This window comes from Macrotis lagotis, chromosome X, assembly GCF_037893015.1.
Source record: "Macrotis lagotis isolate mMagLag1 chromosome X, bilby.v1.9.chrom.fasta, whole genome shotgun sequence".
NCBI lineage: Eukaryota > Metazoa > Chordata > Mammalia > Peramelemorphia > Peramelidae > Macrotis > Macrotis lagotis.
In genome coordinates, this window is record NC_133666.1 from 237,229,064 (window position 1) to 237,350,959 (window position 121,896).

The window sequence follows — 121,896 nt, forward strand, 5'->3', positions numbered from 1 at the left end:
CATCTCCCTGCAGTTGATTATGACCACCCCCTTCCACAGACATTACAGAAGACTTTACTGGAATCCAATAAAGTTCCTAGGTCAAGTAATCAATAAACATTTATTAGGCATCTTACAATATGCCAGCCACTATGAATGCAATGCTGCAGTCAGACGCCTAGAATATTTGACAAGTGGGCTGGATCATTTTTAGTATTCCCCTTCTATGAAAACAATGATTTTCAGTAATAATCAAGAAACGGAACAAATAATAATGCCATAAAGAAATGCATACAGAGAAAATTTTCTTTATTAAACTTTGTTTACAATCATGCCAGTAAAAAAATCAATATTACAGAATAAAAAGGGGAAAAACTCAATGGATTAGTACTTTTTAATGGAGGGGAGGGGGATAGGAAGGGAGTGTGGAAGGAACTTTTGTAACTTAAAAATATACATGTGCATATAGATGAAAATAAATAAATTTTTAAAAATAAATGTATTATTCAAAGACAGTAAAGTATTTCACATATGAACTAAAACTTGCATTTACCACACAAAAATTTATCCTTCCCAGTTTTCACTAATTCACCATTTTAAATCTTAAAAATGAATAAAACTTCCATAAACAAACTCACATAAACAGACAGAATTGAAATACATTAAGTTTTGATTCTGTCTTTTCAATCACTGTGCTATCATTGTTTATTTCTAACCTACTGTTTAAAAGCTGGTATAGAGGTGCAAAATGAACTCAAAGCAAGTTCAATGATTACATTACAAACTTACTTTGTTACAAAGTTGATCTCAGAACCAACTTGTGGAAACTACGCAGTTGAAATCATGTATCAGGGACTGACTGTGTTGATGATGCAAATATTTAGAAGTTAGATCATCAAAAGATTTTTTTTGAGAAATATTTTTATCACTGACCCTAGCTGGAATTGCCAATACATGATGTTAATTTTTAGATGTTTTTTTTTTTTAATTCTCTAAAGGTAATGTCTTTCCCTTTATTGCCTGCACCATCCTTGCCCTTAGTGTTCCAGAACTATAATCTCTCATGCAGTTACTGTATTATTTTGCATCATTTTTATAGATGTCATAAGACTAAACTGAATTATAACTCATGCAAACAACCAACAAGCATTTATTTCTCTCCTACCAAATGTCAGTCACTGTGTTAAGTATTAGGGGTACAACAAAAATAAAAATAATATTTTCCCTCAGGGAACATACCACTCAGCCAGGGGAGATAAGTATATGTGTTCGTGTGCATATCTGCAAAATTGTCATGTTAACTAGAGAGAATATGACAATTTTACAGAATATTATAATTAGACATGGAAGTATTGATGACATTGTTGTTTTGTCCATTAATCGAGTCTGACTTTTCATAATACTATTTAGGATCTTCTTGGCAAAGATAATGGAGTAGTTTATCATTTCTTTCTCCAGTTCATTTTACAGAGGAGGAAACTGAGGCTAACAAGGTGAAGTGACTTGCACAGGGTCACATAGCTTGAAAGTGCCTGAAGGAGTAAAGAAATCCTTCAATCAAAGATGATAGAATTATAGGGCAATCAGTCATTGGTTGATTAATGGATTAGCCAGCTCACCTCTGGTGACCTTAAAAAGCAAGACTTCCATGGGAGTGAGGCAGGAGGCTTCTGAGGAGTGTAAACTCCAGCAATTGAAAAGAGAGCCAGCTATGAAACATGAAACGAGCACTTGAGAGAATTAGTCTCAGGACTAGGGAGTGAGGGAGAGATCTTTCTCCTCTCCTTCCATCAGCTATGGAATCTTGAAGCAGAGCTATTTATCTGGTAGGGACCACAGGGTCCATGGAAGCATGCTCAGCAGAGGCCACAGGATGGCCGTGCAAGGGAAAGAAAGAGGAATAAGGGTGAATATTTATATCATTGGAAGAAAAAGCACTTCAGGTTCTGCAATATCAGAGGCATGATTTGCCTTGGCCACAGGTTCTCTATGTGGGAATAATCACCTAGTATAATTACCTTTTCATTCTTCCTCTGGAGAGTTTTTGAGGAAGAATATATTCAATATTTATGAGAGGCGTATTTTATAGCTACTGTTCATGTTACGCCATTTCAGTAAATGCCTTTGCTTTGAGCTAATTGTGCTAATTAACTGAATATTAAGATAAACATCCTAAGTGAACTCATGAAATATAGCTACCACCCTAGTGGAACTGCCAAGTGCTTTCAATCAGGGTGGCTGCTCTCTGGAAGACCCAAGTTTGTATAAGGGTATTAGGAGGGAGGAGGCAGCAGCCTACAATTTGTGCTAGGGATAGATAAAATAAATAACAGGTGATTTTCTTTTTTGAAAAATTGCACTAGCAGCTGGGAAAAATCAGACAAGGGCTCAAGGAGAAGATGGCTCTTGAATGGTAGAAGCTCATGATTCTGAGAGACAATGGAGAGAAAAGTGTACATTCCAGGAGTGGTGAGAGATACACTGTCCTACCCAAGGAATGGGGGAAAGGTCATTTTGTACTGCAGGGCTGATAGAGGGTAGTAATCTGGAATAAGGTTAGAAAAGCATGGTAGGGTCAGATTGTAAAGGACTTCAAACATCAAACAGGAGAGTTTATATTTGATCTTGGAGATAATAAGGAATCATTAGAAATTAAAATGTAGGGGAGGGGAGTAACATGATCAGATTAAGTGAGGAGTTAGTCATGATTCAAAGATTGTTACACCTAAACATAAACACTTCCTGAGGTTCCGGCAGACTATGCACAGAGGAAGCACATTAATAATGTTCTTTGTAGAATTATAGATCAAGAGGTAGAAGGGACCTCAGGAGTCATTTCATCCAACCTCTCATTTTTATTGATAAGAAAACTGAAGCCCAGAGAGAGTAAATGGTCACACAGAAATTAAGATGGGTAAAAGTTGATCTCAGCTCCTCTAGTTCTAAATGCAATATTCTTGTCACTGTCCTACACTGACTTAATAAATTGAACTGAATACAAAATGTCCTTTTTACAGTTCCTTTGATCAGATTCTCTAAAGATTGATTAGGTCCAAACTTAGAAAATAAATTTTTCTTCAAAACCATATTTTCCTAGGTCTACCGAATTATTTTTTTATGACTTTATTTCATTGGTCTCCTTTGTTCTTATAATTTATATAAGGACCATGTTTCCTAAAATAGACTTTACTTTTCAACGGACAAGGAAGGATATATTCATTGGAGCCAACTTCCTTATCTCAAGTGGATCTGTGATTTCACTGGTTTGTAAATATCATTCAGTGGTTCAGATTGCAACCACATCTATGCTTACTCATTCTTTGCAGCTAAAGATTTCCTTTCATAAATGAGCGACTAAATGTTTCCTTTCATAAATTTGCAACAAGAGATCTATCCCAGTGTGCTGGTAACTTTCCTTAATTTCTCTCCATATCATAAAGCTAGTAATAAAATATGTTATTCACCTGTAATCCCACATGGCCAGTCCAATTCTCTTCCTATAGCATGAGTCCTTGACAGCATCCTTTACTTCTCTTTTTGGATCTCTTCTTTTATTATATGGTAGTGCCTAATGACACCCACTATGCACTTCTCCATTTTCATCTGTATGATACTCATTTTCACTTTGGTAACTGTGGCAACTGATATTTTCTGTTGTAAAGAAGAAATAGTAGAATATTGATATTTAAAAGATGTCTTTACTTTAATGGAAACTTCAAGGTCAATGAGGAGCTTTTCAATTAATCAAAGACAATAAAGCCTGCCTCATTTCTGCTCTTCAATTCCTTGACCAAAAGTTGAATATCTTCCCTCTACATCTGTGTAATTCTGCATCTATGTAATTATCATCATAAATAAAGTCTGGTCAAAGATCTCTATTTCACATTGGTTTTTCAAAAACATATCCAGAGTTAAATTTCTTTTTCTAATTAGTCCAACTACATTATTACCTTAACCAAAGTGGTCAAATAAGCTATATGGTTAATAAAAAAAACTTATCTGGAAATGTAAGAATCATGCCAATGGATCTGCCTGGTCTTTGTCCCATTAAAATTGTCCCAATTCTGGAAAATAGGATAATAGTCATGCTGATGGTTCTAGACTGATCTGTGGTTCTCCAGAGACCCCCAGTGGTCACTGAAAGCATTTCCACTGAGTGGAAGATAACGTGGCTTACTCAGTGGCATCTGGGGTGTAGCAAAAGAAGGCAAATTCAATTCAATAAATATGTATTAAGTACTTAATATATGTCATGGACTTCCATTCAGGGAGCAGAGCATTCAAGGGATCATCTCCAAGAAAAAAGTGTAAGAATGATATGGAGAACAAGCTTGTCACCCCTTTTTTCCCTTTGCATATTGCTTCTTCTATTTGATCTGAGCAATTTTTCCATTTTTGCAAATGTTCACCCTTGATATGATTTCAGTCTTTATGAAACCTGGGAGTAATCTAGTTTATATTCTCTTCAATCATATTTATATTCACTTCCATAGAAATTTTTCTAGTGTGCAGAGGGCACAAAGACTAAGACCAGTTCTCTTGTATTTGTCTAACATAGAACATAGAACTTGTTTTTTTCTTTCTCATAAGTGATGTTTATAGACCCCAGGCCTTCTAGTGCTTGTTCAAGCTATCTCCAGATTGATGCCAATAAATCCTGAGGATGCAATTGATATTTACTTCCATTTAGGCAAGTATAGATCTAAGAAAGGCTTTAGTGCAGGGGCCATACAAGACTTGGAGCTGAGATACTTATCATTCTGAGTATAATTGTCCTGTTATGGTATAGGGGAAAGAAAATAAAATGATTAGATATTTATTATGTCTGAAAGAGTCAAAAAGAGCTACATGAATAATTCTAGGCCTCAAACACTGAATAACGTATTTAATGCCTTTTTGTTTCTGACAGAATAAAACCACATGGTGTGAGTGAATAAATGTGAATGTCTAATCTCCCTAAAACATTATGAATCTTATTCTTTCATTTTTCTCTTTTCCTTACTCAAGTTATTCATTCATCTACCAGATATAACTTCATAAATAGTTCAAAATGAATACATACATATGCATATATAAATATATGCATTTATATAAAAATATGTATTTAAAAGACTTTTTCAAAATCCAGTTACTTGAAGTGTGATGCCTGCTGGCCATGAAACAATTATAACATATTATACACAAATCAGATGTATTACACTAACTAGAATGAGTTGTGGCAATAGCCCTAGATTAGTGGGAGACCTTGGTCTTTTAAGTTTAAAGTAGGCTTTCAGTCTACTCAATTATTATCCTTACCTGAACTGCAGATTTTTCTCCTGCTCCCCTGTTCACAGATTGTGAAAAGAGCCCCTATCTGCTTTGTAATTTTTAATAGCTGGCAAAGACGATAATCAGAGCTTATCCTGTTGGGAACTTGGGTATTTTGATTGGCATTAATGGCAAATGAAACTAGTACCAAAAAAAAAAGAAAAAGAAAACCATGATCAGCATATTTTTATTAATGTAACATGATTTAAATATAAGAGGTTTTTGGGGAGTAGAGGATTTTCTATTTGACAGGCGAAAACTACAGTCTGAAAAAGGTACCTCTCTGAAAGAATTTTGCCTAAAAGAATATATTCTACCATCATTTCTTCTTTTGAGCAAAAATCTTTAAGACATATAAGACAAGGTGGAGGGGAGGAAAGAAAAAAAGGGTGAAAGAGAAATTTACATGATAACTTTATTGTGTATTTGAAGGGAATAGCAAATTGTACATGATAGTTTCATGTGCAATCATATTTTTATTATATTATGGTTCAGAAATGCTTGTTTTTGTTGCATGAATTCAAATAAAATATTTTTTAAAAAAAGAAAAGAAAATAGAATTAAAAATGCCAACTACTATCTTTTTTTTGCCCATTTCATTCACTCACTCATTCAATAAATACTGATTAGAAGTTTTAATTCTGTCCTCACATAACATAACTTTTTTTGTAGAGACAAAATGCATAATATGCACAAGAACAAAATAATGTATATCAATAGTGAACACATGAGAGGTTTGATCGATGGTGGAAAACAGGAAGATACTGAAGAAGTGGTAGACTTTGAACAAAGAAATCAATGGACAAAAATTGACAGCAAAGTAGTTATTCTATGTCTTATTCATCTTTGTATCCTGGCATTTTAGATCCTCAAACATTTGTTAGTAGATCTGAACAAGCTGTTCTGTAACTAGTAGAAGTGACTATACATCATTAATAGTCAACAATAACTGATAATCATATATTAAGCACCAGCTCTTGCTGTTCTCAAAAGAGGAATTGGATTTAAATGAGGCAGAGCTTCCCAAAGTTATTAACCTCACTCTCTCTCTCCAAGGACATCTGAGATCAGTGTAAGACACTGGTCAGGATAACTGGCATTGGCCCTAGATTAGTGGAAGACCTTGATCTTTTAAGCTAGGGTCTTTCCCAAGTCTCAATTTGTCTGAAACAACACCCACTCAGTGATTAAAAATTCTGTTAGGCACTCAGGGATACAAATACCAAAAAAACCAAACAATTCTGGTCCTTAAGAAGGTTACAGTCTAATTAGGGATGAAAACACACAAAAGAAAGCAGCAAAGAGTGGGAAGAAGCATGGAAGTTCATGAGAAAGCCCAAATGAGTGCATCTGGGTGGGAAAATATCTCATAAATCTTGAGTTTCTCAGCTTTGTTCATGGACAGTTCAAAGAGGGTGGGTTTAAATATGTTGTTCAAAAAGTCTGAATCCAGAGAAGGTTGATCAGATTGGGGAGGGAGCTTCAAGGTCATTCCATGTATATTAGGATCATGTTACATAAGGCTAATGAATGAGCAGATTATGTCACATGAGGACTGATGGAAGGAATTAGAAATTGGTGAACTTGTTCTTCTCTGTCTTAGACAAAGAACTAGGAACAGGTAGAAGTTGTAAAGCTGCAAATTTCACAGGGAATCCAAGCTGCAAGGGACATTAGAGTCATCTAATCATCTCATTTTTAAAAATTATGAAACTGAGGCCCAAAAGGGTAAAGTGACTTCCCCAACAGAGGTAGCAAGTGACTGATCTGAGATTTGAACTGAGATCAACTATTCTAAACTGAGTGCCCTTTCAACCTGAAGAAATAATTCCTAAAAATGAGAACTTGCCTCAAAAGTGGCTTGGATTATCTCAGAAAGTAGCTGCTTCTGAATCCCTGTAAGTCTTTAAATAGAGGATGATTGATGATTTTATAGCTGTTTCATCACCATCCTCCATTCCTTTGTACAAGTGATACCCATAACTAACATAATTTCACTTCATAGAATCCTTCGGTTCTTCATTAACAGGGTTTGAGTGCTGCATGAGACATGTTCCAGGGCCTCCAGTTATTATAACTCTCTCCCTCTTTAAAAAACTTTTTATTTACTCATTTATGTGCTTCCCTATGAAAATAAAAGCTCCATTAGGGCAGAGACCATTATGGTTTTGTTCATAATAGATGTTTAATAAATGCTTAAATTAAATTAGGTTGAAGGTTATAGAGGCTATTTCTGCTCTTTATTGACTATGTGATCCCTGAGATTCCTGAGGGAAGGAAATGTTTCATTCTCTGATTTTTAAATGCAGCACTTAGTACAGTGACTGGCACAGAGAAACCACTATTTAACTGAATCTAATTGAATTGGATATGAACAGGTACACATTGCCATAGTGAATAGAGCTCTGGGCTAAGAGTCAGGAAGACTCATCTTCCTGAATTCAAATTTGGGCTCAGACACTAGCTGTGTGACCCGACCCTTGAGCAAGGCACTTAAACCTGCTTGGCTCAGTTTCCTCATCTTTAAAATGAAAAGAAAATAGCAAATTATTCTTTGTGACCTCCCCCATTTGGGAGTTTTCCTTGCAAAGATCAGAAAATGCTTAAATGGGGGAGGGGGTTACAAAGAGTCAGAGACAACTGACATTTAAATGACTGAACAAAAAATTGAATTGTATTGATTCTATGAATGTCTCTAAAGAATAAAAAATTCTGGGGTGGAGCCAAGATGACTACAAGAAGGGATCCAGTATGAGGAGCTCTCTGATAAAACTCATCAGCTAAGGACTCTAACTAAACTTTCGAGAGACAGAACCCACAAAGGGACCCAGTGAGGCAGTTCTCCTACTCAAGGTAACCTGGAAAAGAGCAGAAAGGCTCTGCTCCCCGGGGTCGGAGGGGCGGCCTGCCAGAGGGGTGGCCCGCCAGAGCGAAAGAACTTCAGCCTCCCGGAGGCAGCCCCAGGGCGCTGGGAGCCATGGCTCACAGCAGTGGGGAAGTCTCCTGAGCTGCACCTCGTGGAGCACCGGGCAGAAAGTGGGGGAACAGCAGGGGACCTCTGCCAGAGCAAGCACATGGAGCCCAGCCCTTGGGGCACACAGCAAGCAGCTTGGTCTTTCGCCTAGACCAGGAAACAGAAGCAGGTGGAGCCCTTAAGCAGGAGCCCCCAGGGCATGAGCCCATTGAGCTGAGGGAGGGGAGTAAAGAGAGACTGCAGAGCTCTGTCCTCTGCCCCTGGAACAGGACTCTGGGGTTCTGACCACATTCAGATCCTGAACACAGTCTAGGCCCCCTCATAGAACAGCAGGGGCCCCCCCACCTCAGCCCCGTGGCAGAGGGGGGCGCTTATGGTCATTCACAGACCAGGAGGGAGGACAGAGCCTCACACACTGAGACCCTTGTGGGATTGTCACAAAAGCTCAGGAAGCACCCCAAACCAGGCCCAGGCTGGGAAAATGAGCAAGCAGAGAAACAAAAGGAAGACTATTGAGAAATATTTTGCAAATGAGCCCAAGAAGAGTCAAAATACTCAGTCTGAAGATGAGGAAGCACAAGCTCCTGCATCTAAAGACTCCAAGAAAAGCAGAAATTGGGCTCAGGCTATGACAGAGCTTAAAAAAGACTTTGAAAATCAAATGAGGGAGTTGGAAGAAAAACTGGGAAAAGAAAGGAGAGAGATGCAGGAAAAACATGAAAATGAAGTCAGCAGCTTAGTCAAGGAAATCCAAAAAAATGCTGAAGAAAATAGCATGCTAAAAACCAACTTAGGTCAAATGGATAAAACAGTTCAAAAAGTTATTGAGGAGAAGAATGCTTTAAAAAGCAAAATTGGCCATATGGAAAAAGAGATAAGAAAACTCTCTGAGGAGAACAAATCCTTCAGACAAAGAATAGAATTCAGGGAGATTGATGAATTTACTAGAAATCAGGAATCAATACTTCAAAACCAAAAAATGAAAAATTAGAAGAAAATGTGGAATATCTCATTGAAAAAACAACTGCTATAGAAAACAGACTTAGGAAAGATAATTTAAAAATTATTGGAATACCTGAAAGTCATGACCAGGAAAAGAGCCTTGACATCATTTTCAAAGAATTACTACAGGAAAATTGCCCTGATATTCTAGAAGCAGAGGGCAAAATAGAAATGGAGAGAATCCACCAATCTCCCCCAAGAAAGAGCTCCCAAAAAACCAACCCCTAGGAATATTATAGCCAAGTTCCAGAACTCCCAAGTCAAAGAAAAAATATTACAAGCAGCCAGAAGGACACAGTTCAAATATCATGGAGCTACAGTCAGGATCACACAGGACTTAGCAGCAACTACATTGGAAGCTCGTAGGGCTTGGAATACAATATACCGGAAGGCAAAAGAGCTTAGAATGCAGCCAAGAATGAACTACCCAGCAAGGCTGAATGTCATCTTCCAGGGAAAAAGATGGGCTTTCAATGAACCAGGGGGATTTCAAAGGTTCCTTTTGGAATGGCCAGAGCTGAACAGAAGGTTTGATCTTCAGATACAGGACTCAGGCGAAGCATGGAGATTGGAGGAGAGGGGAGAAATATGAGGGACTTAATGAGGATGAACTGCATGTATTCCTGCATAGAAAAATGACACTGATAATACTCATATGAACCTTCTCAGTTAATAGAGCAGGTAGAGAGAGCTTTTATAGTTGAAGCACAGGAGAAAGCTGAATTTGAAGATAAAATATGGTGTAAAAATGGAGTCAATAGAAAAAAAGGGAAATGGAATGGGAGAAAGAAAAAAGAAAGAGGGGGAATAGAATAGTCCAAAATATTTCACTTAAGATTTTTTTTATTACAATGAGCTATTGCAATGATATGGAAGGGGGGAGGCAAGGGGGGAATGAGGGAACCTTTGCTCTCATCAGAGATGGCTAGGAGAGGAAACAGCAAATATACTCAATGGGGTATAGACATCTGGAGTAAGAAGGAAGGGGGAGCAGGGGGAAGGGGTGGGGATGTGAGTGATGGAGAAAAGGATGTACCATGGGGGGAGAGTGGTCAGATATAACACATTTTCTTTTTTACTTCTTGCAAGGGGCTGGGATTGGATGGCCTGTCCGGGACCATGGGGCCAGGTGGATTCTGGGCCTAAGGGGTGGTATGGGGGCTCAGGGCTTCTTGGCCCCAGGACCAGGGATCTGTCTGCTGAGCCAGTCAATGACCCTACAGCAGAGTCAGAGTGAAAGGAGAGAGAAAATAGAGTACATGGTAGTGGAGAAATAAGAAAGGAGGGAGTTGCGATCAGCAATGGCAACAGTGGAAAAATATGGAAGTAACTTTTGTGATGAGATCCACCCATGACAGAGTTGTTGGTGTTGGAACAACAAATCAAGCACATTTTTTGTTATTATTATTTGGGGGAGGGTGCAGGGCAAGTGGGGCTGGATGGCCTGCCTGGGGCCACATAGCAGGGTGATCTTTGGGTGTCTGGGGCCAGATTTGGACCCAGGTGCTCCTGGCTCAAGGGCCAATGCTCTGTCTGCCACCTAGCCACCCCTACTATTATTACTATTTTATTTTATTTTGGGTCTTTTTTTTCTTCTTTTTGGTTTTTGCAGGGCAGTGGGGATCAGGTGGCTTGCATGTCACGTGGCTGGGTGATTGTTGGGTTTACGAGGCTGGATATGGGCTTGGGTGCTCGTGGATCCAGGGCTGGTGCTTCGTCCATTGTGCCACCTGGCCATAACTACAATTATTACTATTATTTTTTTAATTTTAATTTTTTTCTCTCCCCTTTACTTTTTTCGCCCAAGCAAGTCTATCTATATTCATAGGGGAAGAGGAGTATTTTGTTTACTTGTAAACAAGAATATTTTATTAATGTAAAAAAAAATTTGTACAAAATGAGAATAAAAAATAAATTAAAAAAAAGAATAAAAAATTCTTTTGCCTACCACAGGACTAGATGAAAAGACCTTTCCCTCTCACCACCATATCTCTTACCACCACTACCAACAGGAGTGTTTTACCCTCAAACTAAAAACTGAAAACATCTGTTTCCTATCTTGGAGCAGACTGTGGAAGCTGGATTGCAGACCTCATTATCTTAATTTAGTCAATGTCCCCTTTCCATGCTTAGGTAGACATGATCTGAAAATAATGAGTTTTGAATTAAGGATGCCCCAGCAACTGGTAATAGAGGAAGAGACCCTGTTGGGACCTTCCTATATAAAGGCACCCATGCTGCCTTGGAAAACTGTTTAGGGTAAGGGTAGGAAGAAAACTAAAAAACGATTTTACTTTAAGCTCCAAAACTTATCAGCAGTTTTCAATGTGATGGAACAGGGTAAGGCGCATATGATAATAAAGTAATGGTCCACTCCAGACTAATTACTATATAGATCACTAATCCATATAGTTGATAGCATATATACTATATCCAGTAGCCTTTCCAAAGGATATGGGTTCCCCAAAATAAGAAATACCACTTCCATTCTAATTAACCAGGATGTCCACATCATTAGACCAAAGTAAAAATTCCTAAAGGCTTCCATAGGGAAATAAATCTAAAGTACCAGAAACAAATTGGAAACCTAGCAGAGAGAGGGTAAATTCCACATGATAAGAGAGAAGCAGGAGGACATTTTGGCAGAGAATAAATGAGAATGCACAACAATAGGTATGATGTCCTTATACCCAGATCGGTTTATTAATGAACAATCTTCTTTTTTAAAGATTTTCACACTCCCTTTAGAATGATCTCCCTATAAAAACATTACTTGTACAAAAATATTTATAGCAGCCCTGTTTGTGGTGGCAAAGAATTGGAAATCAAGTAAATGTCCTTCAATTGGGGAATGGCTTAGCAAACTGTGGTATATGTATGTCATGGAACACTATTGTTCTATTAGAAGCCAGGAGGGATGGGAATTCAAGGAAGCCTGGAGGGATTTACATGAACTGATGCTGAGTGAGATGAGCAGAACCAGAAAAACACTGTACACCCTAACAGTGACACGGGAGTGATGATCAACCTTGAAGGACTCGCTCATTCCATCAATGCAACAATCGGGAGCAATTTGGGGCTGTCTGCAAAGGAGAGTGCCATCTGTATCCAGATAAGGAGATGTGGAGTTTGAACAAAGTTCAAGGACTATTCCCTTTAATTTAGGAAAAAAACAGATATCTTATTGTCTGATCTTGTTACCTCTTGTCTCTTCTCTAATGATATGATTTCTCTCTCATCACACCCAATTTGGATCAAGGTACAACATGGAAACAAAGTAAAGACTGACAGATTGCTTTCCGTGGTGGGTGGGGGGAGGTAAGACTGGGGGGGGGGGATTGTAAAACTCAAATAATATCTTTAATAAAAATTAATTTAAAAAAAAAGAATGATCTCCCTAGACAGAGGAAGACCTATTTCCCCCATTTTTCTAAGAAAAAGTTGTACCAATTACCTAAGTACTGTATCTTCAACTTTAGCTACTTTTTGCCCTTCAGACCCAAAATTCCCAAAAGGAAGACAACCAACTTGTGTCTGGAACATTACTTCTCCATGATTCCCAAAGAGAGGTTCCTCTGTCAGCAAGTTTCTAATTCACTCCACCCTTCTTCCTCTCTATTTTATTTCTCTTCGCTAATTTTTGCCAGAAACTATTAAAAAAAACACTCTTTCTAGTATATTTTAAAACAGAATTTTAAAAAACAATGTTACACAGTAAGGTGTGACAGAGAATATATGACATAGTGTGGTACATTACAGCATAGTATATGTGTATATTTATACATATATATATATATATGTGTGTGGTATATGTGTATATTTATACATATATGTGTGTAGATGTATGTAAGTTGAAATATAGTAAGGTGTATATATGTATATTTATATCACAGACTAGTAAAACAGATACAAAGGAGTAGAGTTTACATATATATATATCAATATAGGAATATATATATAAATATATATAGGTTTTATATAGTATATATAATATAGTATAATAAATACATAGTACAATATTACTATTGTTACTTTTGGTAGAAACTAGGAAAAAATTCCTGACTCCTGCAATTTTTAATCAGAACTTTTTAAAAATAATATTGTACTATATAGAATAGTATTTGGATGTAATAGTAGTAGAATAAATAAAGATAGATATAGAAGTGAGAGCTAGATAGTGCGGTAGATGGAGTACTGGATCTAGAGTTAGGAATACCTGAGTTCACGTTCAGCCTCAGAGTAGCTGTTTGACCTTTCACAAATCATTTAACCTCTATTTGTTTTAATCCACTGAAGAAAGAAATGGCAAATCACTCCGGTATCTTTATCAAGAAAATCCCATTCGGTATCACAAAGAGATAGACATGATTGAACTTTCTCTGTCTCTCCCTCTCCCTCCCTCCCTCTCTCCTCTCCCCCTTTCTCCTCTCCCTCTCCCTCTCTCCTCTCCCTCTCCCTCTCTCCTCACCCTCTCCCTCTCTCCCTTTCTCCTCTCCTTCTCCCTCTCCCTCTCCCTCTCTCCCTTTCTCCTCTCCTTCTCCCTCTCCCTCTCCCTCTCTCCCTTTCTCCTCTCCTTCTCCCTCTCCCTCTCCCTCTCTCCCTTTCTCCTCTCCTTCTCCCTCTCCCTCTCCCTCTCCCTCTCTCCCTTTCTCCTCTCCTTCTCCCTCTCCCTCTCCCTCTCTCCCTCTCCCTCTCCTTCTTCTCTCCCTCTCCCTCTCCTTCTTCTCTCCCTCTCCCTCTCCTTCTTCTCTCCCTCTCCCTCTCCTTCTTCTCTCCCTCTCCCTCTCCTTCTTCTCTCCCTCTCCCTCTCCTTCTTCTCTCCCTCTCCCTCTCCTTCTTCTCTCCCTCTCCCTCTCCTTCTTCTCTCCCTCTCCCTCTCCTTCTTCTCTCCCTCTCCCTCTCCTTCTTCTCTCCCTCTCCCTCTCCTTCTTCTCTCCCTCTCCCTCTCCTTCTTCTCTCCCTCTCCCTCTCCCTCTTCTCTCCCTCTCCCTCTCCCTCTTCTCTCCCTCTCCCTCTCCCTCTTCTCTCCCTCTCCCTCTCCCTCTTCTCTATCTCTCCTCTCCCTGTCCCTCTTCTCTCCCTCTCCCTCTCCCTCTCCCTCTTCTCTCCCTCTCCCTCTCCCTCTCCCTCTTCTCTATCTCTCCTCTCCCTGTCCCTCTTCTCTTCTCTCCCTCTCCTTCTTCTCTCCCTCTCCCTCTCCTTCTTCTCTCCCTCTCCCTCTCCTTCTTCTCTCCCTCTCCCTCTCCTTCTTCTCTCCCTCTCCCTCTCCCTCTTCTCTCCCTCTCCCTCTCCCTCTTCTCTCCCTCTCCCTCTCCTTCTTCTCTCCCTCTCCCTCTCCTTCTTCTCTCCCTCTCCCTCTCCCTCTTCTCTATCTCTCCTCTCCCTGTCCCTCTTCTCTTCTCTCCCTCTCCCTCTTCTCTCCCTCTCCCTCTCCCTCTCCCTCTTCTCTCCCTCTCCCTCTCCCTCTTCTCTATCTCTCCTCTCCCTGTTCCTCTTCTCTTCTCTCACTCTCCCCTCCCCTCCCTCTTCTCTCCCCTCCCTCTCCCCTCCCCTCTCCCTCTCTCTCCTCTCCCTCTCCCTCTTCTCTGTCTCTCCTCTCCCTCTCCCTCTTCCCTGTCTCTCCTCCCCCTCTCCCTCTTCTCTTCTCTCCTCCCCCTCTCCCTCTTCTCTTCTCTCCCTCTCCCTCTTCTCTGTCTCTCCTCTCCCTCTCCCTCTTCTCTGTCTCTCCTCTCCCTCTCCCTCTCCCTCTTCCCTGTCTCTCCTCCCCCTCTCCCTCTTCTCTGTCTCTCCCTCTTCTCTTCTCTCCCTCTCCCTCTTCCCTGTCTCTCCTCCCCCTCTCCCTCTTCTCTGTCTCCCCTCTCCCTCTTCCCTGTCTCTCCTCTCCCTCTCCCCTCCCTCTCCCTCTCCTCTCCTCTCCCTCTCCTCTCTCCCCATTTGTCTGTCTCTCTGTGTCTTTTTCTCTAAATATATACATATACACAAATAGACATACATATACAAATGTATATCTATACATATATAGCATAACATAGGCAATATAGAATTAAATCAAAAGAGCTTTGGAAGGTATCATGAGACTAGAAAACTTGACTCTGAAGATAGAGGATCCAGGTACAGATCTGATATTTATGACTGGTATGATTCTAAACCTCCAGTTCTTCATCTAAAATTCAGGATTTAGATAAGGGGGCTTCTGAGGTCCCTTTCAGCTCTGGTACTTTGACACCATAGGTGACTTATTGTCATCAAATTCAGCCCTCTGACCCATAGAGGTGAAATAAATGATGTGTATAAGGTCATACAGGTATCAAGTAGCAAAGCTGAAACTGAAAACAATGCCCCCTTACTCCTAATTTTTCCACTGCACCAAACTGCCTCAAAGCTCTCCCTTTGGAAGAACCTATTTTTTTAACCAACAAAGCATCCCTCTTTTCCACTAAGAGCTGAGACAGGTGTCTCAAATACCAATAATACCAAATACTTATACCTACGTATCTATAATACCAAAAAAAAGAAGATAATAGTTAAATCAGTGGAGGAAAATTATCAAAAGTCTGAAGTGGCAGATACCTATTTAATCAGATCAAATGAGTTGAGTAGTTGAGAAGAAAAGGTCAATGTTCATCCTTATAGAGTTAAGTTTGACATACAACTTTTTTAGGAAATATTTCTTTTGTTTTTTACATAACCTCCATTTCCCAATATGTACCTTTTTCTTCCCTTCCCAGAGATCTACCTTTTATAACAAAGTATTGAATAAGTCTAATATTATTTACAATTTCATATCCATAGACTTTACCTCTGATAAAAGAGGAGTTGGGGGGGTGTCTTTTCATATCTCTTTTTTAAGCCAAATTTGTTCCTTATTAACAAAGTAACTCATTTCACTGTTTAAATATGATATCTCCAAAAGATTTTTTAATGGAGTTAGCAAAGAACAATATAATTTATTTAAATTTAATTTGCAGTTTTCTAAAGCCATAAGAGGCTGCATTTATCCATGTAATTCAGTTTTTTTAAGGTAGGGGAGGGGGGATTTGTAGTTGTTACTGAAATGTAAAGCTACTATGAATGAAGCATTTCTCCTCATATCCTCTATTGCGTGAAATCTCCAGGACAATATGAAGAATTCAACATTGATATGTAATAATCTCATGAACACATTTTTTCTTTATTCATTCCTCTGTAGACATTACTCCCTTGTCCCAGGATGTCTTTTCACAAAAGGCCAGGATAGATATCTATGGGAAAGTCAGGACAATTGGCTCCTTGGTTCCTGCATACAGATATTATTTTGGCAAGTTTGCATGCCATTAAATCCTAATCAGTATGTTGGGGTGGATTCCCTCTGCCCTTACATCTTCTCAGCAAATACTAACATGACAGGGAGTTAAAAATTGACAAAGATTCTCAGGAAGGGGGTGCTAGCTTCTGGCTCACTGATGTAGTTCTCTTACCGAATTTTAGAAAAAAACTTCACAATGATGGAATTCAGATGCAAAGATACTTTTCGCCTCACGTGAGAAAAATAATGTGAATTGGGTTCTTTTAATGAGGAAATGAATTGAAACTGAAAGAAGCAACTATTAAACCTAGGTGAAAAGTTATTTTAAGGGAATGAATTATTGAAGCATAATGATTGGCAAAGGCGTAGAATCTAAATAAATTATTTGGAGTGATTAGTGAGAGTTCACTTTATCTAGCTGGTCCATTCACCCAATAATGCCATCTGACTCCTTACCAACAACTGCCCCCCCCCCCAACTTTCTATGTCTCATTCTGAGAACAGGAGACAAACAAAATAAATTACTTCTGGAAGCAATTGCTTCTGGAGCTATATTGCTCCTCATCATCTCTGTGATTTCATCTCCCCCCCATTTAATGGTATTTTATTTTTCCAATGACATATAAAGATAGCTATCAATATTCATTTTTGAAACATTGTGAGTTTCAAATTTTTCTCCCTAAGTCAGCATGGTCTGGTATAGGTTATATATGTACAATTGTGTTAAAAATGTTTCCAAATTAGCCATGTTGTGAAAGAAGAATCAGAACGAAAGGAGAAAACCATGAGAAAGAAAAAACAAGAAGCATTTTTTTAAAATAAAGAGAAAATAATATGCTTCAATTTGCACTCACAGGCCATAGTTCTTTATCTGAATATGGATGACATTTTTTCAATTCTGCAATTTCACCTTTCCCTGGTTACCATTCTCCTCTATGTTTTGCCTCCGCTATCTGACTCAAACTGTCTCTTTTCTATCTATTTCTATCAGAAGTATTTAATATAATGTCATACAGGAAGTTAATAAATGTTGATTTGACCGACTTTGACACAATAAGTGCTCATGACATGCTTTTTCATCCCTGATATTAGGGTAAGAAGTACAGACCACTCAATGTCTGACCAGGGTTAAGATAAGTTAAGGTAATAGGAAGGAAGAATTAATGAAACTCAAGTGACCTTTGCCTACCATTCTTATTCTTTTCCTTCCCTTCAATTACTTCTTCCTTAGAATTCTCTTCCACTTTCAGGCTGCCATGAGAGAAGAGAGTTAGGATATCTTTGAGGTGACCACATCTATTGCTCTGACACCAGTTTCTGGTATTGGTCTTCCTCCCTTACTGAGCTTCTAGTCCCTCCCATTATTTGATGGACAATTTGAGACACTGCCTAGCTATGTGAACCTGTCCAAGTCCCTTGACCCTGTTTACCTCAGTTTTCTCATCTGTAAAACGAGCTGGAGAAGGAAATGGCAAACTAGTCCACTATCTTTGCCAAGAAAACCACAAATGGAATCACAATTGACCCAACAACAAAAGGAAGAGATCCTGAGGACTATAGCCTCTGGAAGATAATACTGGTGATATGTGTCTTTCTCTCCTTTTCTCAATGTAGAATTATGTAAATAAAGTAAGTGAAATATTCATATCCTTTCACCCAGAGATTCTGTCACTAAGTATATAACCCAAGGAGGCCATCAATAAAAAGAAAGTCCATATACTTCAAAATATTTTTAGCAGCACTTTTTATGATAGCAAAGAATAAGAAGCAACCCAGATTGCTCATTAATTGAGGAACAAAATGTGGTACATGAATAAAATGAAACATTTCAAAAAACAATAAACATTATTGGGGCAGCTAGGTGGTGCAGTGGATAAAGCACCGGCCTTGGAGTCAGGAGTACTTGGGTTCAAATCCGGTCTCAGACACTTAATAATTAATTACCTAGCTGTATGGCCCTGGGAAAGCCACTTGACCCCATTTGCCTTGCCAAAAAAAAACCTAAAAAAAAATAAAAAAATAAAAAAACAATAAACATGATATTGAGAAGCCTGAAAAGATCTACATGAGCTTGTGCAGAATAAAGTAAGCAGAGGCAAGAGAATAACATAGGCAATGATAAAAACAGTGAAAACATTGGGGCGGCTAGGTGGCACAGTGGATAGAGCACCAGCCCTGGAGTCAGGAGTACCTGAGTTGAAATCTGGTCTCAGACACTTAATGATTACCTAGCTGTGTGACCTTGGGCAAGCCACTTAACCCCATTTGCCTTGCAAAAACCTAAAAAAAAAAAATTTAAAAACTGGCAAAAAAGTAAAGAACATGCATGCATAATTGGAAGTTTCACAAGTATATAGATACATTTTTAGACTTTTTCAATATATTGATCTGTTATGCTGAATTTTTCCTCTTCATTTCCTTTTTTGTCTTTAAAAAATATTTGTTATATGTTCTGAAATGGGGAAAGATACTGCAAGAAACTATGGCAATATCAGGAAACCAAAAGAACTCAATAAAAACTTATTTTAAAAAATAAGTTGCACATAATGTAAATAATAGTAGATATGTCCTTCCACTAGTAACAGCAGGATCATGGCTCCAAACACACCTTTCAACCACCAGTATCTGTCATATACAAATGGGAGAATAAGAAATATCCAAATGAACTGGATTTTCATTGTAATTGGATTTCATTGTAATGAAAAGATTCTGGCCAGTTGAATATTTTTTTAAGAAAATAAAGGAACAGACCACATGACACCCACTTTGGCAGCCCTCAGCTCTAAATCATCCAATAACTAACATTAGGAGAGCCAGAAGCACATCTGCAAATAACAACTGACCACAAATTCCAAAATCACACAATACCATATATGGGGAAAAGGATGAAGTTGGGATCATGTCATGCTTGTAACTAGTTCTACAAATACCTGAGGAGGTGTTTGAGGACCTACCAACAAACCAACAAAGTGCTTTTAGGATACTTGGCATGGTTTTGTGAATGTGATGAGCTTGTAACTTCCTATTATAAAGGACAATGCACCCATAGTTAAAATGTAGATCTTCATCTAAGGATGATACAGAAGGTATAGCAACCCAGAAATCAGAGAATGAGTTACAGAGTGGTGGTGTCTGAAGTTATTAAAATATTATGTTATCTTGGATCAGGAACTCTACAATAAGATTCATATATAAATATATATATACATATATATATAAACACTTGGGTGGGATGTTTCATTTAATTTTATTTTGTTGTACAAATTGCACAAAGATGAAATTTAAATCAAAGGATGAAAACTGAATTTATTAATGAAATGGTCTATAGCTTTCTCCAGTTATCCTCTAAGAGACAAAAACTTATTATTATTAATATTCTTTCATTTGCTTGGGAGTTTGGCCAACATAAGGCTTCAGAACCAGCCACTTGGAACTTAAATGCTTTTGATCACAGCTGTATCATCTGCAGCTGCATGTGGACTTTTTCAAAGCCCACTGATTTCAATAATCTCAACCATTCAGAGGCTGTCTCCAGGGGTGACTCATATGGAAGAGCTCTTCTGTGTTTGAGAGAATCACTAGTATCCTTAACACTCAACTAGTGCCTGGGGCCATCAGAAAATGAACTGAGAGAAAAGAGTCAGTGTGTCTTTGTCCGGTGAGTCCATATAAGCTGGGTGCTGTCTCTGTGGGGCTAAAGACAGGGTAAAAGACCCCTGTCACCCCAAATCTCAGCTCATCTGGCCTTACAGACATCACTGAAAACAAGACGCCAAAAGGGGTAATAACTTCCTATTTCGGTCTGAAGTCTAAGAAGGACAAAACCCTCACTGATACAGCTTCCTCCCAAAGTTCACAGAGAAGGCAACCTAGCCCAAATTGGGCATAAAATGCCATTCTGTATTTCCATTTTCAGCACAGAAGGGTGCAAAGTGAGGCCTCACACTGTCACCCTTGTTGTGCAGGCGTCACCAAACAATGTGCCACTGTCCTGGTTGAAAAGTTAATTTAGATGACTTTAAATTTAATTTCAGAGACCAAAAGCATCAGAGATTGTGAGTAGAAAGGGACATCAGGAATCATTTAGTACAGGAGATTTTAACATGGAGTCTGTGGATAAGTTTCAGGGGTTCTGTGGATTTTAAATCAGAAAAAAAATTATACTTATTTCCACCAGCTTCTAATTGAAATTTAGCATTTATTTCAATTATGATTTTTTTTAAAAAAAATTTTATTCTGATGTAGCAAAGACTGTCTCCCATATGTAGCATGAGTGTATCATTGTGTGGCCCAAAAAGAAGTAGAATAGACATCTCTAACCTCTTCTCCCCCAACCCTTCTCCAAGGGAGACTAATTTTTGCCAGGAGAGAAGGGGAAAAAAGGGGTTTAGAAGCTGATCCTACTCTGCTTTCTTCAGAGAGAGGGAGTAGCAGGCTAGAATTCTATCTCTCTGCTCCTTTAAATATTGTCACTCTGGAGAATGTGGTTTTCAGGTTCAAGCTAACTTTTGATCATTTCCATTAATGGGGGAAGCAGGGAGACCCCAAGTTACTAGCCAAGATTTGATTCCTTTCCCAGCAAATATCAGTTCCACAATGAATATTTATATGTCATAGCAAAGAAACTCAATTTATCCAATTCAAAAGCACAAAAATATCAGAGAAATAATACCTAGGAGAATAAACATCAGATAACAAATACAGGGCAAAGGAGCTCTTCCATTGGGAACAAGATACCTAGAGAGAATGTGAGATCTCACCCAAGGAGATAATTCCCCAAAGTCTCTAGTGTAGCAAGCTGAGGATAGGAGCATGAGAAAGATTGTTAGCTCTTCTCCTATAGACTTCTTCCCAGACTCTCTTCTTTCAACAATGTGGAGTTGGCATTGTCCATCTTCTCTGGAAATATAAGTAAAAAGAAAAACAGTCCCTATCCTCAAAAAGCTTACATTATAATGGAAAAGATAATGCATGAAAGTTGAAAAAGGGAGAGACAATAGACCCAGGGCATGATGGAGCTAATGGAGAATGAAAAGGCAAGGCTTCTAGAGCTTTGAACTTTGGAAAGTTGCGATGGCCTAAATCAACTCACCTGAGATCAAGCAAGAGCTAGAGAGTGGAAACTGGCAACTGTTGTTCCCCTTCCCCTAGGCAAATACTCTAGCCATCCTATTCACTGCCATGCTCTAAAAGCCTTTGGGTTAGGCCAATCTCAAGCCGGAGCATAAAGTATGATTTAGGATACCCATCCTCTGGGGGGAAACTACCTGCTTGGTCAGTTTTGTCAAGGATCTAATTAAAACTGACAGGAGCTCATCTTCTAGGTTTGGAATAGAAGTTTTAGTAATTATTGTCTCTTCCTCAATTGGCTTCAGTCAGAGCAATAGGTTCCTAGCTTAGTAAAAACATACAGAGGCATAAAAATGACATCTCCAAATTGATAATGTAATCCTTAATAAAAACCAAAGAAGTGCAAGACTCCTTCAAATAGGATGGGATTAGATTGGCTCTCCTATTATGCATAATTTCCATCTATTAAAAAAGAGAGAATTAGGGAAAGGGGAAGGAAGAGAGGAAGAAAGAGGGAGAGGGAGGGTAAGGGGAGAAAGGAGGGGGTGAAGAGGGGGAGGGGAAGACAGACTGACAGAGAGGGAGGGTAAAGGAGCTAAGGGCTCCATTCAACCATAGTACTAGCTGAAGTTCAACTCTTTATAAAAGACAAGACCCTTTTTGCTTCAAAACTGACTTGTTCCTTGAAAGGGGGAGAGAAGTGAAGGGTTATTTATGCTAGTCCTCGGATATCATATAAAACTCAATAGAGTAAATTATGATTGTTGCTTACAGTCTTCATGAAGTCCAAAAAAGTCAGTTCTAAAGAAGGAAGATAATTATACATGACCTGTAGATGGGAACTAGTGGGAAAGGACTTAAAAACACACTGACTTTTTGAGTTTTCTAACAACCCCTTCTTCTAGTGTAAACTTAAATAATTCTCTTCTTTCTCTTCTTGTTTTCTCCTACCTCTCTGTTTCTGTATGTATCCAGTCTCTATTTCTCTATCTCTATGTCATTATTTCTTATCTCCTTCTCTCTCGATATTTCTTTGCCTCTGTCTCTCTCTGTATCTGTATTTCCACTTTCTCTTTTCTCCCTACTTCCCTCTTTCTTTAATAGATGGAATTGTGCACAGCATGAGAGGTGATATAATTCAATTCTATTTGATGGGATGACTTGCAAGTTTAGGGTTATTATTAAGAATTATATTATCAATTCAGAAATGTCATTTTTCATGTAATTGTATGTTTTCACTAAGCTAGAAATATCCCCAGACTCCCATTTACTCTTCCTTTTGAAAATTTTAATTGAACTCTGTGATTTTACCTGTGTAGGGGATTTCTAGTGTGGAAACCTCCTTCACTGATATTAAATTGGAAATCTAGTCTCAGAAAGTTGCCTGGGGACAACAGTTAAGTAATTTGTTGATGGTCACGAAGCCAGAATATATCAGAAACAGGAATTCAGTCCATGTTTTCTTGATGCCAGATCCCACCCTCTATCCACTATGCCAAGCTGCCACTCTTGTGCTTCTTAATTTTTTGCTAAATATCTCCATCCCTCTTTTTCTTGAGCAACATTTTCTATTTATTCATTGGAGTTCAGCCCACCAAGTATCCTACTGTCCAAAGTCAAAGAAACACAAAAGAAGGAAAATGTATGAAAACCCTAGCTTTTAACAAATTGGGGAGGGGGGGGGGCTGTAGCATTTTCAAAGAGATGGGGCTTACTGTCCTCAACAGTTTAGGTATAGACATGAGAAGCACTTATAACATGGTAGACTTGCTCCATCCATTTGGAATTGGCAGATTGTATAGCATGAATTGATTACAAAGAGAACTGATGCCGAGACACTGCCTGGGAAGAAATAGATTCAAATATTTAGAGTTTTATTAAAAACTGGAAAAAAGTAGAATAAAACTCACCTCTACATAGGAAGGAAATGCTGAAGCATATATGAAACATAAAGTAGACATATTCTTAGAAGTAGAGTGTATAGAATTCTGGGCATGGATCGAAGAAGACCTGAGTTTAAATTTGGACTTAGATATTACTAGCTGTGTGATTAGATTTTACCTCCTTTAACACAAAAAGATATAAAGTCAGAAGTGAAGCCAAGAGGGCAGCTAGGTGGCAATGGATAAAACACAGGTCCTGGAGTCAGGAGGACCTAAGTTCAAATCTGGACAAAATGTGTGATCCTGGGCAAGTCTGATTGCCTCCAAAAATAAGAACAGTTGAATCCAGGAACTCTGATGCCAGTACTAATGGTATTTTTATCATATCACTCTTTCATTATTATTGGTATAAACTCTTACCCTAGAACTCCTGATGAACTACATGAACTACAAAGCTAAATGGGGAAGTAGAGGCTAGGTGATTTCTAAGGTGCCTTCAGTCAGTGGTGTTTGCCAAAGAACAGATTATTAAATTTTCAGTGTGAGCATTTACACCTCAGAAATTGGCAAATGCTACAAATCAAGTCTAGCTTTATTGCGATTTCATTGTCTAGACTTAGCAAAGGGGGGTGAAGATTAAGTTATAAGGTGGATTAAATTTAAAAGAGTATTTTACATAAAATTTTTTTTGAAAAACCAGTTGTTAAACATTTACCAGCATAACCCTGTTTTCCGTTCTAAATCCTATGATCCTGTCATTTTTAATTCCTTCCTCCTTTTCACCTTTATCCCACACACATAATAATTTTTTAAATCTAAAATAGACCAGGATTCCACTTTGGATCCCTGGAACCTAAATTGCTTTTTGGGAAGGATTTATAGAACATAAATTTAATGAATCAAACTTTAATTTGAGTGGAAATACATCTAGTTTCCAGGCTGAAGAATGTAATTTGGAAATGAAGTGAGACTTTCTGACAACAGGGACCATGAGACATAAGGTAGCAGTACCTGGGAAAATTATAGAATTTCCTCCTCTAAAACAACTTTGGAAAAGGTGTGCAAGGCTCTCTGGCAGGAAAGGGAGAAGAAGAAATTCCCTCTCCCTTTCTCCCATAGCTTTCAGGTCTAGCACAAACCCTCAGTTTCAATTGGGATGACAACTGAAGTTTGGAGGTCATTATGGAAACTTAAAAGTACACATTCCTTTTCTTTTTTAAGGCAAAAATCTGGAAAAAAAATGCTCTCCAGAAACTCAACATTGAAGTCCACTCCCTATCTCAGCCCTCTTCCATCCAATAGTCCACAGTCTATAACTGGACAATTAGGTTAGCATTAAGATAAAGTGATTCTGTAGGCAGGAAGAACTGAGTTCAAATCTTGTCTCAGATACTTACCAGCTACATGACCTTAGGTAAATCATTTAACCTTTTTCTATCTCAGTTTCCTCATCTGGAAATGGGGACAATAACAGCACCTATTTCCTAGGATGGTTGTGAGAATTCCATTTCATATATTTGTAAATCACTTTATAACTTCACCCAATGAAATGGGCAGAGGAGAACAGTTTATGTCAAAGGTCACAAAGGCAACTGAAACGGGTGCAGGGGAACACTTAGAGCTGGTTAGACACTGAAGACACCAAGGTCATCCACTGTATCTTGGGCCATCATCAATGGTCTCGACTTTGGTCTTGGCACTGGACTTCAGTGACTCTGGAACAGAGTGAGGTTGATGACTTTGTGCAACTCACGTAAGTCCAATTCACTTGAGAACTAATATATATTAGTTAATGAAAATATATGTATTTGTATGGTAATTTTTAAGATCAAAAATAAATGAGGATTCCACTTCAGATCCTGGAACCCAAACTGTTAATACATATATACATACAATGTGTGTATACACACACACACACACACACTCTCTCTCTCTCTCTCATATAGCCAAGGCCTAAAATTTCATGATTAGATATCATATGGAAATATTTGTTGAAGGGGATATCTATTAAGTCACTAGTACCTTGGCATAAATGAGATTATCATCCCTTTCCTTTGTGATCAGAAGAATAAAAACTGAAAAGGTAGAAGAGAAAGATACTGGAAAGAGAACAAAGAAAAAAAGAAGTGGAAATGAGCCTTCTAGAGGCCAATTTCCCCCATATCACATTTTTATCCTCAACTTCTTGGTATGAAGAATTGTTCAATGAAGTTCAAAGTATAGCAGTGCTAGGTCACAAGTACCATATCTCTTGGAAATAATACAGACTTTGGGCTCACAAGACTTCACATTTTGACCCAGAATCATTTTTCTTCAATACGACTCCTTTCCTTATGTTCACTTTCACCAGATGAACTTGAAGTGATGGGGAGTTGGCTCTTCACAATAACTCCAGTGAACCAGAAGTGGATGAAAGTAAAGTACATCCTGATCTTCCTGCCAAGTGAAGGGGGGATTGGGAGTGGGGAGGATGGGGGGAAAGGCTCTAGATTTGTGCCAGATGTGTAAATCATGCCCTGTCATATTCCACCCTTCCTGTGCAGCTCCTTGGAGACCCTCAGTGGCAAGAGTGGGTAAGAGACCCCTGCCAAGCTGTGACCTCACCTCCAATGCCAGGCTTGGGACCCTGGAAATCAATATGAATCTGAGAATCTGAAATAGGCTCTCCCTTGGCAAATCATCTGGAACTCCATAAAAAAAGGATAAAAGTGGCGTTGGACATCAAATAACCCTAAAGTATGTTCTAATGATTTAAGTGTAAATGAATCAGGCCCATATGGATTAAATTTCCCTTCCAGGAACCATTTTGAAAAACTAAAGGGAAAAGTCCCTGGCAAGTTATATGTCTAGTTTACCAAATCAACACAAAATTGTGGATATGTAGCCACATTCATGCATCCCAACTTTATGTGCTGTTCCAAAAACCATTTAGCAAAGAACAGAACTCTCCAGCCCTGACTGAAACAATAGGATCCATGAAAACAATGAAGGCACCAACTGTTGGACAGAGTGGGAGGATTGTCACGGAAGCAATCACTCATCTTTGTCCACCCTGTCTTCTCACTACCTCCCCCATCCAACCCTCTTTATTATCAGCAGTCAAGTGCCAGGCAACAATAAGCAAAGCTGAAAAAAACTGCATTGAGTGAACCTAGATATCTTTTCAAAGATGATAATTGAACCAGACCGATAGCATCCAATCTTTCATCATCTGTAGTAACAATAGTAGTTTAAGTCTACAAATCAATCAGCAAGGATTTTTTGTGTCTATTATTTGCCAAGGATAAAAATGCACAGAGGATGGGCTAAGTGTTTTGACATATTCTGGGTAAGCATTTTCATGGGCCCTTGGCCTGAGTGAAAGGGAAAGGGGGCATCCATGGGAATGCTTCCAAGAGAGTACTGTGCTACACCAAACTCATGGTCTCTGCACATACCTATGGTTCCAAGCACTATACTAATCACTGGGGACACAAATTCACAGGGACACACTCAGGGAGACTACATTCTAATGGAAGAGTAAAAAACATTCAAAAATAAGCAATTGTAGGCTATATTTAAAATAAATACATAGCAGTGATTGATGCATCAACAACTGGAGAGAGAGAATCAAGAAAGGAAAGCAATCCTTGAAGGAAAGCAAGACTTTCAAGAGAAAGTCTTATATGAAATGATGAGCTGGTTGGTTTTAGAAAAACTTGAAAAGTCTTGCATAAAATAATGAAAAGTGAAATGGACAGAACCAAGAGAATATTGTATATAGTAACAAAAAATATTGCTCAAAGAACAACTGTGAAAGACCAAATTGTCCTGAGTGCTATAAATACTCAAATCAACTACAAAGGATCTATGAAGGAAGATACTGTCCATCTCCAGAGAAAGAACTTATAAATACAAGTATGAATAGGATGGTGTTGCATATATTTATAAATTTGTGTCAATGATGGCTAATAATAAACTGAAGTTTGGAAAGTTTTAAAAATGATTGCAATAATCAGGGACAGTTTTGGGCTGTCTGCAATGGAGAATGCCATCTGTATCCAGAGAAAGAATTGTGGAGTTTGAACAAAGACCAAGGCCTATTACCTTCAATTAAGAAAAAAATGTTATCTTATTATGCAATTTTGGTATCTCTTATACTTTATTTTTCTTCCTTAAGGATACAATTTCTCTCTCATCACATTCAATCTGGATCAAAGTATACCATGGAGAAACAATGTATAGAATGGCAAATTGCCTTCTGGGCGGGGGGAGAGGAGGAAAGCAAGATTAGGGAAAAATTGTAAAATTCAAAATAAATAAAATCTTTGGGGGGAAAAATGATTGCAAAAGGGGCAAACATTTTGGCCAAAGGTAGCTTCCTGGTCATCCTATTGAGGAGGAGTCTTCTGTTCTTAGCTAGATTGTCCCTTAAGCATCAGATGTAGTCTGTTGTCCAGTTGACAGAGCTTGCGATACCTAAACTTGAAAATGCAGGGTCATGCCATGACACATCATTGGAACAGAGTTTTAGCAGAATATGATTGTTATTTTCCTCATTTTACAAATGAGAAAACTAAGGCTCAGAAAAATGAAATGAATCACTTACAATCCCAAGTTCTGTGAATGCTTCCTTAAAGACAGTAGTTGCCAGCCTAGTTTTCTAGGCAGCAAAGATCAAGAAAGACAAAAAAAAAAAAAAAGATCTGATGCTAGTCCATCAATCTTTTTGAAATCTGAGCCAGTTGTGACTAGAACTCACAGTAATAGTCCTAAAATGCACATGTGCATGTGGTGATGCTGTACAATCCCCCTGGCCAGAGATAACTGGAAATGCAAATGCTTCCAGTCAGTGTTTCAGTTGGATTTGCTCACTCTTCTCTTCTGGATTAGAATGGTGACAGCTGCTTGGAAATCCAAAGGCCCCTCACTTCCTCCATTCTGCAACTGGTGGGAAGGAGCAAGCAGAAGCAGGCACTTGGCAGTCACTTGCCTTCCAATGTGGGGATTCTCTGCAAATATTGCGAGAGCAGAAGCTCTACAAGACTTCCTGGCTCGAGCTGCAGCACTGACAACATCAAAGGAACAAACTGTCTGAGATGTCACACCAGACACGCAAGTTAAACTGGGCCCCCATGGCCGGTCCTTAAAGAAATTAGTCTGGGCATTCAAGAAGTCATTTGGAAGGCACACAAAGGCCTTCAGATAAATAAGCCTTTAACCCACAACACTATTTCTGAACCACTTTATGCTACAGGGGTATCCTATCAATTGCATTAATGCACATGGATGGACAGGGCCCATGAAAGTAAAACTAGAGAAGAACTGAGGATACTATTTTTTTTAAGTTTTCCAACAAGATTAGTGTCTCCTTTGTTGTGAATGAAGGAAAGGGTCACCTGTGTCCATGTGAAAGACACAATAACTAGAGAAACAGCAAGAGAAAGAGGAACAGATGCCAAACCAAAGGCTTTGTAACGTCCTTGTTCTTTTTTTCATTGGAACCAAATCCAACTCCTCAGTGAAGGATAATTGAACATTCTGAGACTTAGTAAGGCTAACCAGACAACTGCAAATATTCATGAATTGGACCAGCAGAATTATAAGAATAAGAATGACAATTATCATTTTAAATCACTTTAAGGCTTGAAAGTATTTAGACAGACAGATAAATGGATAGATGGATAGATGGATGGAGACAGACCGAAAGATAGATAGATAAATGGGTGGACAGATGGATAGACAGAGAGAGAGAGAGAGAGAGAGAGAGAGAGAGAGAGAGAGAGAGAGAATTATAGATGCTTGTTATCTCACAGTTCCTCAAAACAGCCCTGCAAGGGTGTGCTAGAGTCAGAGAAAGAGTTGATTGCTAAATTTTCAGTGTGAGCATTTACAGCTTGGAAACCTGAAAATACTACAAATCAGAACTTGATTTCTTACTTTGTTGATTGTCTAGACTTTAGAAATAATGGAGAAAATGTTAATGATGACAATTAAACTTTAAAAGTGTGTCCATATTTTTTTCTAAAGAACTGTTTGTTAACTATTTACCAGCACACACCAGTCTGTGATGTAGGTGCAATTACTGTCTCCATTAACAGAGGAGAATACTGTGAATGAGAAAGGTTAAGCCACTTGCTTAGAGTCCCACAATTAGTAAGAAAATGAAGCAAGATTTGAATTCAAGTCTTCCTGACTACTATGTCTAACATTCTATCCACTGTGCCACCTAGTTACAGGGAAATTCCTAATTTCTTTACTTGGGGTCAAGTAAAATAAATCTGCTCCCTCTCTTGTATCAATTCCCTCTCTTTGCTTTTTTCCTCATACTACAAAGTGATCACAGACCAAAAGAAAACTCCATCTTTCATTTTACCTGACTCAGACATAATGAAAGTTCATAAGATCATAGATTTAGGGCTGAAGGGGGCTCTTTGAGACAATCAAGTCCAATACTCTCCCTACATATTATGCAAGAGAAGAAACTTAGGCACAGAGAGCATATTCTCCAAGCATATTCCTAACTTCTCATGAATCAAGTTAACATTAAAACATCATGACAGGGGCGGCTAGGTGGTGCAGTGGATAGAGCACCGACCCTGGAGTCAGGAGTACCTGAGTTCAAATCTGATCTCAGACACTTAATAATTACCTCGTTGTGTGGCCTTGGGCAAGCCACTTAGCCCTATTGCCTTGCAAAAAAAAAAAAAAAAAAAACTAAAAAAATCATGACAGTAAAAAAAAAAAAGAAAGCATCATGATATATATATGGTCATAGAATCCTAAAATAGTAGAACTGGAAAGGTCATTAAGAAGGGCACATGGGGCAGTGAAACTGGTATAGAAAGGAGTCTGAAATAGCTTTCAAAAATACTTAATTTTTTTGTTATTTTGGACTTATTAAACCCCAAATAAAATGAATACTTCCATACATATTGTAAAACAGCATGATCTTTCTAAAATTCAATGGGGAATCTCAGGTGATGAAATCTTTAACCATGGTGACCCCATCTGGTGAGCCTGAAAGCTTTAGCAGGAACAATCACAGAGCAGAACCAGCTCCCCCGCCACACCTCCAAATCTGCCTCCAGGCTATCCACAGACAATCAACCTCCTCACTCCCCTTTCACCTTTTTTTCTCTCCTGGTAGAAGTATCTCAGCCCATAGACACTTTATAGACCCTACCAGAAGGATTAGTTAATCCCTTCTTCATTCCAATTCTTGGACACCTTCCCTCTCCCACTTGTGAAGATCTGGTCCACTCCTGTTTCCCTACACTTAAAAATCAAAAGGATTGGGCCTCAAATCTTTCCTCAGACACTTAACCCATTGATTGACAATCAGAAAAATCATTCAAGCTCTCTCTGCCTCAGTTTCCTCTCTCACATAACATGTAGGAAGAGAATTAGACTTGATGGTCTCAAAGAGCCCCTTTCAGCCCTAAATCTATGATCATATGAACTTTCATCATGTCTGGGTCAGATAAAAATGAAGGATGGAGTTTTCTTTTGGGCTGTGCTCACTTTTTGGTATGAGAAAAAAGCAAAGGAAATTGGCACACGAGAGGGAGCAGATTTATTTTATTTGGCCCCAAAGAACGGATCTCAGGACAAGATGTGGAAGTTGTAGAGAAACAGATTCCAATTTGATTTAAGGAAAACTTCCCATCAACTAAGATCCATCCCATAACAGAATGAATGTTCTAGGAAGCCGAAAGTTCCCCATCACTAAAGTATTACTGAAAACTCACCAATCGTGATTTTGCTCCAAAACATTAAAATGTAGAGGGTGCTGGTAGCATAAACTCTTTCAGCATACAAGATAGTGAAAAGAGTACCTTATAACATGAAAAATTAACTAAATACATATTTGTTCCAAGAATTTTGTTTTTATTTTGTTCTTTAAAAGTAGGCATAGGGCAAGAGGGAGAGAAATAAATGCTTTTTCACTGCAACGTTTAAAAGTTAAAATAAGTAGTAACTTTTATCAAAATACTTCCTCCTTGCGAGCATGGCACACACACACACACACAAGCATACAAAATTCCTTCCCCCATTAAGGTTGTTTCCTTAAACTCCAAGCAACTGAATTTGTTAAACACATAAAAAAAATCATCTGAGGGCACTTTCTATGTTATTTGTCCTGATCCTGTTTTATGGAGCTTCCACCACATATGAAAAATGTTAGTTGACACTGTCCCTTAATAGTGACCTTCAAAGAGAAACCAGATGAACATTCATGATCTATAATATATAAAGGACATACCTGCTCAGGCACAAGTTAGACTCAATAATCTCTCAGGTCTTTCCCAATTCTGAGGTTCTATGGTTCCGATTCTTTACTTTTTTTTTTACATTTTTCACACTGAATTAATTTCACCTCATTTTTATACTGCCTACACTATTCCCAAACTATTTGATTTCATGTCTCATCATTCTTGTGGGTTTAATCAATTCCACAAAGGAAGAAACAAATGGTTACCATATGCAAAAACAAGTTTCAACAAGAGCTTGCAAATCATTAGAGTTGATCTGGGCTTTGGACTAGCAAGGCTTCTCAGCTGTGGATTCTGGACAGAATTAGAACTCTTTCTGAACTCAAGTAACCTGAAGCCAAAAAAAAAAAAATAATAAAGCTAAGCAGTTAACAGAGAAAATCAGGTTTGAAAAGAGTGTCTTTCACTATTGGTTCAAAATATGGAATCTTCAGACAGTAGTAGTAACAACCACTTGATAAAATGATTTGTTAGAGCTACTCTCTCCACATGACATCATCCTCCAATGTTTGGGAACTGGCTCTGACTTTTGCTAGCAATGACCATGGGCAGCTCACTCTCTCTCTCTGAAATTCCTCTAGTATGAAATGAAAATAATCATGTTGGAATCACCTGTCTTCTCTGGAGGTTGTTCTAAGTAAGGCTTTGAAAACTTTAAAGTGCCACATAAAAGTGCATTTCTGTTAACTTTAAGTTAACTTCGAATGTTTCAGTTGAGACACATGGGAAGATTTTTTAGCTGAGGACTGAAAAGTCTAAAAAAAATTCTCATTTTGGGTACCAACTCTTTGGTTTGACATTCCAGAAGTCTATGGAGCATGGCTATGTTAGTTTCTGTTTGTCTGTGATTTTTAATGAATGCCGATGTAGAAAAAAGGAATTCTAATTTGGAAGGAATAATTTAGGGTAGGGTAGGGTAGGGAGGAAAACACAAGACATTCTTAACTATTTATGTTTAACAGATGAAGCCCTGGGAAAGCAGTTTGGTTAATGCTAGAAACAAAGAATGCATTTGGAGAAGGAGGGGAAGGTTCCAAGGTTATGTTCTGTGGGTTACAGAGAATCATAAGGGAAGGATCATGTCAATCATGGACTGCTAAAAACAGCTGCTTGAACCTAACCAAACTCTGGGCAAATGGAGTTCCTTGTCCCGGAGTATGGGATTAAAAACTATTAGCTGCTTTACAAATTTTGGAGGTAGAGATAGAGGAGGGCCTAGACCTATAATTTCATTGTTGTAAAGTGTTCCTAGTGAGGAAATTCCTTCTATCAAAGTAAATGACCACCTTATCTATAAGTGTATATGTCTGAAGCAGGACTTGAACCTAGGTCTTTCTGGCTCCTAGGACTACTCTCCATCCCCTATGTCATATTATCTGTTATATGATAAATGGGGTTATTATTTACCTTTATGGGATTCTTGAGACTAGCTAATAAACCAGCTAAATCAACCCTCTGAGAAAAGAAATCATGCCTGCCTGGAGAAGCATTGGAAATCAAATCCAAAAGGGAACCCCACTCTTCCAATAAATACATCAGGATGAAGAGTATAAATTTTAGGGATTGCACTTTTTAAAAGCATCAAGTACAAGAGGCAAGGTAGGCAGAGTCATAAGACAGAATCTCTCCAAAACCTGAGGTACTTGCTGCTAGTCAACTGGCTATTATAGAAGCACTTTCAGGCCAATACAATATCTCTTAATTTGCTCTTATGGGGACTGAAGGAGACCTGTAAGAGCCCCAAGTCTGAGACCTCCTTAGACACTAGAAAGACCTTTGTCTCATTTGAACACAACCCATAGAAAATTCAGCTTATCTGAATTCAACTGAGTGTTGAGTTTCTTGTATCAGAGCTCAACAAATAGACACTATTCTTAGCTATGGCTTACTTGCTAAATACTTGGCAGCCGCCATTAGCTATTCTAGGAATGACACTGATTTTGGACAGGGTCGGATTGTAGCCTCATTTGGATGGATATCTCTTTTGGCCCAGAAGGCAATAAAGGAAAACTGTGAACCATGACCATTGACTTGACATCTCAAATAACCTTTTCTGCAACTAAATCTCTAGGCTTAATTCACTTCTAAGGTTTAGTAGTTTTATTGACTAGAGTATGAAGGAGACATCTCATGTCAAATCTCAACCTACATTTTAAGTGGTTGATCTCATTATGCTGTCTTTTTTCTTCAAGACCCAAATAATAACTAACATTTACTTATGTATATGCATTGTATATACATTCAAATAAAATAATGCTAGACACTATACTAAGCATTTTACAAATCATTATAAATATTATCTCATTTGATACAAAAACTTTTGGAGGCAGGTGCTATTATTATCCTTTGCAGATGAGGAAACTGAAGCAATCAAAGGTTAAATGACTTACCCAGAGCCACATAGTAAGTGTCCAAGGTCAAATTTGAATTCAAGACTTTCTGACTCCAAGCCCAGTAATCTACCTAGTATATACCACCTAGATGCCTCAGATCAGGTATCAGCTTTCTTTGACCCCTCAAGTAAAAGTCAACTCTCCTGACTCAAATTTTCTTAGAATACTTTGTCTTAATACCCAACTCAAATGAGATAATGTATCTAACTGAAAACAACTCTTTGCACATTTCAAAGCACTATTTAAATGTCAAATATCATTATTGTTATCATTATTCTCATTTTGTTCTCATGTTTTTTACAAGGTTTGGATAGAAATGGTACTGGGACAAATTGCTGGGGATGGGGTGCTATGTATTTAATATTATATAAATTATTACAGAGGTGGATAAAAATAACTGATTTTTGTAGTTTAATGAGTATTAGGAAAGCGTTCTTAACCTAAGAATCATGGTCCATCCGAGGATTCATGGATAGATTTTTGAGGATCCATCTACCTGCTATTTGGAAACCCATAACAATGCTATGCTGATTAGAAATCCAGTGAAAGCCAAACATAGATACAAGGAGTTTTCTAAAAATTGTACATCTCAAGCAACACATATGTCTTATCTGAAAACTGGCCCCATATGATCAATTAGTTATTGTTTCCATATTCCTTTGATTGTTTGGAGGGAGTGAGAGATCTCTCCTTTTTTTTTTTGCAAGGCAAGTGGGGTTAAGTGGCTTGCCCAAGGCCACACAGCTAGGTAATTATTAAGTGTCTGAGACCGGATTTGAACCCAGGTACTCCTGACTCCAAGGCTGGTGCTTTATCCACTGCACCACCTAGCCGCCCCTGTGAGACATCTCTTCTTCAGAATTCAAGGAATTTGCACCTGTTGGTTCTTTCCCTCCCAGTTTGGAAAATCCTGAATCTTTCCTCCAATTAGAAATAAGATTACCTAATGTTTTTGTGTTTCCTTTTAATTAATCAGCCTTACTTGATAAGCTGGTTTTGGTGCATAGAAGTTTGTCTCCCCCGATGCTCAGGGTACAGGCCTAAGCTGAGAAGGTCTGGTACCTTTGATGGACAACTGTCATACATTGCTTAATAATTCAATATTCTCAGTCTTTTCATCTTTCATCCACCACACATCTTAGATAAGAAAATATTACACCTTTATTTTTGCTACCCTCTCACCAAAATTTACCATTTTCTTCAATTATGTATATAGGAAAATACTCAGTAATTTCTAGCTTCATCAGACTTCTGGAAGAGTCCATGAAAGAAGAAAAAATTAACAATCTTGCTCTGTAAACAACCTGAAAACATTTTTGGTCCAACTCTAGCAACAAGATTACTGTAAAGACAAAGAACATTAAAAGACTTGAGAACTTTTAACAAGGCAAGGATCACAATTCTGGAGCACTGAGAATGAAGCAAACACCTCTGCTCCAAAAAGAATCAAGACACGAAATGTACATTTTTAAACAAGATCAATGCATTAATGTGATTTCTTGCCTATGCATGTTTCTGATGAGTTTTATGTGTTTTATGGGAAATGAGGTAAGAGGGAGAGAAAATCAGTGTTTAACAATCTTAAAAATATATAAAATTTTAAATTTTAAAAATGAAAGATTAGAAGTAGTATTCTTATTCTATCACAAAAATATTCTAAGGAAAGAGTTTTAGAAATGAGACATAAGGGAAGTATAGATGCAAGTCATTGTTGTTTAAATGCCTTATAAAGTTTCTTGAAGGCAGGGTTCAAGTCTTTTTTGCCTTTTTATGGTGTCTGCCAGTCTTGAGAATATTAGGGGCTCCACAAATACAAATATTAGGAACTCTCACATCCATTCTAATGACAAAGAGGTCAAAAAAGAAAGAGGAGGGTCGTTGGAGGGGCTATAAGAGGCTTGGAAACCAAATACCTGTTGGCAGAGTAGTATTCCCTCCATTCTGCAAAGTAATTTAGAACTCTACTTCACAAATTTCTAAACTATGTGAACCCTTTGACCCAGCAAGACCATCATTAAACTTAAACCCCAAAGAAACAAATACATTTAGTTAGTAAATTGATTGCTTGATCAAATTTAAGTTTAATCTGAATAATTAACATTTTCTCCATCATTTTCTTAATTATATCATTTATTGTTTTGAAATTAGTGGCTGTTAAGCACCCTGAAGGTTTAACAAATATCATATTTAATGATTTTCCTTAAAACTCCTTAAATTTTCTCATCTCTATATCAATTCCTTCTTTTTTAATAGCAGTTTTCATATTTATAGTGGACTAAGTTTTAAAAAGCAGTTTATTGTGATTATCACATTTGATCCTCATGACATCAATATGAGATGGATGCCATTATCATTTCCATTTTACAGATGAGGAAACTGAGGTAGTGGGAGATTAAAGTGGTTTAGCTAAGATTACACAGTTAGAAAATTTTTCATTCCAAATCCAGCATTCCCAGACTCTCTTAATGTTTTAGAATAGATACTGTTCTGCTCCCTTACTATAATTAATTCCTCTTTCATCTTTTTTTAGTTGCTCATTCCTTTCTTTTACCCAAGGTGGTTCCATCCATATGACAGCTTTATATTTTGCCTTCTATTCATAGTCACATTGATTTAGCAGTGCGCCACCACTCAAGAAAAATGAATAGTTTATCTCTATTATTAAATTTTCTCCATCACTTTCTTAAACTAAATAATCAATAAATAATAAATCAAGCTCTAACATGTAAATCTTTACCCTGAGAAAATTTAATAATCAGTTTGATTGGATATACCTCCAGTATACCTCTTTCTTGAGCTATCCTGCTTGTCAACCTTCACTTAGTCATTGGGATTCCTTTTCTGCAAGTGAACTAGGTTCTATCATTAACCCTTCCATGCCATTTATCTTCATCATCTTGTGATCCCTACGGTCACCAAAAAACCTCCTAGCTACCTGTTGCCTATTTCCTTTTGTACCTCATTAGCAAAGAAATACAATTAGGTTAGCTCTATCATCGTTTTTAGATGCTTTCAGTAGTAATATAATCCCATTTCTCAAAAGCACAACAGCCTCTCCAATTAGTTTTCTTTCCCTAAAACCACACTCAAAGCGCATTTCCAATTAGCTTGACAAGTCACATTTCATCAGATACCAAAATGAACTTTTCACAGTACAAATGTATCACCAACTCCTTTTCATTCATTGACTCAACAGTTTCCCAAAAGAAGAGATCTGGTAAGTCTGGGATAATATATTTTCTAAGGATACCCTTCACATTCAATCAGTGGAAAGCTCCTAGAATTCCAAAGTAAGGAATTTCCTTCTGGTAAGTGATTTTCTTTAGTTATCCCCAAATACAATATTATACAAATATTATGGGCTCTCACACTCATTCTACTGGCAAAAAGGACAAAAAATAATGTTGTTTATCTTTCCTTGTATCCCCAATGCTTCACAAAGTCTCCGATACATGACCCCCTCTCCTAGATATTTTTTATCTCTTTTGCTTTTCATGACACCACTCTAAAGTCCTTGAGGAGACTAACACTAGCTGCCTCTACATCCTTTCATCAGTCTCTCTATAGTCTGACTTCCAGCATCGTCTTTCAATTGAACCTTCTTGTAAAGTTACTGGTGACCTCCTGATTGCCACACCAAATGGCCTTTTCTCAATTCCCATTCTTCTTGGCCCCTCTTAACACTATCATCCTATTTTCCTTGATAGTGGGGATACTACTTCCTCTTATTTCTTCTACTTATCTGACTGTTTCTCATTTTCCTTTATTGGATCTTCTTTCAATCCAACAGGGTGTCCCACGGGGTTCTAGCCAGGGATTTCTTCTCAGCTCCATTTATACTGTTTCATTTGGTGATCTCATCAGCTCCCATGAATTCAATTATCATCTCTATGCTGATGATTCTCAAACCCACTTATTTAGCCCTAGCCTCTCTACTGACCTCAAATTTCCCCACCTCAAAATACCTATTAAATCTTTAATGTCTTATTAGAACTGGAAATTTGTATAGATAGCTTAAATTCAACACGTCCAAAATTGAAATTTTATCCTTCCCTTTAAAGAAAGCCTCCTCCCTTCCAAACCTCCTTATCATTATTGAGAAAACTCCTTCCTCCTCTCAACCAAACTCACAACCCAGGTGTCATCCTTGACTCCTCACTCTCTCTCACCCTTGCCAAATTTAATTTGTTACTAAGGTCTGTTGATTTTACTGTCATAACTTCTCTTATATATGCCTCTTCTTTTTTTATAATATTCTTTCTAATTACATTTAAGAAAATTTTAAATATTCATTTTTAATTAATTTTGAGTTTCAAATTTTTCTACTTCCTCTCCCTTCACCCTAAGTTGGTAAGTAATTTGATATAGGTCATACGCACATATATATAATATTTATATATATATATATATATATATATATATATAATGTATAACATATTTCCAAATTAGTCATGTTGTGAAAGAAGACAAAAAGGCAAAAAAAAAACCATAAAAAAATTTAAGATAGTGAAAATAATATACTTCAATCTGCATTTAGACTTGATCATTTCTTTCTGTGGATGTAGAAAACTAATTGGAGAGGCTGCTGTGCTATTGAGTCTTATGGAATCATCTTGGATCATTGTATTGCTAAGAAGAGCTGATTTAATCACAATCTTATATGCCCCCTACTCACTGACACTGCCACCACCCTTGGGCAGACCCTTATCACCTCAGTCCTGAATTATTACAATAGCCTATGGGTTGCTCTCTTTTCCATACATATTTTTCCATTCTAATCCATCCTCTACTTGGTTATCAAAATAATCTTCCTAAAGTATATCTGATTATGTCACTCTCCTCAAAAGGTATCTATCATCAAATATGAAATCCTCTGTCTGGAATTCAAAGCCCCTTTTATCCTGCCCCCTCTCCACCTTTCTAGTCTTCTCATACCTCAACACACACACACACACACACACACACACACACACACACTCTCTTCAACAAGTTTTCTTGCTGTTCCTTAATCAAAACTCTAATCTCCATTTTCACTTGGCTGACCCCCATGCCTGGAAAACTCTTCATCCTCATCTCTTCCAGTTTGCTCAACTTTCTTCAACAAAAATCATACCTTCTAGAGGAAGCTTTTCTCCATCTCTCTTAATTTTATTTCCAAAGAGCAATAAAATTGTACATACCCTTTGATCCATGATACCACTCCTGGGTCTATATCCCAAAGAGATCATTAAAAAGGGGGCAAATATTCACATGTACAAAAATATTTATAGCAGCTCCTTTTTATAATGACAAAGAATTGGAAATTGTGGGGATGTCCATCAATTGGGAAATGGCTGAACAAATTATGGTATATGAATGTGATGGAGTACTATTTTTCTGTAAGAAATCATGAGATGGTGGACTTCAGAAAAGCCTCAAAAGACTTCCATGAATTGTTGCTGAGTAAACAGAACCAGGAGGACATTGTACACATTATTAGCAGCATTATGTAATGATCACCTTTTATAAACTCTGCTCCTCTCAGCAGCTTAGTGATGTAGGATAGTCCTAAAAGACTTGTAAAGGAAAATACCATCCACATTAGAGAAAAAACTATGAAGTCTGAACTTCTTTTATGTTTTTTTCCTGCTTTCTCATGTTTTGTTTTTCCCCTTTGTTCTAATTTTTCTTTCACAACATGACTAATATGGAAATTTGTTAAATATGATTGTATGTGTGAAGTAGGAGAATTCTGGGCATAAAGAAACACTGTAATTTTTTTCCATTTTTCTATATTGAGACAAATGTTATAATCTTTTTCTTTTTCTGTATTATCATAATACCTTCCTTACAAGCAAATCTGTATAAACAAAGAAAGTTACTAGAAAACAGACACTGTATTAAAATAGTTAATCTTTTCAAACAGTTAAACCTTCCCTATATTGACTCTGTTCTAGACTGCCATGTAATTCTATCTAAACTAGTATCTCCAGGTTTTCTCACCCAGACCATCCTTTGTGTTATATCATAAATTCCTCAAGGCTAGTTTGTGTTAGCAAAGACAAATTCCCAATCAAGTTGATGCCTTCAACTAAGATGCTATAAATTCTTAACCTTAATTTGAGAATTTAAGGTTAATCTTATTATGCAACTCCTTGGTTTTTCTCTAGTACTGACCTTCCCCTGCCCCTAACTCTTCTGAGTTCTGCCCATAACTCCACCTGATTCCCCCTCTCCCAATTTTTTTTAGGTTTTTGCAAGGCAAATGGGGTTAAGTGGCTTGCCCAAGGCCACACAGCTAGGTAATTATTAAGTGTCTGAGACCGGATTTGAACTCAGGTACTCCTGACTCCAGGGTCTGTGCTTTATCTACTGCACCACCTAGCCACCCCTTCCCAAGAGTTGAAAAAGTCTGGGGCAGTTAGGTGGTGAGGTAGATAGAGCACCCACCGGGTGAGTTCAGATAGGGCCTCAGACACTTAATAATTACTTAGCTGTGTGACCTTGAGCAAGTCACTTAACCTCATTGCCTTGCAAAAAAAAAAAGAAAATGTCTGGTTTTCCAACTTAAAACTGCTAGATCCATGTTGATTTTAACTCACATCTATTCCCCTTCCCCCTTTCCCCCTTTTTAACTGTCCTTGATGTTCTCACCAACCCAGCTTGTAGCTGTTTTTCTTTGCTTAAACCACTATTTTCATTATCTTCTTTAAAAACTCACTCTCTTTAGCTTACTGCCTTCCTAAAAAAAGATCTGTGAATTAACTTGTAACTTTTTGCAGTAATATGTGAATTAAAATTCATGCCTTTTTCATCCTCCTGAGTTAGAGAGCCTTGTGACTTCTTCACTGATAAACAACCCCTCAGCAATCTTTGAAAGCTCTCCTCCTCCAGGCAATTCTCCCTGCTACATATGTACAACCTCTGTCAGATTACTTGCTGACATGGGGAAGGCAACATGGAAAGTGAGGGAAGTAGAAAAATATGTATCTCAAAAGCTTGCAAAAAGATAAATGTTATAAACTAGGGAAGGAAGGGAGGTAGAAAAAGGTGGATCTTAAAAGTTTACAAAAAGATGAATGTTGAAAACTAGGGAAGGGGGAGAGGTAGAAAAATATAGATCTCAAAAACTTGTTAAAAAGATAAATGTTGGAGCAGCTAGATGGTGCAGTGGATAGAACACTGACCCTCGAGTCAGGAGGATCTGAGTTCAAATTTGATCTCAGACACTTAATAATTACCTAGCTGTGTGACCTTGGGCAAGTCACTTAACCCTATTGCCTTGCAAAAACTAAAACTAAAAAGAAAATTTTGGAAACTAGGGAAGAAAGGGAGGTAGAAAAAGGTAGATTTCAAAAGCTTGCAAAAAGATAAATATGGGGGCAGCTAGGTGGCGTAGTGGATAAAGCACTGGCCTTGGAGTCAGGAGTACCTGGGTTCAAATCCGGTCTCAGATACTTAATAATTACCTAGCTGTCTGGCCTTGGGCAAGCCACTTAACCCCATTTGCCTTGCAAAAACCTAAAAAAAAAGATAAATATGAAAAAATAAAATAAAATGACATTAAAAAAATTCTTGTGCCTTCTCTCTGTTGAGGATCTCCAGTCTACATTGCACCTTAGGCTGTGGAATCTTCAAGAGCAAGGACTATCTGTTACTTTTCTTTGTATCCCTAGTGATTAGCACTGTACTAAGGCCCATCAGAGGCATATGATAAGTACTTAGTGAATATTTGTGGACTATCTAATAAATTTTTGTTGATTAACTGATGGAAGAAACTATCCAATCATTTCAAAGGAGAGAAAACACATTTGACTTAATTATTCATAGAATTTTTAATTTGATATTTACAGTAACCTTCTTTATTAAAGGAAAAAACTAGAAACAAACCAATGCCTATCCATTGAGAAATGGCTGAAATTCTAGGTATAGAATTATAATAGTGGTATAAATTGTAATAGTGGTATAAATTGTACCAGTAGAATTAATGAAGTATTATCGTACCATACCAACAATACATGTGAAGAAAGTATAGGTAGATTTGTATGAATTGATGCAGGGTAAAGAAAGTAAAATGAGAATATTCATAAAGAATACAATATTGTAAATGATTTTAAACTGCTAAATGCTAAGACTAATTGCAGTTCCCAATCTTGATCACAGAACATAGAGGATGACATATATACAGCCTCCTCTTACAAGAAAGGAAGACATGCAGAATGTTACACATGCTATTAAACATGATGACTTCATCAGTTTTTCTTATCTTTTTCTTTGTTATAAGAAAAGGTTCAATTGCTGGGAACTTGGATATTTTAGAAAATGATTGTGTTTGGGAAAAAAGTTATTAATAAAATTTTAAGAAATTTTTAAATTAAAAATCAAGAAAAATAAGGATTTGAATCATAATAGATCATTACATATCCTTAAAGAGTTTTATTAAGTTCATGGACAAATCAAGCATGAATGATCAATGATTTAAAGAGCATTGACTCTTAACACATATGAGCTGCTCTAGTTTATTTAGAATTTTATCTGCATTATGTCATAGAAGATAAGGCAGTCTCCATCCTCTCTCTGACCCTCTGAAGTATAAACCCACCCCAGGGAAAGAACCTCTTCCTTAGTCTAGTTAGTTTTGGGTGAGTATGGAGGTCACTGGGTGTCTGCTGAATAGATCATTCTTCCTTAAAATTGAAACATTTTGAAAGTTTAAAAACGTGTCTACTGCTAAGAATAAACAAAAGCAGATTCTTTTTTTTTTTTCCCAGCCAGCTACAGAAGACTGGGTGTGCCTGAATTTCCTTCAGTAAGAGCTGAAACATTCATTCTGTAGGCCTGAAACTAATTAGCTAATTTGGTGGACAGGACTAGTTGCTGTGACAGAAATGTGAACCAAATTTATTTTTCCAGACACGTTTTCCGCTAGTGATATGAAGGAACAAGTGATGTCGCTTTGGAAAAATTGAAGAGCAAAGCCTTCTTCAGCCATCATGTCTACATTTTCTTTTGTTCAGAATTTCCTAGTTTGGGAGTGGCTTACAGAATTTGCTTAGAGATGCAAATCTCTGATCCTGTACACAAAGTCATGTCCCCTAGTGAGACACATAATCATTCTTCCCCCTAGCAAACTATGATGCCCCCAGGGAGGCCACTCAGCCATAGGTTCCCACGGGCAGCTAAGGGCTTGAACAAATGAACCATAGGAAAACAAGATGTTTTCCATTATGACAAGAAATTGCAGAAAATCAGGAAGGAAAGAGAAATATCAAGTCCAGCATGCTCCTTGCCAGTTTCCATGAAACTCCGGACTATTTCATGAGGAGCTTGTCATAAAAGATCTGTTCTTTTTTGCCTTTATGGGTTTCTCTGGAGACTTGCAGAGGTAAACCCAAAATATTTAGTGGTACAAAGAAGAGGCAAAAATACCTAATTATTTCTCTGTTCCTATGTCCAGAAAGGGACATATGGCTTTTCTGGGAAATGTGCTGACCATTAAAAGACCAATTGGACCTTATTACTATACTCAAACTCTCAAAAACATCATGCACACACACACACACACAAACACACATATTTATAAACTTCTGAAACTAGGGAATTTGTAAAGTTAAATACCATGGAACTTTTCTGATGCATAGATGGAATCAGTTTTCTCACTATACAATATATCCTGAGCAATCAACAGATAACATTAAAGGACTCTAGGACAGACTTAGGATTTCCATGGGAGTAGTATCACATCTGATCTGCATAGATCAATAATTTGCCTTGAATGAAGATTTTATTGTTGTTATTCAAGAGATTTTGCAGGTCTAGAATAAAGTAGATAACAGGACCCATGCCATCTCTGACCACTGAAATTCACTGTGGGACCAAGAAATTCCAATCTCCCAAAGAAGAGTCAGGTATTTGACCTAATCAAGTAAATCATTTTCCTCAAGAAGATCACTAACCAAAGAAAGATGACTCCATGGGGGCTCTCCCTTCCTCCCCAAACCCAGGCTATGACCTTAGCATCACCTTTGACTCTTTTCTCTCCCTCACCTTTCCAATTCAATTATTTACCAAAATCCTTTGAGTCCAACTCTAAAATATGTTTTCACATCCATCCCTCCTTTCCAATCTCATTTCTACTAAACTAGGTCAAACTCTCATAACCTCTCACCCAGACTGTTGTAATAGTTACTTACTGATCTCCCTTTTCCCATCCATCTTTCACACCACTGACAAGATAATCTTTCTGATACCTAAATTTGACCTGTAAATCCTCTGAAGAGACTCCCTATTACCTCTAGGTAATACAAAATACAAGTAAGTACTGACACTAATTAAATACAATTACAAATTAAGTACAAATTATAATACAAATTTCTTCACCTGATACTTGAGGGGCTTCAGCCATCCACTCTAAGTATAATTTTTACATTACTGCTTCCTCATGAATTCTATCACAGTAAAACTGAACTTCTTGCTCTTCCCTCAACTTGTCCTACCTTGGTCCATCTTGCATTGTTACAGTGTCCTAGAACCATGTCCTAGTGTAGCCATTTTTATGTTGAAATCTTATCTTTTTTCTGCTCAGGTGTTATCTGCCCATAGAACCTTGTTTAGACTCAGTTGAGATTGATCACTTTCTTCAAATTCCTTATCCATTTTGTCTGAACTCCCTCCACTGCACTTATCAATCAGCAAGCATGGAATAAGTGACTATGGTTGACCAGGCACGATGCATGTTTTAAAACCAGATTTGTGATTACATATGAATAGAGAAATCCAGATAAGAAAGCTTCTTCCAAAAATGCAGACTGGCACCTGTTCTGCAATATAGTCCTATAGTCACTGAGATTCAGGGAGCCAGATGCTTCCATCCCCAAAGGGGATTACCAGTTTTCACTGTGAGCAAATGCTATAAATCAGGGCTTGATTTATTGTTTTATTGATTGTCCATACTTAAGAAAAGTGATAGAGAAAATGCTGGTAAGTTAGATTAAATTTTAAAATATGTCCTGAGTACTTTATCTCCCTAGAGAGCCAGTTTACCAGTACATTACTGACTGACAAATTGTGACCTTCCCAGATCATCATCAGAGAATGGACATGAATCTAGATTTGCTTAAAACACATGACACAGCTACTTCAATCCTGGAGAAACAAAGGCAAAACAAAAGCAAAACACTAATAAAAGAAGAAAATTCATTATAGTAAATTCAAGGTAAATATGAAGCTGTTTACAGAGGAGACAGGATGAAGTAAGGACCCAGACACAGGGAAATCAGGAAAGGATGAACTGCATTTTGAAGGGAGATAGGGGTTTTGAGAAGCAGAGATGAAAAGAGAAGATATTCTAGGTATGAGAGACAATCTATAGAAAGGTATAGGATACTGTATATAAGAAATAGCAAGTACTGAAACAGCATGAGGCCTAGAGCCAGATTGGGTAAGACTTTGAATGCCAAAAATAGGAGTTTGTATTTTATACCAGAGGTAACTGAATTGAAGTTTTTTGAGGAGGGAAATGATATGGTCAGACCTGTGTTATAATAATATCACTTTAACTGCTGAATAGAGAATGACTAAAGCAGGGTCAGGAAGATCAACCAGAAGGACAGGTAAGAGCAGTCTGGCATTCAGTTTGGGAAACCTGTTGTAAAATGACCCTTGTAATCAGATTCTCTCTAAGGTGGGTGCCCAATGTGGAAAATTCTTGCTCTTTTTTTAATGTTCATCTGTGCAACAGTGTTTTCTAAGCACCCATAGTAATGTTCATAACATCCATGTGAAAAAAATTGATAGAGCTATGCTTATAATATTTATTTATCCATTTCTTAATCTATACCTTTGATGAAATACTACTTTTTAATTCCCTTGTTTTTGTTACTTCAGTCAACAAACATATAATAGTAAAGAGAAAAAGTGCCAAACAACCAGGCAGTGACAAAGTATCATTTGTTTCTGCCTTGTATTACACCCAAAATTCCCCCAGATATTATGAGTATATTGCTATTCCCTGAGCAATAAAACCAATAGAAAGCTGAGATACAATGAACTAATGGAAATATAGAATTTAAGGGTTATCTCATTGTCCATTTCAGAAACCATAGAAGTAGAAGGAAAAAAAGAGTTAGAATAGATAGAATGAGTTTTCATTCTGCATATGTTCCAACATTGGCTGCTGTGGTCACTTGGCTGTTTTTGCTCTGTAAGCATTTGTTTGTTTACCATGAGTAATATAGCATAATTTAGTTTTGTGTACCTCTTTTACTGTTCTTATTTGAGTATTAAATGCATGAAATATTAAAATGCCTTTCTGTATATCTTTTTGTATACTTAAAACAGTCATTAGGGCAGAGAACCAATTACTAATTTACTTGAATCCCTGAGCAATCTCTGGGCAAGAGATAATGCAGGCCAGGAGGAAGGAGGCTATGGGAGTATAAAGAAGGGAAGGGATGGGGGGAAATGGGGAGGTAACATCAATGAGAGATGATCTCATATTAATTATTTGATTATATTTTCTCCTCCTTATCGATTAATCATCTTTATAATATCAGGTAAAATCAAAGATTTATGTCCAGAAGGGACTTTAGCTGTAAAGAATGTCCAGTGAAGTTATATAACTTAATCAAAAGTCAAGAAGACCTGAGTTCAAATCCCGCCTCAGATACTTAGTAGTTCTGTGACTCTGAGCAAGTCATTTAACCTCTATTTGCCTCAATTTTTCCATCTGTAAAATAATAATAAAAATACCTAACTCCTACCACCTCACACTTCTCAGATGGGCCATTATGACCAGAAAGGATAATGATCAATGTTGGAAGGGATATGGGAAATCTGGGACAATAAATTGTTAGTGGAACTGTGAACTCATCCAACCTTTCTGGAGAGCAATTTGGAATTACACCCACAGGGCAACAAAAATGTGCATACCCTTTGATCCAGCAATACCACTACTAGATCTAAACCCTGAAGATATTATGGAAAAGGGTAAAAACATCACTTGCACAAAAAATATTCATAGCAGCCCTGTTTGTGGTGGCAAAGAATTGGAAATTAAGTGAATGTCCTTCAATTGGGAAATGGCTTCACAAACTGTGGAATATGTATGTCATGGAACACTATTGTTCTATATTGAATGGGAATTCTGGGAAGCCTGGAAGGATGTACATGAACTGATGCTGAGCAAGATGAGCAGAACCAGAAAAACATTGTACACCCTAACAGCAACATGGGGGTGATGGTCAACCATAATGGACTTGCTCATTCCATCAGTGCAACAATCTGGGACAATTTTAGGATATCTGCAATGGAGGATACTATCTGTGTCCAGAGAAAGAACTGTGGAGTTTGAACATAGATCAAAGACTTTTACCTTTAAGTTTTAAAAAAATTATCTTTTTATGTAATTTTGCTATCTCTTATACTTTATTTTTTAAGTATATGATTTCTCTCTCATCACACTCAACTTAGATCAATATATACCATGAAAACAATGTAAAGATTAACAAACTGCCTTCTGTGGGGGGTGGGGGGAGGGAAGCAAGATTAGAAGGAAAATTGTAAGACTCAAAATAAATAAAATCTTTATTTAAAAAAATACCTACTGGGGTGACTGGGTGGTGCAGTAGGGGTGGCTGGCTGGCATGGTGGATAGAGCACCGGCCCTGGAGTCAGGAGTACCTGAGTTCAGATTCAGCCTCAGACACAGCTAGGTGATTACCTAGCTGTGTGGCCTTGGGCAAGCCACTTAACCCCATTGCCTAGCAAAAACCTAAAAAAAAAAAAAAATACCTACTTCCCAGAGTTGTTGGGGGATAAAATGAAATGATATTTATAAAGCATTTAGCAGGACTAGGTGGTGCAGTGGATAAAGCACCGGCCTTGGAATCAGGAGTACCTGGGTTCAAATCCTATCTCAAACACTTAATAATTACCTAGCTGTGTGGCCTTGGGCAAGCCACTTAACCCCATTTGCCTTGCAAAAACCTAATAAATAAATAAATAAATAAATAAATGTGTGTGTGTGAATGAATGAATGAATATATAAATAAATAAATAGAAGCATTTAGCACAATCCCTGAACCATAATAACTTCCTCCTCACAGGGAGTAAGTGTATTATATCTCATTTCACATTTATATCTCCATTGCCTATCACAGTGTCTTGTACATAGTGAATCTTTAGTAAATTTTTTGCTGAATTAAGTACATGTTGATATATTTTCCATGTTCCTCTTTGTTTCAAATCTTTTATACTTTATTGTTTTGAAGAGAGAGAAATGGAAGGAGATTTATGTTATCAAATTTCTGAATCCTTTTTTTAGCTATTTCAACCCCTCGGTTCATTGATGACTAGATCCTGAATCTAGAGGGTAGCAGGGGTCTTGGTGGATGATTATATCCTTTAACTACAGAGAAAAATAGTCAATCAGCAAACATTTATCAAGCAATTGTTGAACTAAAACAGGGATACTAAGAAAGGCAGGTGGTCCCTGGCCTCAAAGAGCCTTCATTCTAGTGGGAGAAACAAACATAAAAACAGAGTGATGTTTTGACTCATGGGAAACATGGATTCAAGTGAGGCAAAATTGCACAGTCATCAACCTCCCTCTGCCTCCCAGAGACTTTTAAGTCCAGTAATCAGACAAAAGTCAAGATAACTGGCCATGGCCTGGGATGCAGTGCATGATCTTGGAATCTTCAAAGTCTGATCAAGCTTTAAGCACAAACGTCAGCCTCCTTCTTCTTTGCCTTTTCAGGGTGGCGGACTTGAATTCAGATGTTAGGCAAGTTCCTTAACCATGATTGTCTCACATCCAGGGCCATCTTCAGTTGTCATGATTCATATCTGGTGACTGGACCTAGATGGCTCTAGAGGAGAAAGTGAGGCTGGTGACTTAGCATCACTCCTCACTCAAATTGAATTCATGTGCTTGTCATGGCATGACCTCTCTGATGCCATGGTCTTCTTCAAGAACAAAGTATAAACATCAACATCATCATCATCATCATGGTCTTTGGAACAAATAGTGCTCATCAGCCCATTCCATTGGGAGAAGCCTTCACCTGCTTGGGGTAGAGACCTCCTAATTCACCAAGGGGTTTGAGGCCTATTGGTTCCCCTTGACCTGGTTTTACCAGGTTGAAGCCTCTGCAAAGCTACAGAGTTGGGATAGATGAGCTTCCCTGAAAAGGACCCCGCAGCCCTCACCCAGAGGTGTTAGTCCTCCTGGACCATCCCATGCATCCCATGAAAGATATATACAGAACAACTGAAAGGTAAAATACCAGTAAGTGATGAGACCTAGAAAGATTTCCAGCAGAAAGTGGGAAGTGAGTTGAGACTTGAAAGGAAACTAGGGAAGCTAGGGGACAGTCAGGGAGACAAGAGATGGATGACTTGTGTGAGGAAGAGCACCAGACCAATGTAGCTGAAAAGGAGTAAAGAGTAAGAATAGGTAGTGTAGGGAAGGGTGGAGGAGCTAACAGGGAGGTGGTAGAATTTATTGAGTGGTGCTTGGGGAATATAACAAGATCAAACCTAATGTTTAACAAAAATCGTTTGAGCAGCTTGATGAAGGATGGATCAGAGAGAGGAGGATTCGAAGTCTATTGCAATAGTGCAGATAAGAGATAATGAGCTCCTGAACTAGTCCTGTTTGTGAAAGTGTAGGAGAATACAACTTCTCCGGGCCTCGGTTTCCTCGTGTGTAAATGAGGGTTTTGGACTAGATGACCTCAAAAGTTCCTTCTAGTTCTAAATCTATGGTCTGATGTTTAGTTAATAATAAGAGTACTATGAATGTTACCCTGGAAGAAAAGAATAACTAACAAAATTCATTGTATAGTCCTTCATCTAATTGAATTCTCACAATTACTTCATGAGTGTAAGCATTATTATCTGCCCACAAGCAAGGAAGATGGAACTCAAGTCCAGGCCTTCAGATGCAAACACTAGTAATACATCCTTTCTCCTACCCTAGAATGCTGGGCGATTTTGTGGGGGAGGGGGGGGAGATAATGAATGCTTATAAATTGAAAACAAATAGAAGTTACATTAAAAAAAAAAGTCTAAAAGTTATGTAGAGCACCAGGACCAGTGTCCTTCACCCTCTTTCACAACAAAGTAGCCTTTTCCTCTTCCTCCTCTAAGTGATCTTCAGTGACCACCAATTCAAGAAGAAATCCAATGCTGACTTTCAATTCTTCTCCTCCTCCCTTCTGTCCATTCCCCTGCTCCTTCCCCCCAGGGATGCAGTGGAGCAGAGAAAGGAATAAGGCAGCATTTGTCCAGCAAAAGGTTGAGTGAGGATGCAGTTCCACCAACTATCTAAAATGAAGTTTTAGGATTTTGTGGGTCCTTATTTTGCCTATACCTCATTTCCACAAGTATGAAAAGTTAATTTAATCATGCTTCTGATAAATTTTCTATAAGGGCATAAGCATCCTTCTGGTTCCAAGAAATGTACATTATAGTTTTATGGTACAGGTTTTTTTCCTTGTATATTTACACACCAAAAGTGAAAAAAAAAGGAGGCAGACTGAGCTATTTAGCTAGAATATAGCTACTTCTTCATTTATAGTTAACAACATTAACTCTAAGTTCAAGTTTTGTTAACTTAGAGTTAACAAAATCTCAGAATCAGGACAGAAAAGAAATAATAAGAGCTTAGAAATCCTTATCCTATAAGAAACAACTAGGTCCACTTTCTTAAAAAGCCCTCAGGTTGGGGTTTGAATTAGAAGAGAGATGCAATTTGTTTATTATTTTCACATGTACAGTAAACTAGAAAAATAGGGCCTCTTTGGAGAACCAGATGGGAGAGGCTTTTCTTTTCATCTGTCACAGTTTTGCCAGGAGCAAAGAAATTTGCAGTAACTGGAGCCAGTTGGAGGTACAGCCCATGTTTTCAAGGGAAATGGAGATACCTTGAGTGGAAGAGAAATGGGGGTCAAGGATCTTGTTTGAGTAGGAAGAAGAAAAATCAAGTAGGAAACAGAAGAAAAAGAAAAGCCTGTGTAACCCAGAAATGCCTTCTATGGGAGGAGTGACATCTAACCTAAGGAGCCATGACAGTTGGCCCCACTGAACAGTGAGAAATTTATCACACTAAGCTTCCTTTAAAGGCAATGAAATCATCTTTGAAACTTAATTGGTCGGAGGACTAAGGCTTGAACCATTTCTATTTTCTTCATTGCCTAAGGCCCACTGCAGGAATAGTCATTATTCTTCAGATTTGACAGATGTCACTGCTGCAGGAGTCAATGCAACCTTTTGCTGGGTACCTCATCCTAAAGGGATTGAGGAGGGAGCTGTATCCAGTTGAACCAATGGTACATTTTCATTGAGTCTCCTTTCTGTGTCATTGCCAATAAACTTACTCTATTAAATGTTCTGTGGTTTACAAGACTTTTGTTTTGCCACTAGACTTCAATAACTCGAGAAGAGAGTGAGGCTGATGATTTTATATGACTGGCTCACTTAAATCCAATTCAAGAAGAGTCACTCGTCCTCTTCTAAAATTAGGATAAACAAGAACAACATATGGTTCACAAGTACCTTATTTTCCCCCAATTCTAAGCCTGAACCACTGGACTAGCATCTGGTAAAGTGACTGGCTTAGACCCACCAAGTCTAAGAAGCCCGAATTACATAGAGTTGGGACTTTGTTAAGGTCCTAGATGAGCAGGAGTTTGCACCAAGGAAGCCAGAGCTAATCGATTGAGTTCCATGGAATAAGACTACTCTATCTTGTCCTAAGATAACTGTAATTTGACTGGAAGATGGGAAGTGGGAGAAAGAAATTGCAGGTCCTGGGGATCTTTTCATCCCCTCAAGACAGTCTTTAACCTTTTTTATTTTTATTTTAATAGTTTATTTTTATAATTACATGCAAAGCTACTTTTTAATCATTATTTTTGGTTAGGTTTTGAGTTTCATATTTTTTCCCTCCTCCCCTTCCATCACCACTCCTGACAGAAAGTCCTCTACTTTCTTGACCTCTCTTCAGTATTTGTCACTGTTGACCACTCTCTCCTGCTGGACACTTTCTCTTCTCTGGGTTTTAAACTCTAGCCTCTCTTGTTTTCTTATTATCTGTCTCATCACTCCTCAGTATTATTTGTTGGATCTTCATCCATGTTACATCCACTACCTGTGGGTGTCCTTGGCCCTCCTCTTGTTTTGCTATATTGTCTCATTTGAAGATTTGATCAGTTCTAATGACTTCAATTATGTCTAAGTAGATAATTATAAAATTGTATATTGTCTTTATGCAGATAATTACAAGCTAGAATCATATATATATATATATATATATATTATATATATATACTATCCTGAGCTCCATTTCTGTATCAACAAAAACCTATAAGCCTTTTTAAACTGAACTTTAGTATCTTTCCTACAAAACTTATAGACAATAAAGGATACATCTCAAGGTTTTTAAGCACCAGTTGAGAGGGATTTCTAACCTCTCCAGCAATCGGAGTATTCAGAGCTATCATCCTTTAGCCTCTTGAAAGCTACATCCACTTCCAAGGATCTCTTTGGATCAACTTCTATCCATAGCCACTGTCATGAATCCCATTCGATGTTCTCTTTTACTAGACTAAAAATGAATGACGCATTAATTCCAATCAAAAGGAATTTAATTCAATAGAATGACAAAGTAAATAATAAGAATAAATGAATCACACACTCTCCCATACTCACAATCTCTTACAGATTCCCATGTCATTGATTCGAGAAGGAACACTGATCCTCAAACTTCTCATGTCCCTAGAATTTCATTTCAGAGAAACACCTCTCTGCCTTGAATATATTGCTGGGATGCTTCAACACTGAACTACTGTCATCTCCTGCTTCTCTACTAAACTGCCATTACTGTTACTACTACATTGTTTGTGTTCCAAATAAGTTTCTATGGTTATTTTGTGAGCCAAGTCCACAGATGTCCTCAGTCAATATGCAAAAAAATTTCTCCAATCAAATTTATCTTTTTAAAAGTCACTCTCCCTCAACTCTTACAAACTTTATGCATGTTGGAATAAGTTCTTTTTAACTACCATTATCCTCCCTGAAACTTAGCACCAGAGTCATGAAAATGACCTTGAATTATAGTTCCTAGTATTGCTATGACCTTGAATTATAGTTCCTAGTATTGCTAGGAACTATATATGAACAGTATAGCAAGACTGAAGGTGTGGGGACAGAGCTGACAATCTTTGCCCTACTTTTCTACAGCTACTCCCAGGTTTCCATCCTTCTTACAATGCCATTTAAAAGTATGTTAGCAGATATATAGCCTTTCAGTACCCAATATCAAAGAAAAAGGAAAGGAGAAGAAGTTGAAGGCTAATTTTCTTTCCAGGATGTATGTGCTTTTATACAATATGGAGCAGAGCATTTTGCCCAGAGTAGATGATCCATATGAAATGAACTTAATAATATGGGGAGTTGCCTTTCTGTTGTTATTCAGTCAGGTCCCACTTTTCATGACCCCATTTGGAGTTTTCCTGGCTGAGACACTGGATCAGTTTTCCATTTCTCCAGTTCATTTTATAAATGAAGTAACTGAGGCGAGTGTTTGCAGGGGAATTTGAACTCAGGAAAGTGAGTTTTCCTGACTCCTAAGTCTATTCACTGCCCTGAGGAACTATCTACCTTCTGAAAATTAATTCTGCATCCTTTTCTATGCATTCTCATTGTGTCAGTTTTTAATCCTCACACTATCTCCTCTGCCACACTCCAGACATCCCTGATTCTGTATGAAAGCAAGGAGTAGAAATTCAAATTGAAGGTGTGTGTGTGTGTATATATATATATATATATACACACACACACAACCTTCAATTTATATATATATATATATATATATATATATATATATATATCAAACATTACTTTTCTGAGTTGTAGACATCCAAGGTTGAGGCATTATTAATGCTTGCTGTGAATTACTACCCTTTAGATAGTGGTTTGAGTTAGCAAGATGCAACTCTCCCCCAGTAGCCATAAAAACCCATCCCTCCCCTCTCATCTTGAGGAAAGCAAAACCTAAGAATGGGCCTGCCATGGCAACCACCAGCTCCTCTTCTCACCCCACACTCATTATTACCAGGGATCCATCCTCTCCTGAGGTCAGTTTGGAGTTGATTTCCTTGAAAACAAATCTGGCAGCTATTACCCAGCTGGAGGCTAAAATAGATGCAAAGTGGAAACAATTTGAGAAAGTCGGCAGGTCGCAAGGACCTCCCAGGGGGCATTTAAATATAAAGTGAATTCAGCCAAGATATTTTCTGTTTCACTTCATATTAAAGGAAATACCCTTGTTTAAAAAAAGAAGGCTATCCTGGAAGTCAGACTCCAGCTCAAAATGGAAGGATCTTTGGCATGAAGCAGGCAGGAATTAAGAAGGAAGAAGCTATAGAGGAAATGTTGGTACTAATTATGCTGTTATCATGACCTACCTTTGATGCAACTTTCTCCTCCAAGAACATATTTTCCTGGAAAATTAATGTTATAACTATTCTCACACTGGAATTATTTGGGGGGAGGGGCATGGTTGAAGAAGCAAAGATTTTGTTGAAGGAGTTAAAGAGAAGAGTCTGAAGTAATGTAAAGTGCTTTAACATTACCACTGTTCTATAAATAACTACAACAGAGTTTCAAGTCCAAAGGATGGATTTTGCTCAAGTTGATAGAAGTTAAATGACTCTTAGATGAAGATAAACATTTTTGGAAAAATGTTAAGGCCAGCATGTTTTTGGATACAAACTTAGTCTTCCTCCAAAGAAATCTTGATAACATATAATCTTCATCCAAGAATACATTCAGTTGAGGAAAACATCTTTTCTTTTAGACTTTTGTGTTATTCTCAAATATGACCTTGTAAATTACATTATACTCATTCTACCCCTTGATTTGGTCCCATGTGCAGCCAAAAGATGTTGTGGCCTACAATTGCAATGACCTACTTTGGCATGTTTTCTTATCTGTAATCTTAACGATAATGTTTTAGTAAAAACGTTCCCACTATTCCTTGGTCTAGACTATGTATACATATAATAAACTTTCATTTGTAACCTTTGAGAGTTGATGTTGCTGCTGTCATTCATTTGTTACAATTGTTTTATTCTTTTTCTCACGTTAATTGCTATTGTTGTTCATTGGTTTTTTTCATTTGTGCCCAACTCTTCATGAGTTGGGCCTTTCACGTTAAAGATATTGGAGTGATTTACCTTTTCCTTCTCCAGTTCATTTAACAGGTAAGGAAACTGAGGAAAATAGGGTTAAGACTTGCCTGAGGTCACACAGCTAGTAAATGTCTGAGAAAGAGCAAAGTTTAAAATTATATCAGATTAATAAGGCTTTATTATACCTTATTATGTCTTATTCATTATGCCATTATGCCACACTGACCCCATGCATGTTGAGCACTTTTCATGGATATGTTTGTGTATGTGTGTGAATATATGTATATATTCTCCCCCGCCCTTTTAAATGTAAACTTCTTGAGGACAAGAACGATTTCACTTTTATCTTTTCATTACCAATGCTTAGCACATAGTAAACAATAAATGATGGTCAATTGTTCAATTGTCTAAATACACACATTGCCCAGGCATACAGAAGGTGAAAGAGAAAGTTGGGATGAAATGTGGAATAGGAAATCAGGTACCATTCACAACATTCACACACACACACACACACACGCGCGTGCGCGCGCACACACACACACACACACACACACACACACACACACACACACATACTATGTGACCCTGGGAAAGTCCCTTAATCTCTATTTACTTTAGTTTCCTTGTCTGTAAAATAAAGATAATAACAGCCTCTAGCTTAGGAATTAGACAGTTATTGTAAGGAACAATTGAGATATTTGTATGTCTGGCTTACGGCAGGCACTTAATTAATGCTAGCTTTTTATTATGATTATGATTATGATTATTATGTATTCCCCTGCCCTGCTATTCAGACACAATCCCTTTAGGTCTTAGTATTCTTCATAGGTTTCTGCTGCTGATGACGACATCCTTTGTTCTCAAATACCATGATGCCATGAAGATGATGCCATGACAAACACATGAATTGGATTTGAGTGAAGGGGTGCAATGCCAAGTCATCAGTCTCCAGAGTCATCTGGGTCCAGCAGTCAGATATGAATCAGTATCAGTGGAGATGAACCTGCATGCCAGGTGATCAGGGTTAAGTAACTTGCCCAGGGTCACACAGCTACTAAGTGTCAAGTGTTTGAGGTCATATTTGAATTCAGGTCCTCCTGACTTCAAAGCTGGACTTCTATCTACTGTGCCATCCTAGATGCCCCCATAAGTTGCTATAATTGAGAGGAAAATCATTCACCACTTACCGGCTGGTGATTTTACCAGCTTGTCCTTGAGCTCTTAAGCAGACTTTATACCTGATCCCTTGGCTCCAATGCTTTCCCGAAACACTACTTTCTAAGCTTCTCTGACTTCTAAACCCGAACTTGAGACTTCCTTGAATCTTGAGCCTGCTTGATCAGAAGTCAACTACACCCAATTCCTCAGTGACTTTTGTCCACTTCGACCCATAACTGGAAACCTAATTCTCTGCTATCCATTGTTTACTTATTGTTTACCACACATTCCAGACCACGAAACATTTCAAAAGTTTATTTGCAAAAGACGAGTACATGTTCATGAAAAAAGATACAAGAATAGGTAATTAAATATACATAGTAACCCCAAAGAGGTCAAGGAGGAAAAGGTGCTATATGCACAAAAAATATTTATAGCAGCTTTTTTTGTAATGGCAAAGAATTAGAAAATAAGTGGGTGCCTACAAATTGTGAAATGGCTAAAAGAAGATGGTTCACAAATATAAAGGAATACTAATTGAAATGATGAAAAGAACCATTTCAATGAAGTCCAGGGAAGACTTGTAGGAACTGATACAGAACAAAGTGAACAAAATCAGGAGAACATTTTTTTTCCACAATAACATCATAATACAATTTTGAAAGACTCAAGAACTCTGCTCAACAAAATGATCAGCTATGATTCCAGAGAATCTATGATAAGGAATGCTTTCTGAACCCTGACAGAGAGGTGATGAATATATATATAATTAGACTCATATGATGTAGACCTTAATGAGATGGAAATCTGTCTATCTTAATTATATTTAATTATCATTTAAAAACTATGGAATGGTTAAAAAAAATTTTAAGTACATATTAAAAAATAATATCACTAGCCAGAAAGACAAAATAATACTTTAGCTTTTTGATGTAATCTTTAATAAAAGCTCCTCAAGTTCTTTCAAGTCCAGGAGCACACATATCTCACTCCTTCCATAGCACCACAGAGAAAGTGATAGCTTCTTGCTTCTCTACCTCAAACCCTCTACAGCAGACCCATTCAACTTAGTTTCATTCATCTGGGAATTCTAATGCAAGCTTATCGATGCATTCTGAAACCCCCAGCTCAGTCAGCCAAGGAGAAACCTACTAATTGCTTGGCAGATCTGGCAATGTTCAGACCCACATTTCTACATAATCACTGGTTAGTTAATTTACTTCATCTCTCACCAAATGTATGTGTCTAAATGATGCAAAAGTCAAGGAAAAAATTAAAGTGATATAATTCTAGAGTGAAGAACTCAAAATGTCTCAGTCAGGATAAATAGCAACAGATCTAGCCTCATAGCAGGAGATAAAAGGTTTGAGGAGATAAAAGGTAAAGAATGCCTTTGACCACTGTTAAGAAATATCACTCTCACCACCTGTATCCCACCAACCTAGCTTAATACATGTGGTCTTTGAGATCTAACAACTTTAGGGGTTTCCAAAATTGGAAAAAAATCCTAGAAAGGGACTTTCTCCCAAGCAAATCTTTTGTTAAGGATTGTTAGAATTATTAAGAGTAAGATACAGAATAGATCTGCATATTGGGCATAAGCAGAAGCAGGAAAATAGAAAAGGAGGCTTTATAGAAGATAACAGAGTATCCAACAAATGTCCCCATTTCATAATTTTACTAGAGGGCTAGCCCTGAATAGCATCCAATGTCAAGAGGTCAAGAAAGGTCTCAGCAGAATGAACCACTCTGCTGATGCTGGAATCATCTCTCCTAAATATGTCGATGGAGATTTCAAAGTTTTTTCTAAATAGACTGAGAAGACAAACCCAGAAAACCAATTCTACATGGTTTCCTCCTTTTTTGGTATATGCTCCCTTTTGGAGGCTCTTTAAACATGTTTAGTAGAAATAATTGGAGGAAAAAAACCCTAATTTCAAGTTCCAGTTATGCCTTTTAATAGCTATCCAGTCTAGGAAAAATCACTTCACCTCAATTTTCTCATCTAAAGAGGTTGAACTTTAGACTAGTAATGATGTATTTGTATTCTGTGGCTTCAAAGTCAGCTTTAGACCTGTACAAAATCTTTTTTTTTCCAGAAGAAGCCTCCTGCAAAAGGTTCAGAGGGCATCTCAAGAGATACACAGATGACTAAGCAGAATAACCAAGGAATCTCTTTTCTTTTCTTCTTTTCTTTTTTTTATTTCTCTTTTCTTTTCCTTTGTTTTCTCTTCTTTTCCTTTTAAATCAAGTCATCCTGTGTAAACCTTTAGCTGATTTGCAAGTAAAATTACACAATGCAGCAGAAACAAACCCTACAAGCTGTTAGAGCCGGAGGAAAAGCTACTATACATAAATGTTGCAGATGTGTGGGCTTCTCAGTTCATGGCAGTCATGCCCATGTCTTCTCAGTGGCTCCTTCTCTTCGGTGGCCCCCTCGAGGTCTTTCATGGGCACAAAGTAGGCAGGCGATGCCTTGCAGTCATAGTGCCTGTCCAGGGACTTCAGGTGGATCAACATGTGCAAGGCATAAGCCAGCACCAGCAGCAAGATCAGGGACATAGCCAGACCCATCAGAATGGCTGGGGAGAAGAACGAGGCACAGTCTCTGGCATAAGCAAATTGACCTTCCTTAACATTAAAACCTTGAATCTGTCAGGAGAAAGAAAAGAACTCAATTGAAACCCTCTGTTTCTGTCACAAGACCAACTTTACAATCTTTTGTTCATCTTCTAGTGAAGGTTCTGAGCTGGAGAACTCTAGGGTGAGGCTGGCTCACAAAAGCCATTGGCATTAGGAGAGGCAGTTGAATGATGGACTTGGAGACAGAAAGACCTGGATTCAGACTCTGCCATTGGCACTTTTACTAGCTGTGTGACCCCAGGTGGGTCACTTAAGTTCTCTCAGCCTCAGTTTCCTCATCTGTAAAAAACAGGGATAATAATAACACCCACCTCAAAAAGTTTACTGAGACAAAGTATATGCAAAGCACCATCTAAACTTAAAATTTTAGATTAAGACTATGGGTAATATTTTTCCACATATTTAGGACCATTTAGTTTCATCTAAAACCATTTTTGCCATAATGACTTCTGAAATTCTAACCATATTTAATTATCATTTAAATGTCTTATCATAAGAATTCAAACTTGTTCAGAATTCTATTGCCAGGTTCAGTAATAATAATGATGAAGATGATGGTAGCTAACATTTATACAGTGCTTACTATATAATATAAATGCATATTTATATATATATAGTAGGTAATATATAAATATATGTATATTTATGTATAATATATATAATATGTATATATATATTAGCAGGCACTATATCTCATTTGTCCTCACAGCAACCCTGGAAGATAGGTATATTATTATTCCATTTTACAGATAAGGAAACAGAGGCTAAGTGACTCATCCATGGTCACACAGTTAGTCTTCCTGACTCTAGGTCACTATTAGAGAAAACAAAGCCTGTTAATTTCCCTCTCTTCCCCTCAAATTTAAAAAAAAAGACATAAAAAAGAAAGAGGAGTGGTAGGAGGGGAAAACCTTAAAAAACTGTCCTCAGGAAAGGCAGAAGTTAAAGTAAGTTCTCCTGAGTTATCAAGTAAGATGGCAATTTGCATAAGTATATTTAGCCCCTTTCCTAAATAAAATAGACCTGAGAGACTTAGTAGACTATATCCTGCTCTAAACTCTGATGGTGAAAGGAAGTTTCTTTGCCCAATTCTGCTGAAAACCTCTTGGGGGTATTTTTGGCTGCATTCTCACCACCTTCCAGACTGTCACATCAGAGCTCACATTAAATGCCACTGAGTTACTCAGCCCATAGAGGGCCCTTCTTATCTTCCCTTCCACATACACAGAGGGGCCTCACTCCCCAGAAGGAAAGGAAATACTTGTCCAACAAGTGCTCTGCCGGGAATGGGCCTCTTCACTCCAGGATGTGACAGTCACTGGACTTCAGATCACAAGCCCATTTTGTCTCCTCTCTGACTGATTGACATTCCTAACCGATAACTATGTAGTGTCTGAGTGGAAAACTGATTTCTTTAAAGCATGACCTTCAAAAATGGAATAGGAGTGGGGAGGAAAGAGGCAAAGGAGAGATAGGAAGAGAAGGGGGAAAGAGAAAAGGTCAATCCTATATCCCCTTTCTTTCATTTATTAGACAAAGGGCAAAATAGAAACTGTTTTTAAAGTGATAGATCAGTTCCTTCCATCCCTTATCCAAAGCATTAGGTTTCAGATGGCTTAATTGATTTCAACATGCCAGTCAATGGGAGGATTGACATTTTGAGTCCAAAATATTACCTGAAAATCAATAAAAGTGACTTCCCATAGCCTTGAGATGTCATTTGTGGAGCTGGGCACCAAGAGTGCATCATATCTCTGCAGGCTGCTGACATGCAGACAGTGATAGGAATACTTTGACGGAGCATGGATTCGAGTTGCCTTAAACGTTGCTTGGATTGAATTATTATAAAGAATCTGAACTCTATGTAAACTAAACCAGCTCTGAACAGACAATCTGTTATAGTTGATCAAGATGAATCTGAAAAGAATTTCAAAACCAAAAATTAACAAAGAAGTGTAATGTTGAAATGCTGTCTAGTTGTCTTCTAGGGATGGAACAACAGCACCCTCTCTTGTCGTATAGAAGAAATGACCTGGGGAAAACACTTTCAGAACAGAGATCTGAGATCCCTTTGATCCTCCTTAGAAAAAGAAAAGAGGGAGAAGGAAGAGAGAGACAGAGACAAAGACAGAGACATGCAGAAAAAGAAGATGAGGAAGAGAAAAAAAGAGAGAAGAGAGAAGGAAAAGGGGAGAGGAAAGAGAAAGAAAAGAGAAGATAAAGGTAGGAGATGGAGAGAGAGGAACAGAAGAAGGAAAAGGGGAAATGATGGAGAGGTAAGAAAGAAAACAAGAGAGTAAGAGCATGAAAGAATTCAAGAAGATTTTAAAATGCCAATAGATTGTTTGTTAAAAAATCAAGGCCTTATATTAATGAGAAAAATCATCATTCATATATAAAAATGAACCTGTGTTATGATCATTGGAAGTAGGGGGCTTTGCCTTGTAGCATAGCTTTGAAAATCAGCTGTAATTTTAGCCCATCCTCATATATATATATATACTGAATTCCAGTTATTTTAAAGATAAAAGTGTTAAACCCAGCTTAATAAATTGCTACTTTCTAATTCGATAAATCTTTGTGGCCCAGTGTCCAGACCTATGCTAGGATTACCAGAGATCCCCCCAGGGAAAAGACAATATTTTAAAAGGGCAGAAGAAAAAAAGCTCTTTTCTAAAATCAAAGAATAATTCATGTGCAAAAGACCTTGAAGATCAACTAGTCCTATTTTCTGCTCTTTTATAATTTACTAATTCTCAGTATTAAAAACCTTTCCAAATTAGTTGTTGCTGTTTTTATATCAATAGTCATTACATGCCAGTATATACCAGCAGCAGCAGCCACACTGAGGTTCTTGGTATCACCAAATATTCATTTTAATTATTCATCTTCTCTATGTATCCTTCCATATTGGCCCTGCTGTATCCCCTGTTCCCCTTACTCCCCAAGCACATGTAGAACTTATTTGATGACAAAGGCCTATTCTTCAATGGCCTTTCAGATTATTTTCAGATATTTTCACTATCACCATCAAATACTATTTGAGTCTTACCTAGTCTGGCTCAAAAATCAATATTATATAGGATAATTCATAGAGCCACAGCATCTGTCCTCTAGCTTGTCAGTTTGAGGTTAAAGGTTATCATTAGCATGCCTAGGTCACTTTGAGTCAGTGATGATGATAAAAGGTGTGAATGGATGAATCAGGAAAGAACTAAAAAAATAATGCTAAAGGATTCCATGGGGGGGTGAAATTAGGCTTCTTTATAATGAAGTACATATAATATTTTTTTGCTCCTTTGTACCCATTAAAATACTACTAATGTAAAAAAGGTTTTTTTAGTTATTTATTTCCTATCCTAAAACATACCTGATATCAAGTCCTTTTAGATTGTCAATATCACCAAATTTCAGGGAAAGCCTAGGGAAAAGAGTAAAACACACTAGGCATCAAATTGAAACAATAAAGGAAATAGATATAGGAAAAGATGAGGCTTCTAAAACATACGGTTAAATGATTATATTTGAAAAAAGCAAGGTAACCTTGGCCCATGACAATGATTAAAGGCTGCTTGGCTTAGTACTAGAAAGAGAAAGCATAATAGAAGTGGGCTTTAGCTTCTCCAGTTGGAAAAAATCAGCTACCGTAAAACCTGCTTAGTTTGAGTTCCATTAAGTTGAGACTGAACTGGTTTACTCTAGCCACTTCCTAGGGGGGGAAACTGTTTGTTAAGCAAATTAATGTTACCAGGATTATTAAGGAAATATTTTACCTCCTTAAGGTAGTTAATGGTTTTCAAGAGTTTTACAAAGACCCCTCTATGAACTACTGATATGCTAATCATTCTATAGTGGACGTGACTGGGTATTGACAATGTGGAAATGGATGAACAAGAAAGGAAATGTAAAAGCAGATATGAGAATAGGGAAAGGAATAAGTATTTCTTAAGCACTCAGTACTATGCTCACTAAGCATACTAAGTATGAAACAAATGTCATCTTTTCCATCCTCCCAACAACCAACAATATTATCAACAATATATCATTTTATAGTTGAGGAAACTGAGAAAGGTAGAAGTGACCAGCCCAGGATCACACAGCAAGGAAGTGTCTGAGGCTAAATCTGAACTCAGGTCTTCTTGACTCCAGGTCTAACTCATATCCATTGTACCATCTAACTATATCCAACAACACAAATGAATAGAGGAGTGGACCAAGCAAATACAAGAAAGGCAACAACAGACACAGGAGAGCTAAGATGCAGATCTGTGGTCAGCGTTTGGAGAAATAAGAGCATCACATGCAATAGATCATAACTAGACTATGATAACTCAAGGCCAAGATGAGATTCCCAGGAAAGAAATTCTGAAAGGTACATTATATTGTACACTAACTCTTTACCTCTTGGCCTTATGACTTCTGAAGTGACTAACTACTCCTACTCTGCTAGAGAATCAGGTGTTAAAGGGGGAATGAGATTCTAATTTTTGGAGATTATGTCCCTTTTTGTATGAGTTCAGAAAATGCAGCATTATTTTATCCCATTGGTATTTATGTTGTTTCATGACTTGGTTTAAATGCTCTTGCTAACGGATTTGTTGGGGCTGGGACAGTTAGGTGGCACAGTGGATTGAGTGTGGGTCCAGAAGTCAGGAAAACTCACCTTCCTGAGTTCAAATATAACTTCAGTCACTTTCTAACTGTGTGACCCTGTTTTTCTTGGTTTCCTCATTTGTAAAATTAACTAAAGAAGGAAATGACAAACCACTCCAATAGCTTTGCCAAGAAAACCCTAAATGAGGTTATGCGAAGTTGGACACAAGTGACAAACAACTGAACATCAAAAAAATGGATGTGTACATGGTTATGGCTACTAAGAGAGAATGAACTGATAGTATGCTAAGGTAGTGATTTCATACTTGATTCCTCCTCCCCCATACAACCACAATGAATCTGGAAATATCACTTATCTATTTATAAAATAGGTAAGTTCTATTTAGAACGGTTTGTTGTTTCAAGGTAAATATATATATATACATATATATTCAATTGATTTTAGTTATATATATAACTAAAAGCAATTTAATTCAATATCATTTAATTAAGCACTCACTGTAAATAGAGCATCTCTTAGAAAATAAAAAATTTGGATGAAAGGTAAATCCTCACTTCATTGAACTTATGGTCTCAGTTGAAATTTACTTTCAGAATTTCACCCAAATACTTCATTTATTCAGAGTGCCTCCCCCCTTATTTTTGAAATTTTACTTCAATTTTTGAAGTTTTACTAGAGCTGTAATGCAGAAACTTTTTAGTAGTGGAACTCCAGGAATAGTTACATGGTGCATATCTCCCTCAACCCCAGTGAGGCTGGGGAACCACTGAATGATATTTCAGCTTAGGTCTCAACCATTTAAAATCTCCACTTAGAATACCTTCAAGCTCCCTGTACCCATGCGCTTCTGAGTACAATTGATTAGATATTGAGTTCCTGAGAATCAAACAGCAATTATAATTAGATAATGAGAAAACAGGATTATCAATTAGTGATACATTCACAGATCATTCAGTCAAACCCTCATCTTAACAAAAGAGAAAACTGAGTTCCCAAGAGGTTGAATGACATGTCCAGTGTCATCAAGGTGCCAGGTGTCAGAGTAAGGGTTCAAATCCAGAACTATATAGCATGACTCTGAAGCCAGCATTCTTTCCATTGTATTCTGCTTGGATGCAAGCTAGCAAGCCTGCTGCGTGTTCATAAACATATGGCCTGCTTTAAGAATTTTAAATCCAGAAGCAGTGGACCAGAATAATTTGAAAACTTTAGCTCCCCTACTTTCTAAAGCATGTCCGTCCCCTCTGCCAAGTCACCCTTAGAGCCAGATTTTGTCTTTTCTAGGATCTTGCTGCCTAAGCATGAAATTTACCCAGATGCCTAGCCTAAGCTGTGTTTGGTATGTTGCCCTCACTTTTTCCAAAAAGATTCCCTTTGTGACTTCTTCTGCCAGCAGTTAACCTCTCCCCAAACAGTTTGTTACCAAGAGCAAAATGTGGTCATTTTTTAAAAAAGCTACACTTTTTTTACCTTTCATGGTTATATTTGCTTGGAGTCACTCTCTTCCCAACAAGGGTAGCGGCATGTCACTAGCAAGGATCTGGACAATCAATTGCATTGGACTCAAGCTTTTCTTGGAATCTCAGCATCTGATCCTGTAGTCTTGACTTCTCTGGGTGTCTCATAATATATTCTGCCTTGCAGTGAAGTTTCTACTAGTACTAACACTAAGGAAAAGGGAGGATTCTTAACTGGTTCCATGGAAAATGGGAAATCCAATAATACCCAAGCAACAAGAATCAATGTCACGGTACTAAAGTTTGACCAACAGATTAAGTATCCTCTGTAGGAATAAGGTTAAAATCAGATTTCAGGTTATACATTCCAGGACTTCAGTGGATCTGGGAGCTCATCAGTGGTATATTAGAAATAATCCAGGATTTCAAACCTAGCTTGAAATCCCAGCACAGACATTTATTTTTACTCATGACCATGAGCAAGTCACTTAACCAGGTGGTGAAATAGGACACAAAGCCTGGAGTCAGATATACCTGAGGTGTGTGCAGTTTTAGGCAAACTTCTTGACTTATGTGACTCTGAGCAAGTCACTTAACTTTGTCTGCCTCAATTTCTTCAACTGTAAAATGGGGATAATAATAAATCTGCTTCTCAGGGTTGTTGTGAGGATCAAATGAGATAATATTATAGGCACTTAATATGCTTGACCCCTTCCCACTTAACCCCTCACAGCCTCATATTCATCATTTATATAATGAGGATTATAATACTTATAAGTACCTATCTCATAGGGTTGTTATCAGGAAAGAGTTCTGTCAGACTTAGAATACTATGTAAAAGTAATTCTCATTCCACTGGCACAGATCACAACTCATCCCTTCCTTCTCTTGCAGGATGATTCTTGTTCATGGTCTTGCAGAGCATTCTATAAGTTTATCTTAATATTTAATTAGAAGGTATAGATCTAATCAGAATTTTTTAAGTTGATTTTCTTTTCGAGTTGTATCTGGAAAAAGTAAAATCAATTTAATCCTTCAAAGAGAATCTATAAGTGTTCCAGGGGACTCTCCTCTACTTAATTTAACATTTTATGGAGTACAAATGTAATTGTCCACCTGTTGCCCATTTCCTCACACAATTCAAACACTTCCTGGTTGATGTCCTTTACTCCTGGAATGTAAGTCACTATTGGCAAAATGCAGCAGCCTTCTTATGTCTAGTGTGTGTCTCTATATTGCCCTTTGACTCACCTACAATTTTAATTCTTCACAGATTGAATTGTTCTATGAGTTGCAGTCAAATTATATCTCTAGGAGAGTAAAGGCACCCAAATATTGATTTTTTTAAGTCAAATTGCAGTTTGAGATCATTGAAACTGAAGCACAGTTTCTCAAATTCAATTCATATCACACTATTCTTCCTATTCAACTAAGATCATAGCTCATTTACCACATACATTCTCAAAGAAGACCATGACATCAGGGAGGTGATGCCATGACAAGCACATGAACTGGATTTGAGTGAGGGGGTGCTGTGCTAAGTCACTAGCCTCACTTTCTCCTCTAGTCCAGTGGCCAGCTGAGTCAGGATGACAGGAAATAGCCCTGGATGCAAAATCATCAAGGTTAAGTGACTTGTCCAAGGTCATACAACTAGTAAATGGCAAGTATCTGAAGCTGGATTTGAACTCCCATCCCCCTGACTCAAAGACCTGTGCTCTCTCCACTATGCCACCTAGTTGCCCTGTCTATAATGATGAACTCACTCAACAGACTGACTTCATCTGACTATTGTAATCTGGTAAACAGAGATTTTCATTCATTTGTTTTTTCCTATGTAGATTGCTAGATTGATCTCTTCTGAGTAAATAAGGAATCTCATTTAGAAGTTTCTATAGTGTTCTTGGGTTTGATGAAATTAGCAAAATATTATCCACCAAAAATTGCTCCTGGATCATCTCAATATCAATAGAGAATCCCTCTTCCATTTGGACCCTATGAAAGCCCCACAATAATGATTAACAACTTTAGTGAATACTTGTCTCCCCCCACTTAAAAATATAACCTAAGAATTATTAAATAATATTATTTTCATTGTCACTTCTTTCAATAAATTTGTATGATAGAACTTTTTAATACATGGGAGAATTTTTTAGGAGAACCTTTAAAGATAAATTTTGTTTAGGAGAACCAAATACTTTTTAATATAATAAACATAGCAGGATCTTGAATTTTGTATAATTTCAGTAAATTATATGACTATAAAAATATGGCCTGACATAGAATTTATTTTTGACAAAAACTTGTCCCCTCCTCATATTTTCCTCAAGGTTATCTTGACTCTTTTATATTTTTTAGATTTTTGCAAGGCAAATGGGGTTAAGTGGCTTGCCCAAGGCCACACAGCCAGGTAATTATGAAGTGTCTAAGACCAGATTTGAACCCAGGTACTCCTGACTCCAGGGCCAGTGCTTTATCCACTGTGCCACCTAGCTGCCCCGTCTTGACTCTTCTAAAGACAAGAACACTCTCATAAAGATTTTATAGAGAGGAAAAAATAAATATGAGTCAGAAAGTTATTGACATTACTTTAATTGCCATTTGGGGAAATAATTTCTTTCATTCTTTTTTTTTAAATAATCATTGAGCATCTTTTCAAATATGTTGAAGATTGCTCCTTCAGTGCTTTATTTCTTATATGTATTTTTTTTCTTCTCATACTTGGTCTAATCCTGCTTTTTTGCTTTCTTCTGGGATTCAGACATTAAAGTTGAAGGATAGTGACTTCTCTATCACTGATGATGACAATAGTTAGTTATTAAAAAATGCTCACAAATGAGTTACATGTTTTAAAACCTTCAATGATGCTTATTGTTTTTACAGTAGTCATTTCTCCTTAACCCTTACTTCACACCTTGTAGTAAAGGGGAAAAGAGAAAAATAAGCAAAACTAGAAATACAGTGACAATACTTAATTCATTACAACACATTTTATATCCTAAGTTCCTCTATTTTTATAATGAGAGGAGAGAATGAAACAAATTTCATTATTGGTTCTACAGACCCAAGAGTGGACATTCCAACTAATCTGAGTTCAGCTGTCTTCTGGCATTATAAGTGTTTCATTCTTTTTATTTTTATTTTGTTTTTTTAACCAGTGTTTCATCTATAGAACTCTATGAATATCAGATAAGCTTTCTACAATTCTCTAAGGTTTGCAAAGTACTTCACAACTCATTTGATCCTTATAACAATCCTGAGAGGCAAATACTTATTATTATTGACATTTTATAATTGAGGGAAATGAGACAGACAAAGGTTAAATGAGTTTCCTGGGGTCAGGCAGCTAGCAAATGTCTCTGGCTAGATGTGAAGTTGGTCTTCCTAACCTCAGGTCCACCATTCTACCCATTGCACCACGTGATTGTTTTTATTTAGTTGAGTTTCACACCAAGTTTTCTACACATTCATTTTTGCCTCCACTACTCTTCCCTCTTTTGTGAGGTATTATCACTAATGATCTTCCATCTTCTCCTTCATAACATTTTGGTAATGTCAGAGGATAAGTTTCAGATGTGGGTGCCACAGTTAAGGACATTGATAAGCTGGAAAGTATATATAGATGGTGACAGAACTGGAATCCTACATGAGATTGTCTACCTGGGCTTATGTAGCCTGGGCTTGTGTAGTTCTCACATGAACTTGATTGATCTGTATTCAATAATCTAGAAAGGTTGCCATATGTAAAAAGGATTAGATTTGATCTGTTTGGTCCCAGAAGGCAGAACCAAGACCAATGTGAGGAAGTTACAAAGGGGTCAATTATGGCTTGATGTTAGGGAAAACTTCCCAATAATTAAAGTTTTCTGAACCTGGAGGTTTAAGTTCCCCAATCCTTGGATGTCTTCAGGCTGAAGCTGGATAAATCTTGTTGGGAGTATGATAGTGGGGGTTCCTTTTATGTATCAGCTGGACTAGATATCGTCTTTGTTCCTTACCTGTAGTAGAACCTTCTGAGCTTGTATTGGTATGATCAGCCACAGTTGGATGCGTGTAGCTTAACTAATATAGTGATGTCATTTAGTCCTTCTCAAGAATGAGGGACAACAAACAACCAATCAATCAATTCTATGAGTTTATAGACTACAATAGCACTGTTCTTGGCTTCTCTGTCTCTCTATGCAGCAAGGACCCAAACATTTATGAGCTATGTGATCGGGAGATTCTTTGCATCTCTTCATGGTAGCAATTGTTTTATATTGATTAAATTCTATAGAAAATTTATGATAATCCAACAACTGTATACATTATTAACATAAGCAGCAACAATAATAATACAACATTATTATATGTATCCTCCTCTATAATACTCCTCCAATGCTTCATTGTGTATCGATAATTATGAATTTTTTATAGGTAATGCTAGGAGATCACCAACTCTGACCATTCTGAATCTAGAAATCCTTCATATATGGGCTACATGTCTGTCATCTTGAATTCAGGTTAATTGAAATCAGAAAGGGTTATTACCAGGTTGACAACTAGGAGACAAATTTTCCAATCATAGTAACTTTCAAAGAACATTTACCAACCAATTGTGAAATTATTATTATATTGCTTCAGTGCTAGAAGTATTCACACAAATGAAACCATGACTCCTTGAAGTATTGAAATGAATTATTTTGTAGAGCACTTAACATGTAATGAGAACTTGGCCATGCATTACCTTATTTAATTTCTACAATAGTTCTATAAGATAGGCAGGTGCTGTTTTTGTTCCCAGTTTGTAGATGACAAAACTGAGAGTTAGAAGTTTAAGTATCATCCCTAATGTCATCCAGCTGAGTGGCAAAATCAAGCCAGTTTCTCTGATTCCAGTAAAGAGCTCTTTTGATCTGAAGGCATCAGTGGTTTCTGAGGGCCCTGAAGACCCCCTCAAGAGGCACATCTGATTCCTTTCAAAATAAACCAGAGGGGCATCAGAATAACTGTTCTGCACATCTGCTCCTAACCATGGGAAGGGGAATAGTTCAGTGCACTAGCTAGGGCATAAGAAATGATAATCAAGCAGTTTGCTTTGTATAAAGGATCTAATAAGAAAGACTCTGGGGGTTACAGTCTAAAGCAAAGGCTAACAGCTATCATGGAGTTCATTACTATATATTTCACATGGAAGAAGAGTTAAAATGTCTTTCGTGGTAGAATCTAAACTTTTACTTAATATTTATTAATAGGGACACCATTAAGTATAACATAATAATTTTGACTTGGAAATATGTATCAGCATAATAGTCTTTTAGCTTTAATAAAAAAAATATGTAAAAGCGATGGATTGAAGTTCAGGGAGGGAAAGTTATTTCATATTAAAATATTTATATAAACACATCAATATACATTCCATGCAATTACCATTTATTGGAACCACCCATTTGCCAGTAGTTGAGCACTCTCAGAGTCACACTTAAGACCATTTAGAGCCAATCATGTCACAGTCATTAAAAAGGTGGTTCATAGTCATATAAATGTTAAATTACCTATGACAGGAGCTAAGCAAAATAAGGTGACCTTCTTTATGTGAAGAGCTTTGAAAATCCTAGAAATATAGAGATCTTTCTCAATTATTTTCTGGAAAATGTTTTCTGACTTTAGGTTTGGAGAATTAGTTCCCAATTTGTTTGTTTTGCTCAGTTTAAGTTTGAATTAAAAATCCTCAGCATTATGACTGATTCTAAATGACTTTGGGTAGTCTGACTGTTCAAAGCAGAAATACATATCTGTAAATTGTTAAGTCCCATGTATGGATATTAGTATGATAGTAGAACAAGCACCGAACTTAGATTCTGAATGACTGATTTCAAGACCTTTCTCCCCTTAGTAGGAATTGTGAACCGGTCAAGTCATTCAATAGGAATTACAGCACTTTAGACTCTCATCTTCCCAGGGTTTTGTGAGGAAAGAACTTTGCAAATATAGCATGTCATAGAAATGTGATCTAGGAGGACAACTAGGTGGCACAGTAGATAGAACACTGGCTCTGGAGTTAGTAGAACCTGAGTTCAAATCTAGCCTTGGACACTTACAAGGTATATGACCCTAGACAAGTCATTTGACTCCCATTCTCTCAAAAAAGAAATGTGAGGGGCAACTAGGTGGCACAGTGGATAGACCACTGACCCTGGAACCAGGAGTACCTGAGTTCAAATCCAGCCTCAGATACTTAATAATTACCTAGCTGTGTGGCCTTGGGCAAGTCACTTAACCCCACTGCTTTGCTAAAAAGAAAAAAAAGAAAAGAAATGTGAGCTAGTGTTATTATATATAAATGTGTATGTTTAACCAACCCAATCCCACCTAAAAATGTCCATGGCTTTGGGGGACAAAAGGGAACCCCATCACCTCTGCATTGGTCTAAGAAACAGTTGACTCTTTACAGATGTTCTCTGCTTCCACCAAGGTCACAAGAGTCTCGCTGCCACTTCAAGAATCTAATGCAGCACACATGGTCTGTAATGAGTACACTGGAGATGTACACTAGGATTGAAGGGTAAAAGGTGTTCCCACCATCTCAAGTTGGAACCTGGATAAAGATTTCCCATAGAACATATAAATGGCAATCATGTTTTGCTATTTTTCTTATTTGAAAGGCAGCCTAACTTAAAGCATAAAAAGGTATACTTGAAGCCAGGAAAATCTGGGTTCAAGTCCTTCCTGTGACACTTAAGGACTGTATGACCCTGAGTAACTCACTTAATCCTGTTTGCCTCAGTTTCCTCTTCTGTAAAATGAACACACACATTGGAAAAGGAAAGATAAACTGCTCCATTATCTTCTCAAGAAAAACCCCAAACTAGGGTCATGAAGAGTTAGACATAAAACAACTGAACTGATATCTCTAGTGCCCTATTTCTTCTTCTAAAAAAAATAAGGTTAGATTAGACCTCAGAGAACCCCTCCAGGTCTAAAACTATGACCTTATGGACCTTTAAAAAAAAGATTTCAGGGTCACTGGCAAGGAAGCCCATTTCTCCCTTCTAAATAATCTCTGAATAAGAACACCAAATAACACAAAAATCCTTTGCATTGTCATACTAGTTAATGATAGGTTAGGAGGGAAGGTAGCAACAATTCAATTCAATTTTGATGTTTGTATGTAAATCCTGATGCTCTTATTGGGGAAATTTCATACTTACATGGCATTTTCTTCACTGCAATTTGAATTGCCAACATCCACCCTTGCTTCTTTTCCAAATGTCTTATCTGTAAGGTCCAACAAAGGTTGATTTTTAAATTTAATTGTTATTCTCTTAGCCCAGAAGAGAATGCAAGGAGTTCCATTGACTGAGACATTAATGGGAATGATTTGACTGGGGCTGATGGTTTTCCAAGGTTCTCCATCCAGATTTCCTTTTGTGATGAGATTGAAGTTGATGCCCTAATTAGGCATAAATAAATAAATAAATAGATAGATAGATAAGGCACACAAAGAACTTAATTCTGCATGATATAAAAGTTTATCTAGAAATGGAAAAGTTCAGAGGTCACATGTAGGGATGTTAGATGACGTAGATAATAACAGAACCATATGTGGGATTCTGGTTTTTTTGTACCTAGAGGAAGTACTACAAACATAGGCACACCCAGTTAGAGAATTGAGAATGTACAATGCATAGACATACCACCCAAGACAAGAACCCCAGAATATTATGAAGTCATCCATTTTGGGGTCATTTACTCCAGAGGAATCAGGTCATTTGGAAATCTCCAATTTAAACTCATTATTCTTATTTAGGAATATTTTATTTTGAGTTTTACAATTTCCCCCCCCCCCCATTCTTGCTTCCCTTCCCCCCCTCCCACAGAACGCATTCTATTAAACTCATCATTCTTGATAACCAGGTACTAAGGTCAGGTATCCTGATGTTTGGTGTCTAAGAAGGTTGAATTTTTAGGGAAAAGGGGCAGCAAATAGAATAGTATCCCTATATACCTTTAGGGAGGAAACTGAAAGAGAATTTGAAGCCAAAAACAACCCTCCCAAAAAAATAAAATCACTGAAAATATGCCTGACAGGCACTTCTTCCTTCCTTCCTTGTCTCACAAAGGCTCTCTCTTTCTACCATTAATATACAACTCAAGCACAATATTTTACATGAAAACTTTCCTGGTCCCACCAGTTCCTAATCCCCAAATCCTCTGTATTTAACTAGTTTGTATATATTTGTATTTATTCACTTTATATTTATGCTCTCCATTAGAATGCAAACTCTTTTGGAGAAGATGTTGTTTTATTCTTCATACCTGTATCCCTAGGACTGAGCCTTTTTTGGCATTCAATAAATACTTCTTCATCATTTGTTTGACATCCAAACTAGAAAAGATCATAGGAATCAAGAAGTCTAATTCTTTGATTTTACAAAGTAAGAAACTAAAGTTCCAGAGTGGGACAACTGCCTCTACTGTACATAGCAGTGGGTCTAGAGTTCAGGAAGGCCTGAGTTTGAATTCATTCTCAGACACAGCTATGTGACTGACCCTGTACAAGTTGCTGAACACTGTTTGCCTCAGTTTCCTCAATTGTAAATAATAATAGCACCCATCTCCTAGGATTGTTGTAAGGATCAAATGAGATAATAACTGTAAATCTCTTAACAGAGAACCTGGCAGATAGTAAGCGCTATTAGCTGTTATTACTTTTGTAACTTAAAGCTCAAATTCCAAGGTCAAGATTGTTTTATAAGGTGCCTGCCCAGCATACTGAAACAAAGACAGAAAGCAGTACAATAATGTCCCAAGCAAAGTTTTTGTTTTCTTTGGTCATCTAAGTGCTTCCCTATCCCTGTTTGGAATAAAATATTTTGTTTTGTTTTTTTACCTTTTATAAAAGATCTCATCATAAACAGAACATTCCACATCTAAAAGGAGGCCTGCCTTTCTTAAACAGATTTCCCCAACATTAGAATGTAAGGGCTTGAAGAATAAAAACGTTCTTGGCTATTAAATTTCACAAATCTGATCTAAAATTATTAGGTAGTTAATCTTTCCTCAGGGGCAGCAGGATTATAAACATCTAACAGATGCTGGGAGTTGCAACAATGAAGCACAAAAAAATAAAGAAAACCTCAGAGTTAAGGAGGACAGTTACTAATATTTAATTATTTAACCATTGTAACCAAATCGAAGAAAGGAGTGTGCCTGAAAGCAAAACTAACACAACATAAAACACTTGTGATTACAGGCTTCAGTGACTGGAAAATTCTTCTGCAAAATAAATCAACCCAATCTAGCTCCTTAGTAAGACAACTTTTAAATGGAGCACTTAATTGCTCCCTGCAAGTCAATAGATTCAGCTCCATTAGATTAGTATAAGTAAGGAATATTGGCCTTGGAAAAATTCAGTGTTATTCAGAAACTAACAACAATTCAAGAAATACCTTGAACTCCAAAGCAAACAAATGCAAAATGAAACTTAGAACATAGTAATCAATGCCAGAAAGCAAACAGCCAAGCTCTGGGTCACTCAGAACCTTCCACTGGTTTCCTGGGTGGCTCCAAGTACAATGGGTTAGAGTGGTCTGGAAAGGGAATCACAAAGGGATGTATGGGCCCTTAGTCCCTATATTTGGGAGCAGTGTTAAGTAGTAAATTTGAATTCAGAAGACAGGCAATATGGTATAGTAGATAGAGTACTGGTATAGTCAGGAAACACTGGTTTCAAATCCTATCTCTGACACTTAATAGCTATATGACACTGGTCAGGTCATTTAAACTCTCTGAGTCTTTGTTTCCTCATCTATAAAATGAGAAGGTTGAATCAAAAACTTTTAGGACCCCTTCTAACTTTAGATCTATGCTCCCACAATCTGCAGGGTGAGAAAAATCAAAATGAATCTCATGTTGAGAATTCATTCAACAATCATTGAAATAGGGTAATTTAATTGCTTTTAACAGAGAAAATATTCAATTAAACATATTGTTACACTTTAAAAAAAAGGAATAATATAATTTACCGTCACGTCCTTACCTGTGGAGTTGGTTTTGACTTGAAATATGCCTTCACATCTCCATCATGTCTCTTATCTGCCAAAGAAACAGTGCTATGAAGAGAAAAGATAAATATCATTGTATTGTTGTATATACAAATAAAACATTATAGACTCCCAGTGATACACTACACTGAAATTATTCATGTTCCCAATTGTACATTTGGTGAAGAATTTAGGACACAATTTACAGAACCAAGGGTCTCCTAGTCCTTATCCTATCTAAACACCAAAGGAATAAGTTTCATTAGTATGGAACCCCCAGGTGAGGAAGATCCTTCCACCCACAAAGGTCAGCACCTTCTGTGCAATTTATATTCTTAGAGAATTCCCCAGGACAATGAGACATTAAATGACTTACTCAGAGTCAAAAAAAGCAGTCATATGGACCAGGTCCTCCTGACTCTGAGGTCAGATGAATTTCATACCCCATGATGTCTTTCATATCTGAACAGAAGTCTTAATTATTAAGAGCCACCAATATAATAGAAATTTATTCATTACTTAGTATTAATTTTGAACAATTTCAGCATCTCTATTCATGATGTCTATCAGAAACAAAAATAACTCATGAGAGCAAAAGAACAAAGTATTCATGAATAAAAAAAATTTAATTCTAAATAAATGTCTCTACCTCAGATCTCATAAAAATGTGAAAGCTGAATTTTTCTGCTTTTAAACCTTAAGGTGACAAGAAGTCAGATTTTTTTTCTAACTTTATTCTTAATGCAAAAATTCTCCTCAAATAAGACAAAGTTCCAGGGGCAGAGCCAAGATGGCAGCAGAAGAAGAGCCTCTCTTAGATGTTCTCTCCAAAAATATTTCAAAAACCTTAAAATTATGACTAAATTTTCAAGACAGAGAACCCACAGAAAGATACAGTGAGGCAATTCTCCAGTCCAAAGTAGCCTGGAAAATAGGGAAAACTGTGTTCCCTGCTTGGAGGGGCAACACCATGCTGGAGCAAAGAAACATCAGCCTCCCAGGAACAGCCCCAGGGCTCCTGGGAGTGCCGGCTCCTGGCAGCAGAAGCAGTTTCCTGACCTGTACCCCAGGGAGCACCAGGTACAACTTGGAAGATCAGCAGGGAGACCTCTGCCAGAGAGAGCATGAATCCCAGGCCCTCAGCATGGCCATGACACTCAGTGGGGCTGCGGCAACCCAGATCCCAGAAAAGGGATGCAGACCTGTGGAGCCACCCAGCAAGAGCCTCTAGGTAGCTATGCCCTGAGTATTCAGCCCACTGAAGGTAAGGGAGAGGAGAGAGACTGCTGAGGTCTGTCCTCTGTCCCTGGAACAGGACTCTGGGGCTTTGACCACATTCAGACCCTGGTCACAGTCTAGGCCCCCCATAGAGCAGGGACTCCCCTCACAGCCCCAAGGCAGAAGGTTGAGCTTGTGGTCATTCACAGACCAGGAGGGCAGTCAGAGCCTCATGCACACTGAGGTCCTTGCTGGGGGGGGAGGTGTCCCAATAATAATTAAAAGCTCCAAAAGTACCCCAAAACCAGGCACAGGCTAGGGAAATGAATAAACAGGAAAAAAGGAAGGTGATCATCAACAATTGCTTTGGTCCCATGGAGGATCAAAATACTCAATCTGAAGATGAGAACGTCCAAACTTCTGCCTCTAAAGACTCCAAAAAATATAGAAGTTGTGCTCAGGCTATGACAGAGCTCAAAAAAGATTTTGAAAATCAAGTAAGAGAGATAAAGGGAAAAGTGGGAAAAGAAATGAGAGAGATGCAAGAAAAACATAAAAACAAAGTCAGCAGCTTATTCAAGGAGATCCCTAAAAAAATGCTGAAGAAAATAACATGTTAAAAACCAGCTTGGGACAAATGCATAAAATAGTTCAAAAAGTTATTGAGGAGAAGAATGCTTTAAAAAGTAGAATTGTGCAGATGGAAAAAGAGATAAGAAAGCTCTCTGAGGAAAATAAATCCTTCAGATGTAGAATGGAACTAAAGGAAGTTGGTGACTTTGTGAGAAATCGACACAATAGTTCAACACCAAAAGAATGAAAAATTAGAAGAAAATGTGAAATATCACACTGAAAAAACAACTGATCGGGGGCAGCTAGGTGGCACATTGGATAAAGCACTGGCCCTGGAGTCAGGAGTACCTGGGTTCAAATCCGGTCTCAGACACTTCATAATTACCTAGCTGTGTGGCCTTGGGCAAGCCACTTAACCCCATTTGCCTTGCAAAATCTAAAAAAAAAAAACTGATCTGGAAAACAGATCCAGAAAAGATAATTTTAAAATTATTGGGCTACCTGAAAGTCATGATCAAGAAAATAACCTTGACCTCATTTTTAAAGAATTTCTACAGGAAAATTGCCCTGATATCCTAGAAGCAGAGGGAAAAATAAAAATTGAGAGAATCCACCAATCTCCCCCAGAAAGAGATCCAAAAAAACCAACCCCCAGGAATATTATAGCCAAGTTCCAGAACTCCCAAGTCAAAAAGAAAATATTACAAGCAGCCAGAAGGACACAACTCAAATATCATGGAGCTGCAGTCAGGATCTCACAGGACTTAGCAGCAACTACATTAAGGGCTCATAGGACTTGGAATATAATATTCTGGAAGACAACAAAGCCTGGAATGCAACTGAGAATCAATTAACCAGCAAAACTGAATATCCTCTGACAGGAGAAAAGATGGACTTTCAATGAAACAGGAGAATTTCAAATGTTCCTGAAATGACCAGAGCTGAACAGAAAGTTTGACCTTCAAGTACAGGACTCAGGTGAAGCATAGAGATTGGAGGAGAAGGGGAAAATATGAGGGACTTAATGATGAATTGCATGTATTCCTGAATGGAAAGATGATACTGATAATACTCATATGAACCTTCTCATTTAATAGGGCAGGTAGAAGGTGTTTTTATAGATGAGACACAGGAGAGAGCTGAATTTGAAGATATGATATATTGTAAAATTGGAGTCAATGGGTAAAAGGGATGTACTGGGAGAAAGAGAAAGGAGAGGTAGAATAGGCTAAGATATTTCATATAAAAGATATTTCATGTAGCTTTGCAATGGTATGGAAGGGGGGGAGGCAAAAGGGAATGAGGGATCCTTCATTCTCATTGGAAATGACTCAGAAAAGAAATGGCATATCCACTCAATAGGGTATAGATATCTGGAAGAAAAATGAGAGAAGGGATGGGGGGAGGGGAGGAGAGGATGTAGGTGATAGAAGAGAGGGTAGATCATGGGAGAGGATAGTCAGATATAACACATTTTATTTTTTATTTTTTGCAAGGTGCTGGGATTGGGTGGTCTGTCCAGGCCACGGGGCCAGATGGTCGCTGGTTCTCTGGGGTAGGATATAGGCTTGGGGCCTCTTGGCCCCAGGGCCAGTACTCTGTCCACTAAGCCACTTGGCTGCCCCACAGCACATTTTTGAAGAGGGACAGAGTGAAAGGAGAAAGAAAATATAATAGATGGTAGTGGGGGAATGGAGGGAATTACAATCAGCAACAGCAACTGTGGAAAAATATAGAAGAAACTTCTTTGATGGACTTATGATAAAGAATGTGATCCACCAAGACAGAGCTGATGGTATCAGAACACAGACTGAAATACGTTTTTTGCTCTTTCTTTTACTTTATTTCTCATGAGGTTTTATATTTTTGTAGGGGAGGGGTATTATGTTTACTCTTAAATGTGTAAATAAATTAAAGAAAAAAAATTTAAAATTAAAAAAATGAGACAAAGTTCATTTTATGCCTGTGCTAAAATTTTCTGGGTAAAAAACCCTCCATTAACAGGTTTATATCATTGTAATAAAATAGAATTACTCTGTATTATCATGTATATTCAAAACATTATTTGACTTAATGCTTACCTAACTCTAAATAATAATGAGGTGCTTTAAAAGAAACTTTTACATAATTTAGTACATTAATCTGTTAAAAGGCATGATAGAAACTTTATTGTCAAATCCATTCATAGGCATCAGATTAATGGTAAGAACAGATGGACAACTGAAGGGGTACATTGGTACCTTCTAGATATTAAAATAATAAAGGGAATTTTTCCAGCCTACAGAACATTAGCCTAGGTTTAGAGCTGGAAGCATCTCATAAGGTCATTTAAATTAAACTCCTCATCTTTAAGATAAGAAAAACTGAAACCCAATTAAATTAACTGACTTTTCCTCCTCATTAAATAATTATTCAACATAGATGAAAAAACAATTCCCAAATAAATTACAAACTATTAGCAATCATATGAAAGAGTATTGTGGGGCAGCTAAGTGGTGCAGTGCATAGAGCACCAGCCCTGGAGTCAGGAGTACCTGAGTTCAAATCTGACCTCAAACACTTAATAATTGCCTAGCTGTGTGACCTTGGGTAAGTCACTTAACCCCATTGCATTAAATAAATAAAAATTTTAAAAGATTATTGCAAGTCACTAGTAATAAGATAAAAATGTAAGTCAAACTAACCCTTAGGTTTTTACACCACACCCAACAAATTGGCACAGATGTCAAAAGATGGGAATGGTCAATATTGAAAGGGTTATGCAAAGATAGGTGCATTAGTGTATTATTAATGGAGTTGTGAAAATTACAAAGAACAAGCAAGTGAGAAAAAACTTTCTCTTCTTTGCAAAGGCCAGGAGATTGGTCTGTCCATGAACATGAAAAAATCGCATACATTAAAAAGACTTTTTTCAAAGTATTGGTTGTTTCCTGCTAATTTTTTATTTCTCTTTTTCTCTGAAAAAATTTCAATGGAGGGGGCAGCTAGGTGACACAGTGGATAGAGCTTTGGCCATAGAGTCAGAAGGACCTGAGTTCAAATCCAGGCTCAGACACTTAATAATTACCTAGCTGTGTGACCTTGGGCAAGTCACTTAATCCCATTGCCTTACAAAAAACAAAAAACAAAAACAAAAACAAAAAATTTCAATGGGGAGCTTAAGTGAAAATGAAATAAAAAAAATTATGTAATCCAAGTCCTCCTCCCTCCACCCTCATTTTATATATAGGTCTCTGAGGCCTGAGGAAGTAAAGAAGTCACTTAACCAAGTTCTTATAAGTAGATGCTATAACTAGTTCTTTTGATTCCAAAACCATTGCTTTTCCTCACTCTTTTTCACTATCTTTGTCTCTTTCCCTAATCTTCTAGAACCAGAAGGGAAAAGAGAAATTGAAAGAATCCACCAATCACCGCCTGAAAGAGATCTCAAAATGAAAATTCCCAAGAATATTATAGACAAATTACAGAGCTCCCAGTTGAAGGAGAAAATAATGCAAGTAGACAGAAAGAAACAATTCAAATATCATGAAGCTATGGTCAGGGTAAAACAGGATCTAGCAGCTTCTATATTAAAAGATCAGAGGGTTTGGAATATATTATTTCACAAAGCAAAGGATAATCTCTACTAAGCAAAATTGAGTATAGTCCTTCAGAAAGGAACAAAAAAATAGATATTTAATGAAATGGAGGGCTTTCAAGGATTCCTGTTGAAAAGTACAAAGTTGACTAGAAAATTAAACTTTTTTTTTTAAAGTTTTTTGTAAGACGAATGGGGTTAAGTGGCTTGCCCAAGGCCACACAGCTAGGTAATTATTAAGTGTCTGAGCCTGGATTTGAACTCATGTACTCCTGACTCCAGGGCCAGTGCTCTATCCACTGTACCACCTAGCTGCCCTGAAAGTTTAACTTTCAAATGTAAGACTCAAGAAAAACATAAAAATGTAAATATAAAAGAGACATTATAAGTAAAATCAAACTATTTACATTACAGTGTGGCAAGATGATATTTACAATCATTAAGAATCTTATTAGTAGGGCAGTTAGATCCTACATAGACAGAAAACACAGAAGTGAGTTGATTTTGATGGGATGATTTCAAAAAAATAAAATTAAAGGGTGAGAAAGAAGGATAGACTGGGAAAAGGGAGAAGGGAATAGAAAATGATGAAAATTATTTCACACAAAAGGTTAAAAAGGAACAGCTTTCATGTGGAGATAAAGATGGGGAATGGACAATATTTAAACCTTATTCTCATTGGAATTGGTTCAGAGAGGGAACAACATACACACTCAGTTGGGTAGAAAAATCTATCTTTCTATATAAATAGGAAAAGAAGGAGAGAGATAAAGAGAGGGAGAGGGAGAGGAGAGAAGGGATAGGGAGGGAAGGAGAAATGAGAAAAATAGGATAGAAGGAAATAACACATGTAGTGATCATTGTGAATGAATAGGATTAATTTATCAATAAAATGTAAGTGGATAGCAGAATGAATAAAAGCAAGAATCTGTGGCAAAGTGGCAAATCTGTGTGATCAAAGTCACACAGGATGAAAAGAACACCTGTATTTATGATACTAAAAAACTTATTGAAGAATTGAAATGAGACTTAGAACTACTAAGGGAAATGAGTCTATGTCCTCAGTGACCATTCAGGTGCTCCCTTTGTAGAGAAACACATTTGATGTATACTGTGCAAAGAAACATAAGGAGAGGGGGGGCCCAGTCCAATAAAAAACAGTATAGGATCTAGAATGAAAGAGTGGTTCTAGATTCAAATATCAGCTCTGCCATTTTCTATCTATGTGATTTTTAACCTCTCTGAGACTTGTCTATAAAATAAAGGGATTAGATTATGTTATATTTAAATTCCCTTCCATTTCTAATCTATGCCCTTATAAATAAAATAATTAACACCATGAAAATCAATTGGTGTATTTAGAAACTTGCAATGTGGGTTTTTGGAGTTTTTATTTTGTTACTGTGAAAGTATCACTCTGCTTTTATTTTTCAAATTTTAATTTTTAATAAACAATTTATTTTCTCTCTCCTTTCTGCTCCTAAACCACTTAAGCCAAAAAAAAAAGAAATAGAAAACAAAAAGAAAATCAAAGAAAAGGAAAAAGAAAACATTCATAGAAAATGTAGTCAAACAAAGAAAAATGCTACTACTTTCATAGACTCATTTTAGACAATCAATTATAATCTAGGATGATAGTCACATGATTTGATTTGGCTGTGAGTCTTGGAACACTACAATCTTCAAAGAATTAAAGGATCATACAAAGGGTAATAGAGAAGTGCATGGTGGACATGGGTGGATTGCAAAAAACTACAAGAAAACCATTATGCAAGACAAAAAGAATATTTCATAAAAAAAAAGATATGCCCAGTAAGACTGACTAGTCATGGAGCAAGAGCAAGGGATGAGTGTGGATTCTCTACCATTCTTTTTATATAGTCACACAATGACAAGAGAATTCAAGAAAGTCACTCAGCTAATTGTGGCAAATTTATTTTAGAAGTTGAATAAAACCATCCAGGAAGGACAGATGAATGAGTTGCAAATCTTGAAACTGGAGAGAATACCTACATCAAAAAGATTACAAGTTCATTACTATATTAGAAGAGTCTAAAGTATAATAATAATATTTGCTTTGAAGAAAACAAACATTCACACTTAGAAAAACACATCTACATGAACAAAAACTCTTTAGAATGATACAAATCTAGTTAGTCTAATATAGTTAAAGAACACTTCTTTTTACTAAAGACAAGAAAGAGCTTCTAGGTTATTCTCAGTTTTTGAGATAGTAATTTGTATAGAATTGTGTAGGATTGAATCTTTAAAAGTTTGATAGAACTCTCCTATTAATCCATTTTGATTAGAAAATACTTTCTTCCACAATTTTTTTTACAGATAATTATTTCCTTTTCTGCCATTAGATTTTTTAAAGATTCCTATTTGATCTTCTGTTAGTTTAGGTATTTTATATATTTGAAGGTACCCAGCTATTTCTTTTGTACACAAAAGGTTCTGATAATTTGTTTTGTTATTTCACCTTAATCATTTGTTATTTTGTAAACTTAATTTTTTTCTTATTATTAATCAGATTGACTCAAGCTTTGCCAATTTTATTAGTCTTTTCAAAGAACCAGCTTAGTTTTACTTATCATTTCTACATTTTGGGGGGTTCTAAGTTTATCTATTTCTCCTTTTAATGTCTCCTCCTTTGTACTTAATTTAAATTTATTTGTTGATGTTCTAATTTTTAAATACCTATTCAATTCATGATATATATAAACAATTATTAAATAAATATATGCTAATAATAGCCATTCCCTAATAGATACATGCTGAACGAATATAAACAAGTAGTTATAAAAGAACTGCAAAGTATTTGCAACTAATGAAAAGATGAAACAAATCACTTAAAAGAGAAATGGAAATCCAAACAACCTTGAGATTTCACCTCACACCCTACAAACTGGGAAAAATGACAAAAAAATAACAGTAGTCAATTTTGATGGAGTTGTATCAGAAGTACTTTAATATATTGCTAGGAGAGCTTTGAAATGGTGTAACCACTTTGGAAAGCCAGAGACTCCATTATTCAGTTTATAACCCAAGGAAGTCATTGTTAAGAAGAAAGTTCCCAAAAATCTTCAAAATATTCATAACAGCACATTTTGTGATAGCTTAGATTTGGGAATAAATTGGTGTCCATCAATTGGAAAATGACTAAACAAATTGTGATATATAAATGTAATGGAATGCTACTATATTGTAAGGAAATTATGAGCATAATGAAAACAGAAGCATGGAAAGACCTATATGAACTAATATAGAACAAAGTAAGCACAATTAAGAAAACAATATACACAGTAACTATTACAATACAAATGGAAAGAACAACCACTCACCAAACAGTGAAATGTAAATGCAATGAAAATTATAAAGATCAAGCAGAAGACCTATGAGAAAATGCTGCCAATCTACCCCTCTGAGGAAGCAGGAGGTCTGTAATTGTTGAACAGTACACACATTTTCAGACTTTTTCAGTGGGTTTAACTGTTGTCCTGTTTTTTCCCCTCTCTAAATTGAGTCACAAAGAATTGGGTTCTGTTGAAACAGTTCACCAACAACAAACTACTTGGGTAGCTAGGCAATGAAGTGGATCAAATCTGACCTCAGACACTTACTAGATAAGTAATCCTGGGCAAGTCACTTAACCCTGTTTGCCTTAGTTTTCGCATCTGTAAAATGAGCTGGAGAAGAAAATGGCAAACTACTCCATTATCTTTGCCAAGAAAACTGCAAATAGGGTCATGAAGAATCAGATATAATTAAAAAATTGAACAACAACAAAAATGGGGCTAAAGGATGAAGGGAAATTAGAGAAATTCTAAAGTAAAAACAAAGGAAAGGAGCTTGCTTTTACACAGAAAATTAACACGTATAAGAAACATTACCAGTCTCAATGTTCTCTCACACAGAGAGGATATAGACTGTCCCTCTGTCTTTAGGAGTTTTAGGGTTATTGAATAATGACAGTTTAACTGTTTTTCCTTAAGGAGCCTGTGGGAAATAAGTTTTAACTTTGCTCTATGAAAAGTTTGTGAGGAGACAGAAAGTTTCAATTGTTATTCGTTCCAGATGGCTTTAGAAGAAGCATTAAGATAGAGAATGAAGAAGTAGATGGTTTAACTCTTTATCTCGCAAAGAAACATCTTTCAGAAAATTCTTTGAAGAATCTGTGAGGAAAAGTGAGTTTTTCCTCTTAACTTTCATTCTGGGAATTTATCTGCTACATGGTTTTAAAAAAACATCTCTGAAAAGACTAAACTTAGCCCCTATATTTGCTAATAAATAATAAAAAGGCATTTGAGAGACTGGTTGTATACTTTCTCTGATTTCTGTTTTATTACAACTTGGAAGAACAGTCTCTGGAGGTTTAGGTTGAACAGGCAAAAAATACCAGGAACGATGGAAGGCCCCTAAAGACAGACAGTGATGTGTCTAACAGATTGACTAAGAGAGACAGATGCCAAGATAATGGATAACCTCATACAATGTTCCCTAACATGAATATTTACAAATTTAAGCTGAGACATTTGAGGGAGGTAGATCAAAACCAAATACTATCTTTTCCTCTTGTTCCTGAAGAGGGCAACATCATCTTCCAAGCTCCTCAGGTTCATATCCTCCATGTCATCCTTGACCCTTCATTATTGTCAATTTTGTCTTTGCAACATCTTTTGAATATTCCCCTTTCTCTCCTCTGACACTACCCCAGATCTGGTTTGGGTCTCATTTTCAATGTAACTATTGTAATAGCCAGCTGATAACCTGGCACCAAGTTCTCTCTCCCCAATCCCAACCATCCTCTATTCAGCCACAGTGATTTTCCAAAATAGAGGTCTGATCATGTCTCCCCTCTACTCAATAAACTCCAATGACTCTTTACTACCATCAGGATCAAATACAAAATACTCTGTTTAGCACCCAAGTCCTTCAAACCAAGGCTCTTCCCATCTTTCCCATCTTACACACCCATTCTTCAACTCTGTGATATTGGCCTCCTGTCCCACAAACAAGATACTCTCTTCTAACTCCAAGTTCTCTCCCATGCCTGACCTTCCCATCCTATCAACACTGCCTACTGCTTTCCCTGATTTCTTTCATGTCCTAAATAAAGTCCACCTTCCCACCTTCTGTAGGAAACCTTCCCCAGCCTTCCAGTTCTTCTGTTGATTATTTCCCATTTATCCAACATGGAGCTTGTCTCTACATATTTGCTTGCTGTCTCCTTTAAATTCTAAGCTCCTTGGGGACAGGGACTCTCTTTTGCCTCTTTTTATACACACACACACACACACACACACACACACACACACATAGCTTAGAACAGTGTCTGACACATAGTAGGTGGTTAATAAATGTTTATTGAGTGATTCTGGGTCAGAAGACTCCCATGATAATTTTGCATGTTCACCACAAAGAAGAAAAGTCATCAAGTTTCTCCTCCCCAAGGTGGAGCAATAGGTGCAGAAAGACATAGGGATAAGCATTGTGGATCCTGGAAATGCAAGGGTAATTACACAGCAGAAATTGTTTCAGGACTTGGTACTTGACCCTCAAGCATCTAATGCCATCAAAGTGATCTATGCAGACACAGAAACCATAGCCAAAAATGTCCAAGCAGAGACAATCGGAATTTTAAGGATCAAAGTAATTCACAGGACTCAGCCTCAACAAGTTCCAGGTCTTCTTGAGTGTGGGTCTCAGGAGCAAAATAAAAGCAACCCTCTCTCTAGTAACCATCAGAGAAATAGCTCCGCCTTTTGTTATAATTGATAGCTGATAGCCATACTTATGTTGAATGTAATGTTAAAGAGAATGCAGCATTCGTCATGCTTTAAATGTACATTTCTGTGATTTCTGTGATTGGTAGCAGCTAGGTGGATAGAGTACAGGGCCCAAAATCAGGAGGACTTGAGTTCAAATACAGCCTCAGATAATTACTGTGTGACCCTGGGCAAGTCATTTAACCCTGTTTGCCTGTTTATTGCAAAATTCACTGAAGAAGGAAATGGCACTCCAGAATTTTTTCCAAGAAAACCCCAAATGGGATCACAAAGAGTTGGACACAACTAACAGGACTGCATAACAACAAATAGCATTTTTTCATATAATTATTGATAGCTTAGATCTTTTTTTCCCTATTTATCTTTTCAGGAATAGTTTTAATCTGAATCAGATCCTTATGTGTCTTCGCTCTTCAAGTAGTATTCTTGATTCCCTGAACTGTTTCTATAAGGAAAATAAATTTAGACAGTACTATGTTAAGTGCTTTACAAATACTGCCTCATTTGATTCTACAATATTCCTAAGAGATAGGCACTATAATAAACCCCATGTTATAATTGAGGAAACAGATTAAGTTACTAACCCAGGATCACACAGCTAGTTAAGTGTTTGACGTCAAATTTGAACTCAGGTCTTCCTGACTCCAAGCCCAGAGCCCTGTTTACTGCACTACCTAGCTGTCTCTAGGATAGAAACTTAATCCACTGCTGTTCTTTATACTTTGGAAATATGCCCAGTGACCTCTCCCTCTGCTTCCCAATCCTCTTCTCTGACTAATTGTTCCTATTCCTTTCCCCCACCACCACCCACCTTCTGTCATATCTTCATTACTCTCCAGGCTGCACTGATCTCTTCTATATATTTCTCTATAATGCCCCTGACTTTCTGCCTTCAATTTTTTTTCTTCCCTCCTTTCAACTCCCTTTGCAATGCTGTCTTCCCCCGTTAGCATGTAAGCTCCTAGAGGGTAAGAACTTTTTCTACTTGTATTTGTATCCGCAACACTTAACACAGTGTCTAGTATACAATAAGTGATTAATAAATACTTATTGACTAAAACTATCTGTTAAAACTTTTCCCCCCAATTTTCTGCTTCCCTTATAGTTTATTCTTAATGTATATATATGCATAATAACTTTCATGTTATTATTTTGTACTTTAAAATGTACAAAGTATTTTACATTCATTATGTGATCCTCACAACCCTGGCAGAAAGGGATTATAGTATATTATTATCTCCACTTTAAAGATAACAAAAGTGGTTATAAATGTTTTAAAGGATGGATACAAAGTTTATACAATAAAACACAAAGATTAATAAAGAAATAAATTATGCTATTATTATTATAAATATATATTTTTAAATAAGTTAACAGATCTCAGGTTAAGAATCCTTGGCCTGGAATATAGGAAGCAATTAATAAATACTTACTGATTTGGCTCATGAAGAAATTGCAAACTCATAGAATTTCAGAGTTGGAAAGGAATTTGGTGGCCATCTAGTTCAACACATAACTGAAAAAAAACAAAACAGAACCTTTCTCTCTGCCTGAAAAGCTCTACAGAGGACACCCAGGACCTCTCTATTCTACTTTGGACAGCTCTCTGATAGAAAGTTTTTCTGATGGAGTCTCAACTTGCTGATTTACAACTTTTAATCATTGCTCCTAATGCTTCCCTCTGGAACCTCACTCTCTCTTTCAGAGTCATCAAAGTCCAGTGACAAGACAAAATACCAAGATTGATGCAGAGAATCATGGGCATGGGAAATACTGAAATCAATTGGAAACAAAGTTGTAAATCTTTTGTTTGCACTGTTAAAAAAATCTTCCTTCTTTCCCTCTGTTAAAATATTCCATCCTGACCTTCAGTCTAATCTTGTTCACTTTTGATTAGGGGCAGCTAAATTGTGCAGGTGCTGGAAACAGCATGCGAGATTACCCATACAGGAATCCGAGACCCTTCCACCCCTCCCCAAAAGGCAAACTCTCTAATGTTGGACTTGGGCCCCTTCCAGGTCACCACCTCTTCCCATGGACCCTGAGGGGGAATTTAAGGATATTTCAGAAGGGGCTCTGTCTCTCTTTTTTCCAGACTTCTGCTGAGCCCGGCAGCTGGTCTGCCAAGATTGATTAGCAATCCACGTTACTTTTTCTTTAATCTCTTCTTAACTTTCCTATTACTTTCTTTTGTGTTGTAACCTCTTTTAATAAAGCTTTGTTTTCTTTTTACACCTGTATTTCCAGGTCAAGAATGATTCGTCACAGGTGGATAATCAAACAATTGACTGGCAATTGCCCAGGATGCAGTTTGTGACTTTGGTGTCTTCAAAATCTAACCAAGCTCTAAACTCTCCATAATGCAAACTTCAGCTGCCTTCATGGCCATTGGAGCAAATTGTTCTTGTCTGCCCATTCCATTGGGGGAAGTCTTCATGTGCTTGGGTAGCTACCGGCCAAAGTCTTTGGACTCTCAGACACCTTCTACCTAGTTTAGCCCATCTGCTGAGATGGTTTACCAAGGTGTGACCACTGTACAAACAGGTTCTTGGAGCCACAGGTGAGAGTTGAGTGCCAGGGAGATGAGAAGCCCTGAAAAGGGTTTACCAAGACCCATACCAGAGGTCCTAGTCCTCCTGAACTCCCCATATACTCCACAGTACATGGTAGATAGATGACATATAAATACATATTCCTTTCTTTTCCCTTCTTCTTAATCGGGATCCATACCTTTCCCGATCCTTGTATCTGCTCATGCCTTTCCTTCTTTTCTCATATTTATTTTGTATTCATCCATTTTTTTGCTGCTATACTTTATATATCTGATAACCGATTGAAATTAATTTTGTATACCTGGACTAATGGAAATTAATTTTGTATACCTGAGCCTATTACTTGGCCCTAGCAGAGACATAAACATAAACACAATGTGATGTCTGCAGGTCACTGAAAAACTCCTATTATTTTTGCTGTACTGAGCCCTTTGGTTCTCTTATGTTCTTAGGACTAATTTTCAGGATAAGTAGCTTTTTGCAAACTGTTTAGTGTCTGCACTACTTCAATGTGTATATATATTTCTCTATCTTGTTCTCCCACTTGTTGCCTCAGTCAAACTGAGACCCCATCTCACTTAAATTCAATTCACCTGCATGTCATAGCTTCACCTATCTGACATCATGGTCCTCTTCAGGAAAGAAAGACAGACAGCAACAATGACATATTCATTCATGTACACGTTATTTGTCCTCCAGGAGAATGAAAGCTCTTTGTGAACAGGGACTGTTTGTGTCTTTTGTTTCTTTTATCTGCAACATCTATACTGAGCATAGCACATAGGCCCTTAATGAATGATTGGTTGATTGACTGAATTTAATGTAGGGCAATGTGTTCACCCATAGTAACCCTTATTAAGATAGAGAACTAAGGTTCACCTTTGTACCTACATGTTTATAGCAGAGAGCAGCTAATTTGGGATTTAATTAACATAATCATAATTCTTCTTTTGTCAATTTGATCACATATATATCATTCTTTAGCATCTGGAAAAAATTGACCAAGATATCTATTTACACACATCATTGTGATAAATGGTGGCATAAATCACAGATTTGTGCCAGAAGACATCTGAATTTCAGAAAAAAGAAATTGAAAAAGCCAGAAAAAAGCAAAAACTAAGCAAAGTATTAAAAAAAATTATACTGCCATTTTCTCAGTCTAATTCTCCAGCTAGAAAGTTGTCATATAAACATATGGGTGTAGGGAGTTTTTCAAGGAGATTCCTACCAGGAAGATATCTCCCAATCCTGGACTTGAGTACAATGGAGCTAGACAAGCTGTCACTCAGAAGCGCAGCTCTGTCTGGGGGAGGCTGGCCTACCTAGGAATCTCCCAGGAACAGTTATTTCCATTTGACAGGTTTCTTAAGTGTTTCTGAGGGGTCACCTTTGAAGACTAGGTGGCTTTCTTATTTTTGAGCCAAGGATGGCCTGCCTCAATGAAAAGATTTTAAAAGAGGAACAATGGGTCTCTCTTATTCATCCTGGGCTTAAAGAAATCTCTGATTTCTAATCACAGGCACATGAAAACAATATAGACTCACTCAACACAATAGGCTTTATGAACTTTCCTAGGTTTTGTAGAGATGAGCAAACAAAAGAATGAACAAAAAATTTATTCAAGTCTAAATACACTCATAATACAGAATCACATTAAAATCATTCTTAAATGTTATACCTTTTAAAATGGGGACATTCTATGATTTTATTTTCTAAATAACATTTTCATTTCAATTTTAATATTGAAATATAAAAATATTATGCTCTTAATTTTAAAACCTGACAGACTTTTAAAGTTGTGAATGCCAATTATAATCTAAAAACTAAAAATAGAACACCTATGTATTGAATTAACCTATAACAAACATAAAATAAAATAAATGAAGAATTAAAATTGGCAGATCATTAAATACAAGAAAAATATTGACTTTCTCACTTATTTTTCCCCCAAATAATATTATTCTCTGATATCTAAGGATACTAGGTATGTTTCTTTGCCCCAATATTGGAGAGAGGAACCCAAGGTAAGACTCTACAAGGATATCTTACAGACCATCCAAGTCATCTATTTATAACATCTCAGGACCAATCAAAGAAATGTCTAGGGGGCAGATTTGAGTGGAAGGCAGGGCAGGAGACCCTTAAGGAGACCTCATCAGTACCCCAGCACTATTTCTACTGGCCTTATATAGAGTAATGGTCACAATGATGTGGTTTCCTAACTCCAGACTATGTTTCACTAATTTAGTACCTCAATCTAGACTTTGTTTCCAAAAATCTATATTATTTTACTACAAAGAAAAAATCCAAAGGTTTATACAATTTTTAAAAAAGACACAATTATGATTTATACAGAATAGTCACACTTCTCAATGAAATAGGATCTAAGGTAACAAAATCAAAGTAGAAAAATCCTTAGATTAAATTAGGTGATTACTGGGCCTGTTATTTTGGACTTTGGTAATGACTGAAAAGGTAGGTTGTGATCATGTTTAGATCCATCTTGCTTCTTGTATTAATTTTTTGACAAAAAATTCTTTTCTTTTCTTTCTTTCTTTTTTTTTTTTTAGTTTTTGCAAGGCAATGGGGTTAAGTGGCTTGCCCAAGGCCACACAGCTCGGTAATTATTAGGTGTCTGAGGCAGGATTTGAACTCAGGTACTCTGACTCTATCACTGCACCACCTAGCCACCCTAACAAAAAAATTCTTAAAAGTTCTTGTATTAAAGTAAAGACTGATGGAGTGCTTTCCGTGGGGGGTGGGGGGAGGGAAGCAAGATTGGGGGGAAAATTGTAAAACTCAAATAATATCTTTAATAAAAATAAATTTTTAAAAAAAAGTTCTTGTACTTCAGTTTAAGAGTACACTCAGTTTATGGAAAGGAAGCTATCCACAGAACTGGGAAAGACCTAGAGTGCCAAGGGATAGATAAGCCTGAGCCAGAAATCTGTGGAAAGGGTGCTAGTTCAGACTTAATAGCTTCCAAGAGTTCAGACTCCCATTTCCCAAAAGTGCTACACTTGGGGACTATGCATCCACCCATGGGCACTGTGCTGGATCAGGATTCTAGGGTCAGGTCTCCAGAATTTACTCAGAAAGATGGTTAGAAAGAGTATAGCTGTGACCTGTATCTAAATCCACAGTTTGGAACCTCCACTGGACAGTGCAGAGTTCATGAACAAAAGCCAATTTGACTTTCCCTTCCTTCATTTCTACTCAACCTGGAGGCCCCTAAATATAAATCTAAATAGTCTCTTTGGTAATTTAGCAGTTGTTCATATTGAAACACTGGGCCTTACATATCTCAAATTTTAATTCTGCCATTCTTTTCTTTTAACCCATCATCCATTTCTTAGGTTTCAGAATTTTCAATCACACAAATAGAACTGAAAAAAAATTATCTTTGATTTTAGACATAGTTTTAATAGAATATTTATACAATGTGAAACACACTGGTGTTGTGGAGAAAAAATCAGCATAGGAATCAGGAAGATTTTAGGTTCAACTCTTTCCTCTGACAAATGGTAGCTATATGTAGGTCTCCCAATCCCTGTGAATCCTCCAAAAATAGATGTTACAAATAAGCTGCCAATCTGCATTGATGGAAGGAGTGTCCATATCTGGGAGTTCATAAGATGGAAATGATAGACTTGAACCAATGCATTCACATACACATATGATGTTGACATGGAAGTGTTTCTTTGTGTGCACATATATGTAACACAGGCATGGACAAAATGTTTATGTTTAAACACACACATATATACTTACATACATACAAGCCATATACAACAAGTATATATGTCGATCAAATATGTCTGTGTGCATATTTGATCAAGACCTTTAAGATATATATGTGGAAAATTTTCAGCTTAATACTCAGTCAATTATATGCAACCCTGTTTTCAGGGAGTGCCTTTTACTAATCTGAAGAAGAGTACTCATTGATTTGAATATAACTGAGCACAAAAAATACTTGAATTAAAATCTACTGGAGTTTTTTTCCATAAATTATTGATTCAAGGGGGTTTTTTTTAGTACAACTTGAGACAGCTTATCATGTACCCCTCAATAACTGATATGTTGGGATCACATAACTTCTGAATAACTGGATGTTAGTGGCAATTGGGAAATATAAATTAAATAACAATTTTGATAGTTTTTGGAAGTTGGTGCTATAAAAGTGAATCTTGTTTTGCAGTTTCATTCTATGGTTTCTGTCTACATTCCCCCTTAAGATGCAAAAGGAAACTCCAAAAAGATAATGGAAATACAGATAGCATTTTCCTCTATCCCTTCTAAATCATCTCTAAGTAGAGTGGTTTTAAGGAAAAAACATATATGAAAGAAATAAGTAGAATGTGACTTTAGGTGAAGTCATTTTTTGGAAGATATATATATATATATATATATATATATATATATATATACATGAACACACATTCTATGTTGTAGGATTATTTCTAATCACAGAATAATAACTCACATAAGGCATGGTCAGGGTTAGACATTGTTTCATGATATTTACTTCACCCACAGTTCAATACTTCTTCAGATTTGTATTTAGAATATATCAGTTCTACATTTTTTGAACCACAATTAAATCTGCAATCTGTATTGTGCAGATACAAAGTAATTGCAGAGCTCTAATTTCACACATGCATTCACCCTCAGACGTGGGACATGAAGAGATATAAAGACACTTACCTGATATTCATGCTTGCAAACATTTGGTCTGCTGTCAGGGAAATTCCTACAGACAAAAAAATGAGTGAAAAGCGAAAAGAGGTTTTTCTTTCCATCAAGAAATGAATCAGTTTCTTCAACCCAAGTATATCTGTTAATCCGTGAAAACAATCAGAGGAGAACCAGGGAGCGCTCCCTGGTGCCATGTGACTGAGAGCCCATTCCACCAATAACGAGCAGCCTCTGAACTGGAATATATCTTGCAAACAGGGAAGACTTTAGACTGATACATGGAGAGTGAAATCAAACAGTTCTCCTTAAAATGCTTCAATCAAAGGAAAGAGGACTAGGAAGTGGATTACCTGGGGGGATCGGAGGAATATATTACCAGAGAGATCCTTTTTAAAAAGTGTTTTGACATTATCTAATGACTTTCAAATAAGGCTTTCAAAGTGTTTTTTGCAGAAACTATTAATTTTCACTAAATCTGGAAGAAGAGTGACTAACTATAAATTTTTGTTTATGGGACTGGGTATATTTTACCAGTAGATAAATAAGCAAAAGATTATGTGGCTTGTCCAAGGTCACAGAAGCATCCTGGCTCTCAGTACCCTGCTCAATTCATTACACTCTATTTCTTTCCCAAACAAAAAAAAAGGGGGGAAAAATCCTCCCTGAGCTCAAAAAGCCTCTAGGAGCTTTCTTACATAATGTTTATGATGGAAATGCCTGGATAACTTTAATTTCCACGAGAAAAAGAAATTAAAAGATGTTAAGTCAACAGCCGTGAAACTGGCAAACCTTGATCTTTAATTAACTCAAGTGCTAAAATACTTGAGGTAGCTATGGGTTAGGAGAAAATGAATTCCCACGGAGAGGATTTGCTAACTGTCAGAAAGTTTGAGGAGGTCTTTACTGTATATTAATGTAAGTGGCAAGGACAAACTGCAACAATTTTAGCAGATTTGTAAAACATGTAATAAAAGTGATCATGGGGATTTTAATTTTTACAAAAAAAGTCCAAGGCTAAAAATATAACCAAAGAGAAATGGTTTGTTTTCAAATTACTTAACAACATAGCAAGAATAATTTTAAAGAATTTTTAAGGGTGAATAAAAAAAGATCATGTACAGAAAGATTATGATTTAACAGCTTAAAACAATAAAAATAAGAAACAATATTTATTAGACTTTTCTACCTCCTTGGTTCCTCCTCATAAACTTTTTTCCAAATGAGAAGACATATAAACAGAGAGTTTTCAAAAAAAAAAAGGAATCAAAGCTATTAATAAATAATTTTATGAAGAAAAGTTCCAAATCACAAATAATTAGAGAAATGCAAATTAAAACAGCTCTGAGAAACCATTTCACGTCCATCAGATTAAGATGACAGAAAAGATAAGTGACAGATGCTGGAGGGGATAGGGGAAAATATGTATACTAATATGCTACTGGTGGAGCTATGAAACAATTCAACCGTTCTGGAAAGTAATTTGGGACTATGCTCCACCAAAACTATAAAACTGTATATACTCTTTGATCCAGCAAAATCATTAATGGCTCCATACCCTAAAAATATCAAAGAACAAAGAAAAAGAAACATATATACAAAAAATATTTATAGCAATGATGAATTAGAAATTGAAGTAATGTCTATCAATTGGGGAATGAATGAATAAATTATGGTACATTAATGTTATGGAATACTATTGTGCTATAAGAAATGATGAAAGTGATAGCTTCAGAAAAACCTGGAAAAATTCATATAAACTGAAACAAAGAAAAAATTCAGTAAAACTAATTTTATAATGATGATCAATTATGAAAGACTTAGTAACATTGATCAATGCAATGATTCACTACTATTCCAAGGATTGTGAGGAAAACCATTATCCACCTTCAGATAGAGAGCTAATGGATTCAGAGTACAAATTGAAACATTTTTCTCCTTTCCTTTCTTATTTTTCAGAATATAGCAAATGTAGAATTATGGTTTGTGTATCTACATATGGGTAATGAGTATTGTATTTCTTACATTCTTAATAGGTGGCCAAAGGAATGGAGTAGGGAAAGAATTTGGAACTAAAACAATTTTTAATTTTTTTAAAAGCTGGACAAAGAGGCATGATATAACAATAATTATGATGAATTTCAATTATCCAAACATATGAGCTCTCTCTCCTCTCTCTCTCTCTCCTTAATGACAACTTCATTCCTCATAAAGTAAAGCAACCATGAAGGGAAAATTGTTTTCTAGATCTCATTCTCACCAAGAATGAGAAAATCACTGATAGATCACTTTTCACCAACTAGTATAGCTAGAGTCCTTGGATTTGATTCTACCATCATTATGCCCCCAGGAAAAGTTCATCACCAAGAAACTCATAATTCCAAAGATTTCACCTCATCAGTACCTCAGTAGTTTCTGCCTTCTTTTTGGAAAGCTGGAGGGTAGAGTAAAAAAACTCCGTCCAAAGCCTCCATTTAAAGAGGGCTCACAGTTCATCTATTTCCTTCCAGATATTCCAGATGTTCTCCTTTGGTTTCAACTCTACCATGATCAAACCACCATTCTGGATACCTTCCCTCCATATTAGATTATAAATTCTTTAAGGGGCTCAATTCTTACCTAGCCTTTATTGCCTTAAGCTATGTTTTGCCAATGGACTCCAATCACTATAAAGGAGAATGTGAAGCTATTGACTTTAACAGCATTGTTTCATTCAAAGCCAGTTCACTTGCAAATACTCCTGATGTCACTGATCTTCTTTGAGAACAAAGGTTGAACAACAGCAACAAGAAACAACATTTTCTTATTTGCATGGTCAGTATCAGGCACTTGGTAGGCACTTAATAAAATTTCTTATTTAAATTGAGGGAAATCTTGCATCAGGAAATATCCTCTTCCTCCCCTTACCTCCCCTCCCCTCCTCTGCCACAGAGTTAATGATAGAAAAGAAGAAATTTGAGCATAGTCTGGTATATGCCATAGATATGGGGAAAGTAGGTAGAAAGGTTCAGAAGAATATGTTGAATCTAAGGGACTAAAATTCTCAAGAGGGCAGACGAGGAGGGATGGAAAATGATCAAAAATGAATTTTGAATATCCAAAAGGAAACAATTCCAAATGAGGAGGCAAAACAGGAGCTGTCTGAAGAGATGGATGGATGAACAGGGTACTGACTTCGGATTTTTCAAAATAAAATGTACAGAATATAATAAATAAAATAGCATTTATTAAGTGCCCACTATTACTATGCTAAATACTGAGAAATACAAAGAATGACAAAAGCAGTCCCTAACCTCAAGGAGCTCACAATCTAATTGGGGATAAAACCTGATTTGGATTGCATTCTCTTTTGGTGGGGCAGCCAGGGAGCACAGGTGCTGGAAACACCAAGACTACCCATAAGAGACCCCTCCCCCAGGCAAAATTTCCAATTCAAGACTTGAGTCACTTCCAGGTCACCACCCCTCCCATGGACTCTGGAGGAGAATTTAAGAAGATACAGGAAAGGGCTCAGTCTCTTTTACCTTCCAGACTCCTGTTGAACCCTGCTCAGCTGGCCTAATCAGCAATCTACTTGGTCTTTTCTTTAAACTCTTCTTAAATAAATCTCTATTTTCTTTCCACACCTGCATTCCCAGGTCTGAATCATGATTTGTCACAGGCAATAATCGAATTCAGGCAGCAATAAAACCATTTGGCTGACTTGCCTCTCATGGCCATCTTCTGTTGGGGACTTTTCAGTAGGGTTTCTTCTTCCCATAGTCAGTCTTAGATTGTTTTCTCAGTTAGAGGAAGACCAAATTTACATTCAGCAGCACTATTTCCATTCACTTTTGCAAACTGGGTCACTTTGAATTTGATTTCAGCACTATACAAAAATCTTTTCTGAGCCATTTCTAGGCAGGACATTGCAAAACATAACCTAATATACTGGTAACAAATGTGAAACAGTGAGCACAAAGACACCGCACTTAAAAACAGAAATGCAAATTAAAAAACCTACTATCACTGAATGAAACACTCCCAGTTTTTAGTCCACAAATTTTTCAGAAAAGGGTATGTCTTATACATGGGGAAATACACTAAGTTATAAGATGAGAAAAGTAGAAACACTTCATATTTTCATCTCAGAGAGCTCCCCATTATTCTTAGAGACTTCTAGCTTCCCCAGAAGCACTTTAGAACAAGGAATCCTGTTCTCCCCAAAGCCATGGTTCTTGTCAAATTATATCTGGACTTTTATCTGCCATAAATGGAATAGTTCCTTTCATCCAATATTTCCATCATTTCTACGTCTTCATCCATTTAGGGAGTAGGATTGTGACTAGGGAGACCATGGGCAGTATACTGAGACAGGAGGAGGTTCAGAAGCCAGCAGAAGCATTCTAGCTAAGATCAAAGGTCTGACCTAATGCATCTAGCCCAGCCTTCAGAGGTTGAAATAACAGACCAATGAGAGGTCTAAAAATTCTGCAATTCTTAAACATCAGAACTTTTCACCTGACTGATAGGAATGAGACCGTAGCAGTCTATCATTGCATATACCCAAACACAGGTAAGAAACATGCAGAGCTCAGTCCAAGAAGATGGAAATCAAACCCTGCCCTGAGTCAGACCACTTTTGAGATCACTGAAAGCTTGCAGATACCCAGTCTGTCCCTGAGATCTTGGAATAACAACACTCAAAACACAGAAAAAGAACCAGACCATATTTGTCCTCATGTGTGGCAGATCCCAGTTCTAACATCAAATTTGAAGTCAGTCTGAAAATAGGCTAAAGTAAACTTTTAAAAAAAAGGGGAAATTTAAAAAAATAACTAAAGATGAACTATTATGGTGGTGAGGATGACATCAAGCCACAAAGATAAAAGAAAATAATGACTCCCAAACTTTTACAAAGAATTATCTCAGAAAAATATGACAGACACAAATTCAACTAAAATTCCTAGAAGAGAAGAAAGAGCTTTTTAAAAATAGTGTAAAATATTTTTATAAACATAATGAGAATATTTTTATAAACAAGAGAAATGGGAAATAAGACTTAAAAAAGAAAAAATTGGAGAAAATGGAATGAATAACAGCATAAGAGGTACAAAACCTTGACCAAGAAACAAATTCTCTGGAAATCAGAATGTACCAAGTAGAATCTAGTAATTCCATCAGGCAATAAGAAATATTAAAGTTGAGAGACTGGAAAAAAATAGAAGAAAGTGTAAGGTAGCTCATAAAAAAACTAATCTAGAAAACAGATCAAGAAGGAAAAATTTAAAAATCATTTGAACATCATGACCAAAAAAAGAATCTAGACAACATATTTCCAAAAATCTTAAAGTTAAACTGCTCAGATCTCTTGGAATCAGAGAGCAGAGTAGAAATAGAACTCATCAGTCCTAAAGAAATCTCAAAATGAAATTTCCCCTGATCAGCATAGGCAAAATCCAGAGTTTCAAAGTCAAAGATAAAATTACTACAATCAGAAAGAATTCAAGTCCCAAAGGAACAAAGCCCTTAATCACATATGATTAAGTAGCCACCAAGAATTTGGATTATGATATTCTAGTAGTCAAATGATATGGACTAACAGCCAAGAATAATTTAGCCAGCAAATGTGGAAAAAATAGGCCTCTAATGAATTAGAGAACTTCCAAGTATTATTGATGAAAGAATTGGAGATATGGAGACACTCTGAAGTTCAAACATAAGAATAAAGAGAACTATATCAAGGTAACCATGAAAGAGTACTAATAAAGGTCTAAGGGGTGACTTTTGGGATATGCAAGCAACAAGATGGCATGGTATATTTTCTCCAATCTCCTTCACCTCTCAGGTCTCTCCAAAATAAAAATTATGCATCAAAAATTATGCATTAAACATCAACTGTGTTCATTGTCTAGAAGAGACATAATTCAAAAGACAGCTAAAAAGAATTTATCCAAACATGGAAACTGATGTTCACTGTTCCTGAGTTCATTTCCCCCACCTCCCTCATTACTGGCAGTAAGGCTGTATTAGCAGATACAACACAGGCTTAAATCAAAACCTATTATTGTTCATTCCTTTCTCACTCTTTTCATTGCTGTAGAGATCCCAGTTCCAGGCTTTGTAGTTTGTTTGGGCCTCAAGGTCAGTTTTTAGCCACAGTCCTTCAGGATCAAACCTGCTTCTGCAACCCAGAAGCACTCAAGCTGCAGAGCTTGGAACTTCTTGTGCCTGAGAAAGCAAGCTCTGAACTGACTGTATTAAATTAGGGAACTAAGGAAAAGAGGATACCAGAACAGGAGTGATGTGGGAAGATGTATAACATACCACCAATACTGAGGAAAAGACATCTAGCCAAGGCTAGTCTGACCACCCTAAAGTCATTTAGGGAAGAAACCTAGACTGGTGAACTGTATCCATTTTGAGAGGAGGTATTCAGTTCCCAAGGAAGTCACAAGCAGATGGGGAAGGAGTCAGAAGTGAATAATAAGGAAAATAAGGAGGTGGGTAGAAAGACTGAAAGTACTAAGGATTTCAGAAAGAAAAAAATTCAAAAACCTTGAATATAAACAGATGACAGGAAAAAGATGCAACAACAGAAGGAAATATGATATAAGAAATATGATATAAGAAATAAATTCGTGCTCTGTAATAAATACTGCAAAATCTCGTCTCAGTAGATGTGTGATCAAGGACAATCTTGAGAGATTTATTCTGGAAAATGTCTTTCATATCCAGGGGAAAAAATTATGGACTCTGAACTTGTGGCAAAGCATACTATGTTGATTTTTTTAAACTTTCTTTTTTTGTTTTTGTTTTTTGTTTTTGCAAGGCGATGGGGTTAAGTGATTTGCCCAAGTTCACACAGCTAGATCTGAGGCCAAATTTAAACTCAGGTCCTCCTGACTCCAGGGCTGGTGCTCTATTCACTGTGCCACCTAGTCGCCCCCTAAACTTTCTTTTATATTGTTTCTTTCTCTTTCAAGATCTTATTTCCCCTTAATTCTAATTCTTTCACATCATGTCTAATAAGGAAATAGGTTAAACAAAATTGCACATGTACAACCTATACCAGATTGTTTGCTGCCACAGGGAAGGGGGATAGAAGAGATGGGTTGAAGAAAAATGTGAAACTCAAAAGCTTGCAAAAGGATGAATGTTTAAAATTATCTTTGCATGTAACTAGGGAAAACCATATAAATAAATAAAGAAATCCATGAATAAAGAAATAAATACTATCAGAAAAACAAAAGAGAAAATGATTCAATAGAGGGCATACCGAACTTGAAGACAGTATACTCAGAGATAGTTTTATGACTACAGATCTCCCAGAAGAATACAATGGGACACTCCCCACCAAAAAGAACCCCCAAAACCTTAACAGCATAACAAAGGAAAAAATAGTTCAGAATTTCTAAACACAGAAAATGAAATTCCAATGAACAGAATTCATAAATCACCTCTAAAAAAGAACCTGAGGGTGCAAACTCCAAGACATATAATATTAAAATTTAATAATTCAATTCAGAAATAAGAAGTTCTGAAATCCAAGAAAAAGACCTTTAAATACAAAGGAAAGGACGTATGAATATTTCAAGGCTATACCACATCCATTAGAAAAAGGAGGAAGGAATGGAACAATATGTTACAAAAAGCAGTGGAATTCAGGATACCACCCAAGGTGACCTACTCTGCAAATTTGAGAATAATATACATGAATGTTCTAAAAAGGGGTCTAAAACATTTTTTTAAAAAGCAAAACTGAAGAGATTACTTGCCTCTTTAACATTTCAAACCACAGGAATGCAGGAGGAGTGAATAAATAGAGCAAGGAAGGATTGTTACAGCAACAGAGTAACAATAGACTAGTAAGTGATTTCTTTCTAAACTTGTATAAAGAAACAAGAGAGAAGGCAGAAATCTGGTAGCTGTAATAGTGAGTTGAATGACAGGATGCATTATGAAAAAAACCTGGTGACCCTGAATGCTATGTCTCTGGGGCTAAATTACTATATGAGAGATTAAATAAAGGGGATGATGTGGTGTCAAGCTGTAGACAAATCAAGAATTAGCAATGAGGAGAAAAAGACCCCTGTGATCTCAGAGAGAGAAAAACCAACAGGGGTAAAGAGGAAAAAAGAGGGAAGAGGAAGGAGACTTTGCTTTGGAGGTGGGAGGAAATTCCACTGACAAAAGTTCCTATAAATAATGAGAGATGGGCAATGATGGGAGGTAAAGACTTCATACTTGATGAGGCCCTGGGAATATGATGCTTGAAAAGTCCCTGAGAGGGAAGGAGGAGGGAAGTTGGAATCTCTCTGGGGAACTGGCACCTGGAGGAGTAAAATAACATGGACACAGGGAGATTTCCAGGCAAATGTGGGGGGTGGGGAGGTCAACAAGACAGGGTATAGATCCATATGGGCTGCATAATCACGGACATAGTAGGGGAGGGCTCCTACCATGGGGCAGTATTAAGTACAGTTGATGGAGCACCAGGCCTGGAGTGAGGAAGACCTGAGTTCAAATCCACCCTCAGACACTTACTGGCTTTGACTCCAGGCAAGTCACAACCCTATTTGCCTCAGTTTTTTTATCTTTAAAATAAGGATAATAATAGCACCTACCTTCCAGGATTATTGTTAGAATTAAATGAGATAATAATCATAAAGTGCTTAGTACAGTGCCTAACAAATTATAAGTACAATATAAATATTAGTTATTATTATTATTAATTGGAATATTCTGAAAATGAGACACAATAGGAAAAGGAAAATCATGGGGCAAGCCCTATAAAGCAATTGCAGAAAGAACCAAGAAAGTAGAACCTAGAATGTATACTTTGAAAGCTTTGACAACAAGAAAGAATACAGAGAAAGGAGAGAGGTCAGATAATTAAAGGAGTTAATCAGAGAATAAGTGTCTAGAATAAACAAAAGAAGGTAGATGGAAAGAAGTAAAAAAAAAATTTAAAAACTAAGGAGCAAGTTTAGCTGAAGGACAGGAGAGAAAAGAAATATTAAATAAGAAAAGGGAATAAAGGGACGTGGTAAAAATAGAAAAAACAATCTTTGTTTTTGTACTGCTTTTGTTTTTCTTTTTATTCTCTCCCAAATCTTCTTTGTCATATGGGATGGGAAAGGGAAATGATATATGGAATATTATGGTAACATAGGAACTTTTAAAAATCAATTAAAAACCTTTTTCAAAAAATCTAAGGAATAATTATAGGTGTTAATGGGGATTAGGTAATGTTAAATATTTTTATAAATATTATCTCATTTGATCCTCACAACTCAGCAAGGTATATGCTGTTATTATCTTCATTATACAGCTGACAAAACAAGTTAAGTGATTCACCCAAAGTACTTAACTACATTTGAACTCAGGTCTTCCTGACTCTAAGCCCAATGCTATATCCAATGTCCTACTACCTTCCTCTGCAAGCAAGAATAAACTTTACATTCAAATGTGGGGAGTTGATGTATCTCCTCTGAATCCTATCATCATCAAAGTTCAGAATGCAATTAGACAAGATCTAGGTGTGGTTCCATTACATCATGATGAACCAAAAGAATAGAAACAAAGGGAGAAAGGAATATATTGGTGGGGAAGAGAAAGGTTTCAGAAAGTTAAGAAAAATCATCTCACATGGAGTACACTAGTAGACATCTATACAAGGGGTGGGGTGGGGTGGAAGGAAGTAGCTAATACTTGAATCTTGTTCTCATTTGAATTGGCCAAAAGAAGGCAAAATAAACATGTGTGTATATTTATATATATATATATAAATATACACACATAGTTGGATACAGAAATAAATTTCACTCAACAGGAAAAGGAAGCAGGAGGTAAGGGTAATTAAAGGAGGGATTAGTCCTAAGCAAAAAAAAATAATAATAATAACTCTAAGGATGTACAAAAATATGTATAATCCTTGTATAGACAAAAAAAATGGGACTCTAGGGGGTGGGGAATGTCTGAAAAAAAGTTATATAAATGTGATACAATATTATTATGTTGAACTCTTAGTATAATGACCAACCAAGATTCTATAGGTCTAATGAGGAAACAATGTCAGCTATCTCCTGATAGGAAGGTAAAAGATTCAGAATAGAGAATAAGAAAAAAATAGGAGCCAGAGAGGTGGAATGGATCACAAATGTGGAAATTTTGTTTGATTGACTATGTATGTTTGGAATGTGTTCTGATTTTTCTGACATTTTCTATTGTGGGTTGTGTGGGCTAAGAGGTTGAGAAGATGGCTCGTGCCTGATTAAAACAAATATGATAACTTAAAATTTACTCAAAAAAAATTTTAAAAGAGGGTGACTCTCAACCTGATGCCTGCTTTTATTGAAAGATATTTACCTTTCTATCTTTAAAATTTGTTTTGCAGTTTCTTATTGGCAAACAAAATAAAACTATTAACCAAGAGAATTGCTGGACTATTTCTTAACATTGAGGGTGACTATTTGAGACTGATCCAGGAAAAGAGAGAGAGATTAATTAAATTGAGATTTATGGGGCGGCTAGGTGACGACGTAGTGGATGGAGCACCGGCCATGGAGTCAGGAGTACCTGAGTTCAAATCCAGCCTCAGACACTTAATAATAACCTAGCTGTGTGGCCTTCAGCAAGTCACTTAAACCCCATTTGCCTTGCAAAATCCTAAAAAAAAAAAAATTAAATTGAGATTTGTCTACAGACAAATAAGAGAGTCATTGATTTGTTTTAACAATTTCCCAGATCAGAGAGAATATATTCACTTGATTTTCTTTGGGAATAATATTAACAATAAATAATAACTAGCATTTATATAGTACTTAAAGATTTGCAATGTACTTTACAAATACTGTCTCATTCTCACAACAATCCTACAAGGTAGGTGTTATTAACATCACCATTTTACAGAAGGAGAAACTGAGGCATAAAGCAGTGAAGTGATTTGCCCAAGGTCACAAGGCTAATAAATTTCTTAAGTCCAATTGTAATTCAGATCTTCCTGACTCCAGGTCCAGAGCTCTATCCAGGGTACCATCAGTTGATTTGTCAATTAGAATGAGTCAGTGTTTACTCTCAAATTACTGTTTTGAGAGAGAAGATACTTTCCTCACTTTCTGCCCACGTTCCCACCCCAATAGCAACATCCACAAATGAGTTAACATATAGTGCTTTGCAAATCTTAAAGTACAATATAAATGCTAATTATTATTGCTCAAATGATAAAAATATAAATTTGTACTGCAGACTCCAAAAATATTTTGATACATTTTTGTGTCCTACACTAGAATCTTTTATGTTTTTATATCCCAGAACCCTTAATACTTTGAGTTCACACAGACTAGATTTGATATTGGGCTCCTGACTGTAGTAGGGGCTTTCCTCCTTTTTTCAGTTCATTATCCCACATACAGTAAAATCTTCTATTATACTCAGGATATAGTTTAAGTGTGGATGTCTCCCAATGCAATTTAGAACACTCAAGATTATAGTTTGGCCTTTGGGGCAGCTAATCTCCTCTCACATCTTTCTTTCCTGAACTCCAAGAGAAAGTGCACGGAGTGAAGAAGGGGAGTCCTAAATAAACTGAGAGAGAGCAAAATGGTTTCAACTTGCTTTCATAGCAATGGGAATAAAATACAGTGTTTATGAGTGTAAAAATATTTTAATTCAACATTCTTATTGAAAAAAACCTTCCATTTTGTAAGAATAAAGAAAAAAATAACTCAGCTGCTGACAATTTTCACACTCCTTTTTAAAAGAGATGTCACACTTAAACTGTGATTTTTGTGGGAGCAATTAAACTCATGACTCTGAGGAGAGGGGAATAAATGAAGTGCATGGGAAATGTTAAAATGTATTTTTCATAGAATACTTGCCATGAGTTTGCCCTCAACATGATATTTCTTTATATTGATGGACAAAGATATCACACAATAGTGTTTGAAAACTGAGGTAACGTTGAATTTTATATACATGCCTTTTTTGTCCTAACTTCAACCTAATTCAACTGAGGTTAAAATATTAAGAGATTTTTCTTTCCAGATAGTTGGGCTATGTACTGGAGGAGATAAAAAAAGAAATAAAGCTGATCCTTTTCCTTAGGGGAGGACGGCATATACCCAAATAGCTACAATATGATACATAAGTAGCAGAGAAATGTAGACCAAGATAGAAGATTCAATGGAGTGGAAAATTTTCTGGTCCTACAGGTCAGCTTGACCTTATATATTATCTGTACTAAAAAATTACAAATAACACAAAAATGGGATTATCAAAATCTATTCCCCACAGTCTTTCATTATAATTTCAAAGATATATTCTGAAAAAACATAAAATGTCATCAATGTTTAAAGCTAATACCTGAGAAAACTACTATTCATTTTAAGGAATATTCTCCTTTTATCAATATGTATATTCTAAGTCCAGTTAATTCTCTGAAGTCTACTTCAAAAATTATAAATCAAATTGATAGGAAAAGCACTCTTTTCTCTGGGTCTTTTTTCTGTTTAATGGAAAATAAAATAAATTTGTATTAAATGGTATTTAAATAGGGTATTAAATGGTATTTAAATGTATTTAAGTATGAAAGCAGTCAAATGTTATTAAACATTTAATATTTTAAAATAATATAAAATGCTAGTAGTTAAAAATTGGAGGTGATGCTTTTTGTACATTTGTCCATATCCCCAGTTATGAAGAGTTCTTTGGGGATCAGGAGAGTCACCTTTTGAAATGTTTTCCTTTTTTTTTAATTTTAAGGCAGTGGGGCTAAGAGTAATTTGCCCAAGGTCATACAGCTAAGGCAATAATTAAGTGTCTGAGGCAGGATTTGAGCTCAGGTCCTTTTGACTCCAGGGCAGGTGCTCTATCCACTGCGCCACCTAGCTGCCCCTGAAATATTTTTTCTTAGTATCTAAAACTAAGGGATGGAGCACAGTTTTTAATAATCTCCTGGTGGACCTAGAAGTTACAATCACCCCTAGATACAAAATTAAACAAATTCAACAAGAGAAAACATTATACAAAATTACAACCTTTATTTCCAAGGCTTCCCAGTCCCAACATAATTAGGGAGGAACAAAAATAAACATTAAAAAAAAAAACAACACTGGCAAAAGAAAGGGTTTTTTCCAGTAAAGGAAAAAAAAACTTCTCCCTTCACTCTATTTCCAAATAAATTTTGAGAGCACATGAGATTATTCTGAAAGAAATTAGGACCTTGGAGTTGACTCATATTGGGGAAAATTCTTTCCATGGGTTCTCTCTAACATAAGGGCCCTTAAAATTTTTTTGTTTCTATGAACACCTTTGCAGTCTGATGAAGACTACAAAACTCTTCTTAGACTAATGTTAGTGAAAATAAAGATGTAATTTTTTTTCCATCCAACTTCATGAACCCCACTAAAACCTATCCATAGAACCCCTAAGGCTCCATGGACTCTGGTCTAAGAACCTCTGCTCTAACACACTAACACAGCTTAGGTCCTTGGCAATGAAGATGGAGATATAAATGTTAATCTAGACAAAAATCTCTCCAGGTAAAGATGTCCTAAAACATAGGAACCCCAAATTTCCCTAGAGGTTCCCTGCAAAACCATAGGGCTTTTAAAAGAGGATTTGGAAGTTATCCAAGAATAGGATAAGAGGGCTAATTTTGCAAAGAAATTAACCAAACTCAGATAAGTCTCACACTCATGTGAGGCCTCTAAAAAGGAATGAAGCACTTGGGTTGATTGGAATCAGTTTTTCAAATCCTGTGTGATACCCCAACATGTAAGTCAGGTCCTAAGGGTCCTCTTCTCACAAAGAGACTTCAGCATCTCTGGCTCATTATCTCCTCAAAACTCCAGGGAAAAACTCTTAAATAAAGCCTATATATGGCTTATGTCAAGGGCTTCTTCCAAAAAAGGATTAATAGTTATCCTTCTAGAAAATATACTCAAAACACAAAGTAGATGTCAGACATAACAGATATAGGACAGCTATTTATTTCCTCCACCGCAAAAGAAATGCTAAAAAAAAAAAGACAACACTCAAAACAATCTTATTTCTCATGTTAAAATCCTTCAGACAACAGATGTTGACTTCCCTCTACTTCCAAGAAGAGAAAATGTGCACAAGACACATTTTTTTCACATCTGTGTTCAACACCTTTAAAAAAAAAAGCCAATATGAATCTTGATTTTTTTTTGTGCCTTGGAATCCTAAGGCTCTGAAAGGAACCCCTTTCTAGCTCCAAGGAAACCTGAGCCTGACTTATCTCCTGACAAACAGTCATCTCTTCAATTCTATTCTTAAAGCTCTCCTGAGAATAGATATCTACAACCTAATAAATATCCCATTCTGGTATTTGGCAACCTCTTAGGGAAGAAAATTTTTTTTCTTTTCTACTAACCAAAATTTCCCTTTCTGAAATACCAGCCCATTTCCTCTACTTCAGTCCTCAGCCAAGTGAAAGAACAGCTGGTTAGCATCATCTGCATAATAACTCTTAATATGCTTGTTAAAATTATAGCTCCTCTCCAATAACCTCACAAAAGGAATCAAAGAACAGCTTTGTCAGCTCTACTGTCTTAGACCCTACACAGAGGCTTAAGCATAATGACAGGAAACAACAGAACAGCCCTGAATGTTATTTAGATTATATGGCAATAGAGAAATTTACCAGGAATCGTCCTTCTCTTTCCCCTTCCAATCTTCCCATCTGGGTAAAGAAATAAGAGGCAAAATCAGGCAACAGTAAGTAGAAAGAGCAGACAAATGGCACTGCTACATTACTGGTAAAAGAAAAAATGATTTTTAATCACTTAACAAAGTGCAATTAAACATTCAATATTTATCACTCTTACACATGAAATGGAATTGGTGATTTAAATATTGTTTTCTTTGGTCATGTTACATTTCCTTAGTAGCGGTGGCCTCATTTTTTTAAAATAAAGTGATAAGAAATTATATTCATTATTAAATCACTTGGTTTATTCTCTTCAAAATTATCTTTTTTTCCTTAATAAGAAATGAAGAATCCACCTAACCCTTGCTCAGATGAGCTCCCTTGAATCAGCTCTACTGAGTTATGGAAAAAAACAAAAGAAAACACAAAAAAACCCTTTGCTTTCTGTTTCCTCAGGGTCAGAAATGTGTCTTCTTTTGGTGATAGAAGTGATAATGAGCCTCTTTTTTTGTTTCCCCTCTTCTAACTTGTGAAAAATAACCTACCACAGCTAGACAAATCTCAAGTTAATTCTTTGTATGAATACATGAGTTATAATGCTGTATTCATTTAGGTGGTGTAGAATGACGGACCTGGAATCAGAAAGAATTGGATTGAAATCCATCCTCAGACACTTATTATATCATCCTTACCTCCTATATGCCTCAGTTTCCTCAACAATAAAATAGGGATATTTGTAGAATCAAATGAGATAATGCTTGTAAATCACAAAAAACAGATTTGGCGCTCAGTAAACACTTAATAAATCCATGTTATCTCCTTCACTTTTCCTCCTTCTATAGGAGCAAAAATGAAGACTGGCACATGGTTAAAGTAAGAGAATATCTGTTAGGCCTTTTTTTCTCCACTTAAAGTCAATAGGAAGTTAAGATTCCTATTGGTTCTCCTCCCTATAGCTTGTCTTGGACAAGAGGCAAGCCAGCCTCTTGAAGGGGAGACAGGAGGCAGGTTGTATACCATCAAGTCAAAACATTACCTTTCAACCATAATCTCCCCTCAGATCTCTATGGAGATAGCCCAAGACCTTAAACTCAAGAGCTGTGGTAATAGCAATGCCTCCCTCTCCCCAGACAAATGGTCCTGATTCCAATTCAGGCTACAAAGCAATCATAGAGGGGAGTAATTATTGGAAAGGAGCCCACCTTTCTTGTCACCATCTCTATCAACTGCTGACAGATATGAAAGAGTCCTAGTAGTGGTGGTAGTTCCTCCTTCTCTTCCCTAGGCCATTCATTGGTTATGCCCAGCACCAGCAGCCACCATCCCAGGAAGCAACCACAATGGGAATGCTACCTGAATTATATGGTATGTCTTATTGCTGCGTCCTAGGAACTACAGGGACTTTCTATTTGACTTACAGCTAAAGCCTTCTCTGTTATCTCCATTAGAATTTGAGCTATTTGGGGGGCGGCTAGGTGGCGTAGTGGATAAAGCAGAGGCCTTGGCATCAGGAGTACCCGGGTTCAAATCCAGTCTCAGACACTTAATAATTACCTAGCTGTGCAGCCTTGGGCAAGCCACTTAGCCCCATTTGCCTTGCAAAAACCTTTAAAAAAAAAAAAAAGAAAGAATTTGAGCTAATTGTCTTACTTTTCTATCTCTAGCACATAGCCCAATGTTTAGCATTTGTTGCTATTCAGTTCTTTCAGTTAAGTCAGACTTTCATGGATGAGATATTGGAGTAGTTTGCCATTTCCTTCCCCAGTTCTTTTTACAGATGAGGAAACTGGGGCAATCAGAGTGAACTGACTTGCTCAGCCTCATACAACTAATGTCTGAAATCAGATTTGAACTTAAGAGATGAGTCTTACTCCAGGTCTAATACTCTATCCACTGTGTCAATTAACTGCGGTATAGTTAACACTTAATTTTTTTTCAAGAACTCAATCGTTCATTCACCTAAGAAGAGCAAGGGGTGTGTGAGCATGCCCAATTTACATCACTATAGGAAGAATCTATAGTATGTGGTATAGAGTAATCATAGATCCATTTGAGTGTTAGTTTAGTAACTATTATTCCTTTTCCCCATATTAAGTTTGCTGGTGAGAGAAAATTATTTCCTATCTACTTGGAAACCTTTTGTTCACCATTTCCATTTAGGAATCTCAATAATCTTATGCCAATGATCCCATCATAAGAACTTTTTCAGGTTATTATTTACTGAATATTCATCCTGTTAGAGATAGTGAGAATACATAGATAATCACAGATCTTAAAAATGGGGAGAGTCAAGTCAATAGTCAAAAAAAGTTATTAAGCACCTAAGAAAACCAAAAACAAACAAACAAACAAAAAATCAGGGAACTTACAATATGGGGGAGGGGGGAATAAAACAAAAGGAAGCTGACAGGCTGGAGAAGGTGGGGATTGGAGGAAAAGTCAGTCAGAGAAGTCTCAAGGTAGTGCAGCCAGGTGTGAAAAACTTAGACCATCTAGTTCAGCTGTTGCCTGAATGGAAATCTCAGCAATAAAGTGAACAAGGGGTCATTTCAGCATCTGCTAGATGACCTCCAATAAGGGAGAAATCATTACCTACCCAAACCCATTCTACTACATAGTTACAGGTAAGGATCATGTTGCTTTTTTCATCTTTGTGTCCATAGCAACTAATACAGATCCTTGTGTAACATAATCAAATTTTATCTAACTGACTTGAATCATTCATCAGATATTGTTACCAGAAATCATGATAATTTATTGAAAATCCCTTGTCCCAAATAATAACTGAAATTGTAGAATTTTAAAGGTTGTAAAGTGCTTCACAAATTTATTATCCCATTTGAATTTCCCAAAACGACTGACAAGTGGGCATTATGATCCTAATTTTATTTTTGAATATAGCAAACTTTTTATTTCATTAAGTATTTCTCAATTACATGTAAGAAATTTGACATTCATTTTTAAAATTTTAATTTCCAGATTTTCTTCCTTCTCCCCTCCTTAAGAAGGAAAGCAATTGTTAAACATATGGCCAACTAGATAGTACAGGGGGATGGAATGGTGGGCCTGGAATCAGGAAGACTTATTTTCATGAGTTCAAATCTATCCTCAACTACTTTTCAGTTGTAGGACCTTGGGCAAGTCACTTAACTCTATTTGCCTCCATTTCCTCATCTATAAAATGAAGGGTTCATTAAATTATTCTAGGATCCCAAAGGGGTTCACAGAGTCTGACACAATTGAACGATAATAACAATATACTCTTTACTTTGAATAACTCTTTTTTTTAAATGAACTTTACTCAATGGAGTGATTTCCAATGATTCTATAAAAAGGCCACCCACAGAGTGAAAAGCATCACTTAAATTTCCAGAGTCATGCAAATAACTTTCAAAAGGACTTCCAATTTCCAAAGCTAGGAAAAAGCTTAATATTAATCATTTATTAGCACTAACATATTAAGGTTAGCAATAGCAATTGAAGTACTGATGCATACTTAAATTTCTATTTAGGTTCCCTGGATAATCAATGTGAACCATGTTTATTTCCATTTTTAGGCACTGGAGCATTATTATCTCTGTTTTTTACAAAATCTTAAAATTGTCTTCTAAATCTTTTTTTTTTCAGAATGTAGCAGTTACATGGTTAGAACAGATGAGTATGACTGTAGGTTTGTTTTAAGGATATATGGTTATCTCTATTTGCTGCCAAGTTCTTCAGGAAGTCATTACTTAATTATAATACTGACTCTCCTTGGGAAATTAGGATATTACAACCACCTTTCCAAGAAATGTCCTGTAGCAACAAAATAGGAATGGCCTGATCTATCTAGACTAGGAAGTGAATATAACCTATTTAATCCAAGTTAACACAAAGTTTACATGATCCTCATAGTATTTAAATATTCTAAAAATAAAATTTTCTAAAACTTTATAGTGGTGCAACATTACTTTTTCAATCATACTTTTAAACCAACATATTAATAGACCATTTCTTTGTATTGTAAAAGTCTGAACAGGATTTTCCATTTTACCAAGACTATAAATGGATGGGAAGAGAAATACTTTTGAAAGAGGTTTTTGGAATTCAATGTTCATATGAAACTTAACTGCCTTCTTGTCAGGCTTTGGTCTATATAAGGGCACTTCAGTATATGCCCAAAACACTCAAGATATTGAGTGTTAAAAATTTCCAATTCTAAGTTTAAATTTGATTTCTATACATGAACTTTCACAATCAGAAAGCTTAACATTTGCCTTTATAAGTTACTCCACATTTTTAAAACCTATTAATCTTGTCTTTGGACTTCTCAATGTCTTTGGATAATTTAGTTTTCTGAAAACAAAGTGTACCACTTTTTAAAATTTCATCTTAGAATGATGTATGTTCAGAGCAGTCTCATTCTTAAAGTAATGTGAAAAACTGCTAGGGTAGCCTAAACAATAACAGGGATGGGCAATTTTCAAACCGCTCAGCTAAGGGAACTCTACCAGATAGAACCAGCCCAGTAAATTAATAAAAGTAGATGGTTTAGGGGATAGTTACAAGCAGCTGGGAAATCAAAGGAGTAGATATACTCCATACCTCCCCCAAACAGGGAGAAGAGGGAGATACAAATGTGAATTAAGAGTTCTTTTGGCATCCCATTAAGTTTCAAATCAAAATGCCTTTTGTAACATGTTTGTAATATTGAAAATGATTGCCAGCACACCTGTAATTAAGAGATTCCCCCAAGCAAATTTCCAAAAAATTAACTGATCCAAACCCCTATTACTTAAACTTTAAATTGAATATGTTTTGAAAAATTCCAAATTGAAGTACTCTGTTGATCCAGAGAACAAGTCATTTTTTTAATGCTGAGTTGGATTCCTGAAAGCACAAACCTATCATGAGTCCTTGGTGCATTATTTGCCTTAGTTGTAACCAATGCTAAGTTAATTCCATCACCGAAGCCTGTCGTTGCTGAAGGGCACATTAATTCTTTGGGACGGGACTGAAGCTCTTGACCTACCACCTATAGCATTTCCCTTTGGTGCAATCTTTCTGAATGTGCCCAAACTCTCCACATGAATGGCACTTCTGCTCATCTGCGTGGTCGCAGTCTCGAGCCAAGTGGCCGGGCTTGGCACAGCTGTAGCAGCGCTGCTCTCTCTCTCTTGTTTAGGCTCCTTGCAGTCCTTGGCCATGTGGCCGCCTCTACCGCAGTTATAGCAGGCATCCTCCTGAAGATCACAATCCTCGGCAAGATGACCAGACTCACCACAACGGAAACAGATGTCTGGAAGAGATGAAGAAACAAACTGGAAGCCTCTTCCACGGCTCCTCATTCCTGGGCCACGGCCTCCCCCAGTAGGGCATTCCCTGGCCCAATGGCCAGAGCGTCCACACTTGAAACACTCGTTGCTGCCCATTGCCGCACTTAGATCTTCTCAGACGTCGGGGACGGCCCGCGGCGTGAGCGGGGTCGGACGCTCGGGCTCCCGCGGAGGCAGAGCACTTTGAATAACTCTTACACATGTGGGATCTAATGCTTTTTGAAAAAAAAAAACATTTTCTGAGCTTCATAGTTATAGAAAACTCCTTCGCATGATACTCATTTTATCAGTTCAGGAGCAAAGTTTCTTCCATATTTGGCATACCTATCAAAGTACCCAGAAGCTCCTCAAAAATAAAATCTTATCAAGCTATTAATATCCCAATTCCAAATAAATAAAAATGCAATAGAAATAATTTCCAGTATGTCTCCTGGGACTCCAGCAAATATTCTCTAAAATTCCTTCCAGCTTTAACTTTTTAGTCTTTTAGTCTATTCATTCATTTCCTCATTCAACAATACTAGAATGTTCAGTATGTGGCTACTTCATAGACTTATCTAAGGAGTTAAAGACAGAGAACAATATTAGATTAGTTAACCATAGAGTGGAGACTGAGAAGGAACTGAAAGCAGAGTAGGTATGATGCACTGGGAGAACATGGATTGATCCAGATCCTTTGGAATGATGATGATGAAGTCTAAGGTAACAACTGAACAACACAAGTATTAAGTTACTTCTGTTTGCTAGGCACTGTGTGGTCTACTGAGGATATACATATGAAAGAGAGATGTCCTTACTCTTAAGGAGTTTACATTCTATTAAGAAGGCAGTATATAGTGGTCTGATTAAGAGGTATGACTCCCCTTTTGGGAGCTGAAAGGAAATGAAGGTGAAGGAAGGTCAGGAGAGATGAGGAGGTTGGACACTACATTCAGTGTGTGAACAAGGAGATACTGAAGCCCTCCACAGATTGAAGGAAAGAGGAAGTCAAGTACTGAGCCCTCTGAGAAAGAAGTTTATCTGTGTGAGACACACAGGGGCCAGTAGATATAGTAACAAATTTCTGAACAGAATTATGTAGGTATATGGAATAAACTTCAAAGAAGGTAAGGTTGTTGAGAGATGAAAATAGAAGGATTCTCTGAGTGTGGCAATGGGAAGGAAGGACAGATTTGGATGCTGATTCCTCCTCCTATGTATATTAGATGATAGAGGTAAGGTGGAATCAAATAGGGTGCTACCTGGAGCAGGTGAATCCTTGCAGACAAGGTGCCTTCAAGGGAAAGCAGTGCTTCTATGAGTGCAGGAAGTTGTAATGACAAAATTTGTATTCCAGAAAGCACAGGAGTGGATAAAACAAAGAAAAATAAGGACTGGAGAAGGTTACACTGAGCTATAAGATGAAAGGGGGGTTTTAACCTTAGCAAATGACAACTCTGAATTATAGGGAGCAAAGAAGCAAACTAGGGAGTAAAAAAAAAGAGACTGGAGATGAGATGGGCAAGAGGTTAGAAGATTGGGTAGGATTTCCTAACAGTCAGTCATTCTCCCCCTTGATTTTTAATTGTGATTCTCTCCCTATCCAGCTTCTTCCTACATTTCTTCAGAAATGTCCATAGCTTTCACCCTTAAAAATTCTCACTTTATCCTATTTGCTCCAACTATGTCTCCTCATTTTTACAAGATTGTTATAAAAAAAATTGCCTTTTCTTTCAGTCTCTTCTTGCTCTGTTCTTCACTTTTCAATCCTTTGAAATCTGGTTTCCCATATACTGACACAACTAAAACATCTTTCTTCGAAGTTATTGATAATCCAACCTTAATGGACTTGCTCATTCCATCAGTGCAACAATCAGACACAAGTTTGGGGTATCTGCGATGGAGAATACCATCTGTATCCAGAGAAAGAATTGTGGAGTTTGAATAAAGACCAAAGACTATTACCTTTAATTTAAAAAAAAAAAAGTTATCTTACTATGTAATTTTGCTTTCTCTTATACTTTATTTTTCTTCCTTTCTTTCATCACATTCAATTTGGATCAATGTATATGATGGAAACAATGTAAAGATTAACAGACTGCCTTCTGTAGGGGGTGGGGAGGAGGGAAGCAAGATTAGGGGGAAAATTGTAAGATTCAAAATAAATAAAATCTTTCTTAAAAAAATTGTTGGGGGCAGCTAGGTGGTGCAGTGGATAGAGCACTGGCCCTGTAATCAGGAGTACCTGAGTTCAAATATGACCTGAGACACTTAATAATGACCTAGCTGTGTGGCCTTGGGCAAGCCACTTAACCCCATTGCCTTGCAAAAAAAAAACCTAAAAAAATAATTGTTGAACATTATCTTTGTATGTAGCTGGAAAAATTAATTAATTACTTTTTAACAATACAAAGATGGGGGGAGTTATTGATAACCCCAGTTTCAAAATCTGATAGTTTTTGCTCAGTCCTCCTTTTTGAACCTCTCCGTAGAATTTGACATTATTGAATTTAGGAAATATCAGGTTATGGGTGTGAAGTGGATGAGATTAGTTTTGGACATAGGATCATAAGATTAAGGGAAAAAAAGGAAATTAAAGAACATTTATTTCTACCCTTCTATTTTACAGATGAAGAAATTGAGGCCTGAATTTGAGGTGCCATTGAAATTCCTTTTGAATCTTCCTGTTTGAGGACAGGAAGAGCGGTTAATATTGGATGAAAGAGTCTTAAGATAAAATGTGTCCGGGGAGAATTATGTTTCTATGAGTCAAAAACGTGTAGTTGTTAAAGAAAAGAAGAGAGAGCTGGGGTTGGTGGGGGTGGGCTAGGGATGGTAGTTTATTAACAAAAGGATTTTTGAAAACACAGGCCTGAATCTCAGGGAGAGCTGCAACCTCGGCACCCGGATTTGGGCCATCCAGAGTGGGGATAATTAAATCCTTGGAAGCAAAGGAAGGAAGCAAAGGCAGATCTTTCAGATGTTACTATGGAAAGAGACAAAGGATCAGGAAATTAGGCATGGAAGCCCAGGGAGGTTCACTGCACCACGAATGGGGACAAGGAGGGCGACACCGGATCATTCTGAGAGCGGCAGATTCAGTGGCAACCCTGGGACTACCATCGGGGGCCAGATGCAAAGGGGTGGGGGGCGGCTAGGTGGCACAGGGGATAGGGCACTGGCCCTGGAGTCAGGAGGACCTGGGTTCAAATCCGGCCTCAGACACTTCATAATGACCCAGCTGTGTGGCCTTGGGCAAGCCACTGAACCCCATTGCCTTGCAAAAATACAACAAAGAAAAAGGCATTGAGAAGGGAGGGGAAGGGGTGGGGGTGAGCGAGGTTAAGAGAACCAAAAAGGGTGGGCCGGTGGGCTGAGAAGGAAACTGGGTAGAAACGATGGTAAAGAGGGCTGGGTCCTTTCGCCACCAAAGACCTGATCCTGACCCTTTAACTGTCTCTCCACGTGCCCCTAGTCCATCTTTTCACCCACGTGGCGCTCGCTTCCGCCAGATTCCAAGTGGGCTTCAGAGACTGGCAACCCTGAGCGCATGCGCCCCCCCGCATGAGCGGGGAGGGGGGGGTCTTCATAGAGAGCCCGGCGGTCTATGGGAATTGTAGTTTCCCCTGGGGTTCGGGAATTCATTTTATTATTATTTTTGCGTTAAAAAAAACCTCATAACTCCCCAAAGTAAACTCACCCTTCGTCTTCCCAAATCCCGAGGACGTCACTTCAGTCAGGCTCGGCGCGGGCAGCCCTGGGAGGGGCCTCGGCTGAACTCGAGGCCGCAGGGGATTGTGGGTGTGCGCCTCCTTCCTTCCTTCCTTCCTTCTCTCCGCGCTCTCGGCCCGGACGGCGGCAGCATGGGTGAGCTGCGGGCTTGCGGGGTCTCACGGGCGGGCGTGGGGGTCGGGGCGCGGGCGCTGGGGATATGGAAGTGGGCTTGCGAGGGAGGAGGACCAGGAGGCAGGAGGCAGGGCTCGCGGCCGCGGCTGGGAGCCGAGGCCCGGTGCGGGGTCGGGCCCGCGGCCGGGGCTGGGAGCCGAGGCCCGGTGCGGGGGCCCGCGGCCGTGGGGAGCGCGGTTCCGCCGGCCGCCTCGCTGCAAGCGCGGCTTCCATTGTTGCAAATGGTCGCTTTTTGGTTCGTCCAGGCCCACACACGGTGGCTGATCGCGGCTTTTCATTTAAATATTCCTAGGAGGCAGGGCCGCATCTTATTTAAACCAGCAGAGTTTTTTTCTCTTTAAAAGTGCTTTCTGAGTTCCGTAAAAGTTGCAAATTATATTTAAACGAACAAGTTAATTTTACAAAACACGAAAAGTCAACCTCCCCCTTCATATTTTATTTTAAGTATCTGTCAAGGATTTACCAAGTACTGGGAACGAAAATGGATAGTTTCTCTGTTGGGATGAGATCAATCAACGGATAAATATTTCTCAGAAGTTTGTTAAGCATTTGTATCCAGAAACGGTTCTAAATAACTGGGGAAAAAAATAGACCCTGGTCTTGAATATCACCTAATCATATCTGTATATTGTAAATATTTGATGACATAAAATATATTCAGAATAATTTGAAGATTTTAGCAGCTGAAGAATTAGGAAAACATTTAATATGGACTGGAATTTGAGTTTAACCCTTGAAGAAAGCTAAGTCTGAGAGGAGGAAGAACATTTTGGGCATGTCATGCCGAGCTACAAGGATGAGATATGTGTGAGAAACAGCAAGAATTAAAGGAGGGCACTGTGATAAAAAAGGAAGTATAAGTCTGTTTTCTAGGAAAGAAAGAAAAAAATAGCTCAGTCATTTATTACAGTCTCCCCATTTTACCTCAGAGGACTCCTGACTGAGATCAAAGATGTAAACATGCCACTGTTGGAAATTTAGATCCATAGACGTGCAGAAAAGTGTTAGAAAAAGCATACCATACTTCTCAAACTTTGAGTTGTTACTTGTAAAAAGATAATATATTTTTTTCAGCTAAAATGTCCAATGTTTTTTTTTCCCCCATGTTCGTTTTTAGGTAAGTGCCGTGGTCTTCGTACTGCTAGGAAGCTCCGCAGCCACAGGAGAGACCAAAAGTGGCATGACAAACAGTATAAGAAAGCACATTTGGGCACTGCCTTGAAGGCCAACCCATTTGGAGGAGCATCTCATGCCAAAGGGATTGTCTTGGAAAAAGTGTAAGTGGGAACAAAATGGGTATTCCTGTACAGTTTAAGGTGTTATAAATTATATTTAAATGGACAAGTTAACTTAATTGTAAAGCTCTAGTGTTCTGTTATCATATCCTAGCATAAATTAAGATTGAGAGGCAGCCTAGTACAGTCAATAGAAAAGATAGCTTTGGAATCCGAAAGATGTGGAGTTTTGATGTCTTAACAAGTACTAGCTCTGACTTTGTATAAATCACTGCTAGGCATCTGCAGTAAGTTAAAGAGGACCCAAAAGGCAAAATCTGATAGGGAAGACAGTAAGCAAATGATGGAAAAAGTTAAGAATTTTTGGTCTTTACAATTTATAGATAGTTGGATATGCCATGTGTATGCATATAATGAGCACTATCACAAATGTCAGTGGAGTATATAACTTTAGAGGAGGCTAAAAATAGCTATATTTATCTAATATGAAACTTATACATGATTTACTGTGCATTTTTTCAAAGCTATTTAATAATTGAACTGATAAGTTATATCTTCAGACCAAATTTTCTTTTTTATTTTATTAGTGGTGTAGAAGCCAAGCAGCCCAATTCTGCCATCAGGAAATGTGTGAGAGTCCAGTTGATTAAGAATGGCAAAAAAATAACTGCCTTTGTTCCCAATGATGGCTGCTTGAATTTTATTGAGGTTAGTATCTGGTAATTTAAATTTAATCCATTGTAATTATGCCTGTTTGCCTTTTTTCCCAGAATGAAAGGAAATAAGGCTAAAAAAATGCTGTTTTCTGTGGATCTTTTTAATTATTCTGGAGATAATTTTTGTTTTTCTTTTAGGAAAATGATGAAGTTTTGGTGGCTGGATTTGGTCGAAAAGGCCATGCTGTTGGTGATATTCCTGGAGTCCGCTTCAAGGTTGTAAAAGTTGCAAATGTTTCTCTTCTGGCCTTGTACAAAGGCAAGAAAGAAAGACCAAGATCATAAAAATTGTGTGATGTCTCTGTCATAGTAAAAAACTTTCATGTAACAAATGTGTGTCTTTTTCCTGCTCTTTTTAGGTGATTCTTAAAAGTTAAAAGATCTAAGTTATAACTGTCTTGCTGTACCTTGGTGAACAAAGCTTTATAATGATTGTACCATACCAATTAGCAAGCGTTTATTAAGCACAAGTACCAGGAAGGAATACCCCTCATTAAAATCTAGCTGAGGTGAATTTGCCCAATTAATCTTATTTTTTCTACCACCCTCTTAAGAATTAGAACTGAGGGGATGGGGAGGTGAAAAGAAAAATATTTTTTAAAGTTATAAAAGTGAATGTTGTAGTCTTTTATATTCAGACTCGAGTTTTTTTTTTTAATTAGGTCTCTCTGGATTGTCCTTTGATTGAAGTTGGCTGCTCATAATTTCTTACAGATCAGTAGTACTCCTATCACATTCAGCTTCTGTTCAGCTTCCCAGTTGATGGGCATCTCATCAGTTTTCCAATTCTTTTCCACTACAAAACTGCTATAAATATATTTGTAATTGTTGCTCTTAATCCCTTTTATCTCTTGGGATTTAGACATGGTTGTATTGTGGATAAAAAGGGTATGTTATTTGTTTTGATACTTTGATTTTATGATATGAGACAACAGAAAGAGGAATGTGTGCCTTAGGAGATCTATTGGGAGTTAAAGGCAGGAGATAATATGATTGTATTTTACCAAACTTAAGAAATTAGTTAATTGCTCAAGGTCATGCACAGAAAAGCTAGGAACCCTTAGTTTCTGACTAGATCCAGTGCTTTTTTCACTTCATTTTGTGGAAATGAGCACATTTGGCAAGATCAATAGCCTCCATAAGGAGAAAACAATTGACTGGAAATGGCAATACCTATGTTCTTCGGGACCAAATCCAGACAATAGGATGCTGGGGCCCAGCTGCATAGCATCAAATTTTTCTAGCGCTGAAATGTTTTCTCATGTGGTGAAGAGCTAAATATAACATTGACTCCCTTGAATATACTTCTCTGAAACTAAGAAACCCAGAAGGTCATAGGGGTACTGTAGTGTTAGACTCAAGTAATATGGATTCCGAAGCTTGTGTGCCTTTTCTGAAGGCAGTAGGCAATTAGGTAGGGAGATAGTCATTGAAGCTCGATGTCCATTAATGTAGATGGGTAACAAACTGATTCGTTCTGCCTGTGATCACATTATTAGTTTGTCAAAAGACTTACAATGAATCTTAGTGACTCAGACTGGCTGCTTATTTACTACAGTGATTCCCAAAATAGGTGCTTAATAAAAGTTGGTTTCAATTGTGATTGTAAGTGAGGAATTTAGGGGGTGGCATTTATTGTGAAAGGTTGGCTGCTTCTGTCGCCGCTACAGTGACATCCCAGATTCACAACTGGGAAGATGCTCAGAGGGCATCTGCGACCAGCCGGGGGCACGGGGCAGGTGCAGAATCACACAGAGCCCCCGAGGGAGGGTTTCCCTTCTCACCGCCACCCCGAACTGCGCTCCTGCCGTCCGGCCCCGTGCTGTGTTTCGGGGTCACCGGCCTGCGGGGCTCCCCGGGCCGTGCACGCTGCTGGCGTGGCGCCCGGGAGCGTGTCCTGGGTGAGAATCGTGCCGAAGAGCGGCCGCCGCAGGGCGGAGGGGGCGGGGGCCGGCCGCGCGTACACAGGGCGCCTGCGCACGGCGCCCCGCAGCCAAGGGCGCGAGCTGGCAGAGAAGCCCGCGGGCACGCAGGGGCGGCGGCGGGCCGGAAGTCGCCGCCCGCCGCATCCGGTGAGCAGAAGCCCCGGCGGCAGGCGGGGGAGGCGGCCTCAGCGGAGCGGTAGCCCCGCGCCCTGTGCCAGTGCCGGCGGCCCGTGCCCTGCCCCTGCCCTGCCCCTCCTGCGCCACGCAACGCCTCACGGCTCCCGGGCCCCCGCAGGAGCCGCCTGGCACACGCTCCACACGGGTTTTGCCGCTTGTGCCTGAGCCCTCTAATGAAGTGTGATTGAGAGGAGTCCGGTACCGAGTCACAGCCAAGGTCGGCTCCTGTCTGCCCCCTAGTACCACGGGTTGGCATCCTTGTCTTTGCCATCTGTTTGCCTCCACTCATCACAGGCTTCCGGAAGGCAAGGATGAGGAGGCACTGTGTCAGAAACAAGGGAGAAACGGCCAA

The 121,896-nt window shown here is 37.4% G+C and overlaps 2 protein-coding genes and 1 pseudogene across 3 annotated transcripts; 1 reads left to right on the forward strand and 2 right to left on the reverse strand.

Moving 5' to 3' along the window:
• Positions 1 to 56,788: 56,788 nt before the first annotated feature.
• LOC141498430 (V-type proton ATPase subunit S1-like protein) lies at positions 56,789 to 93,841 on the reverse strand. Of its 2 annotated transcripts, XM_074201595.1 has the most exons (7): positions 93,648 to 93,841; positions 87,819 to 87,901; positions 75,225 to 75,297; positions 72,394 to 72,635; positions 62,502 to 62,552; positions 60,808 to 61,048; positions 56,789 to 59,140 (listed from the first exon to the last, which is right to left on the reverse strand). In XM_074201595.1, the coding sequence occupies exons 2-7, from the start codon at positions 87,848 to 87,850 to the stop codon at positions 58,835 to 58,837; spliced, it is 945 nt and encodes a 314-aa protein (XP_074057696.1). In that variant the 5' UTR covers positions 87,851 to 87,901; positions 93,648 to 93,841; the 3' UTR covers positions 56,789 to 58,834. The 2 variants fall into 2 exon arrangements, with proteins under 2 accessions (XP_074057696.1, XP_074057695.1); XM_074201594.1 differs by lacking the exon at positions 87,819 to 87,901.
• Positions 93,842 to 112,226: 18,385 nt separating this feature from the next.
• On the reverse strand, positions 112,227 to 113,779 carry LOC141498140 (CCHC-type zinc finger nucleic acid binding protein pseudogene; annotated as a pseudogene).
• Positions 113,780 to 117,225: 3,446 nt separating this feature from the next.
• On the forward strand, positions 117,226 to 119,774 carry RPS23 (ribosomal protein S23). The gene is made up of 4 exons (XM_074202371.1): positions 117,226 to 117,452; positions 118,609 to 118,768; positions 119,314 to 119,434; positions 119,581 to 119,774. Exons 1-4 carry the CDS (start codon positions 117,449 to 117,451, stop codon positions 119,725 to 119,727), a joined length of 432 nt encoding a protein of 143 aa, XP_074058472.1. The 5' UTR covers positions 117,226 to 117,448; the 3' UTR covers positions 119,728 to 119,774.
• The last annotated feature ends 2,122 nt before the right edge of the window (positions 119,775 to 121,896 follow it).

Bases quoted from the DNA above. Each gene is read 5' to 3' on its own strand.
- LOC141498430 (XM_074201594.1), bottom strand. From the start codon at position 93,832: ATGGCACCAGGGAGCGCTCCCTGGTTCTCCTCTGATTGTTTTCACGGA. The intron at 61,049-62,501 runs GTATGTTTTAGG...AATTCTTTTCAG, and splicing joins CTAAAAGGACTTGATATCAG to ATTCATCTTGATCAACTATA. The intron at 59,141-60,807 runs GTAATATTTTGG...TTCTCCTGACAG, and splicing joins TCACTTTTATTGATTTTCAG to ATTCAAGGTTTTAATGTTAA.
- RPS23 (XM_074202371.1), top strand. The intron at 118,769-119,313 runs GTAAGTGGGAAC...TTATTTTATTAG, and splicing joins GGGATTGTCTTGGAAAAAGT to TGGTGTAGAAGCCAAGCAGC. The intron at 119,435-119,580 runs GTTAGTATCTGG...TTTTTCTTTTAG, and splicing joins GCTGCTTGAATTTTATTGAG to GAAAATGATGAAGTTTTGGT.